General features: G+C 37.4%; 3 protein-coding genes across 5 annotated transcripts; 1 reads left to right on the top strand and 2 right to left on the bottom strand.

Annotated features, from left to right (window-relative positions):
- Positions 1 to 6943: 6943 nt before the first annotated feature.
- slc35f6 (solute carrier family 35 member F6) lies at positions 6944 to 12886 on the bottom strand. The gene is made up of 6 exons (XM_008397510.2): positions 12656 to 12886; positions 9864 to 9936; positions 9231 to 9402; positions 8809 to 9024; positions 8604 to 8714; positions 6944 to 7568 (listed from the first exon to the last, which is right to left on the bottom strand). The coding sequence occupies exons 1-6, from the start codon at positions 12862 to 12864 to the stop codon at positions 7081 to 7083; spliced, it is 1269 nt and encodes a 422-aa protein (XP_008395732.1). The 5' UTR covers positions 12865 to 12886; the 3' UTR covers positions 6944 to 7080.
- Positions 12887 to 30037: 17151 nt separating this feature from the next.
- kcnk3a (potassium channel, subfamily K, member 3a) lies at positions 30038 to 64745 on the bottom strand. Its single transcript, XM_008397511.2, has 2 exons — positions 64323 to 64745; positions 30038 to 33465 (listed from the first exon to the last, which is right to left on the bottom strand). Exons 1-2 carry the CDS (start codon positions 64603 to 64605, stop codon positions 32546 to 32548), a joined length of 1203 nt encoding a protein of 400 aa, XP_008395733.1. The 5' UTR covers positions 64606 to 64745; the 3' UTR covers positions 30038 to 32545.
- Positions 64746 to 74706: 9961 nt separating this feature from the next.
- enpp1 (ectonucleotide pyrophosphatase/phosphodiesterase 1) lies at positions 74707 to 110921 on the top strand. Of its 3 annotated transcripts, none has more exons than XM_008397515.2 (25): positions 74707 to 74791; positions 75665 to 75826; positions 79961 to 80033; positions 82031 to 82117; positions 88955 to 89012; positions 90134 to 90231; positions 90309 to 90388; positions 92168 to 92287; positions 92984 to 93093; positions 93187 to 93252; positions 93334 to 93406; positions 93494 to 93602; positions 95067 to 95198; positions 95292 to 95323; positions 95462 to 95589; positions 97610 to 97679; positions 98594 to 98681; positions 101089 to 101273; positions 101404 to 101443; positions 102049 to 102209; positions 105830 to 105959; positions 106550 to 106624; positions 107272 to 107404; positions 108924 to 109068; positions 110461 to 110921. In XM_008397515.2, exons 2-25 carry the CDS (start codon positions 75686 to 75688, stop codon positions 110611 to 110613), a joined length of 2487 nt encoding a protein of 828 aa, XP_008395737.1. In that variant the 5' UTR covers positions 74707 to 74791; positions 75665 to 75685; the 3' UTR covers positions 110614 to 110921. The 3 variants fall into 3 exon arrangements, with proteins under 3 accessions (XP_008395737.1, XP_008395735.1, XP_008395736.2); XM_008397513.1 differs by lacking the exon at positions 74707 to 74791 and adding an exon at positions 75152 to 75214; XM_008397514.2 differs by lacking the exons at positions 74707 to 74791; positions 82031 to 82117 and having other exon boundaries at positions 75593 to 75826.
- The last annotated feature ends 2502 nt before the right edge of the window (positions 110922 to 113423 follow it).

The raw sequence follows: 113423 nt of genomic DNA, 5'->3' as shown, positions 1-113423 counted from the left end.
TATATATATATTTTTTTTTTTTTTTTTAAATCATTCACATGCAAGTGAGGCCTCACCTTTTCACCTTTTATTCTTTTCTCTTATTATGATATCATTTCTGAAACCATAAAACTCTGAAAATTTTACATAATAAAAACGACACGCTTGATTTACGGACGACGCGTTAAAACGCTGAGATATTTCTGCTAGACTCGTCCTGGAAGGTGTTCATCATCATCATGTCTCTCCTCCAAGTCTAGCCTCCACAGAGCAGAATGACTGATGGGAAACGAGACACTCTCAGGACGAGCTGCGTTAGTTAACGCATTCATTTTTCCCCCCTTCACAAAGCTACGGGTCGCCGTGGCTCACACAGTTTTAAATCCAACAATGTTTTATCACTTTTTACATTAACTCTATCTGGATCTTTTTACAGTGAATTGCTGGTAACTCGGAATAAACGGCAACAGTTTTAACACGTTTGACCTCGAGTCTGCACCTTCTATGTCTAAATTGTTAATTTCAAAATGTATTTAAAAATAAACTCTTAAGGCAAAAAAAAAAAGAAAGTGAGATTTATTTCTTCCTGAAGTAAAAATATAATGGAAACAGGTGTATTCTCCTCCATCAGATCATAACGTTGTGCCCCTTCATGGCTTGCAGCTCCCCGCAGACAATATAAATATTCTAGTTATAAAGTAGAAACTATAGATAAATGCTGTCTAATAATCAATTAAACACTGCAGATGTCAATACTTTGTCCTTATGTTTTAATCTTTGAGCCGGACATGTGACTATTTGTGCTTGATTTTTGTGTTTTAGCTCTGTTTCAGAAAAAGCAGAAGTTCTGACGATCGTTTTCCATAAGAGGTCACGGCGTTTTGAAACGGAGCAACATCCTTGCCTAATTGACTTGACAGCCTTGCGTTCATACTCTGCCATGAAGCTAATCAGAGACTAAACAAACACCATGAAAACACAATGTTGAAGCTTTTATGAGTCACATGCTCATTGTAGATGAAAACAAAGGCGTGCAACTGTGCACTACCCGAAGTTTAAAGCCTCTATTGTTGTCGCCTAATTGCTCCCTGCGTGTTTTTCAGGAAGCCTTATCAGAAGGAGGAGAAGAAAAAGAAAAAAAAAAAAAACTGAATGAGGACCTCGGACTGTTTGCGACCCACGCAGCTGGGCAGAATGAAGCGATTCCCATTATTACACTGAGAATTATTGCTCCCCCTCCTGTAAGACCCCCATCCAGTTCGAGCCAGGATTACTATTTCTGGCAATGTTTACCTCAGGAAGGAACTTTCGCAGATTTAATGGGACCTGGGCCATTGTACACAGACTTCTGTATGGCACGCTGCCATCATTTCCACAGAGAGAAGAGAGAAACGCAGAGAGGGCTATGTCTAAAGTCAATTCAAAACATGATTGTCCCGTTTATGTGACCCTGAGCACATCACGTCTGTGAGACCATGAACTCTCTCAGAGGCTCTGTGAAGACAGTTTTCACTTAAAGCTAAAGCAAATTCAAAAATGTCAAACAACAACTGTTTGTCTTTCTTATCTAGTTTATGTCTGATGATATCACATTAATGAAGACTTTGGACAACACAGGAAGGCCTTTCAGCAGTCATGTCTTTTTAAACTTGTCGCACATTATTAACACCTATATATTAATGTCAATTAAATGTACATTTTTTGTTTTGATTAGTTAAGTTTGACAGGTTTAAGTTGCCTGACAGTACAAATACTAAATATGAATAACTTAGTGAACAAGGTCTTCTTGTGGCACAGAAAATGTTCCAGCAATATTATGTAAAAGCACTAAGGAGTGTTTGAAGGCTGTGACTGAACAAGCAGCTCCCCCAAGTGTCTAAAATCTCATTTCTGCAAATGTGGACTTCATTTAATTTTTCACCTTAAACAGATCTGCTTAAATTTGACTTATCGTCTATTTTTTGTTTGAATATATAAGGATGATGACTTTTTCTTTAATACTTTATACTAAAACCAAAATTATCTTAACATTTATAAATATAAATTTAGCTGTTATATATGAAGAAACTGTGTATGTGTTGAACAAGTACAAATTATTTTTGTCTTATTATTTATTTATTTAAAACTTTTTGTATATCTTTATTGTTAGAAAATGTACCCGACATGTAAAATATAGCGGTTTTTATTAATGTCAAAATATATTTTAAAAAAAAGAAAAAAAAAGAAAACGTTACTTCTTTACATGTCAGAAGTTTTATGCTCTGACAAAATGTTTGCACTATTATTTTTACATGGTTGTAGCCTGAACTAAACCTAATAATTTGAAAGCTCGGAGAAAAAGTCCTTTTTAATCTCATGCGATAAAGACTTAAAAAAAAAGCAAAAAAACAGTTTCACGGAATTTTATTATCAATAGCTAGCAACAGGTTTATTAGGTCACCAATAGCTTTTTACATGAATGAAAACAATAGAATAATGTCCAATAAATAACGAAGAACAACTTGAAGCGGATTCAGAATGTGGGAGGACAGACCGCCCCCCCCCCCCATCACTCTCAGCTCGGTCAAATTTAAAACTATCAAGTGGTCATTAGCTGGACATTGGAGTGGTAGACTAACCACACTCACCTCAGCCCACCCTCAGTTGTAAACAACTTGAGGATGGTTTGCTTTAATGGGAGCTTTTAAATATAATAGTGACTTGGAGACGTGGGGAGATCCGTGTGCTTACATTACAGTCGCTTCTTGCGGCTCTGCAGCCCTGCACTGCGAATACACACACGGTTAATGCGCAAGAAGTGATGCTCCCATACATAGAAAAACTAACTGGATAGAGTAATATTAAGCTTCCATTACAAGCGAATAATTTCTTTATAATAAGAGCAACAATGCCAATTATGGGTTAAAAAACATACAAATTAAATACATCTGGTGTTTTTGTTTTTTGTGCAAATAAATGAATTTGAAACCCTCAACGCCAGATTACAAAAAAACAGATAACTTTTCTATCTATCTATCTATCTATCTATCTATCTATCTATCTATCTATCTATCTATCTATCTATCTATCTATCTATCTATCTATCTATCTATCTATCTATCNATCTATCTATCTATCTATCTATCTATCTATCTATCTATCTATCTATCTATCTATCTATCTATCTATCTATCTATCTATCTATCTATCTATCTATCCGTCTGTCTCAGGGGACAGTCCACATTATCCTAGGGGACAAATTTGTCCAGCCAATGGCTACTGGAAATGGTTTTCCCCGCTCTGTCCCTGGAGGCTCGTTTATGTTGTTGTGTCCATCTTTTATATCTATTATTTTATTTATATGTGAGAGGCTGCGGGTCCAGATCCAGCTGCTGTCAACAGCAGAGCTCAGGACATTTTATGTTTTGGGCAAATACGGAACAGTTTGCTCTTGCTATATGTAATCTTTTTAATTAAAATGTTAATGCACAAAACATGTCTCTATGTTAGTTTAACCGCACATCTAGATGTTGAAGTTTAGCGAGTATTTTAGATGCCATGATTTTAAAGCATGATGTAAATGTATCATGCAATTTCAGTTTTTCGTTTCTTGCGGACATGAAGGTACGAATCGAGGACGAGACTTTTCTTTTTTAGCAAAACACCGCCACCCAGCGGCTATAACAATCATTGCAGAGACGTTACTGCGTGTAATTTACTTCATATGGGGAATTCCATCTATTACGATATTTTTAAAGCAAAGTAGTGTTTGTGTGCCGGTGTGGCACTAAAAATGTTCAAAGTTTTTAAGCTAATGATAATTTTGCTTGATATTAACATCAGTTTAATAAATTACTTTTAGCAGACACATAGACCAGAGTTGAGAGCTGCCTCACTTACATGTTCAGTAGAAGAAAATATTTAAATGGAAATATTTATTTAAAATATTTGAGAACAAGAAGACTTGTTTGAGTCAGTTTAATTCATCTGCGTGTTTTTTACCCTGATTCAATGGGAGGAGCCCAATTTAAACTAAGGCGACTATCAGTCAGCTTCAATTTGAGGTAGAAAAAGTACAGAATTAACTGCACTTTGTTCTGAAATATTTTAATTTGGACAAAAAAGAAGTGCTGGCTAGCACTTTTAAAGAAACTAAACATAAAATATATATATATTTTAATAAATAACTGCTGTACATTCATTAGTGGATCGTAGAGCTTTGATCTGTGCAAACAGCAATAAGTGGAAGTTTTTGAATTTGACTAAACTCAGATAAACCTGCTTGAATTGATTAGTGCGGACAGCTGCAGGTGTTCTACACAAACAGCTCGGTGGTGTGTTTACACACTGGTGCTTTTCTCTCTCTCACATGTTCAAAGATCAAACAAACATGTGGAAAAATGTTCCAACATATGCAAATTTCTCTATCTTTTCAGTTATTTCAAGTCCCTGTGAACAGTACAATCAGCAGACAGCTCAATAATATGTGGAGAGTCAACTTTATGTCAGCATGCAGAGTATAAAAACAGGCTTAGCAGATGAAAACATGGTGTGTGGGATTTTGAGCTGGAGCTCCTTTCTAATGCACCAAATTAAAACCCATCAGTATGTGTGTGTGGTCAGTTAACACACGATGCTCCTCTGTCTTGCTCAATTAAATTCAGCATGGTTTCACATACAGTTCTCAGGGGATCTCCGGTTTTGACCTCTGACCTCCACCAAAGCACGAAAAGGATCTTTGGAGGCTAGTTGGCTTGACAAAGTGACTTTAGAGCCGTGTGTTCGTTTTTTCAATATTCGGTATTATAAAATTAACTATTAGTTTGCAAAATGTCCAAAAACCTGAAACTTTACCACATTGTGTCACATTGTACTCATATATGCAAAGCAATGTATATACTAATGTCGTGCAGAGAAGAAAAAACATCACAGCTGAATGTCTTAAGATACATGTTTATTATTATTCAGCATATTCAAAAGTCTTTCTTTACAGCTAAATTGATAATGGATTAAATTTAAAATGATCTAGAAACTAAATGGTAGTAAATCTTTACTTGTAAGATGTAAAGTGTGGGATTTTTGTGTACGTTTTATTCTATAAAATCTTCAACTTTAACACATGCACATTTGAGTAAATATATAAAAGGTCCCTTTTTATTCTTCACTGTGCAGTCAATAACAGGGCACTCTTGAAGCTCTGAAAAATAAAACATGTCAGAGTTTTCGATCATTTCCACGTCGTTAATTTTAGGAATCACCCCAACTGGGATTTTTTTAAAAATTGGCAATACGTTTCTAAAATACCTGTAGTGCTATTTAAAAGGAAACATAACGACTGCCTCTATAGAAGCAGAAAACTTGGCACAACAAATGAAATTTTCTTATTTCAGACTTGACACATGAGATGTCTTAAAAAAAAAATTTTTTTTTAAAAATACAGAAAAAGAAGTCATGTGGGGAGTTTTTTTTCCCTAAAATGTGCACTCTAGTATGTTTGCTGCAAATACCAAACTAGCTTCTCAAGCTTCTTTTCTAAAAATAAGAGCAAAAATAATTAGAAAAAACTACATAAAACATTTTTTGGCTTCTTTAAGATTCCCTAAGAAACTAAAAATTCCTATTACACAGAAACACTTCCTTTAAAATGTTGTGATGTTCAAGCTTTTCAGTTTCTTCCATTTCTAGCTTGTAATTGTCTGACATTTTGGGACAAGAACAAATTCAAACAGAATAATTAACCCTTTCATGCATAGTGGTCACTACAGTGGACAGCTTTCTAAAAGCCATTTTCTTGTGCTTCTTGTGGATTTTTATGTTATAAATGCACACAGACCACTGAAGTGGACACTAATGCATCATAAAATGCACTACTGATGGCCATCAACTACTGGCCATCAGTAGTTGATGGCCAGTAGTTATTGCATTTACTTATTGCATCAGTAAATGCAATAAATTACTTTGTTAAATCCAATATGGCCGACAGACAAAAAAAGCATGCCAACCGGCCCGGTCCCTCCTTCTACTGTAGACGACTCTTGCAGGTAAAAAAAAATATTGACATCAGATCACCTCTAGAGAACAATAGTACTGATGTTAATTTTCAAATAACTTAGTATTTGGAGAAAATAACTGAACTAAAAAAAATTTAAAAAAATTGGAAAAAAAAATGTCAATATTGACTTCACTTTCAAGTGTGGGGAATACATTTGACCTCAAACCTGGAACCCTTTTCCAGTTATAAAGAAAAATAAGTGCAACAAAGAAACTGGCAGTATAAGAAACACAATACCCAAGATTTCTGTAAATCTTCCCAACTTCTCACCAGAAGAAGATGCTTTTAAAATCTAGTTAAAGTCAGTTTAAAATTCTCTGTCTTTACATTTTTATGTGAAATCAGGATTTCTAAGCACTTTTATCTGGTATAACCTCCACTTGTATCATAGGGCTCCCAAGATTTCTGTAACGAGCATTAAACTTTATCTGCATGCCGAGCAGTTATTTAGGAGTGATGCCAGTAAGCTGGCTTTAATCTGAAATAAAGAATAATTTGGAAAAGCACTGCTTTTTGCCCATGTAATCTCAGAGATCCTCAAGATATGAACCCTTTGAAATACCAGGACGATTTAAAATTCAGATTAAAGATTGTCAATGGGTCTCTCAGCAGCATATTAACCCAGACAACACAGTATCGGTTCAACAGACAAGGTTGCCCTCTCAAACCTAAATCCTGCTATAAGTGTGTGAAATGTTATAGGAGAAGAGTAAGTGCCATTCTACAGATAAAAGGGGATTGTACAAATTATTCACAGCAGGAGGACTGATAAGTGCCAGCAGTGACTTTGTTTTTCTTTCTTCCTGAATGAATGTATGAAGTCAAATCGATTTGTCTTTAAGAAAGTGTTGTCAGGAGACTCAAGTTCTCTGCAAAAAAAGAAAGCTCCCCCCCCCACCGCACCCAAAAAAATGTTAAAGAATTACTTTTAAAAACAGTTTCATATTACAGCATTTTATGAGATCAGTGAAAACTTGAGGCATGAACAGAAAATGCATAAAGATGCCTGACAGCATTTACAGGAGCTGCAGTTTCTGTGGAACTGTTTTTGCCGAGTGTTTCAGCTCAGTTTATGTGTCTTCACTGGCCGGCACCCTTCCTTCATTCAGCAGTCTCTCTCTTTCCGCATCGCTGCCTTCATCGTTCAGGTTCATCCTGGCGGCGCACCACGGTATCCTGGCCAGCAGGGGGCGGTGCAGTCCGTTGTAGAGCGCCGTGCCCGTCAGCAGGACCAAAAATCCCAGAACCTGCAGGCCGTGAAACTGCTCCCAGCCCAGGGCCAGGCTCACCACCCAGATGACCAGCGTACGCAGGCTGTCCAGCACCATCCGGGTGGTGGCGCTGATCTCCTTGGTGACGCTGATCCCGGCGAAGTTGAAGAAGGCAATGCTGACCGTGTTGCCCAGGAGAGCCAAGAGGATGAGGGGCTTGTATCCGATCTGACAGAAGGCGTCGAGCGCGTCCTCCAGGACCTGCCGAGGATTGTCGCTGAAGTCCCCGACGTGGATGAAGTACATGGGGATGAGCAGCAGGGAAAGGACGACAAAACCAAACAAACCTGACGGTAGAAAACACACATTTAACCAGCTGTTTAAGTGAAATCAAACCAATATCAGCTCAAATTTCACCTAATAAAAAAAAAAAAAAAAAAGTTTTTGTGACTTGAGTGGTGCATACCAAAGTAACTTGTTACAGCTGCTGAGATCATTTCATCAGGATTTTAACATACAGAATTTATGAAATTAAAAGGAAATCATAAATGATTTTGCAATTTTCTAGCCTCTTTCCGTTTTTACCTCTAGCCATCAACTCTGATCAACTTTTCTAATGCCCTGCTTGGCCCGGCATTACAAACTCCTTACAGGGGCGGTAACCGAGAGTGCCAATTTTTCGGGGAGCCTCAAATGATTTTTTTCCCTTAGGGGTTTTGCAAATATTGCACATTACATAAAACTCACAGTATTAACATTTTGGGATTTTTATGATTATAAGCAATATTCCAGTATTTGAAAACTAGTGAGTTATGGTTGATTTCTTTGGGAACAACATGGAGTTATTGACTAGGGGACATATTAGACATATCATGCATCAGTTCATACCTGCTGATTTATAGGACTACCTGTTAATTTACATTAGGAAATCATCAACACAAGGTCACTGGACAGTGAAACAGAAGTGTGTTTGTTGCAACAGGCCTACTGATAGCTGAGAGAAGACCTTGAAGGTACATTTGTGCTCCGTTTCTCAGCTCTAAGATGATTATATTATTGCAAACAGTGGCTACATGAAATTCCATAAAGCTTACAAAATGCCGTCGGACAAACTAATACATCAAGTAACGGTTCAGACGCAGTCAATACCCAGTAAATGACTAATATAAGCTTAAAATGCAAATAATCATAAACAAGTCAATTTTAGTGATAGTTTTCCTTCAGGTATTTTTGCCACAAGTATCAGTAGATGACAGATTAATTGTCCCTTACCTGCCTGGTGTGTTTTTTTGGTATTCATGTCGCTGCCGAATTAGTGAACCTTTTTAAAGATTATTATAACATCACTTTTGTTGTTGTAGCTTACTTATCAACTTGTTTACCTTCAGTTCCAACGGCTCGAAGAGGATGCACATCGTGCTTGTAGACAAACTTTTCCTCCAGCACCATCTGCACCGAAACGATGATCTGAGCCATGATGATCAGGAGATCACCTGCAGAGCAGAAGGTGGACTTCAACTTTACTTTAAATCTAATTAAAAACATTTTGTCTTTATGCAAGGATTTTGCCTTAGAAAAAGTTTTTACCTGTGATGACATCAGTGAGCTTGTGGGAGTCATCTCTGTGGCCGCTAACAAAGTCGGCGAGTCCAACTACCACCAGGCCGAGGATGGTGATGAAGATGCCAAGCCACTGGCTGGGTGCGAGCCGACGACCCAGAAAAGCTACAGACAGGAGACCGGTGAAGATGATGACGGCGCCGCGAAGCATCTGGAAGCTGGAGGCGCTCGTCATGTTGAGAGCTAGAAGAGAAAAACAGTTCTGCAAACAAGACTCTAGAATTTAATGAATGCAGATCAACTGCAAAAAGTTATTTTATCCAATTAATGAAGAGAAATGAATTATTGATTTGTAATGTCCGATTGAAATTGTAGATTTCCAATCAGTCTCCTTGACTGAACCAGGAAACAAACCATACGAACCGCTCTGGTCGCTCTGCTGAACTTACCAACATACATGATGGACGTGGCCATCATGTCACACATTGCAGGAGGGAAGAAGAGTAGAGGGTTGAAGCTCTGGCCGACATTCATTCTCGGCTCTGGGCTGCGTTTGTCATGGAACAGCAAGATGTAGAAGACGGCGAGGCAGCTGAACTCGCCCAGAAACATTCCCACAGCCTGGAAAGAGAGAGACACATTCACCAGTGATTTAACTTAAATCTCACTTCTGCTGACAATGTTTCCCTGCACAGCAGTTTACTGAATGCTAATCTAATGCTAGCATTTTTCCACTACATTTTGATATGACTTGTTGATAGTTCTTAACATATTTCTTTGTGGTTTCCAGGCATTCCTTTGTGATAACACTTTAACAGAAGTTGTTCTCCTGCCTCATAAAATTACTACTTTATGAGGTCACACTAGTCAATTCAGTCTCGCTTTGACTGAACATAATTGCAAAAGGTGGAAAAGACCTACACTGCTCAGTAAAACACTGATTCTTCAGTGCAGGAGAATATAATAAGTTGAAAATACTTCAGATAGACAACCAGTTTATACATCACATGTGCCCTTTTCTGTGAACAAAATTTCTATCAGCTCCTTTACAAAATGTTGCCATTTAAAGCACATTACTGTACCTGTACAAACGGATGGGAGAAGGTGTGTTCAGGGTTACCATGGCAACCCTTTGCTGAGAACATGTCAGCCCATCTGTCAGAGAAAAAACACATCATGCAGATTGGTTACCGACACACAAGTAACCCGTAAAGCATGATAGCGGTGAATGTTTCGACTAGACTTCAAAAGACGTCAGGAAGCAAATACAGTAAAAATAATGTCTGACATACAAGTGTGAATGTCAGCAGGCCAGACTCACTGCAAACGCAGACAAAATGGTGATGACGTTGCATTTTACTTGTGTGGTTAATGAGTGCTTAGGTCATCATAAAGCCTTTGGCTAGTCACAAGAAGCATGACTGACACGCGAGAGTCGTGTCCTCGCATGTCAGTCAAGATTCAAATGCTCGCTTAAAATCCATCAGATCAAAATCTACAATAATCTGTTTTACAGCATCACTTTGCTTTTACATACGTTTCCACAGCACTTAAAACAAAATGCAAGCAGCCGCAGAATGACTGAGTTGCCATCTCTGCTGCCGGGAAGCAGCTCTGTGACAGGTGAGCCATCATGTGACTGTAGTGAAATCTAACCTGTAAGTAGCAGAGTTCCCCTCTGAGCAACATGACAGTGCAGGGATCATTATCATAATTTTTTCTTTTCTTTAGAAGCAAGTATTCTTTTTCAATAGAACCCGACACGAGGAAATGGAAGCGAGAGACAGGAAGGATAACGCTGACATCACAAAATATTGGAGAAGTTAAAAAAGCCAAATGTTGGGTTTCTCCAATGTGATGCACTTTCTATAGGCTCCTATAGAAAAAGATTATTTAATATTTAAAAATAGAATTGTTGATCATATGTACTTCACTTTCAGGCTGTTGCTCAAGAAAACCAGATTATTCTATGACTTTAGATGGAAAAAAGCACATCTGTGACATTTGAAAGTTTACAGTCAGACTGCAAATGAGGCGTTTCTAGTCAAGAGTTCCTCCTTCTTCAGCCTCAGATTTTAGTTTTAAGTCCAATCAAGACACATTTCAGTCCTGCTTCATAAACAAATAAAGCTAAAAGTTCACTTTTGTTTTAATTCATTTTCTTTAATAATGCTGAAATCAAAAATGTTATTTTTATAACAGTTCCCAAGAGAAGAGTTTAAGCTTAATGTGACAAATGATTAAGACGAAGAAACTGAAGGCATTACATAAGTTTCAGTAGAATATTTCATAGTTTGCTGTTTGAATAGATTGGAATTTATCATTTTGCCTCCGTTTTAATTTTTCTTTCAGTGAAAAATGTATTCTTGCTACATAAATCTTTAATGACAAAAGTAATTAAATATTCATCATTTTCTACTCTGGTTATTGGAAGTGATTTCTGATTAGGAATGTGCTAATTTCGCTTGGATGACGACAAAATGACTAAATAGGCTAAAAAACAAAGCATACTTGTCATTTATTAAAAATCAACACAAAAAAAACACTATAAAAATAAATTTTGGAAGGTAGTAAATATTACTCATTAAAACTTTAGTTAGATTTGTTTACGAATGTAATTTTTGATAATCTTTTAACTCCAACAGCATATTTTCTTATACAAATCAAACATTTTGATTTGTATTGAGCTGAAAATTTTGGTCTAGTTACAGTTTTTTTAAATTTGTCATGTATGCTGCCCAGCTGAGAACAGCGAATATGTTTATGTGGGTTGTAAATGTATTTATATGTCAACTTAGCCAAAGTCACAAGACTTGTAGTTGATAAAGTTTTTGTCTGGGAGGAAAAATATTGGTTTGTGTCCAACATTTAACTAGTATATTAACAACACTAATGCTGAAGCCAAACTTGCTAAAAACCTGAGCTTCTTAACTCGGAGGCTGCTGTTGCCAAGTAATTGTTGTTTCCAGGGGGGAATAAATTAAAAGTCTTGGTAAAGTTTAATTAATTCAAGAAGTCTGTAAAGAGGCAGATTAAGATATTTTAAATCGATGCCCTGATCCCTGAAATGCTGAACTGAATTAATTAGAGTGAAATTAGTTGAAATATAAACGCACTGTTGCTGGCAATTTTTCCCTTTTCTTTAAGAAAAATAAAATGCATTTATCTAAATGAATAAAGACCTGTAAAATTTACATAATTTCTGCTCAAAAATAATTAAAATCTAGCGAAATAAAACATAAATGCAAATTCTAGCAGTTTGTTTTATTGTTGGATATTAGGCTCGATACTGAGAATTTTACGACCAAATGGCAGCAAGTCATGCGTTGACCTCAGTGTACCATATAGTTAGCAAAGCAAGGCTATTCATTTGAAGCCCTGCGAAGTAATCGAGCTTCATTCAGCACAGGTGCCTTAAACCATCTTAGAAGAGATGACCAATGCTGACAAACGACCCAGTTTTTGCTCACCACAAGGTAAGCAAAAACTGGGTCGTTTGTTTCTCATTAGCAACAGTTTCCTGTCTAAACCTTATCAACAGGAACATCTGCGTCAATATTTCACTGACTGCTGATGCTTTTTACACGAACATCTAAATAGACGTTGTTTGGCACCTAGCTTGACAACAAGACAAAGTATTTTACTATCTGGCGTTAACTGCTAACGGCTAGCTACATCTGTGTTGTTGGGGGAAAAAAAACAGAAACACGACTTAATGTATGAAACTACTAATTCACGTAGATAAAACGGAAGAAAATAAGTGTTGAATTTATTATGTTGCACTAACCTGATTTAAGTTATTCAAGTATAATGTAACCAACTAACTATAAACACGTAACACTATTTAAAAATAAATAAAGTTAAATTTACTCACTTTGCGGATAAGGTGTTGATGGAGCCAGTGGTGAGCATCAGCCCCGCCAGGAACAGCTGATATTTTGTCCAAGCCATGTTGGAGGACAGAAACGAACCTGTAACACAACAACCACCGAGCTGTGTGCTCTCTTTAAAGGGAGCCCGGTTGTTTATTGATGCACTTTCCGCATACTCTCCGCTGTCTGTGAACACCACATGACAGCTCATAGTCAGCTGACCTAACGGCGTGCTGCCTTCACGGACATCCGGAAATGACGGTTAGCAGAAACTCACTTGATGTGACTGAAAACTGCAATTCTGATTATTGATTCTCATCAAGATGGACTCGTGTATTTTTTTTTTTTATATTTCACTACTAAATACTACAATTGAACACAATAAGTCCAAACTGTGGCAAACTACAAATCAGTCTTTTTAATACATGTGATTTTTTCAAGAACAGCTTTTTTTCAACATTCTTATTCATTATACTTAACATTCATGAGTCCAATTTGATTCTCACCAGAGTTGTAGACTTCTGCAGCTCCTCAAGAGTTACCACAGCCCTCTTGGTAACTTCTTTTATGATCTAATTGCCCAGCATGTTACATTAAACAGCCACCTCATGGTTGGTTTTCATGTATTAGTTTTTATTATATTATCTGCTCCTATTACTGATATTGTTAGGTTTCCTTGTCATTTATTGGACCAGAAAATAAACAAAATAAATAAATAAATAAAGACCTGAAACATGTCAGAACCTTACCTGACATGTTTCAGGTAAAGCCCTTGGGCCATGACTCTTTAGGTACACACCCATCATTAACCCATAACCTCAGTAAGAACTTTCTCACAACTGCTTTTTGCCTAGGTATTAAACTGTGAAACTAACAAATACAGAACATTGTTCCAATTCTTTAAGAATTTACAAACTGCTGACTGATATTTGCTATAGGCCTATATATACAAAAAAAAAAAAAGACTCCAGAAATCAAAACATTTTACTGACATGTTTTATGTTCCACTCACTTGTTTGGTGGGCTTTGGGGCGTCCTGTTTCTGAGGCAGATTAAATTAAATAATATGAAGAAGCAGAACAACAATAGCTGCTAACCGTGTTAGCCTGAAATGTGTTATTTTCCACAATTGATTTTAGTTTAAGTAATTGCCACTAAGACATTAATCCAGTGGAGGGCAACTCCAGGCCTCGAGGGCCAGACTCCTGCAACTTTTAGATGTGTCTCAACTTCAGCACACCTGAGTCAAATAATGAGGTCGTTAGCAGGACTCAGGAGAACCTGACTGCACTTAGGAGGTGATTCATCTGTTGGATTCAAGCTGTTGGACCAGGGAGACATCTAAGAGTTGCAGGACTCTGGCCCTCGATGGACCAGGATTGCCCAAATTTGAGTTTACATCATTCTTTAAATTTATTCTATAAAAGTTTGAATAGTTACAAATTTGCATTTGATGAAAAATTAAACACCATTGGGTTTGAGCTTAATATAATATTTTTTCGGTATTCAAGATGGGTTGATATTTTAATAGCTGATCCTATAAAACTAGATTTTAGACTTTTTTTTTTACACCTACATGCATCGACCGAACACTGCAGAGGAGGAAAATAAGGCTGCGTGGACAGCAGGTGGAGTCAAAGTCTAAGGATCCATCAGGTCTGAAAGTGGGACCACAGTATTTTCTTCCCCTGTGTGGCCTCACGTGGTTTAAAATTAGAACACAAATTCTACTTTCCATCTGGAAGTGGCATTTTATGAGGTCAGTCTGAGGCTTTCTGAACCACACAAAGTACAGGCTATCATTCAATAAGGGTTTAAGGCAATTCAGTAACTACTAGTAAATAAAAAGTCATTTAAATGGGTAGGAGGAAAAAGAAGTCGCTATATAAATAAAAAATTTAAAAAAAACAACCTTTGCCCGGATGCTTGACCTGCCCCTGTTTTGAATTCAACACTGACGTTGCTTTAGAGATATTTTCAGTTTTGTGCCTCTGGTGTTAGAGAGTGCTAAAAAGGACTCCTGGTGATTTCACAGACAACATATGAGAACAAGAAGTTATTGGCTGATACTTCATATGAAGTGTGTCATCTCTTCTCAGGAAACAGCACTAAAAGCTCAAGACACATTTCACTGTCACATTTAACAGTCGTAACTGTGATAAAAATGAAAATTAGCACATGACACCCAAAAGTTGGAGGGTTCCTGTTGGTCTACATGCTGTCGTATGAAATTGTAACATTAAAATCTGAGCCTCAGTTACTGTGATGCATTTTAACCAGAATGTGGAAGTTTCACCTTCAAGGGTTTTTCTGTTTGCTTTCTGCTCAGTAAACTGGAATACATCTTAGTTCAGTGGAAAGAGACACACAGCAACCTTTGTCAGTTCTTTACCATAGGAAAAATATTTCAGTAGAGTTTTTTTTTTAATGACGCTTTCCTGTTTTGATGAAATATAAACTAAAAAAACAAGTCCAATTTATTAAGTATCTTATGAAGAAATGTTCATGTATCAATGTTTAAAATATTTGTTTCATCTCTTGAAAAGAAAGGAACTGAATTGTACTTCAACAGCAAAATCAACCAGATTTTACACATTAAACAAAAGATATCAAAAATGTTTCGGTAGAAAAGAAATTAGGACATCCTATCCCATTTAGCTGAAATAAATCAGCTCCTTGTAGTTACCTACCACTCTCTGTCTGAGGAAACTTGATCTCACTGCTCACTTTCAGCTGTGAGATATTTGAGGCATTTCTTGCACCTAGAGCTGGTTTTGAGTTACCGCACAGCATCTCAATTAGACTGAGGGCCGGACTTTGACAACGCCCAACACTTTAGTTTCAGTTTCTTTATTTCTCTTAATTCTCAACCAGACCTTTTATATATTTGGGTCATTGTCGTGTTACATTGTTATTTCTTTGTTATTCTCATGCACCTTCCAATAAATAGTAAATGGTGAGCTGACCAGGTTCTGCAGCAGTAAACCATCCCCAAACCATGACATTTCCAACTCTGTGCTTCACAGTTGGCATGGTGTTCTAATTCTAGAGTTTATGCCAAATATATCCTCTGTTCTGGTGTCCAAATATTTTGAATCAATCCAGTAAAATGTTATTTGAGAACACCTGGTCATTATCTGCATTCTCACATGTAAAGTTGAATCTAGCCTTTATATGTTTTTAGTGAGCTAAGGTTTCCTCCACACAAATCTCCTTTTATAGTTATACTTATGCAGCAAGGCAATGCACATGGCCACATCGGAAACAATGTTGTATGTAGAGTGTGCCCCCTTGTGGATGACAAATGACACACATGTTGAGATTAAAAACAAAAATCAATGACTAAAAGTCAAAATAACTTCAGTACTATCTACTTTTATTATGTAAATATAACCACAAAAATGTTTTGTTCTGTTTTTTCAATATGATGCCACTCATAATGCATAAAGCACAAGGCAGGAAAGTAGCCAACAAGCAGCAAATTTCAATCTCACTTCAAGTCCATTGAAAAACGTTTTATGGAAAATCTGTTACCACGGCTACGACGAAGCATTACATGTAAACAGATAATGGCTGCATTATATCAAGTAGTTTCATGGTCTACTTGATATAATGTGGCTATCTGACTCCAATAGATAATGTCTTTGAGCAGAAGGTCACTGGAGTGATTTTGTTTTGATCAAAGATTGCATAAATCATATTCCAAGAGTCTTCACAAGAATCCGAACCACAATTAATAAATACCAAATCTAATATAAAGTCTTTAGAAAATAATCTTTTTGTCTCTGTGTTTTTTTTGTTTGTTTGTTTGTTTTGTTGTTTTTTTTTATAAATGCTTAACTATTAAGAGATATAAATGAAATGGTTTGCTCACAGGGACGTTGGAGGCAAAATGTAGACATTTCATCCTAAAATTAAAATGGTAGCATTTGTGCTACAAAAAAAAAATCTAAAAGAGTTTGCAGATGTATACCTTTAAGATAAGCAAAGTCTAACAAATGTTATCTAGTACTTTGCCAGAATTGGTTTGCAAGTTGAAATGTCATTCCTAACAAACGTCTGCGAAGGTTTGGAGGCAACATTTGACACCTACAGCTGATCTGATAGGCTGTTGTTCAGCCTCCAGGGGTAAAGTTCGGCTTAAACTCATCTTACATATTGACATGAGATGGGCCGCAGAGCGGAGTCTGTTTCTCCTAAAGATCCGCGGTCTCTCAAATGACTTTGTTGTTGAATTCGAGACACATATTAAAATTAAACAGGCACATCCCTGAGGAGCTAAAACATCTGGAGCTGTCATGCAAAATCCATGAGTCCCCAGAAGCATTAGAGTTTCATGTTCAACGATCTGAATGTGTTTGATTGACAGCCGGCCCTTGGTGGCATGAGGTCTTGAGAAGGGTAAAGTGGTCAGACAGAGTCTGATTTAAAGCCGCTGATATGTCACATGATCGGGTCAGACTGAAAAAGAAAACACATCTTGAGAAATCTATCTACCTTCCTGTTTACTGCCTAAAAACCTCCTGCTGACTATTACTTATTTATGCTGTTACCCTCCTGCTCTGAGTAATTTGTGTTGTTTTTTTAAAGTACCAGGTCGAAAGAAATCTCAATAAAATTTGTTTGTGCTCTAAATTTAGATTTATATGCAGTTATATCATACTGATCTTGCAGTGTAAAGAGAAAAACTGGCTGAGCAGCACTATATTTTGTCGTTTTTGCTCCATAATCCTCCCAAAGGGATAATCTATTGCAGTTGTACAATGAAATTTCAAGTACTTTCTGACAAATCCTCTTGAGGTTGATCATTTTATTAATTCACATGCATTAGTCCAAGAAATTCTGATGTTGTTATCTAAATTTTCTAAGCTGTACACAAAAAAAAAAAGAAAAAAAAACCCTCAGAAGATTTCACAGTGAAGCAGCTGTTGACATCACTGGGACATTTTTAGCATTTTTACTCTATTTGCATATATTCCTAATCTTTCTGGGGAAACGTTGTGGTTTAGTGAATCCAAAGGCAGAACCTTGGAGACAGAAGAGGTTAGATGAAGCATTTAGAATAAGAAAATGAGAGGTAAGTCCAGTGGTTTGGGTGCAGGTTGAAAGAGCATGTAGGGAAAACTGAAATGGAGGTGAAAAAGATAGCGGGAAATGAAAAAAAAATGTGTAAAGTCGGTTCATTAAACTTCTCAGGTAGGAACATTTTTTTCCTAGGCAATACTTTTGGGCTCATGTTTTCATCCAGATGAAAGAGAAATATGATCTTGTAAGAGCGAGCAGACAGGGGAACTTAAACGCCTCTACTGATGGATAGGTGAGAGTCAGTTGTCTTAAAGGACAGTCAGGGGTCAAGTAGGCATCCCAACACACAAAGAGAGGAAGGACACAGGAAGGTGACCCTAAAAAGAAAACTGAACGTCCAAACTCGTATCTCGGGCCGCAGGCTGTTTTAACAGGAGCTTATTCTCCTCATTAGATGATTTGGTCCTACCCACATGTGTCCTAATACAATCTGTTAGAAGCATCAATAATTTGGGGCTTATCTGTATTGTCACTTCTATGCATACTGAAGATACTGCCACACAGGGTCATCGACAATTTTGTTTTTTGCAGAGAGAACCATTTTTACATTGTAACTGTAAGGTTTTTTGACAGTGTGAAATGCCTTGTTTCAGAAAAGTGCTGTAATGATTGATTGATTTTCAGTTTAATAGCATTCCCTCGTCTCTGTGGCCTTAGACTCCTAATTACACGGTATGCTTTCACATTGATTTAATAAGGTACTGTACCTTTGCAGAAGTGATATTTTAGTATTATAGTGCATTTTCTTTTCAAACAAAGGTCACAAGACAGCTGGAGCCACGCTGATTGAGGGAAATCTAATTAATTATCCATTTGCATTGCAGATTAAGCGGTTGTGTAGAATCATCCAACTGAAAAGCAATGAGGAAAAGTAAATTGTTACAGGAGAAGAGAAAGGTAAATTAAAATAAAAGTCAATGCTGTATGAAGAATGAGTGTGGAGATCTGCGAAGTAAAGTTATTATTTGCTCCAATGGTGGAGTAATGGTCGCTGATCTAGCTCCGTTTTTCAAGAATAAGGGATGCAATCATTGTCAGGGAGTGATTGTAAGATATGAAACATCATTGTTCCCCCTAGTGTGGCCAAACTTTAAATTAATCTTCGTGCACTGCAGAGCTGGAGGAAAAGATCAACACTGCATGCTCTGGAATACATTCATGTCCTTCAAACAAAGCTCCCCTGTAAGAATGGACTGTAAATAGGAGACTCGTTGCTGCACATCTGACATTGTGCAGGACGTTGCAACAGCGATGCCAAACGTCACTGTAGAAAACAGCAGTAAGTGTTGTTTCAACACGGACAGATACTGTATGTTCCTATAAACTTTTTCCCTACCTGGAAATGAATATGATCAAGTGGAAAGAACATTAACTGGAAAGAGAAAGAGAAGGAGAGAGAGCAAGACAGAGGTAAGGTAAAACTGAGAAGTTAGGACTCATCTAAAACTTGGTGCAGTTGAAATGGTGAAGCAGAGGAAACAGGTCTGTGTCACATTGACAAAACAAATAGGTAATTACTATTAACAGATTATATTATTTAATATTCTTTGTCTAATAATGAAACACATGAAAGTGGGCATTTATTAGGTCAATAGAAAAACAATAATTTCCTAATTTTTTAAAAATAAAAAATTAGCCCAAGGCATGAACTGGTTCCTGTCTCTACAGCTCTTCACCCCTAAACAGAATGTGTATGAAAATGTTTGCAATCAGTACATATTGGACCGCATTTGGGCGCCCAAACAAAACAAGCTCATAATTTATTTGCATATTGCACAATAATCGCATATGACAAATCTGCTCTTATTGTAATAAGAAATTAACAATCATGTGTGCTTACCTTTAAAACCCTGCCTCGTTTTTTGTTGAAACTAGCTTTCAACAAAAAGCTAGTTTAGGATACCTGTCATCTGACTGTCAAGTTTCTAAGTGTATGGAAAAAGATACGTGTAGCTGTAATACAGCCCCTACAAGGACTGTATTGTAGTCCACTTTTATGTGGATTTGCTGATCTGAATTGACATGACGCCACCTGCCAATCATTCTAGTGCAGTGTTTCTCAACCTTTTTTGGGCCAGCGTCCCCCTAACCTTTATCCAGGTCCCTCACCGCCCCCCACCAAAGAATTTGTAGGCTACTTTGCACTGATTATAATTTATCATTAATATAACTATCAATATTGTAGATGTTTTAATTTTTGTGCTTGTTTCTGTATTTATCATCAAAAATAATTTCCCAGAGAACAAAAAAGTCATGGGAATAGAAATTATTTTCACAGGTGTCTACGAAAAAATGCAATGGACATTCAACTTAAAATCGGTAACAGCAGCCGATCAGAGTGGAAAAAATATTCTTATTCTTTGCCATTTTCTAATTGTTAAATATTCCACAAAATGACCAGATAAAAGATGTTCAACATGCCAGTTTAAACTTTGATCTATTTGCAAAACGACTGAGCTCTGCAACATTAAAACATGGATAGAACTGTAACTACATTAATCATAGCTCTTCTTCTCTTCAGTGTTTGCCAGTTTCTGGTGGTGCAGCTCTGTGCTGCCTTCAGGAGAATGGGACATCAGAGTATCATCCATAAAACTTCACCCACATGGCATTTATTGAGTAAACCAGAGCTTTCCGTAAACGCTGCCGTTCATTATTGCTACCGCTATGGTTAATAGCGGTCATAAAGATTTTCGGGAAAATAAAAGGAAGTCATGGATCCAACTATGTCAGTGGGAAACATGTAACTCCTACAACTGTTATCCAGAAAGCTTAGAGGGCAGAATACAATTTATTACATTTTCAAAACCCAAATGGAGCCTGGAATACTGCAAGAAATGGATAAAAACCTGCAGCTTATTTCATGTCCAGTTGAATGAAACTGTGATCAACACAACTACCACCTGCTCGTCTGTATCAAGGTAACTGGTTACAAACATAATTTTTTGTCATATTGACACTGTATGACAGTCAAATCAAAGATCAATAAGTAAATGTAGTTACTCTTGATTTTTTGTGTGTAAATTCCAATGTTAGCGTTCTACACAGCCTTCACACTCATCCAAAGAGACTCGGTGCCCCTCATTCTTCCTCTGACTGGTAAAGACTTGGGCTTTAAGTTGATTTATCCGTTGCACCCGCAAATAACCTTATAGACCTGATGTAGGACTCGGATAATTTTCTTGGCTGTCATCTTTACCTCAGTGTTGGCTGATAATATAAAAATGACTCGGATGTATTGAGTTTCACTACCTCTACCATTATAGCCACTGTTTGTTTGTCTGAGGTTTGCTCTACTTCCGCATGGGGATGGAGCCGGCGTCATGTGGGCAGACTTTCCAGGATGAGTTGTTCATTCAGTATTTGTTTTTCTTCTATGGGCCAAGATAATGAACATTTTTAATAGAATTTCAAGAATAATGGTAAGAAACAAGAATTGCAATTTTGCCATAATTCTAGACCGAAATCATTGTGCTCTGTGTGTTTCTGGAAGATCCGAAAAGATCTTGATTGAGTATGTTTTTTATTTTTTCACCCATGACTAAATTGGGATTGCACAAGAGGTTAGAAAACAACCATATTTGGACACTGTATTGCAGCCGGGATGTCCTCTTTGCTTGATGGAGGGAAGTTACTAAGCTTTAAATCTGCCTGAAGTGAAACTTTAAAAAACAAATCCTGGTTAGGATTTCGCTGCTGCTTTCTGGACCAGCAAGGAGAAGCTGCATTGCCTAATTTATCTAAGTGTAAAGAAACCTCAAAAATCTAGAACTTAAAACCATTGTGTATAGTCTTATTTTGCTTAATTAAGCAGTTTTATTTTTTTACTGCTAAACTGCTGTGCTTTTTAAAATGCAAAGCCATGTGATGGAAAAAACGCTGACCTGTGACCTGCTGTCATCCCTGTCTGCCCGTCTCCTCTCTAACTACTGTATCAGCAGCACAGCGGGACATTGGTTGTGATTATGCATCAGTCGCTGAGGGATGTTCTTGGTTATGCAATCGCAGTCCAGTGGTGCTCAGCATCTCAGGGGAAAGAACCTGAGCGCTTTTTATCCCTGGAGTGACCCTAAGAGTAAATAGAACTTGCTATGTACCTCACTGTGTGAAAACTTATAACACAGGATATTAATATTGGATTTTATATTTTTAGGTACTCAAATTTTGTATTAATCATTTCAAATATTCAAAAGTTTTACAAAGTTTTACAAATCAACTGAACAGTGCCTGAAAATGAAAACATTAACTTGTAAGTTCTCTCAGATATTATATATTGAACTTATTTTACCTATTTCAACCTCTTCAGAGTAATAAAACATTCAGCAGGCGTCCAAGATTAAATAAGGTCATTATTAAATCCAGCCATCCCGAGAGCAGCAGACTAACAGATTAAGCCCTGGTTTGTTTTGATGTTTGATTGTTAGCTCAATTTTGTCATAGAACAATAATATTATCAATGTACTACAAGATTACAAGGTTTTTGATCATGTACAGATGAAAGATATTTATAGTCAGCTCATCATTCACTGTCGAGATCTCATTTTCAGCAAGCTGTGCCTGCAAAGTCACAGACACATCAGCTCATATCTGGGCTGATTATCTAACCGTCAAGGAGCTTCTGCACCAGGGTGGCTGGGCTGTGCAGAGTACAGACACATTTTCCTGCAGTTCTTCTGGAGGGACACCGAATCACAAGTGACAGAGAGGCACAACTGGAAATTTGAAGGTAATTTATGTTGAAGTCAGGAACATTTCCAAGTCTTTCTTCCCCAGACAAGAAATAAAATATAATTGTGACATGATGCTGTATATTTTAGGCATTCACACACACCTTAAAGCTGCAGTATGTGACTTTTACATATACATATTTGTTGAAACTGTCTCTGTGTCATGGTAGTTTGGTATGAGACAGATAATCTTTGAAAAAAATCAAGCGCTAATCTCAGTGCTAACCGGAAACAACCAATCATAGCCAGTGCTGTAAATCATTCCTGTGTACACCGCTCATACACCCCTTGCTCTCCGCTGTATCTCAACTTTAGAGCCTGTTGTGAATGCTAAGTCTAGTTAGCATGGCCAACAAAGATGTGGATAAACTGTTTTCCTGTAATGGTAAGTTGTTTCTCTGCCATCACCACAATGAGCAGGGTGTACCCGAGGGTGATTGACAGCTCTGACACCTTCCTCCTGGCTCTGATTGTTTGTTTTTGCCATTTTTCCAGATGGCAATAGTAGCTCAGGGAGGAGGTGAAAGAGCTTGTTTTTTTTCCCCCATAAATAATCTGCCTCATATTATACTGTCACCATATTGTGACAATTTTAACAAATATGTAAAAAAAAAAGCAACTTTTTTAATTTATTTTTTTATAATAGTTACACACAGCAGCTTTAAAAGTGTATGGAGAATATTCTGACAAATATTGTTGAGTTTTTTGCATTTTGGGGCTCAGACAGTTTGTATGAATGCCACAAAATCAGAGAGAACAGAGTTGCGTCACTCCTAGAAGAAGCTTCAGAGGGGTTGGCTGCAGGTATGATGTCCACTTTGATGCTTTGTTGTCTCTTCCCTCTTTCCTGAGTGCTGACGTAGCAGCTGCATGTGTTCTTTTTGATGCGCTGTGGCTGTAAATATTTCCTTTGATTCTCTCTCTGCCGTGTTGTTCAATCAAATTAATCTGGGCAACAGCACCATTAGTCAGACCAAGTCTCACACAGACCTGCTGATGACGCAACACCTGATACTTTGATTAGCTGAACTCACATGAACCTGCATGTTACAAAAAATAAGAATGTCACCTTTTACATCACTAACACTACTACTACTACTACTGCTACTGCTACTTGTATTTATTTGACATAAAACCATAAAGTTAGGTGCAGGTTCTTGCAGAAACGTCAGCATGTATTGGCACCGCCAGTGAAGAAACTAAATTAATCTTTTATTAATCTGTGGGAAAGCTGTGGGGTGAGTTGAAGAGAAGAGAGCATGAGACCCAGTTATCAGATCATTGGCCAAAGTTTTCCTTGATTTCTAACACCATTGAAACGGAAGAAGACAAAATGATGTCCTTTTAGTATTAAGTACCAAATTGCACCGATAGGGGGCAGTGCTGAGCTGATCCCCATAGGTACAACGAGCAATAGAGGCTTTTCTACTCATTGAATAGGCTGAAAACAATTAGATAAATACAAAAATTACAGTCGTAATAGAACTCTTTCATAATCAATCTCCTCCTCGTTTCCATTGAAGAAGTCAGACTTCTAGTAATAAAGCCAAGCAAGGAAGATTTTACAACATTAAGAAGGATATGCACATTATGTACAAACAAAGCTAATATCATCAATGATTTTTAGTTTTAATTAAAAAAAGAAAGCTTGACAAAAAATAATAAAAGATTCTTATTTCACATTATGCAAAGTTTCTTTCTTGCAACTGTATTGATGATCATTACGAACTTTATTAAGGCATAAAGAAAAACTTTTAAAACAATTTTCTAAAAGGTCAAAATTGAAATTCCAAAATTCTGTTTTGGATTTTATATATTTGTTCATCCGATTACAGAGGAGTCAGAACCCGACCCTGAAAATCACCGGACGTCGGTGCTTTTGCGTGGGTGGCACCAGATTTGTGTCTTAAATGTATTTTTAAACTAATTCTCCTCGTGGCAAATCCTGGAACAATGTGTCTTTTCACATGTGACATCAACGTTAACATTAAGTCAAAATTACGCATGCCGACTCTGACCTTCTGGCTACGTTGATGTGCAAATCCCTCATAGAGCATCAGCGCTAGTTTAGTCCCAGACCAGAGTTCATAACCCAGACATGTACTTTCAACCAAGAAAGTTGTAAAATTAGTAACATGTGCTTCTGAGGTCATTCTGTGCTCCTGTTGTTCCCGTCTCTGCTGACAGCATAATCAGCCGTGATCAGAGGAATATCCCGGCGAGTGTCAGCCGACATCTTGCTTAGCCACAAAGCTGGGGTCACATCTGAATCCACGCAAGCAGAATGATTACATAGAAGATGGTGTGGTTGAAGGGGTGGGGAAGGATGACTGTAACAGAGTCAGCAGCAGCAGCAGCAAAGCCAGAGGTCACAGTTATGCAACAACCCTAAAGTTAGACCTTCACAATGGAGGAGACCTCAAACAGCAGCCTTGTTGCTGGCTGCTGTTATCTTTCAACAGAATTTCAAACACTTATTACAGCTTATTTAAACATGGAGAGTTTAGTATGTCAAACCAGAGTGACCAGTTGATTCATTTATCATTTATTTTGACAATGCTTGCTGTTTATTTTTATTTATTTAGTCTTTTTTGTTAGGAAAAAGAGCACAATATTCTTCCATGAAGTTAGGCCCCATAAGGGTAAACTTGTACCGACGGCCTCCTAGTGGCAGCAGCGGTTCTTGTTATGGGCCACATGGGCAGTTTCCCAAGACAGCAGAGATGGGAGGGTGACCAAGAACTAGAAAATAAAATACATCTTATCTGTCAGTTGTGTCCTAAACAGGTTTGCTCCTACCTGTATGCATATGCAATGGGATAAGTTTTCCTTGCTTGCTGCTGAGTACTGGAAGACCAGGCTGCTTGTTTCCTACTGGGGAAAAAAAAAGTTCTGATAATTTTGTGCATTTTAATTTGTTGGGGGCTGGTTTTCCCAGGGCACCATTCCTGTTAGAACCGCCCCTGCCTAATGGAGATCTGAAAGCACTGAGGCTGCAAAGGTGAATGTGAGGATTCTCTAAAGCAGGGGTGTCAAACTCACATACGCATTAAAAATTGCGTTTGAGAAAATTGTATAAACCTAAAAGAAAAACAAGCACATCTTAATATTATTAGCACACATATATGTTAATATATGTGTTTAATACAACATAAATAAAATTACCCTTTTATTATATACTAAATAAAAGGCACATCGGTGTTATTTATTTTGCTTTCTCACTATTTCTTATCTTCTAGGTTGAATTCCAATGGTAATCTTTTATTATCACACTATAAAAAAATGCCTGTACTATAGCTGCAGTAAATGCCTGTACTGCAGCTATAGTTATATATATAATTTTACCTGGTACAATTCTGTCAACCATAGCTGATGGTATTTTACTGAAAATTAGAGACTGTTTTTTATTATTTTACATTGTTGTTAATGATAATGATGATAATTTCTGCAAGGAAAGTCCAGTAAGAAAAGTTTCTTGCACTGTCATGATCTCTCATTCTCACAAGTCCAAGCCACATGGCATCTCTTCTTCTGCCTGAAGCCACTATTGGAGGTTAGCAGGGCACAGGTGGCATCAGCAAAGTATTCTGGGGTTTGTAGTGTTAGTGGTCCACATTTGGATTTATGTTGTAGGCCAAATATAATTACTCTGAGCCAGATTTGGCCTGCAAGCCTGAGTTTGACACCTATGTGTTCTCTCTTCCCCCTAAAGCTCAAAAACATGTACGTCTCCAAATTGCTTGAGTGCATGCATTCATGGCTGCATCCCCTGTGCTGCCCTCTAAGAGTGGGAATTTCTCCAGGGTGCATCTTGCGTCTCACCAGTGACCAAAAGAAGTAAACAACAGCCGCACCGTCACCCTGGGTTGATAAAGGTGATCAATAAAAGGACCTTAAATATCTCACCTCTTCTTCTACTTGCTGGGATTGGTTTGAAAGAGAAAAAAAAACATGCACATGAATAACAGGAGAAAGTTAGCAATTAGACATGTTTGATGGTTGACACCTTCAGTTTGAAGTGACAATTAGCTTATTTGCCGTCACCTCAAAAGAGAAAATAAATTACCGAGTTTTAAGCATCAAACAACGCATGTCTTACTAAAAAGCAAACTTTAAACATCAATTATGACATGTCAGCTGGTAACACACAACTTCCTGCTGCTTTATTTCGAACAAATGGCTTCCAATACTTAAAAAGACATTTCCTCTCCATGTGATTACCAGCCAAGAGAGGAAAGGGCCATTAATGGGATTCTCCACTCCCAAGATAAAAGACCTGGTAGACAAAGTTGAACTTTCAGCTTCCTGTCAAAATTTAAGTTGGCTTGTGCAATAAAACCAAGAAGTGAGTGGAATTGAGCACTTGACAGTCAAAGGTGGAGGAAACTCCACAGTTGGGAGCCACCGTCAACCTCCCTACTTTCATTATTACTGTGTGTATGCTCTGCTAACCCTGAAAGGGACTCATCTAGAGATTATTAGGGGGAGGGAAAACTGTTAATTCAACAAGTTGTCAATCTTAGAGGAAAATTAAGTGAATAGTGAAGCAGAGAAAGAACAGAAGGGTGGAATAAGGGCGCTTGAATCAAGTCTATTGAGGGGACTGACACAGAAATCTATAATGATTTTATAAATGGCTACAATTCATAAAATGCTGGGGGTTTAAACACTCTTTTCTCATAAAATCAATGGCTTGCTTTGACAGACTGCTGGCTAGTCAGAGTCACAGATGTTTTCCACTTTGACAAGAAAAGAGAAGATTATTCTCCTTCTGCTAATATAGAGCTGGTAGAAATGACTATTTGAGTGTGATGTATTGCCTTGCGCAGAACAGAGGGTTTTATATCCTCCCTCTATTGTCCAATTAAACTGAAAAACGTTTAGTCATCATCGATTTGGCCTGAGGTTACGTCTTCACATCAGTCACCGCTCAGAAGGCTCATTGTGTCTCAGCGGGAGAGCAGACAGCAGGTCATTAACCCTCTGTGGTGTTCACACATCACAAGCAGAAGCATCACTGCAGACTGATTTCCTTTTCCTCCGCTCATTTTGTAATGCTTGGTCATTGGAGCATAAAGAACCGCAGCCTGTCAGATGTCGTTTATGTTCCGAAACGCACCGAGCCGTGGATTCTTCGCGTTGTTTCCTACAGTTTGGTCTGATAGTGTCCTAGAGGAGTGGTCGTTGCAGGTTCTTATTGTTCTGCCGCGTGCTCTATGGTGCAGCGGCTTGACAGCTGAATGCATCTGGGATCGAAACAAGCAAAAATAAAACTCCACATGATCACTGAAGCTGCCACAGGCCACAGAGAGGACAGGATGTCCAATAGAACAAAGTATTTGTATTATTTTGGTAAAAAAAAAAAAAAAGACCTAATAATTAAAGTAAAAAAAAGAACAATAATGAAAGGTCACCATCTTTTCTAAATGTGAAGGTATATAAAGTTCCAGTATAAGATGCAAATTGAATGTAAATTGACTTTCATCAATGAGTAGGTTTACATTTTTGGTTCAAAATATAGTTGGCAACTTTGTGATGGAAAACATGACTTAACTAAGCAATCTATTTTTATATATTCAATCACAAATATTATTTAGATGCTTAAACATTCTGACCTATTTAAAAAGGTGCATCATAATGAAAAAAAAATTCCTTGGAATTGCTGAGCTTTTAAAAATGAGACCGTTTTCCCCAGTTAATAAATGTACTCAATTTAAGATAATAAAAAAAAGTTTTATAAAGAATGAAGAGATCAAAAAACACTTTTGTCTATATGTATTTTGCAGAGTTGAGATGAAGAATCTTGGTCTTCAGGAGAAATGTAAATCTCTACAGACTTTTACCTGTTTCCCCTCCATCTTCCACATATTCAATTCTCTGACAGAAATGCACATCTTTTTATAAAATGTTTTCTCTATTTTTACAAACGTGTAACCTCTCTTGAATTTCTGAAAATGAGAGTGCTCACAGAAGCAAAACATTAAGGAAGGCAAAAATGTTTTATTTTGATTACCAGACAGAAAAATATTGTTGCCCTTGATGTAAAAACTTAAATGGAATGTTTTTCTAATATATGCATAGCAAAAGTTACTGACACAAAACATCTTGCTGCTCCTCTGGGAATGTTTTTTTTTCTTTTGTAAGAATGTTTATGTTTTAAACTTACTTTCTTTTTGGGGTGAGTATTTCCTTTCAATGCACTGCTGTTTTTGGCTGTCCTGCATTGGCCTTACATTCCTCTCTCTGTGCTGAATCTTAACTCTCTACAGAAGTCCTTGAACAGAGCAAACAGGAGGAAGGATGTAATAAAAATGTATGACACGGCGCTCGTTTCGTCAGCTTTAAGTATCGAACCTGATCACCGCTTGCTAGTGTGTGCTCTGATCTTATTCATTCTCACCTAAGCATTGACTGGTTAAGTCTTGGATGTCTGTTCTGGGAGTTTGTATTTTTTTCCTCACATGAAATCCTTAACATCAGAGCAGCAGTGCATGAGGGCCCCGAAGCAAACCCCAACAAAAACCCACTGAAGCACTTAAGTCTCAGAAATCTCTCATGATATTACAATTCTGACTAGAAAGCATTTAAAGTTTCATTAGGGCCACAGTTTTAAGTGCAAGTTTATCTGTTATATAAGTCAGAATAACCAGTGATGCGTAGGTGCAGATGATGTGGAAAACTGTCAGCCAGAGGTCTAAAGAGACAGCGATCGGCTTCATGATCTCAGTGCAGGATTTGGGCACTTTTTGCTGAATATGAAAGGGGAAACTCCTACAACAATTAAGGCGCAGCATGACAGTTGCATAATGCGCATCATAACAGGGACGAATAAAGTCTGAATCATGCATCTTTTCTTTGGTCGCATAACCTTTCACTGTGGCTAAAACGTTAGCCATGATGGAAGCGGTAGTGGCATACAGATTCAAATATCAGATTAGCGAAGGTGTTTTGAAGAACGCAATGGATTTGCCTCATACTTTTGTGCTTACAGGTCAGAAAATCTATCAGGCAGCTGCTGCTCATCCAAAATGCTGCTGCCAGAGAATATGGATCGCATTACATCGGCCCTTAAATCCATGCATTGGCTCTGTTTGTAAAAACAGAATGTAAAATGTAATTGATGGTATGTGGAACCCTTTGGTCATCAGGCAGCTCTTCAGTCTGATTGGTATCTTTGCTCTTCAGCTCTGGGACAAACTGCTTGAACACCTGAGATGTGGTGAAAGTGTTGCTTACTGCAGCTTTACTAAAGCATTTCTCTTTATTTCTATCAGATTTATTTATTTTTCTTCTTTTCATTCATAGTTCTTTTTACATATCTGCACGAGAAAAGTCTTGTTTTGTATACCTTATTATTATCTCAGGATATTGCAGTTTCAAATACGTTTTTCAAGGTTTTTAGTATAACTATTATGAAGTAAACACTCCTGTTTTGGTTTTTCTGTGCTGGTTCGTGGAAAGTAATGTATTGTCCAACATTGAGTCACCAGCCTTGCTGATGAGTTCACACAAACCAAAATCCACATATTCTAATACTTCAGTATTCAACACTCAAATACAGTTGTCATTTTAAATTAAATAGTATTTTATTATGCTCAAAAGAAAACAAAAACATGTACATGTAACACACACAGCTCTTCTCATCAAGTAGTGAGTTGCTGAAAAACGTCAACAGGTTTACTGTAGTCATGAACTGTCCAGTAGAAAAGAAAAACTGAAAACCGTAATGACTCTCTGTGACGATAAACTACAGAAATACAATAAAGACAAATGTCAGTTCTTCAATGAAACAAAATGAACACTGCATAAAAGACCTCAATTGGTTGAGTCAAGTGAATGTGGGGCCGGAGAATGCCCCACCGCCCCTTTAAGTGCAAGACGTGCAAAAGCTGAGGCTGTTTCTTTGTTTGTGAGGTTCACAAAGTACAGAGCATCAATGGAAATGCCTCTCACTTCCCCGACAAGTTACATGAGTTAGGTCTTATCACTTACATAACAGAACATGGTGGGATTCATTTAAAAAGAATCAAACATGTCAGACACCGAGTCCCAGTGTCTGAAAGCACAAACAGTTCTCTAAGGTGCAGCAGTGAATACGATATGCTTTTCTACAATACACAGGTGAGCTTACATGCTCTGATTTAAGATATCAGATTATAGTCCAGCTACACAAAAACATATGATGAGAACATGTACATGATTCAGATTAATGCATAAGAACAACCTATGAAAATCTAAATTCATAGTAATTTTATAAAGCTGAGGGGAAAAGTGGCAAAGGAAGCCTAGTGGTCAATGGTGACATTGCATGTCGGATCTTTATGGCGCTTTGCAGATGTGTTTTTGCCCTTTTACTTTTCTGTCATGTCATAATTTAAAAATGTTATGCATTTTATTGGAATTTTATGAGGTAACACAACACAAAGAACTGCTGTATTACACAGTTTCAATTTTTTTTTTAAATATCTGAAAGTCTTTTATTTGGATTTCGATTCACCCCTCTTTACGTTGATACCCCTGAATAAATAAAGACAATCAATCACTCCATAAAGCTCAAGAATAACATTATAGAGAAATTCAAATAAGTGTATGGCTATAAAACTAAATCTCAAGCTTTGACCCTCTCACAGAGCACTGATTAATTTACCAATCAGAGAAGGAACCAGGAAAACCTGAAGAATCTGTCCTCGGGACAAATACTGGCGTGTAATCCAAAAATCTGAGTTTAGTGAAAGAGAAGCAAGAACAAAATCATTCTTAAACAACTTGTGTTTGCAGGTTGTCATAAACCAGGAAGGGCACATGCAGAAAAAGGTGCTCTAGTCTAATGAGATCAAAATTGTGCTTTCTGGCCTCTGTGCAAAACGCTGTACACACTATCCCCAAATTAAAATATGAAACGGCAGGATCCTGTTGTGGGGATAATTATGGACAGGAACGCTGGTTGGAACTTATTGGGAAGATGGATGAGGGAAATGAGACGGCAAACAAAAACTGTCAGCGGCTGTAAAGCTTTACATTCCATCATGACAAGGATCCTAAACTTAAAGCCTGAACAAACCTGGGAGTGTTTACGATTATCAGTCTGCGGACATTAAAACCGATTCCAAGGATGCTTTCCCCACCAACCTGACTGAGGCTGAAATGTTTTTAAACAGAGTAGTCAAAAGTTTCAGACAAAAATTTGCAGATTGTCATGGCAAAACGAGGTCGTTTAAATTGACTAATTGAGATGAAATAAAAATACCCAACTTTTTAAGGCCTTTACTCACAAAATTTTTGAATGCCGCATTCACATTTGCAAGCAACTTTTCGCTTGCCATATTATCCCAGTAATATGCTTTGAAATGTATGGTTCTGTTGTGACAAGCATGAAGAAGTTCAATATACTTTTGCAAGGCAATGTTTATGACAGCTATCTTAAACCAGTGAGATATTATCATTTGATCTAATGTTTTCTCATGGAAGAAAACATAATCTTAAGGAGACCAGGAGGTTTGTTTGAAACTGCACTGTGCAAACATAAACACAGGAAAAAAAACTTCTTTTTTTAAAGCTCTCACTGAAAAAAATAAGTTTTATGTGAAGTGTCCAAATATTTACACACATTTTACTCTGGCTCATCAAGTGAGTTCCTTACCAACAAGTTTTCTTTTGAGATATTATTTTATTTTATTAAATTCTCCTCTTAATACATATCTCTGTGCTTTTCCTTCTCTTTCAGATTGAGGTTTAGAAATCCATACTTGCTGACAAAGAAAATGCTCATTTCAGAGTTAAGATATTGCAGATGTGCAACAGTGTCAGAAGACGTGTAGTAAACGCCACTCAACCATTAGCTTTAGTGTGATTCTTAATACTCTTAATACTAGAAGAGTCACACTCCGTCAATGGAAGAACCACGTCTTGAGTCCAAACCACCAAATTATTTAATTCCAAAGCAAAACCCAGATTGGTGGAGTTAGATCTCTGTAACGTTGGCATTTTGTTCCTTCCATGTCCACTGTATTTCTGCTCCAGCTGGACTACCTCACATGGTGATGCACGCAAACAGACTGTGAAACAAAGTTTTCCAGATGCTTAGATAGAGCTTCTGCGTTTATTCAGTCTCCTGTAGGTGTTGATGCTGTGCAAACCTGTGGACACCGAGCTGATGCCTGAGTGATGGTGCAAGCTGCACACGCAGCCGTTCGAGTGCAGAGGGTTGGAGAAAGCCTCTCCCTGCTCCATGTAGGTGTCCGACGTGGAGAGGTCACGTGGGATGATCATGGGGATGGAGTACTGCAGCTTCTCTCTGCTCTTATACCAAAGGCAGGAACACATGGACTGGAAGTGGAGAACCTCGGCGTAAACGTTACGTAAGCCGCGGCTCGCAGCCCCTCCGCTGCTCCCTCCGATTGCACTTCCACCGCCACACCCAGGCGGCGTGGAGGAGGGGGAGATGGGGTCTACGGAGCAGTTAATGTGCCCACCCACCTGGCCGTTATGGGCAAGAAGAGCCCTCTGCTCGGCGTCCCTTTTCTCATCCTCGGCATTCATTGTCATGAATCTCAGTACTGCTAAGTTGAGGAAGGCTCCAATCACTGCCAGGCCTGTCAAGATGTAGATAAAGCTGAAGGCCACGTACTCCGGCTTGGTCTGCAGGGCATCCTTATTCTGCAGTGCCACGTAGTCCCCAAACCCGATGGTGGTGAGCGTGATAAAGCAGTAGTAGTACGCATGAAAGAAGCTCCACTCCTCAAAGTGAGTGAAGGCCATCGCCCCCACGCATAGCGTGCTTATGCAGGATATGAAACCAAAGGTCACCATGTTGGCCAAAGAGACTTCGGTGCGCCTCATTCCAAGGCACTTCTTTAGGCGATGGAGCAGGTATCTGACGAAGGTGTTAATCCGCTCACCAACGCTCTGGAACATGACCAAAGTGAGGGGAATGCCTAGGAGGGCGTAGAGCATGCAGAAGACTTTCCCTCCTTCTGTGCTGGGGGCTGCATGGCCGTATCCTGTGGGAGAAATGGGAGAAAGAAGCAAGGTTACTGGGGTGAAACTAATGAAAACTACTCTGCAGATGACAGAGGTCTAACAAGAGAAGGCTGAAACCTGGACTTGAAAGAGACAGATGATTTGTATTCTCTGAGTGGCTCTTCAGATAAATTCAAACACTCTTCATTTCACAGTGGCAGAATGCAATTGGAGATGAGAATGCACAGGAGTGTGGAAGCAGGAAGAGCCAAGTATTGATGTCGTGTATGGGAGAGAGGTCTTGAATAATTCATTGACAATTGGTCTCTGCAGAGTGGCTTTGGCTAATGAGTGCATTTGCACCTAATTAGAGCTTAACATTGTTCCAGATCAAATAAACAGGACACCAAAGGCTAGGTTGTAAATACCCGTCTGTATTTGTACATCTGAAAGAAAAAAAAAAATCTCTTTGTCTTGTATTACTCTGAATTTTTAAGCCATAAAACAGCCAGCAGAAAGGCAGCGGTACACTTTGAACAGCGAAAGAGCCCAGAGCAAGAACTTCTCAGAGAAGACAGTTTTTAAGAGGGTTGCACATCAAAGTTTTGGGGAGAATTTTCTTTAAATTTAGCTCCCAGAGAAACTAGATATTTATATACACTGCATAAAAACACACACTACCTTTCTTTCCTCACAGTCACATTAGATCACACTCAATCATTCTTGTTTTAGTTAAAGATTGTCCAAATTATTTTAATTTGTGAAGTGCCACAATAATAGATATTTTAATGAGACTTCTAATTTTTGGCTTAAAATTTTTTAAATGCAGGAGTTTATGTACAATCTATATGACTTCAAATGCTCTTGGTGTCCTTCAACAAGCTTCTCATAAAGTTTACTGGAGACTTTTCTCATTTCACTTGAAAGAACTCATGTAAATTAATCCTTTACACCTAGATTTTCCACTTAACTTTGTCGTCTTTTAGCCACTTTATGACTAATTTGGTGGTACGTGATGGTGTTAGTTAGTTATGGGTGCAATAGACAGATTCTGTAAGTACTTTTGTTGCACCTGATTGTATATTTGAATATACGTCACATTCAACGTCTTTGACTCCCTTGCCCATCCTCCTGACATGTGGAGCTGGTGCAAACAGAAACAGAGATAACCCCCTGATAACCACAGGTTGCGCAAGTCAAAGAGGTTGATCGAGAGTCCAAATGTAATTACCGGAGGGTTGATTTAATTCTCGAAGCTCTGTTTTTATTGGAACACAAATCTATTTCGTCCTACCATCTTTCCTTCTGGTGCCAAATCTGTTTAAACATTCCCCCCTTCATTCAGCAAAAGCAGGAGCCACAGTTAATGATGCGATTTGAGTTATTTTATCTTTCTGGAGAACATATCCAATCCCATATTGAAGCCCTGGACAGAAAGATCAGCAATTTATTTATTTTGTATAGAACCAAATTACAACAATTCTCCATTTTAAGGATCAACAATCCAAGCTGGATTTAATCAGTCAATTCCATTCAGACATTTTCAAATTATACTTGCAAAATCAGTTCAGTTCGATTCTGTATGTCAATCATACAGCTTTTGTCTAGACTAGCTAATCTACAAAGCATGAATCTTTAATCTGGTCAGTCTGTTCCCTGGGGTCACAACTAAGATCTGTGAATAAGACTTATTTTTAAATGAATTTCACTCTCTTTATAGTTATTTTCATTATTGCCTTCCTTTTGTGAAGGCATTCCAGCTCACTTCCTCCATCACTGCACCATTTAACACATGCTGTGATCTGCTGAAACAACTACAGTAGATGAGAACAGAGACCTAACATGTTCAGCTGTGGGAAAATAAGTTCTCAGCAGAATATGAATTTAACACGATGGCTTGTTTCGCTTTGAGATTTTTGTGCTCTACCAAAAATGTTGCAGCGCTCATTAAGCAAGTCAGCAGGACAGTTTGTTCAGGTGAGCTGCAGACGAGGCTGCAGGGCTGTCACATTGCAGTGGGGAGCGGCTTACTGAGACGCAGGGATCACCAGAGTGACAGCGGGGCTCATCAGCAGCAAATGCTGGCGCTTGAGGCGACAAGCCGCACACTCATAGCATGGTGTGAGGGAGTAAAGAGGTCCTGCATGACAAAGTCATCCCGCTTTCTCAGGTTATGAGAATGTTATCATGAGACAGACCATGACTCCTGTGTTGGCAAGAGTACCATTCGCTCCTCAGAAAAAGAAAAAAAAAACTCTCTAATAATGTGTTACTACCTCCTGGAGAACTCACAGTCCTTCTGGTAGAAGATTAAATATTAACGCTTAGTATGTGCAATCGTGTCACTACAAGGGTTTGATGATTGCATATGTACTTACTATTACTGGGTTGGACCCGTTTTTTCCTTTAGACGCGTTTTAATTAGTAGTAGGGATGCACCAGTATGAAAATTTGGGCCAATATCAGTAACTGATATTAATATGGTTGTTATGGTTTTATTTATTGAATTTTAACGTAAGAAAATATCTACGCTTGTTCATAATGACGTATACAAACATTAATGCATTGTACCAGCCATTGATATGGATATAGAAAATACCAACTGAGAAGGAAGAGGGGTGACTGTAAAAAGGAGTTTTTACTTTCTCCCACTTCTTTAAACATGTTAATATACTTTACCACTGTTCTTCTTTTGCTTGCTTTTGTTCTAAATTTATTTTCTGTGTATATAACTTTGTTTATCCCTTCATTACACGACGTTCAATAAAGTCAAACTCAACTAGAATCAAAGATTTGTAAACTGAGAATAAGTGTTTAACTATTATCCGAAAGAAAACATTAGATCATCAGATGGTAGAAGTTCATCTTTCTGTACTTGGTCTTGTATTTGGGAACGGCACTTCACTCGTCTCTCCTGCTAGTGTTGGTCAGAAATGTGATTGCGTGACGTCCTTGCTTCTGTCAGGCATCAGGGCAGCTGTGGCTAAAATGTAGCTTATCACCATCAATGTGTGAATGTGTGAATGACTGAATGTAATGTGAAGCACTTTGAAGTCCTCCAGCTAGATAAAATGCTACACGAGTACAATCCACTTACCATTTTTTAAAGCACTTTGGGTTTCAGTTTCTGCCTGCTGCCTCAACCAGTCAGGTGACCTAATGTGTCTTTCTGATTATAATTCAAATAAATCTTTTCATCATTTTACTAAATATGAGCCAATCTGAAAATACCATCAGCCTGAGAGGATTCTTATTTATTTTTAAGGCCTCAAACCAAGCGTGCAAGTCATTTTACCCACTCCTTTCATTTCAGTTTTTAATCAAAAATGGGTGCACATCATTCAGTCTCTGATTACTCAGTCTGATTTTGCAAATTAAACGCCCCATATCATCTGAATTCACTCATTTATGGCAGCAAAACTACAATTACTGATCCAGGTTTTTTTTTCTTTCATATTTCATCTTTTAGAGCTCTGATTGCTTGTTTGTCTGCTTAGATGACAGCTCACTGTATAAACTTGGCTCCCCAGGGCGTCTGCCTCTAAAGTACTAAACACACAGCATCCGACGTCTTCATTGCGCTGATTAATTGGCCTTGGGGGGGGGGGTAAAAAACGGTCTTTGAAAATAGATCAAAGAGCAGCATAACGTAGCTCTGAGGGCTCAAGCTCGCTGTCACTCAATTAAATTTCCATTGATTACCAAGAACAATTTGTTCTCGCCAAGAAAAGACTGGAAATGTGGCTCATTGGGGAGAGATTCTCAAGTAGAAGATGCATCATCTTGTATATTTGATGTTTATAATTTTATTAGTTTGTTAACATGATGCTGTAGAGAGAACATTTTGAGATAAGCCGTATTGCGCGCATGTAAAACAGTGCAAGGAGCACAAGGAACAAGATGACGCAGAGACCTAAACGGCAGTGGTGCTGACAGCGCTGATGACACTGGGCTTGACGGATAATATCCTCAGACATCTCTGCAGCCTGGAGAGCAGGCAGAGTCATGCTACATAATACTCTCGGCAGTGTGTTCTTGTGTGTGTCGTGCAAGATTTCACACAAATGTAGCTGCTTATTTTCTCTTTGCACTGTGCAAAAGTTTTCGCACTCCTTTAGCCTTCCCGCAGCCACTAACACTCAGCAAAAGTGGACATTAATTTATCAGTCCTAATGAGAATTTTCTTTGTAGAATAACCTTTAGCTGAAATTGAAGCTGCAAGTTTTCATTGTGAAAATAGCACCTTCACAAAATTTTTGTCATTTTGCTGCGACAAAAACCATCTCTCAAAAAACAGTCAAAACCCAAATAAGTAAAAAATATCAATATTTTACTATACTATAGGTTACCTGTATGGATAAAGTAGAAAATAGAAGCACTTGAGTATGTAAAAAAAAAAAAGATATTCTGATTATTCAGGCACTGATATACAGGAGACGGAAAGTAAGTAGTTACATTTACTCACATTGCTGTAATTGATTACAATTTGTCTATACTGTGTACTTTTTGAAGGAGTTTTAAAAAGCCTAACTTTTACTTTTACTTTTATTTTGATTATTTTATTCAGTTACATTTGAAATTGTAAAAGGAAAAAGAAAACACCAGATCCTTCAGCTGGGTTAGAATTAAGATCTGCACTAGGAAAACCCATCAAGTTAACTTCTGAGAAAAAGAAAAAAAACCAGGAGGGACCGGTTCAACTTTAAGTATGACTCTGGCACAGAATCTTTTAGTGGTACTTTTACTTTTTTTTCACCTGCGCACGTCACACCTGCTAGAGCACAAACAAACTGAAGATGATATATATGACAGCTTTACTAAGAGGATATGATATCAAGGCTCTGTAAACACATTCTTTCTGCAAGGCTGAAGTGAGTTCAGAGGTGTTACACACATTCAGCCTTATATGGCCAGCCTAGTTCTTCCACATACAGGTGGCCCGAGGAGGCGCCCCTGCGCGACGTCACCATTATCAGCGTTTACGGCCTCCCTAGAATGCTGAGCAGATTGGGGAATGTTCTGGTTACCCATGCGAGTAAACACTGATCATGTCCCCTGATTGGTACAGCCTGTCTTCGCACAGCAGTCCACTCTGCTCCCGCAGCAGGCCTCCCTCCCCGCTCACTTTCATCTCCAGCTGTGCCTGGCCAAAAATATCATAAACAAGACTCTGTGAATTGTGAAACTTCTGTCCACTTGTGTGTAGCAGCAGGCATGTCTGCTAATGACACCCAAAGAAGTTATGGTAAAAGATTGCAGCGATGCAGTGTTTTCCCACGAACTGTGTCTCATCCCCGTCTTTTCCTTGGAGCCGCTGGTCCCCATTAATTCTCATGCACAGACACCCCAAACTCTGTGATTGTTTGCACAGGCTCTCAGACACAGCTCTGGTCCTCCCATCTGCCCTCAGTTTGGCTTTTGACCCAGAAGGCCTCTCTGGCAACTGCTGTGTAATGTCCCTTTCTGTGAAAGTTGCAGCTCCTTGGCTGAGTTTTTATTGGAAACACAGCATCCACAATCCTTAAAATTACATTTTAATTCAATGAAAACACAAAAAATAATGGAGGATCTAACATTTAATTCAAAAATAACCTTCAGATTTTCTTCCTGGACACAATTATAACACTGCAATAATTAAGACTGCATGAGAAAAAAGTGCTTAGGAACTTTTCATTTCAACTAAGTTCGACTATAAATACAACAAGAACAATAAATAGATTTAACTGATAAGAATCCAAATTCACATTTCCAACACATATAGTGGAGAAGCAGCACTCAGCTTCTATGCATCGCAGATCTGGAATAAACTCCCAGAAAACTGCAAAACAACTAGTACCTTTAAATCTCAACTAAAAAACCACCTGCTTAGAGTTGCTTTTGAAACACAATCAATGAAACATTAATCAACATTTTGATGTTTAATGACAGCACTTGACTATTGTTGACTGTATGTTCTACAACTTTGAATTTCTTTCTTTTATGTAAAGTACTTTAAATGTGCTACAGAAATAAACTTAATTGATTAATAGTGAGGATTACAATGAGAAAAATCTGAAGCTCACTATTAGATTAGCAGAAGCAGAGTCTCGGTATCAATAGGACGCCATGATTATGACCAGACCCAATAATCAACCCCCTTTGAATTTATTACCATTTTGTGACCTTCTGGGGTTTTTTTTAGCCTCAATGGCAAAAAAAAGAAGAAAAAAAATGAAATCTGTGCAAAGCAATGTCACTCTTTTAAAAATGGCTATATAAATATTCACCTCCCTGAAGTCTGCATGTAGTTGATGTGACTTTGGCTGCGACTGCAGCATTGAGACTTATACTGATATGTCCCAATCAGGCTGGAACATCAGGGCAGGGCAATTTTTCTCCATTCTTTTTATTTTCCCAAACACAGCTAGAGCTCTTATCAGGTTGCTTGAGGGCGTGGACAGCTCTTTTCATGTCCAGCCACAAATTCTCAGTAGGATTGAGATCTGGGCATTGATCTTGTTGTCCAAACCTCATGATGTTTTTTGTTCTTTTTTCCCTTTGCAAAATGCTTTGTGTTCCCCTCACTGTGTATGCATAGAGTCCATAAATGAAGATTGATTGACTGATCTGTTTTCTAATTTCATTTGGACTCTCCCGTATGTCCTTGGGCAAATTTATATAACAGTGACAGTCATCTTCATCTTTGACTGGTGGAGAGCAACAGTTGTCTCTTCCATCTGAGTCACAAAGTGCATATATTATTTATACTTAATATATTTTTTGTCCACCAAAGTGGAAAAGTGCTGTCAGCTCATCTATATGCAAAAAAAAAAAAAGATTCTAAAGATTTTAAAAAATAATGAGAAAATTATTTTTAAACTCTACTTTAGCTTTGGATAAGATACTTTTTTCCATGTTATTGTCAAAATAGACAAATTGCATTGAATGTGATTTCATAAAAAAATCAACACAAGGAGAAAAACATCCAAAGAGGATGAATATGTTTACTAGGGATTGTGATGTTTTTCGTCCTCCTAGAAACAATGTTGGAGTGCATTCTATCACAAATATTTCTTTAAAAACAGGACATTTTAGATATAAATCTGAATGCTTGTGTCAGAAACTGAAAATGGAAATAATAATCCAGATCACAAATCAAACCAAAATGCTTCCCTCGTGACAAATTCGACCTTCCCAATCTTAAAAAAGATCCGTGGGGGCCAAATGTTGTTTAGAATCTTTCACCGGATCGAAGAAACATAAATCTTAAAAAATAATAATCTGCTGCTTCTGCACATCCTCTGAAAGCCAGTTATTTACAAAGATTATGACTGCAATAAAAAATGCCTCCTACTTACGCTCCCCAGCGGTGACGCATCAGTAATTATACACAAAACTACAAATGGCCCCAGACACCATATCTTGTGTTAGAACAAATGCTTTTCCAGTGAAGACAATCTGTGTGCTAATATAAACAAAACCAAAATGAGCAAGAATTAGGCCAAAAAAAAAAGAAGAAGTGATGGATGATCTCTATCAACTTTTGTTTCTTTTAGTCATGACCACAATCACCGCCCAACCTGAAGGAAGTAATTATTCCAATCAGAGCTATCATGTTTCCTAAATGCAAGTTACTCTGAATTCTAAATATAGCATATTTACCATCGGCACGGGTTTTCCATTAATCCTGCTATTGTTTTCACGGGGAATTGGACCTATCTAAAATTTTCTATTTTTGCTGATGAGGATTTAACTACTGAATCCCAACAAAAAAAATGTTGAGCTAAAACAGTGCCAGAGAAGAAAACTGTACCGCCATACCACATTTTAGAAGTCATTTTTAGCACCTATTACTCAATAGGCCAAATATTTTCATCATGTTTAGCAGCAAACTTTGAAGTCACTCATTTCAGCCACTTGTATTGAGGATATTGTTATTTCAGTGAGGGTTGAAATAACAATATCCTTAAAATAACTTTGTTTTTTTTATCCTTGTTTTCTTCTCCAATCCCTCTTCCACTAAAGCCTAGCATCACTTGTGAACAAAACATATAGATACCTGAACTGAAGATGACCCCAAACCCTAAGAAAATAGTTCACCCTGTTCCAGTCTGTGGCGCCAAAGTAAGTCTTTTGTCAGGTTTTGTCATGTTTTGGTTATTTAGTAAAAGTGTGTACCCTTTCAAACTCCTAGGTTTAAAAAAAATACCATTATGGCTCCCCCTCTCTCTATAGTGAAAAGTAGAGATAGGTGATGAATGACAACCAATAGGTTGATGTATAAACCCTGCATACCTCTGTTTAACCCTTTCATGCATAGTGGTCACTACAGTGGACAGCTGTCTAAAAGCCATTTTCTTGTGCTTCTTGTGTAATTTTAGGTTATAAATACACACAGACCACTAAAGTGGACACTAAATGCATTATAAAATACACTATTAACTGCTGGCCATCAGCTGAAAATGCAAGAAATTATTTTTGTTAAATCCAATATGTCCAACAGACAAAAAAGCATGCCGACAGACCCGGTCCCTCCTTCTACTGTAGACGACTCTTGCAGGTAAAAAAAAATATTGACATCAGATAACCCTAAAAAAAAATACTACTGATGTATTTTTCAAATATCAACTTTGTACTTAGAAATAATTACAATTGATCACCTAAAAAAACTTTTAGAATTTTTTTTTTCTTTTACAAATTTTTTCCTACTTTTATAATGCCTTAAGAAAAAAAATTGGAAAAAAAATCCTGACACAAATAATCTTAATTCATGCATGAACGGGTTAAGAAAAAACAGGAGAGTTCTGCTATTGGTCATACTTCCATTAACAGAAGCATCTCAATTAATTTGATCATTATAGAAAAGTTCATTTGTTTCTGCAACCCCATCACTAAATGAAACATGTTATTTAAGCCTTTTTATTTATGTTTATTATGATTCTCTTCCACTTACAGGTAATAAAACCATAATTTGAGATTAACTAATCACCTCAGACCAAAATAGTACAGTAATGTGTGCTCATCAGAATACATAGTTTAAATTATGTACCCATATGTTGGAGATTTTAACCAACTTTTCTCAAGTGTTTAAACACAACAGCAAAGATCAAGCCAGAGTAACTACAAAATGGAAAATATTTGACGAGTCATTGCCATTTACTGTAAGTCAGTCAAAGAGCACATAAGGTATCAAACGTGTCTTGGCTGGAAACGATTCCACAGATTTGCTTATTCATTCTAATAATGACTTGACACCTTCTAGGTGATTCAGCTGATGCTGTTGGCGGGTTGAAAGGGTTAGAGTAGTCTCTCCAATCAGCCCTTCATTACATGCTTCAGCAGCTAACAACAAATCTGTCCAGAAACAGAGAGCGAGAGTGAAACGGAGAGAGAGCACAAGGGTGATGTAGCATGTATTTATCAAAAGCAATCTGATGTAACGCCAGAGGAGACAGCACATTGGTAAAGCGTCTGGGTTCGGTTTAACTCGGTTATCCTGGTGTGGGCTTCACATCGGCCCTGGGAGCATGTCCTCTCATCCGGCACACAGCTGAGACCCAAACTCTGCAGCGTCACAAGCCTTCAGATCCAGATGACCAGGCGTTGGATCTAAGAGCCATGAAATATCTGTCAATGTTTTACTTTTGTGTGAAAAAAAAAAATCCAACAGGGACCACTTCCAGACGCACAACTTTAGGTTCCTTTTTAGGGGATATGAGAGGAAACCTTGGCAGGCCAGAATTTTCCATGAGGTCAGCAAGCGAGGCAGTCCAAGAAAAGTGTGAGATCTCTGGGAGAGTAAGCTAATTAAATAAATCACGTGAGTTAAGTACCTGACACACAGTTGAAATGAACAGGATGAAGGAGGAGGAATTAATATTAAAGAATATGAGGCAGAACGATGTAAAATGAAAACTGAAGCCGCCTGTGGAGATGAAAAAAGATCCACTTGAAGAAGAAGAGCAACACATTTTACCTCATTTAATCTTAAATTTAGCTTTAAGTCTTTAATTTACAGCTGCTGCAAATGTAGGAAGTCCAATTTGGGATTATTTTCAAGGCTTTTAGGAGAAAAACTCATATGACGAGTATCTGTTTCAAGTTCTCCATTTGAGTGTTTCTCTTTGGGCGGCGGAGAAGTGTGGGGGTGGGGGGTGTTTTGTAATGTGATACAGGAATTTGAAATGGTCTCATTTAGACTTAGAGCTGCAGAGACATACTGCATAATGAAACAACTGTGAAAGGAGTGGGCTGAGTTTTCCAACCAATCTATGAACAAATATGGGTAAACCCAAATGAGGACATTTGAACTGAACTGGAAAAACTTACAAATGTCTAGAATAATAAGAATAAAAAAAACTAAAGTGCCGTAAATGAGCGTGTACATATCGGAAGCAACACCAGTTTGCCACCAGTTTGAATTTTGATACTTTGTGTCTTGTGATAATTATATGATATTAAAATTTATTTCTATGCATTTAGGATCAATAAAAAAAAAATAATAATAATTCAGCTTTTTCTGTGTGTGTTCAGTTTTAGTGTCCACCATCATTTTGGGAAAGCACATTTACAACCTTAGATGTCTTTGTCTACGGTCAGTGATTATATTTCAATGTTTTGTTATGCTTTATAAGACTTACATTAATTATAGTGACACTATTTAGTATTTTAATGATTAATTACTCCTTTTGTGCCAAATCATTATCGTTTAGACCTGTTTTGTGTCTGCCCACGTTCAATTCTGTTTTGATTATCATGCTTACACAGGACTCTTTTGTTTTTGTTATAACAAAAGTTAATCTAATCTCTACCATCGCAGGCTTCTCCCATCAGGTCTGGGTTTCACTCCTTTTCAATCATGGGTTAACCGACCTCAAGCACATCAGACACTGTTTAAAATACCGGTTAAGCTACATGGGATTTAAACTTAAACTATTTTTACTTGTTTTGCATTAACTTCTATGAGGTAAATTGTGAAAAGGTTAACTGAAACACAGAGACAAACTGTTTAAAATGTTAAATCAAGATGGCCGTTGCTGTTGGAGAGGAGGGGGGAAGGAAAAAGGGTTCTAATCGTAGCATTTAGCACTCAACTTTTGTCTTCCTAGTGTATGTGGTTACATGTTAGCTGAAGCTAAAACTGTTTCCTTAATTCACCTCCGGAATCAATAAAGTGTTTTTGTATTGAATTGGAAAGCCATAAACCTTGTGATGGAACATGACAGCTAGAGTTGTTAACAGGAGTTCAGTCATTCATTTCAAGCATTGCAATCCTGGTATTTTTTGAGACAGATGTGAAAGATTTATTGTCAACACACCCCATTTAATTTCAAACTTTCAGTGGATGTATGATAAACATCTGATTTCAGCTGTATTACTCTGGAAGATAAACCCATCACTTTGGTAAAGAATATGGATGTGGTCTCAACTTTTGGAACAGTCCCTGATACCTGACCCATCACTGCCCATTATTGTTGTTGCAGAAATGTAACAAAAATTCAATAACATACTAAACAGGTTGGAAATTGTCAACAAAAGCCCAAGGTCAGCTTCTCCTTCTAGACAATTTTGGTTTTCAGTGAATTTCATTAGTTTTCATCATTGAGTCGGGTTCAACAATATTTAAAACTAATTCTCTTGGGCATCAATCAGAGAGTGGAATCAAAATTCAGTTATACATAAATAGGTTTAATAATATTCAACGTAATCTGATTCATTACTTTCCAATTAGGGGTCTCTTCTATTTGAAAGTCAGTAGCTGTGTTATCCACATTTGTAAGTCAAATAATAAAAGCTTTCAATTCATTTTTTGTAATTTTTCAGCTTTGAAGAAGATTTGATGCATATCAGCGGTCATGGAAACATTTGAATCACTACTTATTTTGTTGGAAAAAGGCCAAATTTAAAGAAGCAAAACTTTGTCCTTTTCTGAATTTTTGACTTGGATTGTTAGGATTTTGACACATGAATCTCCAAGCACACAAAAGAAGCTCAGCCTCCACAGCTCAGGCAGCCCTGCTTACTTTCAACTAGGCTCATGCAGAAGTGCAACAATTGAAAAATTGTACTGCACTACGGTGTGAATTCCAGGTTAACCGACAGTCACTGCGGAGAAGTGCAAAATCTCAGCCTGAATACAAGAAATCCTCCTGTCAAAACTGAAAAAGAAATATGCTCCTGATTACATAAGCTATGAAACTTCCACACAGCAGTGTCACACCACTCAGCAGCACAGTCCTACAATGTAACAGAGGAGTTACAGCAGACTCATGTGAGATTAATTAGACTGCAAATCTAAACTGAATCTGAGCAGCAAAGCTCTACACAGTAAGAAGTCCCAGATGTCACGGCTAATGGTGGCGTAAGGATGACGAGGATAATTTTCTGTGAAGAATATAAAGGGCAGAGGCACACTTATATTTAGGGTAGGAAGTGGGCCAAGTGTGAATGGGGAGATGGATAATGAAACTGACAGACAACAGAGTTTTGGATCCATTTGCTCTGAAGACAGTGTTTTATCACACATCATGGTAAAAAGAAAAACAGCTGGAGGAAGAAGAAAAAAATGTGATGATTATTCCTGATAAACTGCAGCGGGTCTAATTCTTACTCCCTTTGTATGAAACTAAGTGTTTAGTCATACTATTGTGACATTAGGATGAAAAAGAGAAAAGTTGAAGCCAACAGTGAAGTACAGGGTGGCAGCATTATGTTGTGTTGCTGCAGGAGGTAGTGGCACGCTGCAAAAAGCAGACGGCAAGATTGAGGAAAGACGTCGAAGCAGCGTCTCAGAACATCAAGATTGGGAACAAATGGCTCTTCCCACCAAAAAATGTCCCCAATTATATCATAAAATAGTCACAAAGTGGCTTGAGTTGGGATCAGAAAGCCAAGATTTCAGCACTACACTGTAAAACTTTTGAAGGTGGTTTAACTTGAAAGTGAAAGTCCACCTCTGCCTTGAAAATGTAAATTAAGTCCACAAGAAAATTGTTTTAACTCAGAAATTAAAATTCATGAAGTTGATTTAACAAGAGACGAGTTGTCTAAAAATTGTTTGTAAGTTGATTAATCTTGAATTGTGAGTTTCAACTTAACTCTGCAATTTAAGCCAAATAATTACTTCACAATATGCAAGAAAAAACTCTATTACTAGGTGACATCTGTAAGGTGTCACAAGGTGTCACCTAGACACCTAGGTGTACTAGGTGACACCTGGAAGCTGAAGTAATAGAGCACACATTTCTCTATTATTTTACTCACAATATGAAGTTAAAAACTTACTTATTTTACTTTAGAATAATTTAAGCTCTTGTTTCAAATTGCACAAACAAAATTTCTGATCTGATAATGAATTGTATTAAATTCTGCTCAAAAACATTTAGTGTGAACAGGACATTATCCTCAAGCACTAAAATGAACATTTGCCTTAATAACACACAAGAGTCAGATCATCTCAGGATACAAAAACATGCATTCTGGGAAATAGTTCCCACTCCTGTGTTTTTCTTCTTTCAGTGCCAACCTAAAAACTCGAGTTTATTCAAGTCCTGGAGGTCTGACAAAACTAATAAAACGTTAACACAACTTACTGCTGTAAGTTTATCTTTCACAAGCTCACACATTTAGGTTTAAAATCAAAAACTTGCTAAATTTATTTGACTTAAAGAGTAGAAGATAGCAGACACAACTAAATGCGACTCAAATGTTTACAGTGTAGAAACATTGTGGGCGGAGCTTAAAAGATGTTTGCAAATTAGCCAAATAAGTTTGTGGAAAAATACTCAATACAATATTTCAACTAAGTGTACATACACACAGGTTGTTCTACCAAATACTAAGAAATGTATGTAAAACTTTGAATTTGAAGAAAGCAGAACATTTTTAAAATATATGTTTTTAAATACTGACTAAACGTAAGACAAGTTATATGACTTTATGCGCTATATGCAAGTGTTTAGTTTCAGCCACGAGCTTATATTGTTTTGTTTTGTTTTTTTTGGATGATTTGCAGTCCTTTGTGTATCTAACCATCCAGCCTCTCATTAAAATCATAAATTTGCTCGGCCTCAGTGTACTGATCTCTATCACATGCGTTCAACCCACCACCTCCCCTTCTCCACCCACATCCTTCGGCTCTAGGAAGGCACCCTTTCCCGACCACCACCACCAGTGTCGGGCCCCGGGGGGAGAGCATCCCTAATCAGTTATCAGGATGTTCATCGAGTTCACATCAAATCTCAGCTCAAATTAGCTGCCGGGGTCCGAGCGCCAAAGAACTGTTATTCATTCCTGTCATTAAATCTTTTAATTGTTCCCCTTTGTCCGTCTGAGTCTCTCCAGATTGAACTGATTTTACGGATATGTTTTGGATCAACTTCAGGTCGTGCTGTGCGGCTGTTCTTGGGAACCAGATGCTGTCCTGATCTGACTGTGAGTCTGTGGAGATTATTGTCTGGCACATAAAACACAAAGCTGAGTTTGCACGGCAAAATGGGAAACCACTTAGAAGAGAAACCACTGCGTGAAATGAGAGATCAGAGAAACACCTGGGTGGACAATGATAATCACTCATGCCTGGTTTAACATTGATTTGTTTTTCATTTAAGTGTGTGAAAGTGTGTGTAGCACCTCTTTTTCCCACCCTCACCTCAGTGTTTAAAAAATGCACATTTCAAAGTAGCCAGGTGTAAAAAAATAAAAAAAAAGTATTTGAGAAAGATTTTATCATCCAGACCCATAAAATGATGCAAGCAACAAATATTTGTCTTATTTTTAGCCAGCTTTGGTTCTCATCTTACGGCTCTCTGTGATTTTATTATTGCCCATAATAAAATCCTTAGTTTAGCTGAATAGACTGTTAAATGTTCATTCGACAGCATATTTAGTTTGGCTGTTAAAAGAGGTTAAGCTAGTAGTTTTTTAGTTTATTTCCCGTTTTCTTTTTATTAGAAGTGTCTCAGTGAAACGCGGTTCGTTTGTTTTCAGAGTTCTCTATAGCAGGAGTCTCTCAATCATGCATGAACACGTATATAAATGTAAAACCTTTAGATCGTTTGAATCATTGGTTTTCAGAATCAGTGCATCTGCTTCCCACACATCCGGGAAATCTTGAATGAAAAAAAAAAAGAAATATTTATTTAAAAGGTAATTTTAGTTGTTCTGAACATTTATTTCAACATGACCACGTAAAACAGTTGCTAAGCTTGCTAAATGCAGGTGATCTTAGATGAGTAATTTTTGAAGTAAAAAAAAAGCTAATTTTCCCTTTTTTTTTTTGCTATTTTCTTTGACCTCTATCATTTTTTTAAACCCAGTAAGCATGGAGACTGTTTTGGCATTCTGTGTTCCCTTCTGGCTGTACTTTCTAATGCTGCCCTTCAACCTCCCAGTCGCACTTGGCTCATTGCCACACTGTACAGCTATCATGTGTCACTGCATGAGTCTAATCCTGGCACCTGACTTAATGGCCAGAGACAATTAAGTCAAGTAATGGATCTTGTGAAGGTGCTACATGAACCTTAAAGTGAATTAGTTTCTCATCTGCGGCTCTATCTGCAGTTTATTGTTTATTCTTGTGTTATTATTTGGGCTTAGAACCAACATGATCAATTATTTATGAAAGTTGTTCAGCTTTAGAGCTGTTTCGTAACAACTCTAAAGAGTGCATTCAGTGTTTTAACTGAAATACCACGACAGAGTGTAAAGTTCAACTTGAAAGACCAAAAGCACTTTTTAGTCATAAATGTGCCATTTTCTATTTTTACTTAACGGTTGACTTGGTAACCTTTTATAACACTCGTGTTTTGTTAATTTCATAGTGTTTTGTGCTATTCAGAGTTACATTTTCTCCTCTTCTGTTCTGGTCATTTTGACATTGTCACTGACTTTTATTCAAGTTAAATTTTCTGGACAGATCTGCAGCAAATGCTGAGAATTTTGCATGCAAATACTTTTGCTAAATATGCAAGAGCTATAAAAGACTCCATGCAGACAACACAGGTCTTCCAGTCACCTTGGTTAGATAACCAGCGCCTCAGGCTGCCCATATGGTGTGAGCAGACAGACTAGGAGCTCCTCCTCCACTCAATCTGCAAGTTCACCCTTCCCAGATCTCACTTCACCAGGAAATACATTGGAGGGTTTTTGTTGTAACCTTCTTCACATTGCGAGCATGACAGGCTTGACCTGATTTGTGTATCTGATACATGATATCAACTGTATCATGAGAGCAATGTATATTTTTTCTTCTTTTTCTCTTGCAGCTGACCCAGTCAATTTTACATCCTATCCTGCTATTTCATCAGAGTCAGCTCTGATAAGAGAATTTCTATTCATTCAGAATGGAAAAGAAAACACAATGATAATACTTCTGCTTATCATTGGGCACCAACAATGACTGTCTGTGAAAGCGATTTCAAAAAAAAAAAAAAAAAGAAGGCTATACACCAAAATATCTGATAGTAGTTTTTCATGGCAGTCCTGTTTTCCTTTTTATCCAGTAAATTATGCAGTTTGTTGGAAAATTAAATGCTGGGCGGAAATTAATGTTTTGCACCAAGATGGACGTTTCTTGCTGTAGTGACAACAATGACAAAATCACACCAGAATGAATTTAAAAAAGAGATACCTGCTACTGTTATGCTGGGTTTGTGCTTGTTTTTAAAAGGTGACTCGTCATATCCACCTCATTCTGTAGTGAAAATACAAAATAGGCTACATTTTTTACAGATTTTTCAATGTCTGTTAAATAGACAGTGCATAATAACATAAACTCAACTCTTCAAAATTCTTGATGTGAATTTTACCATATTCAACAACAAAACATGGTCACAAGGCAGCAGTCACTAATCTACATATGATCACTGATTGGATTTTTTTCATCCAATGTTTAACGGAAACCCAGCTTTGTTCTAAGATTTTTTAAAAGATTGGACTGCAATGGTCCAACTCAAACATCTAGATACTTTTAAATTATAATCCTGTCTAGTTGTGTGTCTTATAAGTGCAAAGTTATCAGTTGAGCCAGAAAATGTGAAAATCATACATTTAGTCTTTTTGGATTAACTAAAAGCAGCAGGAGACAGCTCTGTGCTTTGGGCGTATAATCAACACTCAGCTGGCTGGCGTTTTTATCCCATTCTTGTTTAACTTGGCCAAAGAATTTTGGCCAAGCACTTTTATAAAAGACACTTTATCAAAAATTGTTTCAGCTGCTTAAAAATAAATTGTTTATGGATCTGGGCCTACCCAAAACATATTTTATTTAAGTAAAAAAAAAAAGACACAGTTCCCAAGACTCAACCTGGAGAAACACCTGTCTTTATAGCTAAACCTGCAGAGTTGTGGTTATCTGTGGACACTGAGTCCTCCCAGTTATTAAGTCCAAAAAGTAATTGAATGCAGCTTTTTAAACTAGATTTTATTTTACAAAAGAAGGCCACTGGAAAAAATAGAAAGATTGTGAAATGGTTAAAACTGATTTTTACTCCTCCATGTAAGGTGTAGCATGATTAGCAGACTAAAACATGGTGGCTTTGAAGACTTAATGCATGTTCTCCATCTAATCTGACTGAGCTTGAACAACTGCACCAAAAAGAATAGGCAACACATAAAGCTATTCAAAATCAAATTGAAGTAAAAGTTTGTTAAGCATGCCTCACTTTTCAGATTTCTATTTCTTAAAAATAAAAAATGTCAAAAACATGCGGCGTTTCCCCTGCATTTTATAAATATACTCTTCTTTGTAATGAAACACTTCAGGGCCCATGGTGGTCATATTAAGTGCTGTGATTGCAATATGCTGTATCCCCCCTACATGTGAAAAATTAGAGCAATTCCAGAGAAAGCAGGTTAGCATCGTTTTGTTTCAGTTCAAGTTTCTCACAGGGGGATGGGTTTGGATTATACACCCATTCTCTGATTCCAGGCCTGAGGCGTAAACACAACTCACCCATCAGTGTTATTGTTATTATTATTATTATTACTATCATTATGTCCTCCTGTCTGACAGTCCATTTCATTCAGGTTGGCTTGTTGAAAGATTAAACAGATGCTGGAAAGCAAATAGAAAAATAAACTCCCCTGAGACAAACCACATCCGCTGGGCCAGCTTCGGTCGCTTGGCGCTGTCGAGCCGAATCATTCCTGTGCTCGGAGCTTGTTGGAGTAGCACAAAGCTAACGGAGCAGCCAAATAACCAAAGCACTCAGGAGGAACACCATCGCAGGTTGAGGAGGAGGTGGAGGTGTCAGGAGCAAATGAGATGTGAGAAAACCCCTTCAGGTTGTTAGGATGAGGGATTTTTTTTTTTTTTTTTTTTTTTTTTCTGTGAAGCGAAAACATACAATATTTACTTCACACGTTCTCACTTCGGTCTTTAGATGCTTTATGCACAGCTGAGAACCCGGCAATGCGTCATGTGGGCATTTTCCACCCCCTTTTTTTGGCACGTGTATACGTACTGAGGCAGAAAAACCAAAGGCTTCTGAGGCTCCAGCGTCTCTGGGGGCAGCGGGAGACAGCTCTGTGCTCTGGGCTTTTTAATCAACACTCAGCTGGCTGGCATTTTTATCCCATTCTGAAATTCTCATGATATTTTTATTTGATTTTCTTATTAAACTGCAACAGCGGCTCCTTTGTGCCGCGTGTGATTATCTAACTGCTCTGGTTACACACTACAGCGCTAATGTTTATTGAAAGGAGGTAAAGAGTTCACATGCGCACAACAGTGGCTCCATCACAAACCTGTCTATTTCCCATCAGCGTTCAGATATTTCTTTAAGACATAAACCCAATTTGCAGCTGAGTACAGGCTGTAATGTTGTGTCTCTTAAGTGTCGTTGAGGGGAAACATTGTCTGTGCCATCTCCCGTTTAGGCAGTTTATGTAAAGTAGCTCGCATTAGTGTACATAGTGTATAAGCGTTAGCAGCCGGAAAAACAATTTCACTTTCATTTATGTAGGAGTAGAATCTATTTCAAGACTTACTTTTATGACATCAATAAAATTTGGTGTGTTGAGAGGGTAACTGGCAACAATTCTGACTAATAGAAAAATGTGGATGTGTATGATAGATTTAACAACCTCTAAAATAGCCTGCAATTTAAACCACCAAGTGTTGCAAACGCACACACGCCTCTAAGAATTTCACAAATTTGAATGTTTGGTTTTCTATTTGACGGTTTCAAACGATGCATGTGGCGTCCTCCGTTCTGCGTGTGCATGCGCGACTTCCTTCCACAGTCCAAAAAAATGATTGCTATAAACTATAGAGACGTACTTTAATTGCATGTATCAAGAGGAACATGTACTTAATCATAATTGTGATGTACAAAAATTACCATGAGCTAATAACTGGAACTCAATATAGTTGAACTACAATACTGAGAACTAATTTGTTGGTGAGTGCATGACGCTAACCCAGCAGCATGACTTACTATTTTAAGAACAGAGGAAAGAGATCCTGATGGAGATTGCATCAGAAACAATCCTCGGGGTGATGTAATGATTTTTGTTTCTCCAATTATACAAGAATCTTAAATGTTTCCCTCGAGTAGAATTGGAAAATAGCTGCAGTATGACTTCTGAACGTTTCCCATACTGCTCTCCTGGTGGAATCGCCTGTCAGAGAAACAAGAAGCTAGACTTGTCACCATACTACCAGAAGTTTCCAGTTCCTTTTCCTTTTCACTTCGTGAGAGGAAGGAAAGTGAAACAGACTCACTCAAGAAACTTTTGAGTGAGCTTGTTTCACTCAAAAGCTTTAATTCCTCCCCAAGAATCTGATCAAATACTTAAAAATTTATATTATTTGGTCGTTTGGTATGTTGTAGAAATGGGATGACGAGTTTCATTCAAAATTTAAGCTCCACTTAAACATTTCTGAGCAACTGGTGCCTTGTTCAATCTTTTCAAGTCCACTGCAAGCAAAATGATTCAACACATATAAGCTTTCTCACAATTTGACTACATCATTTGATACTTCTGATGAAGTACGGGGGAGCCTTGAACTCTACTGTGCTGAAGCCTTTTCAGAACTGAAGATGCAAAACATCTTTAAGAAACACGAGAAGGAATCCAGTTTCCAAACACTTAAGCACTTAGGATTGTCGCCTCCTGCTGACTGAGACTCTACACTATATGGATCGAGCCAAATCCTGGATGAAAACCTGTTAGAGGTTCCAAAAGACTTGAGGTTTGGACACGAGTTCACTTCCCTGCAATACAACAAAATGAAATGACTTAGAGCAACATATCCAACGGTGTGAATACTTTTATAATACACGTGTCACTTCACTTTATTGTGGATGAATTTGTGTGTCTTGCTTTGTTTTGTTAAGTTGCACAGCTACAGTGATGATGGAGTCATGCGACATGGTTGACTTGGTAATGCTCATGTCTGCGTATTCTCAAATTTACACTGAAAGCATTGGGATATTAATTAAACAGCTGTGACCAACCCTCGCTAAAAGCTCTGTGTTGTGAAAGAAGCACGTAATTCAATAAAGCAGGACAAGAGACTGTAGGCAACATTGAAAGCAAAAGAGAGAGACAAAACAATAGAGAAGAGCTCATGTTTCTGATCAGATAAACCTCGCAGGAGCCAGTTTGCAGTCAACTCGAAGAGACTTCACATGTAACGTGGTTCATGTTTATCCAAGAGATTCACAGGGAAACACCGACTGAAAGAGATTCAGATCTCACTACATTGTGTGCAGTTTCATTTAGCCAAATTCCCGTCTGGAGAGAATGAATTATGAAGTTCAGTAATGCATTACGCTTTGCTCTGTGAGTCAGGCAAGCAGTCAACTTTCCATTCACACACTGAAGCATAAACCAGACACACAGCGGGTAAACAAAGCCTGGTCACACAAGTGAGGCAGCAGTAAGAGTCACTATCGGAAACTTTCTCAAAAAAACCTCCAGAGTGAGACCAGCAGCGGCTTTCTCAGTCGGGAACAGCGGTTGATGTCGTTTTCATTTCTTTTTGCTTTATACTGTAAACGTCATTTCCCAACGTCTTTCACTTACAATATTTAAAAACTATTACAAAGACTTTCAGATTTAAATAAAAAACAAAAAAAACAATAAGAATTTATTTTGTGCTGAAAATAATTAGTCTCTCTCTTTTTTTTCTTTTTTTTTTCCATCTCACTGGTTTTCATCTCCATGTCACAAAACATCTTAGAGCGCCTGTGTGATGGGTTTGGAGGACGCAGCCTCACTGCAGAGTGCAGCTCTGTGTTATGTAAGGTAATTTGCTTGGGTGGATTTTTTTTTTATTTTTATTTTTTTTTCATGCTTGCATCCAGAAGAGTTACCTTACCCACCATATTCTTCACCACGCATCTGCTGTTACAGACAGTGTATGTTTGTTACTCGTTAGATTCTGACAACAAACGACAACAACTACTGGAATTAGAAATAATTGTATATCAAATAAATAGTCTTGCTACAAATGTGATAAAATTTAATCATTGTTCTCACAGAAATAAATATACATAAAATCTAAACATTCACCACAATACTGTCTTTAAGTTTGATACATTTATTTCAAATTATGTGCATTTCATGTATTACTGTGCAATCAGGTTGTTTTAGCCAAAGCTTTAGGACAATTATCTCACTTTTTTTTAATAACCAATATTCAGATATAAAGTGTTTGTTGTATACTTTTTTCTGTAACCTTAACTCTGATTTTGACTGCTTAAGGTGCACTGGATTTGAACAATTCAACTTAGATTTAAGTTTCTTCCCTATTTTACTAAAGCAACCTTTAAAATAAAAGCACAAATCCCTGGCGATATAAAGTAGCAAAGTATCTTAATTTCTGCAGGATATTTTTGCTAAGACAAAGTTGGGAGTGGGAAAAAGCACAAGATAAGATGAAAGGAAGACCTAAAAAAATTCAAAAGAAATTGACAAATTGACAAAAAACAATGAAAGAATGACGAAGCAGGAGTAAAGCTTAGGTAAAATAAAACAGCTTAACAATGTCACTGCCACATGACAAAATCTCAAATGGATTTGACATTGTGTGTTTTTTCTAAATCAGTAACTCAGGTTCTGCCTGTTAGTGAGAGATGAGGAAAAAAAGCTTCAGCCTTGATCTCTAAGATACGGTGAAGACAGTTGCAAAAGGTTTTTGTGCTAAATTATCTTCAAAGACAAATGAAAACGATTCTCCAGGAGGAGATGGTGGTAGTTTTGACTTCTTCCTGGGGCTATGTGATACCACATGTTATGATTGGTCTGTAATTCTAAACATTGGTCAATGTGGAAAATAATTTTGGTGAAAATTATTTCTCCAAAATCCCTTCTCGTTCAAAGCACTTTTAATAAAGAGAAGACTGATCATATTCCAATACCAATATTCAAACAGGAAGCAATCAATTTCTGATTAAGAGTTTGTCGATGAGAATAAACTGCAGCGATAAATTGTGTTAAGTACATGTACATATTGAAATTTGAAGATGTTACATAAGGCGATCTCTTAACTGCTTTCTAGGTTACCATGGTAATGATCCCAGCTTTCTGCTGCTGAAAATCCTGGTCAGAATCTGAAGCTGCCTAGATAGTATAAATCAATGAGAACTCATTAAGAATGAGCAAAAGAAACCGGCCATAAACAAGAGCAAGAAAGACATATCGGGATGCAAAAAAAAAAACGTATGACATAAGTGTCAAACTTCACATCTGCAATAAAACAACAAAGCATGTTCTTTCCTGCAATGTGTTCACTAGACAAATAAAGAAAACAAATAGCCTCTTCAAAAAAATGATTTCTTTCACGTTTGATTTCCTCTGTTGCGGAAATGCTGTTCAAATGTTACATGAAAGTGCATTGATAAACTAGCTAAAACAGGCAACATAAGTGCATTTAAATCCAAAAGCACAGCTCAGTTATTTATTATTTTTGGCCAAAGTTGTTATGAGCCTCTGTGGAGTGTTAGAGGAGTAACTTGAACACACAGAACGAGGAGGAGCACGATGCTTAATGACATTAGCAGTCAACATTCTCTTTGTGAATAAAATCTCACGGCCCAACATCCATGTTTGGTAAAAAGAAAAAAAAAACAACATAAAAATTAAAAATCTTTTATATTTTTCATTACATTTCTTCAGCTTATTAATCAGAGAAGTGTTGCTCATGCCAGTTTTTATTTTAATTTTTTCACACATATGCAGAAGATTGCATATGTGTGGACATATTTTTACACTCTTGTAGATAAAAAAAAAACTTTATAAAATTGCCACCAATGACTGTATCAATGCTTGTATCAGTACTATTATTATTATTTCCTTACTTCCATTTCAATTCATTTAAAATGAACTATTCCAGATTAAATAGTTAACATTTGCAAACTAACGACATTTTTAGGTGGAAAATAACCACCAAGATAAAGTATTAGTTTTGAATTTTAAAGTAATCTCAAGTGCAAAGCAGTTTTTATAGAATAGTCTCTATCTGAAAATATTGCGTTGCAGAAATTATACGATTGCCAAAAACTTAAAGAGGGGCTTGTCATAACTTCTACTTGAAGATTCAGTTATGATGTTACCTTTTTGTTTTTCATCTTTTCAGCAGCGACACGCTGTGCCGTCCTCTCAGAGGAGTTGAAATATGTCTCTGCATCAGTCTGTTGAAGACCTCTGGGACTGCTGGTGAGAGTTTTATTCCTTATGCACTCCACCACTCACTGCTCTAACCTCTTAAGCTGACTGAATAATAATGATGATACTAATGTAAGTAATTACCATCAGCGATTCAGAATGTGCCCCGATTATGCAACAGCTGGGAAGTGGATTCTTGTCTGCTGCCAAATCAAAGCTGCTGCTGCTGCCAGAAATGAAAATAGAAAAAATAAAATATATTATTCATCGTCCGTCCACATATAGAACCGACGAAGAGCTTGTCTGCTCGTTTTCAGCCACAGCCTGTGTCACATCCATGCACTAATTGACTTGGTAGCTGCCCAGGACACAAACATCACCGGTGGTGACGGAGCGGCTAAACCGGGGAGGGAGTCAGCGCTCTGATCCTAGCTACTTTTAATATGATGGAGACGTGTTCGCAGCAAGCGGTCGCCCTCACCAGCTGGCTTTTCCCTGCCTGGATGTCATCTTGGGATTACAGTGACTCAGACAGATTGAATGGCCTGGATGCGTTTACATTCGTTTTCACTGTCCTACACAGATTTTGAGCTTATTGATGAACTATCGACAACCGTCTTCTCGGCCAAGTCAGTAAGAACACATTGACAAAAATCTAATCATATTCAACAATATGTTTGAAAATGTTTTGGGGGGTTTTTTTGTTGTTTTTTTTGCATGTACAGTAACTAAACACGTAATTTTGATGATAAAATTAACTGGTGTAAAGACCAAATATGAAAATTATTAAAAGAAATTGACATTTTACACATTTAAAAATGCATTTTTCTCGCACAGAAATTTCTCCAATGTGGAACAATAAAGAATATATCTATTTTATTTTAAATTGAAAGATTTCTGTTGCAAATGCCTTCCCTCCAATCTACCTGAAATGGAGCTTTTTAGCGTCAATAAAGGGGCAAAAACTTTGCTCTGTAGTTGTGGAAAGCTGGTAAGAACAAAGCTGTGAGATAAAAATAAAAAAAACTTTGGCATTTGAGGCAAAATGGGGTCCTAGAAAGACATGCAAATACCAACATCTGATGAATAAACAGACTGAACTATCTCATTAGTTTATAGTTACAAGCTGTGGTTTTCTTGGAGTAACAAAGAATAGTTACAACTTAGGAAACTCAACAACATGCTGACAACAGCTAGCGGTAAACGACGCTGCCTCCTCCCATCTGTACGCTCCCATCAGAAAATTACCCTTACTCTGTATTTAATGGGTGTTTTTTTATCAATCGGAGGCTTCAGCTCTTCTAAATAGTCAAAATGACTGGATTTTTAGCTTAAATTTGGTGACAGCCTACAACTTGGTCAAGAAGAAAAAAATGAGCAGATTTAGGATGAGGAAGATGAAGAAAAAATAAAGAAAAATCAGCAAACTTTCTTTTTCTTTGTGTACTTTTAAGCTAATCTTTAAGAACCAGAAACTGTACAGCTTCTCTTCATGCATTATTCTACAGCATCATGAGGAAATATATTTGTGCAATCCGGGTGGTCCAATACTTTTATTCGTCTTGCATAAACATTCAGTGATATCATATTCCTTGTCACACAAAGACTGCTTTATTTTAAGGTCAACACATGTTTAAATAAAAACCGGCTCATGGAAAACAAAACAACTGCTCCTCACCTCCCGCAACTGCAAGTTCGTGTCCACGTCACATGTCAAACAGCACATCAGATAACGCAAAGGACATGTGACATGTCTTATTATAAAACACTGTGTGCTGGGAATTTGTCCTCTGTATGCAACAGACGATCATGGCAGTGACAAGACGTTCACCCCTGGAGGAGGGTGACAACCACTCAGATGCAGACACACCCCCCCCAGAGCCCCAGAATCTTATTACACCCGCTTCCCGAACTCAGCTTGCTCAAAGCTCTCTCTTTTTTCCCCATTTTGTGCGTCTCGCATCACTTAAATCCATCCCTGATGGTGCGTAAGAGGACACTCTGCCCTCCGCCTCATCCTTTCTTCTGCGGAAAGTGTTGTCTAATTACTGATTGCGGTTTGACTCGGCACATACGTTTAATCAAGAGTAGAGCACGGTGCGGCCAGGGTTTGCCGGGAAATGATAATGCTCATTTCTTTTATGTGAGAGCATTACTGTAGGCCATGGTTGCTTGATATTGTGTTACCAGTGTAGTATCCACAGTGTTGCTGTTGTGCGCCAGGACTGTAGTGGAACAAGAGAGCTCTGGTGTTGTCATTAATACTTAATGGGAGACTGAAACGCCAATCACTGTGTTTCTGCCATCTGCAGGGCTCACAATTGCAGAATGTGAACACGGACACCCGGGTTTCGGTTAGTGTGCAATTAGCTTCCTGCATCTGATACAGTCACTAGTCACAGGTCATGACCGACAACTGCACCGGTCACCAAATACAGGAGGGAAAAGTCAGATAGGAAGTCCTGATATGAGCAGCTTCCAAACATATAGGAACTACATAATAGAATGGGCCTGCAGCTTTAAATGAGGGAGGTACTTTATGTTCTGTCCTTGCTGTGATGCAGATTTATGCTTTGAAAGGTAAATATTGTTAAACAATTTTTCAAGGGAAACGTGAAAAGAGAGAGAGGGAAAAAAACTTAGATAAAATGCATTGTAACCAACTGACTTCAAAACTCTGATCTAATTAGTAAATAGTCCATCTGTGTGTAATTTAATCTGAGCATAAATCCAGGTGTTCTGTGAAAGCCTCAGAGGTTTGTTAGAGACCATTAGATAACAAACGGCATCATGAGGAGCAAGGAACAGAAATTTATGGAGAAATTTCAAAAGTGTGAGGATGTAAAGTAGTATTCCAAGCTTTGAATATCTCTCAGAGCACAGGTAAATCTGAAAATGAAAATATTATGATTCAACTGCAAACTTTTGAACACGTGGCTCAAAGGAGACAACAATATTTGTAGAAGATTAAATAGGGCGTTTTGATTATTCTAGAGGAGTCGCTGAGATCCTGAGCTAAGGTAGGAAAATCTTTTTAATGAGTAACTACTGGTCATATATGAAACAGAGGCAAGAAAACAGCCAAAAGGATACATGCCACAAACCATATAGGACAAACAGCAACATAAGGAAGAAAATGAGCTGATAAAATAAGAACAACCTGAAATTCATGTGAGTTTGTGGATGGACCAAAATGCAGACAAAATGGGAGCGTGGATTATATTGAACATTTTAATGAAAAAACTTACAAACACCACAGGGAGCCAGAGCATAACAAAAAATAATATTACAAGAAAAACAGGAAAGTAACCTGATATAATGAAATCAGATGGAAGTAAGCAAAAATTAGTGAAAGGAGCAGAAGTGTTTAACTACTGGGAGTGTGAATGTGGAACAATAGACCTGGGCTGATTGGCTAATTAACCAATTAATTAATTGGTTAATAAATTAATTGGTTAATTAACCAATTGGTTAGTTAACCAATTGGTTAATTGGTTAGCCAATTAACCAATTAGCGACAGAGAGACAGAGAGAAAGTCACACAGGAGGGGAGAGAGAGTACACAAGGGGCTATAATAAATCTAACATTAAAGAATAACTAGACCTAATAAACTAAACTAGAGAAACAAAGAATAGCTAGACTCAAGAAAAGATCATACTAAAGAATCACTAAGGACTGAACTAAAGTAAAACAGAAACATCACTTATCAAATAAAGGAAAGAGACAAAGGAACACCCAATAAACAAACCTGAAAACACAGAATCCTAACAAAACTAACACTGCAACCTAAAGCAAAGGGTCAAATCTGATGGGAAGACGGATCCAACCAAATACAGGGGAATCCTGGTTGAGAGAAACTATGACAGACTTGCAGCTGGGGCTATAGTTCTCCTCCCACCAATAATGACTTAAAACATACAGCCAGAACTATCATGGAAAGACTTAAATCAAAACATATTCATGAATTAACCCTTTCATGCATAGTGGTCACTACAGTGGACAGCTATCTAAAAGCCATTTTCTTGTGCTTCTTGTGTATTTTTAGGTTATAAATACACACTGAGCACTGAAGGGGACACTAATGCATCATAAAATACACCATCAACTACTGGCCATCAGCTGCAAATGCAAGAAATTATTTTTGTTAAATCCAATATGGCCGACCCGGTCCCTCCTTCTACTGTAGACGACTCTTGCAGGTAAAAAAAAAAAAAACATTGTGACATCAGATCACCCCTAAAGAACAATACTGCTGATGTATTTTTCCAGTAACAACTTTGTATTTGGAGAAAATTACAATTGATCACCTAAAAATAATAAAATATATATATATTTTACTATTTTTTCTTGCTACCTCTTTTTTATACCTTAAGAAAATAAAAATAAAAAATTGGAAAAAAAATCCTGACACAAAGGAACATAATTTATGCATGAAACGGTTAACTTGTCCAGACTGAAAATCCAACAGTGAATCTGTGGCAAGACTTGAAAAATCTAACCTGAGCTCGAGCTATTTGCAAAGAATAATACGCAAAAACTGTAGTCTATGTATGTGCCAAGCTGGTAGAAGCACACCCTAAAGTGAAAATTTTAAAATTTCTAGAAAATTATAACTCAGGAGCTCTGGATATAAATTTTTTTATAAACTTTTGTTGAAAAATGTTTGAAAACCATCTATTATTTCCTTCTCACATACACTATTCCTGAAAATCCCAGTAGAGCACACTGTAGTTTGTGGTTGTTATGTGACACAGCAAGAAAAAGTACAAGAGGTATGAATACTTTATTTTTTTAAAAATCCTCCTGCTGCACTGAATATTTTTACTAAGAGTCTTGTATCTCCTCGAAGTTATTAAAAAACAATTTCATGCATGTCAAACGGTGGAAAATTGAGTATATATCACATGTTCACAAAGAGCTATTAAAACCAATTGAATAAAAGTGACAAAGACAGAAAATTCAATAATTTTTTTTACTGCTAAAAAAGATTGTAGTGTTGAGTTTAGAGCCAGGCAAGCATAGATAGTTCATTTTGCTCGTATAAAGTGAACAGAAAATTAAAAACAACAATAAGAAAACCAGAGAAAACATTACTCAAAGCCACTTTTAAAGATTAGAAGCAAAAATAAAAACAAATGAGGAAAAGCTTAAAATTGTACACAGATCAGTAGTTCCTTAACATAATCTCTGCTTCCATGACACATTCCTTTTAAAACTGAATCTTGAAAAAAAAAAAATAGAAACAGTGAGTTAATGGAGTTTGTGAAGTAAAACATTGGAAAGGGGCAATATTGAAATTGTTAAAATGACAGAAGAGCTGTTTTCAGATCATCTCTATGATAAAACCAAAAACATATAAAGATAGATGTAAATATATAATGTCTCAAAAATCATTGTTTTTAGGGTTATCACTGAAATATAATTTTACTTATTGTTTTACTGAGATTTGACAACTTTGTTGTTTTGTTTTCTTCTACACACAGACATTAAAAGATAAAGGAAGTGTTAGATTTGCTGTTATTATTTATCAGATAAGAAATCAAGTAATTAGAGTATGAAAAGTTGTTGCTTGAGATTCTAGACATTTATATTCATCCTATTATCCAAATTATAAAGATCAAAATTGTAAGAATTAAATACACAAAGAGCTGTTTGGTTTCTATGTTGACACTGAAATAACCTAAGTTGATTTAATTGTGAGGAATAAAGGACAAATCTTTTGTGGAGCATCAACTTGTGAGAAATTCAAGTATGCAGGTTGAAGTTCACAGTGTCCTGTTGCATCATGAGTGGGTATGTTACTTTTCAGGAACAGCTCTGGAGAAAACAAAGAGGTCACTGCATTGAACCCCATTGAAAACCTCCTGGTTATTCCACCAAATATTGATGTCTGAACTCTTTCTGAGTTAAAAAATTAGTATTGTTGTTTCTAAATGATTATGAACTTGTTTTCTTTGCATAATTTGAGGTCTGAAAGCAATGCATCTTATTTTGACCATTTCTCATTTTCTGCAAATATCTACAAAATCTTTGCTTGAATGTCAGAGACATGTTGTCAGTAGTTCATAATGCTCTTTTTACTCAAACATAAACCTATGAAAAGTAAAATCAGATCATCTTAAGAGGTCTCTTAATTTTTTCCAGAACTGTATGGACCAGGACATTGCCAGCAACTTGCCATTTTCATAATTTATGAAAAACAATAAAGCCAAATTCAGTAAATGTTTCGCACTCAAACTTTTTAAAAATCTTCAATACAACTTCTGTTAGTAGGAACCATTTTGCACACCTTTCCCACATTGATAGTGAATGTTAGGATATTCTGACAAGGCAATATTTACAGAGCTACAGCTCAACCTGTCAAGCTGTTTTTTTTACTAAGACATTTGGTTTTTACACGTGTTTATAAAGTTTAAATGAGCAACAATTTTCTGGAGACAAACCTTTTTTCAAGAAAAGTCCTCAATAATTTTTGATCCATTAATTGCCCCTAATCTTCATAAACCTCCTTTCACTTTGACATAACTTTCCATCAGCAATTACCTTAGACGTGCAGGTCAGCTGCATTCTGCACTGAAACAGAAAAACTAAATGCAGAGTTTCACGTGCCTCTGAACGCCTCGTGCTGTTGCACATGAATCTGCTGGGGCAGAAATAATGAGAGCACGACACAACACAACACAACACGCCAACGACGCCTCAAGTTTCCTCAAGTAGCAACTCTTAATAACCTTGTCTTATGCAGATGAAAAGAGTCCTTCTGTCGGCTCCAGCATCAGAGATATGTTTGACGCAGAAAGCATGTTGAATCCTATAGAATCAGCCTAAGTTTGTTAAATCCATCAGTCTGTGCTACCTGCAATTATTTATCAGTGTAGGATAAATAAAGACTATTTTGTGTTGGCTAGAGTTCAATTCAGATCTTTTTTTTTTTTTTAATCTGTACAATTAGAACAATTGTATCTATTTCTCTATCTTATTTAAAAACACTGAAGGGACCCAGATGTGAATTCTTTACTCAATAAAAATTTTCCCATGTGGCTTTGATTTCCGCCGTCATCTGCCAATGTGGGCTGAAATCCTCCTTCACCCCCGCAGAGCTTTGTTATCACTGATTTCAAACATGCAGGGAAAAGTTGGACGCAACAGGTTTGAGCATTCAGCAGCATATAAACCCCCCTGCAGTGATTTGACCTTGGAAGAAAAGCTCTCTGAAGAAAAAAGTAAGTTAGGGGAAGGGGAAATTAAAATAAAATAAAATAAAAACTTCTGTAAGTTTGCTTAGGGGAGCCGCTGTCTTACCTATGGTCGTGATCACCGTGATGGCAAAATAAAAGGAACCTGCGAACTTCCACTGCACGCCGGCTTTGTGGGGTTTCAGCTGCAGCACCACCTTCTCCAGCAGGTCAAAGTCATCTTTGGAGAGGTTGAAGGTGCTGAGCAGCTCCTGCTTCCTCATGTCCAGCGTCTCCTTCTCGGTTGTCTCCTCCTGAGACTCCAGCACGTCAAAGATCGCGGCGCCCACGATCAGGTAGGTGAAGGTGCAGATGATGAGGGCGAGGGTCCGCACGTTCTGCCTCTTCATGGTCGGTGGTCTGGTGCGGTCGCGGTGCGGGGTCAGGGGCGCGGGAGGAGAGGCAGCGCGGGGCTGCAGGTCGGGCGGCTCGGCTGGCTCATGGCTGTGGCGGCTCTGGCGGAGCAGCGGAGCCCTCTGCTTGTTTTATGATGGAGAGGAGCTGTTCATTCAGCACCACTCCCCCCAAACACACCTCCTCCACCCGAACCCTCCCCTCTTCGTGAAAAGCCCCCACCCTCCCTTTAGTGTTTCCTAGTTTTCCAATGTTAACGCAAAAGATGATGTTGTAATATTTTTTCATTAATGCTTTCAAAAGTGTTATCAAAGTTCTCATTTAGGATTGTTTTTTTTAAACCAAAATGTATATTGTTTGGCAAACTATTTGAACTACTTCAATTTTTTTTAATGTTTTTTGACAGTGCAAACGCAATATTTTTCTTTTTCTGATTTTACAGAATAGCATCATTTTTAACGGTAAACTATTTAAAACACACACATAAACCGCTCACAATTTTAAAAGCGCGGTGTCCCTATATAAATGTAACCCACATGAATAAATATTTTAAAGATCAAAACCGTATTTGTATCTGTTAATATACTTACAAGTTTTATGGGATACGTCTACCAGCTTTAGAGACTGACGCTCAGGCTCAGTTGGGCCGGATGGAGAGCGGCTGTGAAAAGTCATTTTCCAGTCTTTCAATCTCAAACTTGAAGCTTGAAGCAGCTATTTCGCTTTTCATTCTTTTTCACCAGTAGGTGGAGCCAGTGAACCATACGTACGTAAATAAAGAAATGGAAATAAGAAACTAATAAAAAGTACTTTTTCCGACACAAAAATGCAAATAAATTTGCAAATGCAGTTAAACAGTTATTTTTCTGTTAAAACTTTCATAACATTTGAAATGGCCAGATTACTGGAGTGCTCAACCAATAGCTTAACTTCTTTAGGTCACACTGGCTTTTATTTGGCACTTTCTGAGAAAAGTGGGATTTATTCAAGTGTTTACCAAATATATGAGTTTGTTTAAAATGTGTAAAACGAGACCCTTTGCCTTCCACTTCTTAATCATGAAGGATTTTTGTTAGTCTATCATAAAAAATAACACTAAAAAAACTCTCACGCACACATTGGACTCTGTTTTTAACATGACAGAAATACAAAAATAATCTGAATGTATGAATACTGTTTCAAGACACCATAAAGTTAAAGAGAGCCCCCGGTACAGCTGGTGTCCTCCCCACCTTTTGCCTCAACTTCCTTTACTGGTGTACAGTTTATAACTCCACTGTTATTATTGAGTTATTAAAAACATAGCAAAGACATTGATTTAAGTTTAAATCATAAAAAACACACTATTAACCCTTTAAGTCCATCAGGTTTTACCAGAAAAATCATGTGAACTCAGTTCACATTAAAAGTTTTTTGTAGAAACATTTTAATCCCTGAGGGACTATTTGTACCACTACAGCTTTGTTTGGCAGACCAGTGACATAAATCGTCAAACTCCCTAATTTCAGTCATTGGTGTGCATCACAAGAGAGTTTTATGGTATTAAAATGAATCTGGCTCAAACTAAGACTGATGCTGCCTACGTCAGTCAGCTCAAAGTTTCTAAAGAATGCAGTTGTTAATTTTAGCTCTGAGAAAAACTGAATTGTTTGCTATCAAACTTCAGCTCTTCTTATTTCAGGGAAGTCAACTCTGGAAGAAGCAAAGTTTGTTGGTTCAAAGGACTGAGTTGGATTTGTTTTATGTTGAAAAGGAAAAAGGAAACGGATCATCATGACGCAAAAAGACAAATGTCAAGTGAAATATTGACTGTGGTCAAGTCTGATGACCTTTGGAGTCGCTGGTTTCCAGTAAGTGGTTCCCTAATGCGTTGTGCGTCAGAGTGAGATGAAGCTGCGATTTGTTGAGGATGCTTTGAAGGCAGTTATGTTCATATATTATTGCATTTGAGTGCTTATTTTTATTTATTTATTTTTTTTGGCTCGGGGGGTTATTCCCAAATATTAATAGAAACATCTCTGGTTACAATACGTAAACAAGCAAAAATAATATTTCATGATTATTTCTTTGCTTACAAAATACATTTAAAAGCACATAAATGTACATTTTCAACTTAAAGCAACCCTCAAATTGAACCTATGCATGCGCCAACCTGTTACTGACTAATAAATCTTGGCTAATCTTAAATTCCTCCCTTTGACCTGGGACAGAAATAGCTCTACTTTCAATAAACAGGTCAGTCAAGTCAGCTGTGACTGAGCCTGCATAAATCCTCGCTTCATAAATTGGAGTGCTGAAAGCCTCAGTCGATCAATGCATCAATTAATCCATAACACTTTAATACAGAATTTGGCCTATCAGAAAGAAAAAGCAATTCAAAAGAAATAAAAAAACAAAAAAGCCTAATGATATAATTAATTGCCTTTTAGGCCATCACATGTATTAGATTGAACATTTTAGGTTAACAAGTGCAAAAATATGAACTTTTTTACTTCTCTACTGAGCCATTAAGCTTTCTACGTCTGATCCATTCAAAACAATCGAACACACACAGAATGATGAAATGAGATTAAGGGAGTAGCCATAAGGCTTTCCGGTCATTGGAGTAGTGATGTCATTATTCAGAATGAGGCGAGGTTTGACAATGGAAAAGAGGAAATAGCACAAGAAGCTTTATGAGCCCTCACTGTTCAAGAAAACTGAACGGAAAAGATTTTTCATTCTGAATTTACAAAAACAAAAAAAGCCTCTTATTTGTTTAATGTCTCCTGTTTAGACAGCATCCGATCATGTCAGTGTCATGCATGAAATGCTCTCTTTGACTTCACAGATTTTCTTTTACTAATTGGCATCATGCAGTTTGGAGAAAATCAATAGGATTTACGCCTAAGGTTCTAAGAGAATCATAGGAGTTTGAATTTGTTTCTGGAGCGCCGTCTTTATGTTGAGTTGAATGTTTATTTTGATTATTGTTCCTGTAAAGGACCCAAAAACAAACATCTATAAGCAAATTTCAGTCGTTTACAGTTATTTGTTAAACCACAGCCAATACTAGGTGTTTACTGCATTTCTCGTTTATTCACTCCAGTTTGTTTTCAAAAAGCTCCACCTTTTGTGGAGCATTTAACTAAGAAACATGGTTCAAGTTCAAGTTGTATTTCATATTCTGCTAACAATCTAGTGGTATCTGTGTTTTTGATGGTAGGATAGAAAGCATTTACCCTGCTGTTCCTCTCAAACAAGTTATGACAGGATTCAATATCACGTGGTTGGTGCTTTATTGAGGCTTCAAGACCCTATAAAACCACTCTGCTGCAGTTTTTCACAGAGTCTCTTTAAACAACGTCATTACCCAGGTGAAGTGGAATTAAATATGGGGAAACTTTGCGGACTTTCCCACATAACTGAAATGTTTCAGACTCCTGACATTTTGCATGTGAAAAGCAGATACAGAAAAGTGCATGGTTACAGTCGGGTCTCTGAAATATTCAAGCGTATGAGAAAAAAATGTACCACATGCAAACTGAACGTCAGTTTTCTTGTTGAGTTGATTATGCTGTTTGCTAAATTAAGATATACAAAGTTAACAGACGTCATTTTTAGCTTGTTCTTATCATATTGTTTCTTGATTTTCTCTGACAAACTGCAAACTGAGATTTTTGGTTTCAGTACCGGTAATGTTGTTTGTTTCGATCTTGTTTAAAAGTGTAACACATGCACTGAAGTTTTCAGTCTCAGATAATTATTACAACTTCAAATTAAATTGCAGCCAGGCATACCAATTAAGTTGTAATGCCATTTTGAAAGCTGACACACGGAAACAAGGAGCATTTCTAACATGGTTTTCTGTTTCTGTTATTGATAATCATTACATCTTGGTCATTTTCCAATATGAGTCTCAGCTGTTGATTCCCTGTTGGCCTGCAGGCACCCAGCTGCAGGCTAACCAGTGTTTTCTTTACTGCAAAATCTCCATTATGTCCTTGTGAGTCACAGCTCTTCCTGCAGCTACAGACCCATTAAACAAAATTGTCCAGTGGCAGCTTCTGACCTCTGGCATGAACTGTGAGCATGGCATCAAGGCTGGACCCTCATTACTGTGATTCCAAAAAGGCAAAGCCTCGTCTGCAGACAGATTTCATATTGGTAACCCAGGAGTGAACACACAAGATTAGAAACATTGATGCAAGCCTTACTGCTAAAGTATTCACACCTCCCAAACTTTCTCACATTTTGACACCTTACGGACATAAGAATCGGGGTGTTTTACCATGACTTCATGCAAAATATCAACATTTTGCACCAACAAGAAGGTTGTGGGTCCAAGTCCAAGCCTGGTGTCTTACTGCATGGAGTTTGCATGTTCTCCTTCCTTCCCCGTCCAAACACATGACCATTAGCTAAGTCTGTCTCTTTAAATTGCCATTAATTGCTCTGTATCTCTGTATTTCTCTACAATGGAATGCAGCATTTTGTTGCAAACGAGCAATAAAATACTGCCTTGCAACAAAACGCAAACTAAAAATATATTTATATTTCTGTAAAATAAACTCCAGGGCAGAGATGCAGGTTGTCGTTAGTAAAAAACCACCTAACAAAATATTATTACATTGCCTTTGCACTGGAAGTGTAAACAGTAATTTACTTGTAAGTTTCACCTCACCTGAACAAGCCTTTGGGTTGTTGACCTACTCTTTAAAATTTCGATTTACGATGTGCAAAGACACCGAGGTACAAGCAAGATGATGAGAGAGCACTTAGCTGGACGTTTATGAGTTGAAACATAAAGTGTTTCAACTCATAAACGGTTCAGCAGGCTGCCATGCAAAACTGCAAATGAGTTTATGTAATGGGTTTCTACCTGTTTGCAACGCTGGTAGGTTTAGGCACCACTTCCTGTAACAGCTGGTCCAGACTTTCTGATGCATTTCAGTGGTCGTAGTGCATCAACATTCTGTTAAATCAGATCCTGGTTATCAGACATAGCGCTGTGAAAAAGTTTGTGCCCTCTTACAGCTTTCTTCTGTTCTCGCTTTTTTCTCACATGTAAATGTTTAACTTTTCAGTCGAATGGCTGCCACAGCAGATTAAAGCATTATCAAACATTCATAAACCAAAACAACACTCCAGGACTGTTCAAAAATGTTGATTCTACGTAATAGCCCTTTTATGTTGGAAAAAAAAAGTTGATTTGTTTCTATGTGAGAAAGTACCTGCAATTGTTAAATCATGACGTAACAGTGACCAGCTACATGCTTTGTTTAGTTTCACCACCTCCACCCAGTCTGATTACTGGCAGGGCTATAGAACCAATAAATCAATTAAATATATTTTGTCAAAACATTCTGCTGACCATGAACATAAAAAGACCTGAATCACATCTTAATCCCTAGAAACAGGGAAATAGATTCTGTTGACTTAAGATGACAAAAATACAACTCCTAAGGAAGGTGTGTTTTTTGTTGCAGCTAGCATAAACATTAGCATTATCCTAATGTGGTCAAACAAAGGTGTTGGAAGTGAGATGGTCTGGTGATGCCTCTGATTTAGCATCGAGAAAACTTACTATAATTGTTGAATGATTTTTTTTTCTTTCTAGAATGAAATCCAAGACACATCTAAGCCCACACCTAAATGTCTCTAAAAGTGAAGCTTCCTGATTGGTCTAGTTAAAGTCTGATGGAGATGATGATCCAAAAATGCCTGTACAAACTTGCAAGTATATTTTATCTGAGGTTGTGTTTTGGGGTCAGACATATGAAAGTGTTTCCCACCAAGCTTAAAGAAACTTTTCCAGCTCTGATGAGAATTTGACCCAAACGGGGTTAGAGGTTGAAGAATTCACTCAGTTTCTCCTCATCCTCAACATTTCTGGGCTCCATCTTAAATCCTGTTTGGGTTAGAAAAAAAAAAACTGCCTCATATTCATACTTAAACACCCACTAATTGTTTCTAAAACCCTCTGCAGTTGTACGCTGTATTGTCATTAAAAACTCCAATTTTTAATGACAATTAACAACATCTAATAATTACTGCTGTCATGCTCTATGCATGTGCATCTACTGAAAACACACACAGATGTAATAAATCCAGCTCCGCAGCTGATACTGTAGAAGTTGCCGGGAGCGCTGTGTGTGCACGAGGCTAACTTAACTTCACTGGAGAACATATTGCATAACACTGAGGACATCATTAAGGGCAATGCCATGCAGACAGGAGCTGTCCTACTCCTCGTTTCCACCCCCTGCCTCCTCCATATTTCCTGAAAGCATCTTGGGAGGGGTGCCCTTCAGCTGCCCACATCTCATTACATGCAGATCAACGTGGCTTGTAGCTTCCTGCTGACATTCAATTAGACTCTTTTTCCCATCGTTTGCTCTGCCACCGTTACTCCTGCCACGGCCCCTGCTGTCATTTGCTAATTATTCTAAAACATCCCTCCAATTAGAGCTGAACCTGTTCATTATAGCCACGACGCCCCAGTGAGCCCTCCACACCTGTGCTGCTCTGCCGGATGAAGATTATTGTGGGGGGAAATGACATGTTTGCGATATTCAGAAAATAAATAGCTTGACTGGTTAAAAGTTGTGGGTTTAATACCTCCACCCCTGAGCTGCAGACCTGTGGACGTTTTGTTCTGGATAGATTTTCCCTGGTTTGAGTCAAGCATGAACTGAAGGTTCAGGATATTTTTTGCATTATTTAAGAGAAAATGTTTTCTTAAGTTAGATCTAATTCAATGTTGTTAGCCTCCCATCAGTTATATTGTCACTAAACATTATGTATTAAATAAAACTTGTGGTTTTTGTGTACAAAAACAGAAAAATATTGGTACATGGAAATACAGTCTTGGTTGATTTTCCACATTAGAGAAGGAAAATACAATCCATCTTCATGTGTTAGACTAGTTTTATCCCAGAATAGTGCATGACCCAGTATTGATTTTCGAATTTCATAATTTAACCTTTAACTTTCTAAATTTGGAATTGAATAGACTGGTCAAAACATGAATGAATTCATCTACACCATTTGTATTGACTATGGAATATTTTACACTTGTGTTTTACAAATGTCTCTTTGTCTAAGAGACAAAGAGACATTTGTCTAAGAGACAAAGAGACATTTGTCTCTTAGACAAATGTCTACAACGGTTGTGTTGTTAAACGGTTGCGCATGCTCTCTCATAATTTCATCCTTTGCACTATCACTATGCACACATTTGATGTAGATTCATAAAAGTATCTTGATGATGATTAATTATCTCAGACCCCCCACATCCCCCCATAGTTCTACAATAAACACCGACAGCATATCTCTTTTTAGAACCAAAGTGAAAAAGGTCAGACGCAGGCTTTTAGTTACTGATTTAGCTCAGAGTGGATCGATGACGTGAGAAACACCGGGGTTATTTTTATAAATCATGCATAAATCTGATAGCCAGGAGGTCTTCAGGAATGAATGTGAACAACAATTAGAATGCTAAATTTATTGTAGGCGATTAGTCATGTTAGTGACAGTCACTTTTAAATGCAGTGCAATGAAATTTCATCACTTGAAAACTAAATGGTTATCGCGCTAATGGGTTGTTTTTTAGAGCAAAAAAATGACTGTGCAATCAGAAAAATCACATTTTTGCTGTTTCAAATCATGTTTTTCTGCTTCCAACTCGATGATGTAAACATTTTAGGGAAATGTTTTTGCATCTTATCGGACAAACGGTAATGAGAATGTTAAAAGCTTCCTGAATCTGACCACTTTTACTGTTAATCTTTTTTTTTTCCACAGTAAAAGAAAAACACGTTTTAATTCTAAGTGATCTTTCTGCAATCTTTAAGAGGAAATGACTCTTAACCCTTCGGAGACAATTCTAACTCATTCTAACTTTTTCTGTCTGATGACAAATGAAAACATCCAATAACATTTTACATTTCAAAACAGCTGCTCCAAAATGATGTTTTGAGTTTCTTAGCCGACTATTCTTGTCTCATTTCTCTGATTTGTAACATTTAACTCTCACTACAGGACACTAGCTTCTGCACATCTGGTCACTATAGTTCTCTTCACTGAGAGCCTTGGATGCAGCTGAGTAAGAAGCTAGTGACCAAAAACATCAGGAAATGCAAACTCCTCAGTGATTATAAGGAGATAGGTGACAGAACCTCCTTTTATACAATGTCCCTGTGGCAAAAGATCATACGATGAGCATGATAACTCATTGAGTGCAGGCTTAATTCATCCTCCTATACCATCTGTCTCAGCTGTAATTCATCAAGAACACCAAAAGAAGACCAGAGAGTCTCTTAAGCTGCAGGGATCTAATACCTCTAACAGTTTCCGTAGGAAGCTGCAGTTCCTCTATTTATTAAGGTTTCTCGGATGTTCTTCAGAAATGTGCGGTTTCGTCTGTTATTTGTGGTTTCTTCATGTTTTCTGAGTTGAGCGTCGCTAGGCAGCACAGACAGTGACGGTTTAATCTGCACTTGACTCATGTGTGCGCCGTTTTATTGGCATTAAACATGCACCGACAATGAGAGCATACACTGTTGTACTTAGTGATACTGAATACAACGAAGATAAAGCAAAAAAAAGAATTCTGTGCTGAAATGCTGAAAAAATACAATTAATCCAGTTTTTTAAAATAAATTCGACTCCTGCTGTCGCTGTTAGGAGTTACTTTTTACGGCAGCAGAAAACGTGCCTCGGTTGAATGGGAGGAAATGAGTGGTTAGCATCAGCATGACCACCAGCTGCCACTGTGACCAGACAAAACTCCTTTGGTACTGGTTCTTTCCCTCAGAATCTGTTTTTCTTCGCGAACGCTCGTCCTTCTTGAGCACTTGTCCTTCTAATGAATGTCTGTGAATGAGTCACACTTGTTACCGATTTAACAGTTGTCTTGTTTTCACTCGTGCATGAAAATCAACATGTTTTCTAAAAAAAAATAAAAATAAAAATGTCAGTTCTCAAAAGATTGATAATATACAAAACACAACATTTACTTTTCTGGTTGCAGAGAAAATGTGCAGCTTTAAACGCTAAGAGCAACATGTGTCATTTTTATAAATTTCAGCATATCTGCAAAGCTGAGAAAGTAGAGCTAAATTAAGTTAGACACTGAAGCCAAAAATAAGAAGAGGAACATAAGGTTGGACTGAACTCTTAAGCAGAGCTGGTTTTAGTGGCAGAATTTTATAGTGAGCTGAGAAGCTTTGCAGCTGCAAGCACGCTTCCACAAGCTCATTTATATGAGGAGAACTGTGGGTGCACTGCTGTCAGATACAATATGTCCCACACTGTCACTTCATGCTCTCTAAATTATGATTCCTGCTGCTCCCTCCATGCAGGGGTTGCTGCGGAAACACGTTCAGATTTATAATAAATAAAGTTTATCCCAAAATCAACTCAAGGGATGTCGATATTAACAAGAATTTGTCTTTTTCCAGAAGCATTATACACAGACACCATTGCCAGAAGCATTTGCTTGTCTGCTTTTACACACACACACACGTGCGCGCGCGCACACGCACACACATATGAATTTGAGTGACATCTCATTTATAGTCTGGTGTTTATGTAAATCTTCAGTCATTCTACCAATTTATTGAATTGCCAAACAGAAATGCGTGATTTGTCTCTCCAGCGAACACATTTCCAGTCCTCTGGAGTCCAGTGACATGATTACATCCAGCACTTTCTAGTTAATTTGCGGATTTACGACTCTGATGCAGTTGCTCAACCATGGAAACTCAGCTCATGAAGATCTCCATGTACTGTTCTTGAGCTAATCTGAAGGTCACCTGACATTTGGAGGTCTGTAGCCGATGACTCTCTAAAAATGTGGTTATCTCTGCACAACCCATGCCTCAGCATCTGTTGACACCACTCTGTGGTTTTATGTTGCTCATAACTTTGAGATATAGTTACATATTCTGTAACAACATACACTCTGACATTCATATGTATCCAAACCTAGAATGCAAACACAAAGTCCCTCTTCAAACTTAAACGTACACAAACGCTGTTTTTCTTTCAATCAGAAACAAAGATAAACAAAGAGCAGCAGGACTGAACTCTAAGCTTTGAAAGGGTAAAAACAAGACAAAGGTCAGAGGTCAGAGGTACCAGTAACATGTGGCTTCTATTAACACTTCACAGGACACAGATAATCTTGCAGAGGTGAAGGTATATTGAAGTTTGATCAGTATTATAATATAATACAGCTTTTATTGATGTAAACATTATTGGTTACAAATGTTACAACAGCACCATCTTGCGGTCACAATAATAAACTGTTACACCCCACAACCTGTGGGCTTTTCCAACAAGTTTGGACATGTGGATATTTAATAACAGTTTAAACAGTATTGAGAAATTCCATTTTAAAAAAATTCCATTAAAATTATTATTTTTAAAATCAAGAAAATATATTTTACAATTTTGTGATGATTCTGATAAATAAGGGAAATACATCTTAAATGTCAACAAAAATTATTTCAAGTGATACCTTAGTTACAGACAACAAAAACAATCAGCTGCAGATTGAAGCTCTGAGCACGTGTCTGTAATATCTATGTTGACCACCGGATGGCGACATCTGCAAATGAGGTAAATGAGTAATTACCTCATTTTCTTTCCAGCGACTTTTATTTGCCATCTTCAGGTAATGTTTTGCCTAATCAAAGATTTAATTTTCAAAAACACCATTTTGATACTTATGACAATTATTTAAAAAAAAAAACAAAAGATTTTTCTTAGCATAATATTACATGTTGCTGTGACGTTCTAAGTAAATCGTTAATTTTGCAAGTTGACAGCCTTTGCTCAAAGTGTTGCTGTATCAAACAAGAGAGCAAAAGTAGCGTGGCTCTCTCACGTCAAAAACACACGTCTGTGTGACACCCTGCAACATGTGTTCGCCTGCTGGTTTACCACACAAGAATACGTCAAAAAAAAAAAGGCGGTCCTTTGTGCATGCCGGAGCAGAGGGTTCATATTCTGCTTCATTGCTGTGAAAAACTCTTAACTGCATCTCATTCCCTCCTTGAAAACTGTCAGGACGTCAGTGCGCTCAGCGGCATGGAGGGGACCAAAGGAGAGGAGCGGCAACCGGAGCAGGCGGCGTCTTTATTCGGGACGTCCGAGCTGGAGAGCCAGAGGATCAGCGCAGAGCGGAAGAAGCGGGATCAGCGGAATCACCGCTGTAAAATCATTATTGGGGTATGTGTTAGAGCTCAAAAAAAAAAAAAAACTTAAAACTGGCATCACGTCAATTACTTACAACTAAAAAGAAGAGTATCCTGTTTCCAAGAATCTGCAATAACTAGATTTTAAAGTTTGAATGCCTTCTTTGAAAAAAAAAAAAACTAAAACTGCAAGTCCAGAGTTCAATTTAGACTTTTTTTGCAATTGTTTTATTGGTTAGTCATTGCTAAGTTGCTACAACTGTCTTTTGCACGGCAGCGAAATCTCGATAAAGTGCAAAAGCCACGGCATTCATGTCAGCATTTTCACCCTGTTTACTTTGCCCGTCATTAATCCACAGCTGTCACAGCTGAGACTGTCAGTGGTGCCAGAGACTAATGTGGAAACTAACTGTTTTCACTCCACTGCAAAGAGACAGAGGCCAGGAAAGGCCCCACAGGTGTCCGCCGGTTGTTTCTGTGGAAAGCAGAACCAGACCTCACAGCACAGTTTAGGTCACGTAGAAAGTCATGAACTTAAAACACTGGAATCACTCTGGGCAGTGACGGAGAAATTAAATTGTTCTATTTGTAGTTTATTCGTGTTTTTTTTGTGCCAATTTTCCTTGAAAAATGCTGTTTTCCAGTTCATTCAATTCTTCAAAGCTAAAATCTACCCTTTTACAGGCTGTCGATGCTAAACATGTTCTTTGAATCACATTTTTTTTAATCAGGTTTATTTCAGGGCATTCACATCCTTTGAATTTTCACACATAAATGTGTAAAAATTCACACACTTATGTGTGAATTTTGATGCACACATAAATGTGCATCGTTTATGTGGCCATTTTTGATTTTTGACCCATCAAAAAAGTCATTTTTGATGGGTCAAAAAGGTCATTGTGAAGTAGCAGCACAACAAAACATTTTTAACACTTTCTCATAAATTAAAATCTAATGGCTGCGATGTGTTTTACTTAAGCTTTCAGTCCTCTTTTCCCTGATGCCCATAAATAAATACCAGTGCACTCAATGAACTACAGAAGTCCATATAATTATAAAGTGGAATCCCCCTATGAGTAACGTAAAGTCAGTATAAATACAGCTGCTCTGTGAAGGCTTCACATGTTTGTTGGGCAACAATAGGGAACAAGCAGCTTCACGAAGGCCAACGAACTCAGCAGACAACTCCGGGATCAAGTTGTAGAGAAGTTTAAAGCAGAGGGGGATTATAAAACTATATGTCAGGCTTTGAATATTGGAGACTTCAGTTTACAACACAAAAATGGAAAAAGTTGATCTAGAAATGTGTTGGTAACACTAAAATCAAACATTTTAGTTTACCTGCAGAGCATGTTTATTGTGAACACACCCTGCCCACAGTGGAACATGGTGGTAGTCATGTCATGCTGTGGGCATGCTTCTCTATAGCAGGACAAGGGATGCAGGATGGATGGAGCTAGTAAGTAAGGGACAATCCTGAAGAACCAAAATGTTGTGATGCGATGGTTTAGATCAAAGTATACGCCTATGCTGGAATGGCCCAGTCAAAGTCCAAACCTTTATCCAATTGAAAACCTATAAAAAGTCTTGAAAATGAAAGCTTACAGATTTTGCTCATACAGTCTGACTTGTCTTGAGATATTTTGAAAGTAGGAAGGACACATTGCAATCTATATATGTGTGAAACTGGCAGAGACACACTGCAACACTTGTCTGTAAATACAGAAAATGTTGGTTCTACAAACAGCTTTTGACTAAGTACAAATGCACACCACACTTTTCAGATATTTATTTGGGAAAATGCATTGAAAATTATGTCTCTTTCTCTTCCACCTCCTAGTTAGGCACTGTTTTGTTTTGGTTTATTTAAATCACCCCAACTTTAAGTGACAACATAGCATGACTTTCCCAAGGCATTGTGTTGCTTATGAACACATGATGTCTTAATTCTCTATTGGGTTCAAAACTACATCTGCCAGCAACCTGGTGCACTGTTTTTTTCTTTTGTAACTCAGAATCACAAAATCACACTTTAAAGAACTGATTTATCAGCAAATCATGCAAAATAACATCTTAGACTGAAGTTTTAGATCCCAGTGTGCATAAATGCCATACTGTTATTCAGTCAGATGCATACTGCATACGTTGTCTGTGTGGGTTTATGTTGACACTATAAATGCTGCTTACAGACCCAACTATGTGCCACACTTCCTGGGTCATTTTTTTAACCTGGATTAGAGTCCACCCATGTTATTTTGTATCACCCTTAAAGAGCCTTTTACTCCCACAGTCAAATGTTTCTCAAAATAGCCTCCTTTATTAATAAGCAAATAGACTAACCACGCCCAGTCCAAGTGGAGGCAAATATCTGCGATAGTTTGTTATTTTTTAAAGCGCAAAAACAAATGACTGAAAACTTTAAGTTAAGTTGTTTTTTTAATGTTATTTTTATGCAGTTAAAACATACAGATACGTAAGTAAATACATATTTTTTTATTCCAAAATCCATCTCAGGCGTAAATTATCAATGGAACTAATTTGTTTACACATCTTCCTAAGTTATTTCCTTCTGACTGAGCTACAAACCACAGAAACTCCAGATGTCTGCTTAGTACTGTAACCAGAGTCTAGACAGTGTAACGTTCCATGACAATGCATGTATTTGGACCAGTAACAATTTTACTCTTTGAAAAGGAGCAACTGGGGATTTTCCTCCCAACCTTTTGCCCCAACTTGAGGAAAATTTGTTCAACACCGGCAGACAATGGATTCCTTAGTCTAGGTTTTTCATTCTGTAACGTTCACTTTCAGAGTGAACTTCAGAAGTCACTCTAACCTGGCAATCTAGGGTTCATTTTACAATAACAGCTTAACCTGAAGAATTTTGAGGAACTGAAGCAGAAAGGTACTACTTAGAGTCAGACTTGTAGGTGTGAATGGGACAAACTGCACTTTTACTTCCCACAAAGACGCTACTTACATTTTACGCTCCCACGAAAGCAAATCAAGGCATCCTGTCTGCTCACCTCTCCCTAAAAAAAAGAAAAGAAAAACAACCAGACACCAAATACACATAACATATTATCATAACTGTCTAGGAATGCCACATTTGCAAGTGTGAATCACACTAAGAGGATTTCTTGTGGTTGATAATTCCACCAATCCTGCTTTTTGACAGCCTTGCAGCAGAATAACTGTGAAGAAGTATGAGTTTGAAATGTGTTTTTTTTTTTTTTTTTTGCTTAACTTGTAAAAGAAAAGAAATAACCACAAACTAGCGTTTTTTTCTGCGGGAATGGTAAATACGTGGTGGTCATCTCAATAATCAAAGTATTGTCTATAATAACCTCACCTATTTCATGACAATTTATTTCTATCTTGAACTATGTTTAATTTCAATAGCTTAATGTTGCTCCGGCAAACTGCACCGTGTGTTGTGATTTAAAAATAATGCTTCCAGCAAAGTGATAGCACGATGGTCAAAGTTAAAAAGCAAAATATAACCTCTCACAAACAATATTTAATTCTGGCTACGGAGAAGATGCCAAGCGGTCTCAGACTGCAGGGTAAGTAAACAACCACAGGAACCACTGAGGGTCTGTTTTAGGCGTTGCTGCCAGTGAGACATGGCAGAACGCCCCCATCTCTCCATAAACAGAGTGTTTTCTTTGAAACGCCCATTTAATTACAAACCCCTCACTCTCCAGAGCTGCTGTCCCTCAGCAGATAAAAACTCAGCAGCACTTGGTCCACTCATTTTTAACAGATGAAGATTAAACAGCTGGCAAGCCTCAGAGCATAAAGTTGAGCAATGTATGAATCACAGGACCGGATGTCAACTTAGTTTTGTGGTTTTAGTTATTTATTTGAAACACTTTTCTTTATTTCTAGGATGAACAGATTAGGACATTTTCAATTAAAGTTATTTTTAAAGACAAGAATTGGTTGGTAAAAATGTAGCTTTTTGGCACCAACAACAAGAAATATCCTTGGAGGTGTTATGGGGAAACTTTCAAAACTGTAGCTGTTACGTTTGCCAAAAATAGTAAGAGAGCCAGTCACTGTTTCAGGCTTTTGATTTTGAAGCCTCTAAAGTTGTTTTTGTGTGTGCTGCTTAATGAATCATGTCCTCTGGTGACCTAAACAGCAACTTGTTGTCTTTCTTCAGGTTGCACTGCTGTGCTTACTGATCGTCATTGTGACTGTGACGATTTTACATAAAAATGGCTCTAAGAGCAAAGGTAAGTTTCACAAAGACACCCAGTTTTCTGACTTTTTACACTGTTGATTATGAAGAATTTTGTATTTTTTTGTTTGAGGATATATTTTCTAGGGCACATGTGTCAAAATCTGGCCCGCTGTAGCTTTTTATGCGACCCTCTAGATTCCAGACTAAACTTTAAGTGTGCTTAAATATTATGTGTTAAAATAAATCAATGCAGTTTTTATATGTTTACTGCCAAATCATATCAATCAGTCCCTCCAGTTTTTTGAGAATCATCGAGGAAATTCACGCAACATCAACAAATCCCCGCAGTATTTTGCACTAATAATTGGGAGTTTATTGCAAAGTTGTTCTAAAATTACCAAAAAGGTTCTAACTTGTACTAAACACCTCCCTCAATCTTGGACTGATGTCAGGTTGATCTTTACAGCATGTAATAAAAAGTCACATTTACCGTCATACATAAGTGCAGATATCACAAATATTTCCAAATTAGTACAACAAATTCCTTGTTACTTTTATTGCAAAAAATAACAAAGAGAATCACGAAATCCTGGAGGAACTGAACATATGTTCAATAATAATATTTAATTTTATGAATTCATTGATATTTTAACAGTTTGTGAAAAGGTTTTATAAATACATTCTGGCACAACCGGCCCTTTAAGAGCATTCATGATCTTGATTTGGCTCAAAACGAAAATGAGTTTGACACCCCTGCTCATTGCAGGGGAGTTGCAATGCATATGCATGCAAATGGCATTTGTAAGAGCGTTGCAACTGTTAAAGCTTCATTGGTAATCATCTTGTGCTTGGCAACCTGTTCCAGTTAAACAGTTTTTAAACTAATGTGTTATGTTTCAAGTGGCTCAGAAAAGCCTTAGCTTAAACCCATCTCAGGAATAGCAAACCAGAAATGCTAAATGATTTAAGGATGACTGTGGATTCTGGTACTGTTTTCAAGGTGTTGGATCTCATTGCTACTTTCAATACTGTTGACCATCAGAACATAATGAGCAAGTTAATGAACCCGTTTAGTTTTCTGGAACAGTGTAAGTAGTACTCTGCAATGCTTTCATACAGATGTGTCACTTGTGAACACATCATCATTTCCTCCCAAAACCTCAGTGTTTTGTTTCTATATATACAGTCATGACTTTTTATCATGACAGTATAGACCCCCTTCATGCCCTGTGTGTTTTTGTAAGTCATATCTAAAAAAATAGATATGCACTCTTAATTTTGACAATAAGGAAAACCAAGAGATATATCTTAACTATACAAAATAAATAAAATACCTTTTAAAATTCCCTATAATAGGCAATAAAAATGCAATTTCTAGTATGACGGAAATATTACCCCCTGTAATTATTCTCACCTAAAACAATTAAAAGTGCACATATCATATCTGAGGCACATGATGACATCATTCGGTATCATAACTAATGAATGATACCATAATATGATTCATTAAATAAATCTATGAATTTATTTAATGAGTAATAAATTCATAAATAATTTCATAAAGTGTATTTGTAGTTCTAAATGAGGATTTTGAAACACTTTTACCTTGCCATCTGTCATCTAGTGTCCAGATCGCTCGTGACCAAATATGCAAATTAGGTAATGAATATCTAAATATCACTGGATGGCAATCCAGTGATATTTAGGACAGCCAATAGCGACTTTCCTTGCTGAGCAGTTGGCAGCAGTGTTCAGTAGAAGATATGAACGACAGTGGTAATAACCCCGGTGTCTAGAAAAATAGTAATATTACATTTTCAAGAAAGTCAAGAGAAAAAAGATAATGAAAAATAAATAAATAAAGGGTATCAGTTTATAACCCAATTTTCCTTCAAGAGAAGTGAGTAGACTGTAGTGTTATTCCTAACACATTGGCTTAGCTAGCTTAGCTTCAGGCTACTGTTAGCCTCCTTTTCACTAACACTTAATCAGTGAAAGGAAATATTTAACAAGATATGCATATATTTGACTTGTCCCTGTACCTTTTAGCACACTTTACAACAGGTGAATATGAGTCACCAGCTGCTCTACCTCCCCATACCAGAATAACTTCTCCTCGCTATCACAGCGAAGAAGGTGAGCTACACTGTGTTCACTGACATGCCAGTTAGCATCACTGCAGCAAGTCAATGGGGATTGCTCTGTCTCTCTTGTAAACTCATTACTGACAGAGATTCAAACAATCAAAATATTATTAATTTAAAAAAAAATCAAACAACCGTTCCAGGAAAAAGGCATCATACTAGATGCTAGATGAATAGAGCTGGAGTATCATCTTTAGGAATGTTACATTGTTGATTAAACCAAAAGAGAGTAGTTGGGTAGAGTATCCTGACTCTATTCTCAGATAAAAAAAAACATTTCTGTTTATTTATTTTATTTACTGAGGAAAATGAAATTCTAAAAGCACTATATGTGAAGTATACTAGATGTAAAGGCACTATGCATAAATATATATATTTAAAATATGTAGGGGTCATTAATGATGATAAGCATGCTGTACCATGCATTCATAGCTATACAGTTACATAAAAATATTTTTTTATTGTTATCACAACAGTACCACAAAATATTGCTATAAAAGTTCATATTGTCCACCCCTGATCTGGTGATATCCATTATCTTCATATTCTCTTTGATTTCTTGTACCTCTTTATTCATGTTTGAGGAGTTGATAGAACAGGAAGAGTACAACATAAACGCAGTGACAAGAGAGAGAAAAAGCAAATTCAGTGTTGACAGTTACGTTCCTCTCGTTGCCATGTGGAAGAAGGCCAAAGCGACGGGACAAAATCCACACATGAACGCGGAAAACATCCAAAATAAACAGACAAGGCTTCCGATTGTCAGGAAAAAGAGATACATTAGGGCCACCATGCAGCATGACCCACTTCCAAACTGTACACATGATCCACTCAAGTCAGTCAGCTCAGAAACCCTTGAATTACATGTAATAGCTACCTAAAAATCAAAGTTTAAGAAAATATACTTTGTTAAGCTGACATGCTTTGTTATTTTTAAATCCCATATGATCAGTTGCATTGACAAAACTGCCAATTGTCAATTTGTTTCGTAGTTGTGTAAACTAATTTAAATAAGTGCCCCTCATGTTTGTTTTCAAGTCATTACACTTTCTTCTATCACTAACCGTTTATCTCTGACTTCCTCTCTCTTGTCCAAATGTTTCAGACCATTTCAACACTCCCCAAACATAAAGTGACATTTCCATTTTCTGAGTTTTGCAGAAATGGATGCATTTCTAAATAATGATTCATATCAACACTCAGACATGACCTACAGTCCAGATAACTGCATTTCAGCAGAATCAGTGAGGAACTTAAACATAAAAAAAATGTTTGGCACTAATTATTGTCATCTCTCCTGTGGTAGACTTTTCAAAGGCAGAAGCAGCTACATAAAGAAATGGTTTGGGGATTTCCAACCAGGAATATATTTTTTCTCTTTTTAGTTTGATCCCAACAACAACCTTATTCCAATCGAGTATTTCTAACCTAAATTTGATTCCAACATGACTTAATTTCTCACATTTCTGTCCACTGTACACCATAATGACAGGAGGAAATTTCTCAAATAAAGTGATGAATTACTTGCATATAACTATTCAGATCCTTTGCCTAAATAGTACAGATTAAGATCAGGTGCTTCACGTTTTCCTCTGATCATCCTTCAAATGTTTTTACAAATTCACTAGACTAACCCTAGATTCAACTGATTGACCCTGATTTGGATGCAAACACACTTGTTTATTTAAAATCTCAGGTGAGAGCACATACTAAACTACTAACCAAGCAGTTCATGCAAAGGAAGTGTCCATCTGAAATTTCATTTTAAATATTAATGCCAACTGTGAAGCATGGTGGTGACAGCATCATGGTGTGGATGAAACAGGGTATCTAGTCAACACATAAGGTAAAGTTAAAGCTGATTTTACAAGAAAACCTCCTCCAAAGTGCTTTGTGAAAGACTTAAACTTAAATCTAATTGAACATTCATGTGGGGAATGAGGTTGCTTTAAGAAAAGGCTTTAAATACTTAGCGATTTCTTCTTTTGTTTTGTTTTATGTGCTACTCTGTGTAGAGCTTTTGGTATAAAGGTACACAACCCCATTTTTAGTAGGGCAGTATTATGTGTGCCATAGTTTTGCTCCGTCATCAAAAACTCATCTGGAGTTCTGCTTTGATTCTTTCATGCATGCTTGAGAAATCCTTTAATCTCCATAGCAGCCATTCAGCTGTACAAAACAAATGGGTTCAGCTCCTCCTCTGAGCTGCAGTTTCCAAATTTCCACTTAACTTGGAAACCCCGCAACAGTTCCCTCAGACTAGCCAGCAGCAATTAGCAAACACCTGCTGGGGCTATGCATCTGCTGAGCTCGTTATATGATTTACTTCTCAGTGCAATGCTGGTAAAATTTGTTGTTAGAGGGTTAATAGAGGAGCGATGTTGTGATGATTTCCTCAAAAGTGTTGGAAAGAGCAGGACTTCTTAAAGAGACAGATGCCCAATTTCAAGGTGCGAAATTACATAGTTGAATTTCTTTTGAGTCATATTGATATACATAGCATTTTATAGCAACTGAAGGTGACATATTGACTTGATTATGCTACAAAATGATTCTATGTGGCTGGAAAACATATATACTGCCCCTTTAATAAAAGTCTTGCATAAAGATGTGGGCAAAGCAAATCTTTGTTAATGCTTTCCATCTGCGCTTTAAGCGACTCTGTGCTGAGCCCTTTACACCAGGAAAATGAGCAATTAGCAAAATATAGATTGGTGGATTAAGAAGAATGTGCACACAAAGCAGATTGCTGACCACATAAAAGGTTAATTATGTCAACTTCTCTGTGTTTATATTAATGCCAGGATTCTGTGTAGTTTCAGGTTTCTGTACCGGTCTTTGTTCCTCTTTTGTTTCTTTTGTTGACATTCTTTGTGCGGGTAGCTGCATGTTTCTGATTTTCCATTTCTTAAGTCATGGGTTTAAATGTTGACTCAACTGTGAATCGAATCCGTTTCCAGTGATTGCATGACGCCATCGATCACGTTACCTTTGGAGAAATCTGCATTCAGGTTCTGTTTAGTGCGCTGGTAATATTTTTATGGTCCAGAATGGCATTTTGTTGCATCAAAGTTGCTGTGAGATTTATGAGAAAAAAAGCACAAACGGTTATTCCTGAGAAAGACCCACGTTGGACCCTGGGGGAAACTCGCAACACGTTAGGGAAGAAGGTGAGGTGGGTCGGGTTACTGAGAAGCTAGACGTGAATGTTAACACTCATGGGACAGTCTCAAATTAACCCCTGAGCAGCCTTGCTGTTTGGGATCCTACACTAAACTTGCTGTAACCACGTTTTTGTGAAAGAGGAATGTTTTGCGGAAGCGTAGTCTCTCTCTGGTTGAATGTGGTCCGCGGCACCAATGTGCTTTTCATTGCACGCTGGCACGCCAAAACATCCCTCCTGCTTTTCTGGGGCAGTAGCGGTGAGTGTGGGCTGCAGTCCTCTAGGGTGGGGTGTTCCCTCTGCTGTGATAGGTTTTCCCCTCGCTTTCCCTGCCCCACCAACTTGAAAGCCATATGGAAAGAATCGGATCGGATTTTCCACACGTGCAGACTCTTGTTTACGTGCCGTCTCCTACGTTTTACATTTACACTTCTTTCCGGATGTTGGTTTTGGAAACAGATGACAAGACATGAAAAATAGTCAGTCTTCTCTATAGATGGAGTCTGTGTGTTGTATAAAATGCTGAGCATGGATTTTCTAGTGGATTTAAAGATCACAGTGACTGATTCTCTTGGGACACTGCTTCCCTATGTTCGCTCCAAACCACAACGCTGACCTCGAGGCGGTGAGAAGGGGCCTTCTCACCAGCATGATAAGAGTCTACTGTTCCATGTCCTGTCAGCAAAGCACTTGACAAATGTATTAGTTGTCCGTAAACTGTGAGGGAGCAGACCTCGAATATCCTGTCTGGTGTCTCATTGTCTGTGGGAACGACCTTCTTTCTTAGATTTCACCAACAGTGACAACATTTCATACAGGTTTTATTTTCGCTAAATGAAAACACACAGGCAAAACACATTTGTACACAAAAAAGTTATGTTTAGACAACTTTTTTCTCTTAATCATGATGATTTTTTTTTTTTTTGCTAACTGATAACAAAAACACATTTAATAGAAAAAAACAAATTTAAACAGAAATGTGAGTTTGATGTGTGTTTTTTTTTTTAAAGCTACCTTTAATCTGACAATCAAGACTCATCAGGATGTATATTCCAGCTTATTGAATTTGGCTGTACCGGACCTTGCAAAGATACTTATACCTTTAAAGCTTTTGCATATTTTTCTCATTATAATTTCAGACCCTTATCTTTTTATTTACACAAACCAACACAATTTTACATGTTTTTGAAGTGAAAGAGAATAGTTTTTCAAATGATGTGCAAAAAACAAAAAGCATGGTGTATATTTTTCTTCCTTAATAAACACACATTACAACAATATACCTTAGATGTCAACAGAGTCCCTCTGCATGTTCTTTAATCTCTGTATAATAACAGATGTTCTGTGAATGACTCAGAGGTTCATATATGAGTGAACAAACAGGATCCTGAAAACAAAGGAATAGGTCAAGGATGAGTTTCCAGAGAAGCTTAAATCTTCTCTGGAAACTTACATTGTGAAATCTCACAGGTCACTGTTCAGTCCATCATCATGAAATAAAAATAGTTTGGCACGGTTCGTTAGGGTAATGGGAAATCATTTAAAGTACTGAAAATATACCTGTTAGAATCTGGTGACTGTGTTCACAGAGGCTCCTGATTATCTGCTACAAGAAAGAATCTCAGGCTCTCAAACTCAGCAAAACTATAAATGTTGAGAAATGCAGGTCAGAGCTGTTGGGGCTGATTCAGTATGAGAAACAGTAGAAAATTGATACATTTTATTAGAATTACAAAGTGACCAAATCTAAAGTAGCTGCAGGATAGGAAACTCTCAACTTTTGATGCAAAAACGACGACAACGACTAGAATCTTGCAGGGATAAAAGGAAACCATGAGTTACTTGTATAAACAGGGAGCAATGGGAACAAAGAAATGTTAACATCTGCAAGCTGAAAGCAGATGTGAACATCAAACAGAGGAAGTGAGAGCAGCTTAGAGCCACTACTGATTAATGCTTACAATACTGAGGAATGACATCACAAAGATCTATCCCAAATAAAATGTATTTTTAACACTTAGTATTTAACAAGAGCATTTGATCAAACTGCAGCATTTAGACCTCAAAAGGATCATTAACATTTTTTTTCTGAATCCTTTTAGGTTTTAATAAAAAGTGATTTTAATCCCGGAGTGGAAAAGTAGCCACTGCATGATGTTGACAAATTGTTTCACATGACTAACCTGCAGATACTTTCGGAAAAGTGGTTTCCCCTTCCGGTGTTTCGCCAGCAGAGTTTGGATTTTATGTCTGTGACGTCATTCTTTTGGCTGTCACTAAAACAGCCAATAAACTCAAAGTGGGATTTAATTGACCATGGCCATTTGTTGACATCAAAGTTAATCTAATCCAAAAGGAAACACTATAAACAGCAATGATTCTGCAGGATATTCCTTCTAAAAAGTTGTTTAACTGAGAGAGCCAGACAAAAACGTACACACCCTAATCCTTTTATTGTGAAGTAGGTCTGTCCAAACTTGTGACCTAAGCTGTATTGTTCAGCTTCCTGGATGTCAGCCATTTTTGACACGCTATAAATTAATGAAGGTTTCAGAGCAGATTGTGAGTGTTTGTGTAAACTGGAACATAGCGTGACCACCAGTTCAACTATTTCAATGGCATCTTCTTCCTGTAAACTGGCTTAAAAAGTTTGTTTGAGTTATGTAAATTATTAAATGAAAACAAGATGTCTTTTGTGGATCAGTGAAGGATAAATAATAGTTGAAAGGATCTATAAACGTCATGGGCTCAATAGTTGCATTATTTTAGGAGTTAGAGATAAAACATCCATTTACTGGAATTAGTTCTTGAAGAAAATTCAGATGTTTTTTATTATCTGTAATCATAGTCGTCCGGTGGAGAATCTGGCGTGAAACGCTCATTCTTTTCCGTTCTCTGCTTGTTAAGCCTGTTTCTGCTCAACATTTCCTCAGATTAAAAGAAACACGATTGACTGGAAATGCTTCCCTAGCTTTTCTGGAAGAACACAGTGTCCTCTGTGTACCTCTAAGTCCAGATATCTTTTTAGTGTGAATGGGGAAAGGCCGTCACGTAACTCAACTATTACTTTGAAACCAATATTAGAAAAACTGTCACCTAGAGAGGTTTCAGTATTCTGGGGGCTTTTCTGTCCAAAGAATCAACCTCTTGTAAGGTTTTTCATGGCAAACTGTTGTCTGGAAAGGTTTAGATGGATACTAATTTGAATATCTAAATGATGCAAGACCACAATACTTGGCAAATCTCACTTTTATTAGGACCAGGTCTGTGTAAGAAACTGTCTCTCTATATTCTCTAATTTCACCTTCTTGGAAAAAGGGGCATCAACAATTTTATTAAAAACTAATATTTCTAACGTGTTACCATTTACAAGAGTATGACTTGTAATGATCAAGGGAAAATTGTGCTGAAAAGAATAATATTGCTGATCCTGCAGCATTGTTCATTGTTAATGTCGGATTATTTGGATGTTGAAAATGTGCTTAAATTGAAAGTTGTATTTCAAAAAAATAATAATAATAACTTGACAGTCTCATTATTATTTATTCGGGAATTTAAATCCCATAATTTATAAGTGTTTGTGGTCTGGCTTAGAGATTGACAGTAAAAAATATAAATCACAATTAACATAACATTTTTACTGATGCTGTTTTTCTTTCTCAACAGGAGGAAGTCTCTGGAAAAAATTCACAGAGGAGATCGGGGAGGCTAAGTGTCCACCTGGGTAATGAAACTGTGGGATATGTTTCTTTATGCAGTGAAAAAAGAGAATGGAGCTCCAACTTTAAAATAAAATATTAAAATGATTCATGGAATCAAATTATATATGCTAAAATAACTTAAACTTAACATCTATTTGATCAACTTAATTTGTGAGAAATTAACTAGTTGGATCATCTGATTTGTTTTTTCAGTGCGACATGTTGCTACAAACAAAGTTATTCAGTCGCGTCAATTGCTGTTGTAAAAAGCTCTTTGTTGGAAGATGGTAATAAAATGGTGATAAAATTTTAAATGGTGACATTTTCCTACATTTAGGCAGTTTAATTTGTTCCTTTATGTTTTTTGAAGAAGTGTAGCCAACCCAAAATCTCAGTTTGCTTTTTTTTTCCCCCCAATGATGTCATTATATTGGGAAATAGTAGTTGTCGCTATGGAAACTGGGTTAATGACTTTGACTAATCAGGCATGTGCTTGTGAGGAGTGTCAGTGTGTGTTTGCATGAGATGAAAGCACACACAAACACAGAGTAAAATATAGACAGACGCATCCTGCAGTGGTAAATTAAACATGTTGCTCAGAATGACCTGAACTTTTGTTTTAAAATGGAAACCGCATAAATGTGGTCTGTGTTTTATTTTTTTACTTGACCCTGAGTATGCAAACCACACTTTCATATATTGAAAGTGAGTATTTGTACTCTAAGGAAATAGTCATATTGTGTACATGCAGAGACGTTTCTTCATGAATGAATGCATTTATTAATTTGTTCACAGCCTAAAGGCTTTCAAACAGTGTTTTCTGTACTCAGGTTGCAAAAGTCCTCTTTTGCAACCTGAGTACATTCAGTAAGCTGAATGTGCAGGTTGTCAAAACATGTTTCCATCTATGGGTCAAGTTCAGCTCCTTCAGTTACAAAATATTTCATCAGTAATATAAGCGCCCTGTTTTCACACTGTTGGTTTTTTATCACTGATCTTGCAGGTTAGCATCAAGAAATAGCTGCTTATAGTAAACAGGCAGCCCTGCGAGGTTCCCACACCTATTTTCTCATACCGTTTCCTGCTCAATATACATGGAAGCAAGACGAGCAAATTAAATAAGTGAGGTTTTTCCTTTGCCTAGTTTTTCCAGACCTCCTCTTCTCCTCGTGTCCTTGGACGGTTTCCGAGCAGAGTACCTGAAAGATCACCATAGTCGGCTGCCCATCATCAACAAGCTGCGTAAGTCAAAAAAGCGGTCGCAACCTCAACTCGTCAAGATTTTTCTCTTGATGTTACAAGCAATTTTTGTTCTGCAGGAAAGGATGGAACAACAACATCTTACATGAGGCCTGTTTATCCCACAAAGACTTTCCCCAACCACTACACCATCGTTACTGTAAGTCAGCGGCGTCAGACTCGTTTTCACTTTGGGCTATATAAAAAAATCTGAATGTTCTTAGAGGGCCGGTTGTGGCAGAATGTATTGATAAAACCCATTAAGTTGTTAAAATATCAATAAATAGTTGTTTGTTTCAGCATTCAATAAGCATTTTTTAAAATTAAATAACATTGAACATCTTTTCGCATCGCTCAGGATTTTGTGATTTTTCTTTTTTTTTTTTTTTTTGCAATCAAAATCACAGATTTTGTGGTGCTAATATAAAAATATTTGTAAGGACTTTTTACGATATTTGTGCTATTGTGTGATGTTAAGTGTGACCTTTTATCAAACTCAATGTTTTTGGCCAATTTTGAGAAAAATTAGCAGTAAAATCAGAAAAAAAATGTGGAGATCTGTTGATTTTGTGTGAATTTTGCATGAATTTTGAGGATTTGTGAAAAACTGGAGGGACTTATTGATGTAATTTCTAGATGGCCACATAAAAAGCTACAGCGAGCCAGATTTGGCCCCCGGGCCTCGAGTTTGACACATGTGCTGTAAATGTTTCAGTTTGTCATGAGTTTAATTTAGTCATCATTACTTTATGCGCTCATTCAAATAATGTAACACTTTGTTAAAATATTATTACGTTTAAAAAGTTTTTTTAGATCTTGAAAGCAGCATGTCCAGGACAACAATTACATTTAATCTGATTAACGTGAAGCAAAAGTTTCCTTTTGTATCCTTTATCTGAAGCCTGAAGTTACAAAGAGGGAACTAAGAATCAAAATTGTCTCTTTTTTCAAAAGTATCATTCAGGAGATGACAAAATTAGCATTTTGATAGCAGAATATGTGCTACAGCTTTGCTAAAACAAGTTGTTGGAGTGTTGCTCATAAACTCCTACCTAAGAAGACCGAATGCTGTAATTAAATCAAAAAATGCACACTAATTGTACCAACTTACTGCAGCCTTTTTTTATATGTAGCACTTTTCCTAAAGTGAGATAACTTCTGAAATGATTTATCATGATAGAATTTTTATTCAACCTGCCTCATTAATGAGTGCATGCTCTCACATTTCAATTGTCGTCATGTTTTAATCTGAGACACAACAAGGGTTCCTAACAATGAAAAATTGGTTCATAAAGGAAAGAACATCTGGTTTAATCTTTAGAAATCTGTCATTTTATGTGTCCAAAGTCTAAAAGAGATGGCTCACACCAGAATCTCAAATAAATGCAGTTTAAACCCAATAAGTTACATATTTTAAAGTTTATATCTAGTATTAGATGAGTTGAACTTGCTCTAGTTTTGGATATAAAGGACATAACTTTAAATGTTTTAAATGCTTTTCACCACTGCTGTTAGTTTCTTTCTTAATGTGTGCTTCAAGGTTTTCTCTTCCCGCAGCGTTAGAAAGTCATTGCTCTGTCGAGACCCAATAGCTTACATGTGCATGGAAAAAAAAACAGCTTTTTAAGATGGATTCCACCTCTGTTTTTCAAAAACAGACCCCGCCATTAAAGTAAACTTTTTAGTATGTCCAGTGATACAGTCTGCCAAATTGTGACGCCCAGAAAATACAATGCAGAATACAGGAGGCACAAATATGAGCATGAAATGCATTTTAGGGGGATTAAAAACACATTTTAAGGAGCTTTATAGAACCACAAAGGCGTTAATAATGTCTGGAGCTTTTTATTTTCAGAAAAACAGAAGTGAAACCCCTGTAACTACTGTATCAAAACAACTCAGTGTGCCTGTGTGTTTATTTGATCTCCGTCTCCTGCAGGGTCTTTATCCCGAGTCTCATGGGATCGTAGACAACAAGATGTATGATGTGACCCGAAACGCCTTTTTCACCTTGAAAACAGACGAGAAATTCAACTCAAACTGGTACCAGGGCGAACCGGTGAGTGTCTGTGTGCAAAGGTAGAATTTCAATCCTGTAGTTCTTTCAGGAATTAAAGTGTGGTCTTATCAAGATACAAGATCACAAAGCAGATTTGAGCAACACTTTTACTGTAACATCTGAATGTCTCCGAGTTGCTCATGGTTTACCCAACTTGGTCTTATTCAAACTCTGCTGTGATTCATGAAAAAGGATTTCCTGCCTTGCGTAAGTCTGAGTATTCATCATGCTGTAATTTGCCCTCCCCGTTGCAACGTTCCTGTTGAAATTTTGGATTCAGCTCTTGTTAAGTGTTGGCTTGTGATAGTTGTGCTTACTTAAGCACTTTGTGGCTCTTACTTAAACTTGATCGCAATCCTCTTTTGTGTGACGAGCTGCTCCGCTTCACTCTCTTATGTGCAGCAGCTGCTTGACTTTGCAAAAGGGGAATAATGATCACCCTGCGTAGCAGTGTCTTTCAGTAAAGACTACCAAACCAGTACTACAAATCCTGTGTGCCAAAATATGTTTAGAGCATTAATGTGTCAGTAGAGCCATCCTACCCACAGATTGAAACGAATTTTTCAAAGAATGGAGAGATTAAACTTCTTCGAAATGACTCAAAAAAAGATCCCATGTCTCTCGTTTGTGTCCATTTTCTCTGACGTCATCAAAAACCCTGCACTATTTTCTTTTTCCTTTGTTTTTCTTATTCAGGTGTGGCTCACCGCAATGCGTCAGAAACTAAAAGCAGGCACTTTCTTCTGGCCAGGTTCTGATGTTGCTATTAATGGATCATTCCCAACTCTCTACAAGATGTATGACAGGTAAGGCTGAACCTTATTAAATATGTCCTTATGTTAACTTTCAGTGTATAAGATGTTTTTGTAATGGCGCCTTTACAAACTTTTTGTGTGCAGGAACATTAAGTTTGAGAACAGACTGGAAACGGTGTTCGAGTGGCTGAGTTTACCCGAGAATGAAAGGTGCTGCTTATTCTATGTTAACCACTGAAACTCTCATGGAAAAGCACAAATCCTGCTTCATTATTGTGTTTCTGGTTTTAGACCTGACTTTTTCACCTTGTACCTGGAAGAACCGGACAGCACAGGACATATTTACGGCCCAAAAAGTTCACAGGTGAGTTAAAACCGTTGCTGCCTTAGGCTTGTTCTTGTTGCCATTGTGTTGAACCAAAGCGCTTACGGCTTTCTGTTGTTCCTTCAGATGATCGCTGTTTTGGAGAAGGTTGACTCGATTCTGGGCGATCTCCTGGATGGACTTTTTACAAGAGATCTTCACCAGTGTGTCAACTTAATGGTCATATCTGATCACGGTGAGGTTGGTGTTCTGTTCAAAAGACAGAACTTAGAGAAATATGATCAGAAAATTAGAATAAGACCAATAATAAATAAGACCAATAAAGACAGAAAATACATGAGTTGCATGACTGAGAAGAGATTCCACCGACTACAGGATGAAAAATCAGTTATTCCTATCACACAACGGGGGTATTTTTGAGAGAAGCGTTTCTATGAGTATCTGGAGACCATATGTCTAGCCCTGTAATTACGCAGCAGAGATCAATGTTCCTATGAGCGCGTGGCCAGGGCAATGCCCAGCGATTCCCATCAAAGAGTTTTCTTCTAAGAAAAGACACCAACGTATATGCATAGTAGTAGTTATTAGTTTGCAGTTTGTCATGAAACACAGAAAACAAGACGCACGCAGCAGGGTTCTCATGTCCCACCCAAAATACTGTTGACAGATGTTGAGCCGTAAAGTGATTGTTTTTGTGAGGATCTGTAAAGATCTTTGAATCAAATTGGTGTCTAATTTGCTGCAGTTAAATGTGAGCTTATAACAATTTATAGATTTTTACCCTGCTTTAAATTTGTAGCCGATTTCTGAGTTTTTGTTTTTGGAAAGCTTTAACCTGCTGACATTTTTCTCAACTCCCTGCCACGAGTGCTCATTAATTATTTACAGCCTTAGCAGAGGTAATGTTCCACTGTGTAAAAGTTTTACTCTGTTTACAGACAAAAGGATTTAGTTAAAATTTTAAACAGTTTTAAACTGAGGTTACTTTCAGTAATTGTGAACTTGAGTGTTTCGTCACATCCCATGACAGGCAGAATTTGAAACTGTAAAAAGTAAAACACAACAATGTTGCTGTGTTATTTTCATCCGTCCACTAAGTTGTTCAAGGTCAGTTTGTTTCTTTATCAATTTGACAAAACATCCTGTAACAAACATACAAATGTACTTTTTTGTCCTTGTATAAGAAAACATCCTTAATTTCTATTTTCAGGTTTTAAAATAAAGAAAGATGTAACATTTTTGCAATAAAATTAACAGATTTTTTTCCTATGGAATGTTATTTGTGGAAAATGCTATATAAAAAAACTTTTGTATTCGTGAAAGTCTATATATGTATACGTAACGTCAGAATAATGTAAGTGCCAAAATTATTTCTTGGGAGCACAATTTTGGCCCATAAAGCTGATTTTGCTTCTAAAAATGTACTTAGTTACCAACCTAATGATAAAAATGTTAACTATGTTAAGGATATTTTTAGAAAAAATTGAAAAACAACTAAAACCTGCAATTATATGCAGGTTCTTTATTACCTTTTGCCAAAGTTATTAAGGCTTTACAGCTGCAGATTGGAGACCTTGTAATTGCACCATAGGAATACCAGTAGTTAAAGGAGCAATAATACACTTGTAATCTATTATTATTTATTTCTCTGAAAAGTATTTTGATGGCCGACATTCATACAAAGTCTTTACTTCAATAGGAATGGAGGAGGCTTCCTGTCAAAGGGCAGCATATGTGTCGACATACCAGCAAGACACATCCAACTTCACGGTCATCCAAGGCCCAGCAGCTCGCATCCGACCGAAGCGCCTCCCACAGGACTACTTCTCCTGTGAGTTCCTGTCCGTGCAGATTTAACCATCTTTTGGTCTTAGTCTGCTTGAAATCAGAGAGCCTGACTTTCCCTTACTGTTCATTTCCACAGTCAACTATGAAGGCCTGATAAAGAACCTGTCGGTATGCCAAATATTTCAAGCGTGACTTTTTGTGTTGATAGTAAGAATGAAAAATCATGTGCTTGCATGGCTTCATGACAAACAGTCCCGTCGTCTCTCTGCTATGTGTTGATCCTTTTCCTCTGTGTGCATTCTGAAGTGCAGGGTCCCCAATCAGCCAATGAGGCCGTACCTCAAAGAAAACCTCCCCAAAAGGATGCACTTTGCCTACAACAAGCGCATAGAGAGGGGTCACCTGTACATGAAGGAGGGCTGGCAGGCAGCGCTGTAAGTAATCAGATCATCATCTCCTTTGGCACAGCAGTTAGCATAAACTGGACTACATTAGTGACTAAAATCTGCTCCAAACTAATAATATGGTTTAGTTAAGCAACAAAGTCTGTCTAGTTTGGGTGTTTTTTTATTTTATGCTATGAGGGGATTTTGATTTTGGGACGATTTAGAAAGGTCTGAAATGATAAATACCACAATTTGCGATTATAAGTATTTCTGTAAATATGTTACAAAACATGGAAAAACTCGCTGGAGCAGAAAGATGGAGGAAAAAATAAAAACTATTAATCCCTCACAAAATAATGATTTTCATTTTATAGAAAATTATCTAATAACTTTTGAACAACAATCCTTTATGCTACTGACATCTTGATTATTGCAGTTATATATATTTTTTGTTATTTTCGTCTTCAAACATGAAAAATGAAAACATAGAAACTGGTAAATTAAGTAGTAGTTTATGTTATCTCTATAATATTAGTTTTATTATAACGTATGAATATTATGACATACGTTTTTTGGACACTATGAGGCCAAAAGGATTTACAATCCCCAGGACTGTCGCAATATTCAATAAATCAATTAATCACATGATAAATTAAAACAATAATTTTCATCAGCATGATTTATCATTTCTCTTTTTTCTCTCTTTCTACTAAAAACTGGCTGATAAAAGTCTTTAGTTTGGTGCTATGGTCTCAACTAGCGCTTTTTTGAAGGAAAATTTTGTTTACAAAGTTTCAAAAATCATTTTATTTGTTTTGTTTATTTATTTTGGATACTTAAAATGTCTTCCAGTTCCAATGTTAAAGGTTCATTAGAATTTAAAGTTTATTGATCTTTGAAAATATGTTATTATACCTTATTTTCCGCACTATAAGGCGCACCGGATTATAAGGTGCACCTTCAATGAATGGCCTATTTTAAAACATTTCCCATATATAAGGCGCATAGAATAGACGCTTCGGTTTGGGTTGCCAATATGTTCCGTACGACATTATTACACATCCACACTTGTAAAGAAGTGTTCCCTGAGTACTTTATATAGTAGGCTGCCCCAGTCACGGTGTTGGTGTTGTGATATTGTGCCCAACTGCTTTCTGGGTAACACAGACCAACCGACACGCTGCCGCCACAGTCTCTGTCTCTCTGCCCCTGCCCCTCCCCCACCCCTGGCTTTAAATGTATTATCACATTTATTAACAAACCAACGTTCTGACAACTATCCCAGCATGCACCGCGCACTTCTTCTTCTACGGGGGAAAATGAAGTCGGTGACCGTAGTTGCTAGACCTGTTGTGGCTCAATATTGGTCCATATATAAGGCGCACCGGATTATAAGGCGCACTGTCAGCTTTTGAGGAAATTGAAGGTTTTTAGGTGCGCCTTACAGTGCGGAAGATACGGTATTATTGTTTTCCCCTTACTGTTATTTTACTTAAAAATGATCTGAAAACAACAATATTATCGCTTATCGCAATAACTTCTATTACACTTTATCATCCAGCAAAATTTGTTATTGTGATACTTGAACTGGTAGTTCAGAAAGCACAACACTTTCTTTTTTATTCAGAAAGTGCATTTTTCTGATAGAAGACAGATAACTTTTATCTTTTACTTCTTATAACTTGTGCTTAGAAAGTTTTTTTTTCTTATAGAATATTCCAAGAGGTTTACATCAGAGCACTTTTTTTTGTAATGAAAAGGCTGTAATTTTTTTCTAAATGGCATGTAGAGTAGGTGACACATCACATGATGGATAAACTGCAGTCATAAATCTTTTACAGTAACTAATGACAGGAACCATGTGTGATGAACGAAGCATGTTGGGAAGGAATAGCACAAATCCTTTGATTTGCACCAACCCTATAATTGTGGTAAATTGCTTCAAGCTGGATAAATAAAGCTACTGACTTGACAGAGTCGGTCCTTAACATCCACAACTGCAGTGGAAGATGTTTAATGTACAATTTCCTCTAATTTTGCTTTTCCTGTTCAAATGCTTTCTCCTCAGTAAAAAAGACGATGTCAAGTATTGCACCGGTGGTTTCCATGGCTCAGACAATCTCTTCACCAACATGCAGGTCAGAGGAAGGAAGGATGTGTGTGGTCTTGCTAGGGTCAAGACATTTTGTATCATGACGTTTTTTATTTTTAAGAAAACAGGAACTTCTTATATTTAGCTGTTAATATATGAGGAAAAAAAACAACAATAATCAACAATTTCTGTAATCATAATATTAACCTCTTTGGGTATTTGAGACTTGAAGGAATAAAAAGCTTCTGTGATGAAGTAAAGGGACTTTAAAAACAAGTAATTGGTATATTTAGTAGTTCAATATTCTTTCGTTTTTATGTTTGAAAACAATAAAGTGAGATCTTGAACCACCTCTGGTTCTTTTGCAGAAACCCACAAACCAATAGACAGGAGAGGAAATATTTGGACAAACCTCTACAGAGCCCTTAAGTAGTGCGGAGAACTGAAATTATCCAAGAATTAAGCAAATTGCAATAATTGCGCAATAGTTTGAGAAGTTTCTCTCAACCTAAATGCAGAAAGATTTAAACTTAATACCACAGCAATTAATCTTAGTCATCACAGTTTCTTTGAATTGTCTAGATTAATTTGTCACATGCTGGAATTTGACTTAAAGCACTTAGTTGGTTACTTATTTAGTAAGAACCAAAATGATTTCTTCCTCTCCTTTCGTGTAGAATAGAATAAAAACAGCCTTTATTGTCCCACAAAGTGGAAATTCAGTATAGGAAACTGTTTAGGTTTAGGTCATTTCAGAGCTTGACTTCTCTTTAAATATTTACCAATGAACTAAATGAGTGAATCAGATGTTTGACGTCTTGATGTTAACAGAGGGGCTGAATAACGCTTTCCAGTACACAGACTGGTAGGCGTTGTTGCTTAAAAGCTTGGTTTAGTTTATTTCATCATGTGTGCGAGAAGAAATGAATGAAGATGCTTTATGTTTGTTTTTTCTTTTAGGCAATCTTCATTGGATACGGTCCTGGATTTAAAACTAAATACGTCGTTCCAACATTTGAAAACATTGAATTATACAACCTCATGTGTGGTGAGTGGCTGTTTGAGTTATTGTTTTTTCTCTTCTTGCTGCAAATCATTTCAGTTTCATGATGTTTTGGTGAACTACTGCGATAAAAAAGAAATGAAGCTCGCGTTTTAGTAATGAAAGTTGATGTGACAGACTCAAGTCAAACTCCATTGGAGAATATCAGATTTTATTTAGAAAATAAAAATCTCTTTTGCAAGACAATTCTGGTCAAGAACATTACCAGCAAAAACAGAAGAAGCTGACAAAAGCTAATTTAGCTCCAACAAAATTATAAAACGAATAATAGTCATGCAAATTTTACACAAACTTCAGTAGTTTGTTCAGAACAATTGCACCAAAACTACACCAATGTTACTAACAACTACTAACAATAGCAGCAATTAGCAAACAACTGGTGGAACTGCACATCTGCTGAATTTATCATACAGCTGTAAACAACATAATGAGAAGCAAGGTTCTCAGAAAACTTGGTGGTTAGGGCGCTCGCTGTTTTTGAGTTTAAAAATATTTAAAGTTGACAGGAAATTTGAAAATATCACTTGATAATTATGTGGTACTGGAAGATTGGAAGATTAATACCCTAACACCAACTACAAAATCTTAAAAATGCAAACATTTTTAAAAAACTTAAATAAATAAGCAATGTTAAGCCTGGAGGGGGTTCAAGTAAAGCCTGATGGCCCACCAGGCTTGCAATACACTGGGGGAAAAACCCTGAGAAGTACTGTTGTGATGACATGCTGAATGTGGAGTGTCAGAAAGAGACAGAGGTCAGTTTCAAGACGATACATTGGAAAATTTATATAAACTGAATGTATCGTAATTACTTGGTTGCGCTATAAAGTGGCACTACGTGCCAGGAAAATACATAATAGCTCCCCTTTAATAGAAAATATTTGCAATTTCAAGACTTTGCTAAACATGTTCTTGGCTGTTAACAAATAGCCTTATACACTTTGGTCATGTCTTTGTTGACAGAGTTAATGCTCAGTCACGCCTGCTGAATGAACATTTACAGTTAGTGACTAATATCCTAAACAGAACCATGCTCTGTCAAATTTTAACCTGACTGGCCTTAAAAAAATGTCTCTCCTGCTCAGCTTTTAATCAGTTTTGCTACATTTAGTTTTTTCAGAAGCTTTAATCTCAAAAAGAGAGATGGTCTGTTTGCAACATATACATGTTTTAACTATCTGCTCACATTGTTGTTTGGTTTGTTCTTATTTTCCTCCCGTGTTTGGGAGCGCTGCTGTTCGCCTCAGCTGCTGCAGCATCCCCATAACTGTCGGTACAGGAAACAGATGCATTTCTTCAGCTTTCAGTTGCTGCTCTGCTTCCTAAATATGTCAACAGATCCCACAAACCAAACCTCGATTTTATCATATCCAAGACAGAAGAAGTGCATATTGTAGAAATATTGTGGTTATTTAATAAGATAATTTAAAGAGCAAAATAGAAAATGTGAGAAGCAACCGGTGTTAACCAGTTTCAAATGTTTAGAACAAATGATGAGAAATTGTATTGGATTTTTATGTGGCAGATCAAACCAAACTAGCATAAAGTGCCTTCAGAAAATGTTTTCTTTCCTTACAGTTTTCCAGTTTTATCTTCTTTTTTTTTTTTTTTTTACTTCCACTTGCATGTTTCAGATCATCAAACTCAGTCAAAGATAACCTGACTAAATGCAAAATGCAGTTTTCAAATGGCGTATAAGAGAAACAACTACACCAGAGTCAGTAATCCCAACTTATTAATGATGAACTGTGATTAACCACAAATGACATCACTTTATCAGAATCTGTCTGGCTACACGAGGTGGACAACAGATCTGAACATGCAATAAATTCAACAATAGATGAGAAACTAAGTCATCGACATTCAGTCTGGAAGGGAGTTCAAAGCGATTTCTAATGCCCTGAAACTCCCACTGAATCTAAGTGAGCCAACCATTGTTCAGAAATGTGGAAAACATGAAACAGTAGTAAACCTTCCCAAGACGGGCTAGCCTTCAAAAGAAATCAGAAAGCTCAAGCACAGCATGAACACAAAAGAACAACGCAACAACTAAAGTGCTGCAGGCTTTAGTCACTTTACATTCATGATTCAACAATAAGGATAAGATTGGACAAAAATGCGAGCCAAGTCCTCCTCCGAATGGCTTAAAATAAATTCCAAAAACTCAAAACAAAGGTTTTATGTGGGCTGGTGCAACTCTAGAGTTGTGGCATGACTTTGAACTGGTTGCGCATACTTCGAAACCCTAAAATGTGTCTGAATTAAATTAGAAACAAGAGCAGAAATGCTTTTGCAGGTTATTTTTCTCTCGGATAAACATTCTTTACCTCAATTTGTACGAGTTATAAATCCTGTCTAATGTTTTTTTTTTCTTTTCCTTTCCCCCCATCAGACCTTCTTGGTATTCGTCCGTCCCCAAACAATGGGACGCATGGCAGCCTGAATCATCTCCTGAAGCATCCCCACTATCTGCCTGTTCACCCAGCACAGCTCTCCCATGAAACCCCCTGTGAGAGCACCAACCTGGTTCCCACAGACAACCTGCACTGCCTCTGTTTCTCTCACAGCACTGAGAAGGTATGAAAGTTGTTTTTTTTTTAGCCACATCGGATCAAAATATCAGTCCTCTTTACCGGTCCAGATACGTCAGCTGTCTTGGAATGTATCTACAAGCCTAATTTAATCTGAAACAAACTTTTCTTTGCAGGAGACGGAAATGAACAGAATTCTTTTATCAACAAACTCAGGTAATTATATACATTTATTTTTCTTATTTCAAAGAATCTATGTTTTTAAGCTTTACATCAAATGTTCTTCCCTCATTGAAAACATACATGGAGTGTTGCTTTGATTCTTTCATGCACGTTTGAGAAATCGTTTAATCTCCCTTGGCAACCATTCAGCTCTGCAAAACGTCTGAGCGGACCTAGCTCCGCCTCCAAGAACGCAGCTCCTCCTCGCCCCTCCACAATGACTCCCCCAAGTGGTTTCTTCAGACTAGTCAGCAGCAATTAGCAAAAACCTGAATTGAGCTCATTGCACGATCTACTTCTCAGGGAAACGATGGGAAAAACATTTTTAAGGGGTTCATACAGGAGCGATGTGATGACTTCCTGAAGGCGAAGATTCGGAATGAGCATGAGCTTTTAAAGAGACAGAGGCGTGAAATTAGAATTTAAATTTACTTGAAGTCATATGTGACAGATGTGGTACTTTTACAACAACTGAAGTTAACATAGTTACTTTATTGCACTATAAAACTGAACTATATTGCTGGAAAACCCATAATACTGCCCCTTTTAAAATAGCACTGGGAAATATTTTTGCCTCACACTTTAAATTTCCTCCTTAGAGACCAAAGCTAAGTTGCGCCGCCTTCATCATCCTTTCGGCATCCCCGGAGTCATCCAGGCGGGGAACAGCTTTTGTCTGCTGCACCACGCCGACTACCTGAACGGATACAGCCGGGACCGCCTCATGCCGCTCTGGGTGTCGTACACCCTCCAGCCTCTGGTGAGCTCTCTTTCATCTCTAAACTTAGCCCCATCAGTCAGGGCTGCCTCGGCTGTATTTCTTCTGTGGTTTTGGTTTGGCAGTGGATTGGAAGAGGTTTGTACAGCATCTAAATGCCTTCTGTAAACAGCTGCTGCTCATCCTCTCTATCCGTGCTGGCTCAAACAGCTCTTGTCTTTCTTCCCTTTGTGGTGGAGCTTTCTTGTAATTCACAACCTCAGGCGCAGCAGTTTGTTTCCAAGAGACTTTGGATTCCTCTGTCTGAATGATTGAGCAAGTGGATGTGCTTTCCAAATACAGTATGAGCAAATTATAGCCTGCTACAGTACATTCTCTGCATTCATTGTTAGTTAAAAAAAAAAAGACTATAAAATGGATTACATCTTTAGTCAAGACTACGATTCCAGGAGCAAAATCAATCTTGGCCTAATTTAATTTCTCGGAGAAATAAAATACTCCACAGAAATAATCAACGTAACTTGGCAGGCTGGATCAGCCCCCTACTCCTATTTTAATAGGATTTCCAAGAATCCACCAGGTTTAAATTAAAACCGTCAGCCTGAGCCAGCAGGAGCTTCTAACTCCTATCAATCATCGTTTGCTACGGTTCGTATCATGAATGAAAGTTTGAGACAGACGATCACGAGGAGGAGGAGTCTAAATTAATGTTTATGACCTGAAGTTAACAGGTTTCACTTCAGTCCACATTCAGGCTAGTTAAATTAATTTTTCCTCAGCCATTGATTAACCAGGATAAAACTCCTTTAGATCAAAGATTTATTTTAGAAAAGAATCCTGGCAACAATAAAGTTAAACGGTTCGTTACAAAAGACACAAACTTGTGTTTCGGGATAAAATTCACTTTATATTTTAATATTTACCTTTGAAAAAGAGTGAATTATATTTTAGTCATCTTATGGGAGAATCTGTTAAAGAAACTTTTTGCCTTTTCTATTGAGACTGATTACAAAATTCACCACATAAATAGTTATTAAAAAGTAAAACTAATGTATTCTTGTTTACTGAAATTTATTTTTCTTAGTCTCATTCATATTTACTGACACCCCGGGTAAAAGCCTTAACATTTTAAAGCCTAATATAAGAAATAAACTCAGGAGAAATAAAATTTACTTCTCATAAAGTCATACACTTACTTTGATAAATTCAAATGTGAAATGTATTTAAAATTTAGTTGCTTCCAGTACACTGCATCTCCAATGTTTATGGATGTTAAGGATCAAATCGCGATTGGCTCAAATATTTGGGACACTTTCTATAAATGCTTAGAGTTTCCTATTTTATATTAAAGGGGATCTATTTTGAAAAATTCACATTTTGCACAATTTTGTGCTTCCATTTGGGTCTCTACTGCTTCTGAAAACAGCACAAGTGCTTAAAAGAAACACTTAGCTGTTTTTTTTAGCAATAAGATAATGTTTTTACCAGCAGAGCTCCAGCATGTTTGGTCAGCAGGTTAATCTCTGTATGCGCTGTACAAGTTTGCAGCACGTATTTGCCAACGCTATTCTAAAGTTAGAAATATCACATTGATAAATATCACATTCCACAGAAAAATCCAGAATAGTTGAATCCATAAATAGTACTTGTGATACTTAAGATGTACTAAAGCAGTGGTTCCCAAACTTTTTTTCCTGGGCCCCCCCAGTGGTTTCCAAACTATTTCTGCCCCCCCCCCCCTCCCACTATGGCTTACAAATAGCTGTCTGGTTGAACGATGTGTGTGAGCGAAGGGGAACTGGGGGGCTGGATTCTTAGAGACTCCCTGTTATACTCAGCCCAGACGAACAAGGGGGGGAATCAACTTTTTGGGGGTAAAAATGAATTGTCGCTGAACATAGACAACAACACCAGTAGCCTACAAGCTACTTGTTAACAAGCTTAAGGTGATGTATTGATGTTAGCTAGTCATCTTTTCGCTAACTTTACCTGCATCAAACAGCTTTACTCAACAGTCGGTTAGTTTGGGGGAAAAACTGGAAAGTTCTTTGCGTTTTGCTGGTTTGCTGCCATGATTCTAACACACCTGCGCAGCTCTGCGCAGCAGCAGGTCTCCTTCACTGCCACGCAGGTGTAAACCAGTAGCTCTCATGTTGCGTTTAAAGGCGGCTCGTAAAACAGGTTACATGTTAACAACGGATTAAACAGTTTTGACTGCTGATAAAAGTGACAGAGGACACAGATATGGGACATGTAGCCCCTACTGTATCAAACTGACATAGGAATAACAGAGAGTTGGCCATTCTAAGGTAACAACCCAGTTCATACAGCGTTCATGTTTTTTTTTTTCCATCCAGACACCCCCATCCCCCTGCAATGGCACGGCACCTCCCCTAGGGGGTGCGCACCACAGTTTGGGAACCTTTGTACTAAAGTATCATAAAAACATATTTGTTACAGTTTTTCTATTAAATACTTTGTGGCATTCAAGTTGTTCTTGGCTGTTTAACTATTAAAACCTGTATTTTTAAGATAATCTTTTTTTGTTTCAGTATTTTATCTTTGGTAAGGTAATTTTATTTATATAGCACATTTTCAGCAACAAGGCAATTCAGTGCTTTACATGAGTTAAAAGGAAATACAAACAAAATAACAAACCAAAGGAAAGAAAAAAGAGTATTATTGCATTCCACGACATCGAGCTCAATGGAAACTGGAACTGACGCTCTTTGCCTCCAATTTGCCTGTGGTACAGAGATCCGTAATACAAGTTTGATACAGAAGGTTTCTAAATAGGTACATAAAAAAAATATTTCATTTGGCAGTATAGAACTACATTGCATTAATCTTTTGCCAATATTACAAACGGTGTTGCACATTATCTGAAGATAACTTCAATTATCTTGCTGTTTTGTAATGATTAAGAAATAATTGTCATTATCTCAGGACTACAGATCTGGCTACTATGTTAGTTTATCAAGAAAATAATGTTTTCCAAACATAATTAAGGAGAATGCGAATGGAAGCGTACTGAGCTGAAAAAGTCCCAACAAGAAACATATCAGTAAAAGTTTTTATTAATGCATAAAGGATTATATTACTGCACATTGAAACTGGGTGTAACACACAATAACTATTAATTTTGGTTAAGCAAAATCGTAACCTTCCCATTCTTTTGTACCCAGCTTCTGTAATGCAATTTACAGGAATAAAGTACAAACTAAAGTTGCCCAATTTAAGACCAGACTTTGATTCAATTAGGAATTTGTGGTTTGAAGAGTCTCCATCCAATCTGGGCTACTTTTCAGAGAGCAATGGGCAAAATTATTAACTTAAGACGGGTAAAGCTAAACTCCAAAAGAGTAAAAAGTTTGTACATTAACCTTTGAAGAACATTGTAAAAAAAATAAAAAAACAGCAGTTTTTTTTTTTACTTCCTGTCAAATACAATTTGTAATGAAATGTTATCAATAACTAAGACGTTCAAATTAAAGATTTAGACATCAAGTGCACATCAAGCATTTTCGTTCTCATGAGAACCGAAAGAGAAATATTTCCTCATTGAGCTGTTCAACTCTAAATCCAGCCAAGCGATCTTCCATAAGTGACTTGTCCTGTTGTCCTGTCCACACTGTCCACCGCTAACTGATCCCCTCTCTCAGTCCAGAGTGCCAACCCTGAGCCCATATGAGTGCATTCGAGCCGACTTTCGAGTCCCGTCTTCCTCCGACCAGCTGTGTCTCCTCTACAGAGATGAGGCCGCTCTGACCTATGGCCTGCTGCACCCGCCCTGTGAGTGTGTGTAAATGTCATGTAGAAGGTGGCACAACCTGTGCCCAAATGAATTCACTTTTCAAGCATGTAGGAGTGAAGAGTCTCTCGTTAGCCTTTTTCTGAGATCCTGTCAGTTCAGTGGATGCCGCTTTTTGCATTCACTCTAACACTGATCTGATTTGTTTTGGTTTCACATTTCTCCCGCTTTACTTCATGTAAAGTATTAATATCGTATGTAGAATTTTGTTGCTGCAGGAGGAAGAAATGTCAAAAAGTTCAAGGGGTTTAAAAACGATTACAATGCTCTAGAAAGGTTTGCTTCCAGGAAGCTTCAGCAGATGAAGTGAAACAGGGAAATTAACACGGATCAGCAGAAGTGAGACACCTGGATGACCACAAATTAAACATTTTAATTCCTGTCGCCATGTTACAAAGTGAGGTTTGAGACTGATTTTTTTGCAGGAAAATAGGTGAAGCTTTTCACATTATAAGCATTTTTAGATTTTGCAAGTCATCATAAAGTGACATCTTTTGCTTCAGTTTCAAAATCTTTGACTATAAAATCCAAAGTCCCATACCTGTTGCTTCACCTGTCATTATTTTTGCAGATCTGAATATCACTGGTTCAGTGTCTGACTCTTTTATCGGCAGTAACATGGCGCCAATGTTCCCTGCATTTAAAGGTGAGTATTTATGGAAGTATTTGTCAAATGTGCGTGTTTCCAATTTGCGATTAGAGTTATTACATTATTAATGCAGTCATTTCAAAACTAAAAATTGGGATCACCAGGGACAGATAGTTAAACAGGCTGAACAAAGTACAGATATCTGTGATGCAACTTCTTCGTGTTCATGGCTGTCAGACCACCGGCACGTAGAAAACCTGCTTTGTGCAAGCTTGAACAAAACGTAGCTGTAAATCTATTCATCAAGTCCCGAACTGAGGAAATATCTGGATTTTTGACTCAGTGCCAGCAGCAAAACAAAGTTTTGTTCCTTCATAGTAGCATAAAATTATGAATCAACATTATTAATTCATTTTTGTTTTAACTGGAACATGCACCTTATAAATTGGATATATACAATCTGGTTGCTGCTGTTGTTAGCCAAGTTCTGATAAATAAAATCCCACTGAGTTTTGCCAGAAAATAAACAATAAATGAAAGAAAATTTTAGTTTCTTAATCCCTATAAAATACTAACAGGTGCTGCCCCCTGGTGGCTCACTGTTCCTGATACACAGGTTTACACTGATAACTCAAACGTTAATGTTGTTTGTTTGTACAAATTGCAGGATTACATGTATTAAACTGCATATTTATGTTTTCCAGAGGTTTGGAGTCATGTCCACACGTCTATACTTTTGAAATATTCTCAAGACCTGAACGGAGTCAACGTCGTCAGTGGGCCGATATTTGATAAAGACTTTGATGGAAATGTAGATCCAGTCAGTAAAAACACAGGGTAAGTTGTCTACAACTATACCACAACTTTAGTGATTGTTGTTGTTGTGTGATATTCTGTTTAATAAATGTTTCTGAAAAAGTTGATGTTTTAAAACAATTTTCCCATTTTCTATCTGTTAAAAAGATGACTGAATGCACACAAATTTAACTTAATATTCATAAATAAATGTCATTCTCACTTTAAAAATAGGGCTGTGCAATCAAGTACTGTATTAGTTTGGATATTCACCAACTTTTAATTTTATTTTTTTGTGCGTTTCTTTCTTTCATCTTCATCGTGAATGGGTCCCTGACTCGGGACTCGATCAGTTTTGTTATTACTAGTCACTTTCATGCATCTCTGTCTGACAACATGAAGAAAGTTAAAAAGTTTTGAAAAGATAAAAGTCTCTCAAGAAAAGACGAGCAGCAAAGTTGATATCTGTCAGTCTGAAAATGGTTGTAAAGCATTCTCTTAGGATTTTGAACTCCACCTGTCAATTACAAAACAAATAATTGAACAAAAATCCTCACTTTCCTCAGCTAAGGTCAGTGTTCTCGCTTCAACAATGAGAAAGAGAGACTGATAAAGACTAAAAAAGTCAGGCAAAAATCTAAAACTAAACTAAATGACCAGCAGCAAAAAAAAACTAGATGAACTTTAGCAGAACATGCATCAAACCATATAGCATGACAGGTGAGGAGATATGTCTGAAATGTGAAAAAATGTCTCTGTTGCATGTAACAGTAACAGTAATAATAGAAAAAAATCAGTCCCAAATAAAAAAAAAAACAGTTCTGGATCTAAAAATGTTTCACTGTATTGAGCTATGCTTTGACTCTGCTCTGATTTTCTATCCAATCATGTAAATTCCTTAGAAAACATTTCAAGAAAAAATGAAAGCTAAACAACTAACCTTAAAATCAAGCAAGAAGAAATTCGACACATTTATTGGTTAAGATCAGACAAAAGGTTTCACACTTAGCCAACACTTGTGAGCTATTTAAATGTAATTCCTCCATTTCTGAGCAAGGAAGCATTTTCACATAAATCAAAGTTGTGGTTGTGCATGTTTTATAAAACACCCAGGGCAATTACAATGTTGCTAAACAAAGATTGTGCAACATGTAAATCAAAACCAGTTGACAGTATGGTGTTTGTTTGGTCACATCTCATCAAACCACACGCGCTGAGCTTTGGAGAAGAACGCTATACATCATCACTGATTATGTTCTTCCAATCTTTTCCCCCCGTTTACTGCGATGTTTATTTCTGTTTAATTTATGGTTTAACCAGGAAACACTGACAGCCTTTCCTCACATCCCCTGACGGTTATCTTGTGGTAGTGCCCCATGTGTGGAAATGCAGGACTACTTTTGACAAATAAGGGGGAGGGGGGACAGATTTGTGTCATCGCATCACAGAAGGTGGAAATCAGAAGAGTTAAAGAAAATCTTCTTCTTCACAGGAAACCCTTTTTTGTTCCAGCTGCTTTTTTGTTAAAACCCCACAAACATTTCTCTCTCTCTCTCTCCAGGAATGAAAGTTCAGTGCCAACGCATTTCTTCTTGATCATGACCAGCTGTCGCAACTCAAGCTTCAGTCCTGTTAACTGTGAGGGTCCACTTCAGGCCATAGCATTCATCATGCCCCACAAACCTGACTACTCAGAGTTCTGCGCTGTGAGTAACACCCACCACACCCCTGTGCACTTCACCTCAGATAAAACCTCTGTAAAACTACAGCGCTGAGCAAATGTAGAGAAACCGCACGGACAATCTTTCATGTGAACACAAAGCAGAATAACTGCAGAGTGCTACAATCCAGGTCATCTTAATGTAATTATACATCACCTTTTTCTAAATAGAGTCGACTTATGTGTACTTTAACCTCGCTATGCAGTGATGAGAGCAGTTATGTCTGTTACAGGACTTCTGTTCTCTAATAACACACAGATCTACATTATGATGTCAGCAGGAGACCCAAGCACTGAGCAGATGCTTTGAACTATTCAAGGTGTGGATGCACCATAACTTTCTCCACCTGAACAGAAACAAAACCAAAGTTATCATCTATTGGACCTAAAGAGGAACGATCAAGAGTCTGCTCACAACTTCAGTTATTACAGCTGGAAACCAGCAATCAGACCTGAACCTTTAGCGACACATAAAAACAGTTACAAAGTCAGCCTTCTGTCACCTGAAGAACATTTCAAGGGCTATTCATTCAGTTTTTACGCTTCTGTAATCTGGAACAAGCTTCCAGAAAACTGCAAAAATGCTGAAATACTGACTTCCTTTAAATGAAAGCTTAAAAAAACTGACCTATTTAGAGTTGCCTTTGATTTGTAATAACTGAAACATTGATTGATATATTTAATTTGCTTGAGGATTGTAATGATGGGATTTGAGCCTTTTTGCTGAAATGTGCTATACAAGTAAACTTGCCGTGACTTGACATAACCACTAATCCAGAACAGGATTAGTGAGCAAGTAGCATCTTGAAAACCTAGAAAGAAGCAGACAGCAAATAAAGTCGTGGAAAAGTTTAACCCTTTCAGACCAAATGGATCGGGGGATCCAGCCAAATTTGCGGTACCGTAACTCCACCACACTTTGCGCTATCTGTAAAATTCCAACAGTTTCTGAAAGGGGAGACATTGCGCTTTCCAGCCAATATCGGGTTATTACAGTAATTTCACCCCCTGCCGTAGCAGGGAGTGAAATCTGTGGGGCGCTCCTTTAATAGATGATAAATTGTGAAAATAACTTGCTAGATATTGAAAGTCCCAGTTGTTATGGATAAATGGGCAAATATATTTACTCACAAGACATTTAAAGAACTGCGTACAATTAAAATAAGCAAAAAAATCCAGGCAGACATGTGAAACTTGCGTCATAAAAGGGTTAAAGGAGGGTTAGGTTAGAAAACAATATCCAAACATCTCACAAATTAGCACAAAACCAAACTTGGTAGGACATGGCTGTCCTCTGAGGCAGACAAGGAGAGCATTACATATAACACAGTATTACATTATGTTAGTGGTTGTAATTTCTCTTTCCGCCTCTCTTCAGGCGGGGTCTGACTTGTCGTGGGTGAAGGAGTGGCTGAGGTTTCACATCGCACGAGTCCGAGACATCGAGCTGCTAACGGGACTCAGCTTCTACCACGACAGGATATCGGTGGAAGAAACGATACAGCTCAAAACATTTCTACACACTATTTAAACTCAGAGACTATGGCTAAAACAACCAAACACAACCAGACTGGTGGGCATGCAGCTACCTTTTTTTGGGGATGCACCACAAACAGTGGGTTTTGTAGCTGTTTCATTAATAAAAGGTTCTTACTTCAAACCAAAATATTTCTAACTTGAAGGGCCATTCATTTCATTAGTCATATAATCATTTTTAAGACCAGTCTTCCTGTAATTCAGGCACGAATCTATGCAGTGAATCTCGATTTAAAGAATAAAAATCTTTGACCTTCCTCAGACTTTTTTAGGAAAAATAAAAGCCTTTTTTTATGTCTGGAACATTTGTTGCTTGTGAAATATCAGGAAATCAAAGAAATCATGCCATACTTTAAGAAGTCTATCCATCCAAGTTTTGTTTTAATGTATATTCTTTTTATTTTTATGGTTTTGCACCAGTACTACTTTTGGCATTTGATACATTTTTGAAAAGATTTATTCTATTTTTAGTTTGTGTATGTTGATCATGCAGGTATGGATTATTTGCCCTTCCACAGGCAGAAGATTCTTCCACAGAAGCAAAATTGTTGTGCTTTTATTTTATACCGATGAGTGTGTGAAAGAAAATGGAAGAGGGTTCATTGTTGTTACACTTTTTAAATTAAAAACAATTTCTAGTGATCAATTAGCTTTTGTATTTTTTATAACTAAATAACTAAAAAAATATATTTATAATTACAGAGATCCGTAATTTTCCACACAAAGAGAAAAAGTAATTTATGACTAAGATCATTTTAATTGTATGTATGTGTTTGCAATCTCCAGTTTGAGCCACTAGATGTCACTAAATCCCCCATCTGAAATTCTACAATGAATACTGACTAGTTTAATCATATTTTGTATTCAATAACTTGCTGAATTACAGTTATAAATGTGTTTAGCTAATATATTTCAGAAAATGAATTCCTGGAGTGAAACACAATGTGCTGATTAATTACACTGAAAATAATGTTCACACGGCTCTATTTCTGTGAATTATGATGATTTTCTGCATACAGCCAATGAAAACATGACATTTAAGATTAAAATATCACTTCAGACCAATAAAAAAAAACATTTTCTGTGAGGAAAATAAAATGTGATGTTCAATATCTGCTTAAATGTTACTTTAATCTGGCAAGCAATGAATTGTTTGCCAGATTCATTCGTCAGAATGAATTTGAGTGTAGATATCAGTAATTTTGTTCCCTATCTGTTCTTGAATTTTTTTCGTTCAGGGCATTATGTGTTGAGCTATTAGCCTACTTCATGCTGCCAGACCAGTTTTAATGAAGTGATTGCTTGATTCTACATTTTTGGCAGTGCGTGCGTGCGTGCGTGCGTGCGTGCGTGCGTGCGTGCGTGTGTGTGTGCGTGCGTGTGTGTGTGTATGTGTAGCTTTTCCCCTGTCTTCTCCATCACCACCATCACTCTACTACCTCCTGATTCTCTTTCATTTCTATGTTGTTATTTCTGCTGTTCATCTCTTTCAGTGATGTACAGCAGTGGTCCCCAACCCCCGGTCCGTGGACTGGTACCAGTCCGTGGACCAATTGGTACCAGGCTACGCAAGAAATAATTAAATATTTCCGTTTTATGTATTATTTGAGTCTGGAGGATCTTTTATTTTGAAAATCCTTTAACCGGATTCTCTCGGTTACTTGCGCGCCAACACTGAGGCCACAAGCAGCAAAATGAGTAAGAAACAGATCAGATGTCTTTGGAAAGTTTCTTTGCRAAGGGGAAAAGGCCCAGAGAAGAGACAGGAGAATGGATTTTTCCCGGACCGGTAGGCGAGTCCCATATTACAAACCGCTCTGCGTAACATGCAGCGACCGGCTGTTAATGAAGCAATGAAGATTCAAACTGCTTCGCCACGTAGAGACCAAGCAGGCTGTGGATATAAGCAACACTTCGGGTGTCATTGTCTCGTCACTCCCAGATGGGACCATCTCGTTGCAGAGAAACAAGCTCAGGGCTCCCGTTAGTCATTATTGAGTTAAAATGTTCACGAAAGTAAAATGTTCGTTTTTGTGGCGCATCTGTATCTTATTTTGAAGGGATATGTAAACGTTACCATAACGACCAGAGTCAGAGAGCATTTGGCCAGTGGTCGAGAGGAGAGGAGTAGAGCTGGTGAGTCTTAAGTCTGGTTTGGACTGAAAGATTTAAGAATTATCGGCCGACTCTCCAAACCTCTGTGACCACAGAGCTCATAAAAGTCCCACAGGTTGGATCAGTTTGTGTATCCAAGGCAGGAGCAACACACCACACAAGAACATCCCGATTCCACAGGATAATCCAGTAAAACCCCCAACATAGCATACGGGAATTTAGAATAACCAAACACGGATGACGATGTAGAAGCAATAGTGATAGTTTGTGGAGTCATTTTAAGAGATAAAAGACGTAACAAAAAGAAAAGGCGGTGGATAAAAGACGACGGGAGCAGCCGCTCTATTTGCTGCACTATGATTTTGAGGTGAATTTGTTTTTTCATAGTTAACATTTTTAACTGAATAAACATAATAAACATATATAACAATGACCGCCGGGGGGCGGGGCCAATTCCCGGTCCCCTAACGAGGGGGTTGGGGGAGGCTGCCCCACAGTAAAAGTGCTGACACGAAGGATCAGCACTTTTACCATTTGGAAACTACCGTAATCAGTTCTGTTAAATCTAATGGCCTGATGATGGGCTCATCAGGCTATTGTAGGAGTTTACAAGACCCAACCCATGAAGAGAGATCTGGCCTCGAGAACGATTTGGCCAATCTCAAAGAAGAAACATCACCGGCTGGGGAA

The sequence above is a fragment of the Poecilia reticulata genome, linkage group LG21 (genome assembly GCF_000633615.1).
Source record: "Poecilia reticulata strain Guanapo linkage group LG21, Guppy_female_1.0+MT, whole genome shotgun sequence".
NCBI classification, from domain to species: Eukaryota; Metazoa; Chordata; class Actinopteri; order Cyprinodontiformes; family Poeciliidae; genus Poecilia; species Poecilia reticulata.
This window is presented reverse-complemented; position numbering and strand designations above follow the sequence as displayed.

What these genes read in the sequence shown, in the direction of transcription:
- slc35f6 (XM_008397510.2), bottom strand. Translation starts at nt 12,864, where the DNA reads ATGAGCTGTCATGTGGTGTTCACAGACAGCGGAGAGTATGCGGAAAGT. An exon ending in ATCAACACCTTATCCGCAAA is followed by an intron (nt 9,937 to 12,655) that starts GTGAGTAAATTT and finishes TTTCTCTGACAG; the next exon opens with ATGGGCTGACATGTTCTCAG. An exon ending in GCTCACTGATGTCATCACAG is followed by an intron (nt 8,715 to 8,808) that starts GTAAAAACTTTT and finishes TCTGCTCTGCAG; the next exon opens with GTGATCTCCTGATCATCATG.
- kcnk3a (XM_008397511.2), bottom strand. Translation starts at nt 64,605, where the DNA reads ATGAAGAGGCAGAACGTGCGGACCCTCGCCCTCATCATCTGCACCTTC. An exon ending in CACGGTGATCACGACCATAG is followed by an intron (nt 33,466 to 64,322) that starts GTAAGACAGCGG and finishes TTTCTCCCACAG; the next exon opens with GATACGGCCATGCAGCCCCC.
- enpp1 (XM_008397513.1), top strand. Translation starts at nt 75,194, where the DNA reads ATGGCGACATCTGCAAATGAG. An exon ending in ACGGCCCAAAAAGTTCACAG is followed by an intron (nt 93,407 to 93,493) that starts GTGAGTTAAAAC and finishes TTGTTCCTTCAG; the next exon opens with ATGATCGCTGTTTTGGAGAA. An exon ending in ACTACTCAGAGTTCTGCGCT is followed by an intron (nt 109,069 to 110,460) that starts GTGAGTAACACC and finishes GCCTCTCTTCAG; the next exon opens with GCGGGGTCTGACTTGTCGTG.